At 40.4% G+C, this 131,029-nt stretch overlaps 8 protein-coding genes across 12 annotated transcripts; all 8 read right to left on the bottom strand.

Annotated features, from left to right (window-relative positions):
• Nucleotides 1–14,448: 14,448 nt before the first annotated feature.
• On the bottom strand, nucleotides 14,449–19,514 carry LOC116311934 (B-cell receptor CD22-like). Its single transcript, XM_039612951.1, has 9 exons — nucleotides 19,278–19,514; nucleotides 18,723–19,013; nucleotides 18,406–18,639; nucleotides 18,196–18,300; nucleotides 17,870–18,088; nucleotides 17,057–17,383; nucleotides 16,350–16,695; nucleotides 16,197–16,254; nucleotides 14,449–15,252 (listed from the first exon to the last, which is right to left on the bottom strand). Exons 1-9 carry the CDS (start codon nucleotides 19,330–19,332, stop codon nucleotides 15,115–15,117), a joined length of 1,773 nt encoding a protein of 590 aa, XP_039468885.1. The 5' UTR covers nucleotides 19,333–19,514; the 3' UTR covers nucleotides 14,449–15,114.
• Nucleotides 19,515–26,936: 7,422 nt separating this feature from the next.
• LOC120440443 lies at nucleotides 26,937–42,360 on the bottom strand. The gene is made up of 9 exons (XM_039612950.1): nucleotides 42,225–42,360; nucleotides 41,789–42,091; nucleotides 41,481–41,714; nucleotides 41,281–41,385; nucleotides 40,963–41,175; nucleotides 40,541–40,882; nucleotides 29,165–29,510; nucleotides 28,947–29,004; nucleotides 26,937–27,234 (listed from the first exon to the last, which is right to left on the bottom strand). Exons 1-9 carry the CDS (start codon nucleotides 42,337–42,339, stop codon nucleotides 27,121–27,123), a joined length of 1,830 nt encoding a protein of 609 aa, XP_039468884.1. The 5' UTR covers nucleotides 42,340–42,360; the 3' UTR covers nucleotides 26,937–27,120.
• A 3,129-nt stretch (nucleotides 42,361–45,489) lies between these two features.
• LOC120440442 (B-cell receptor CD22-like) lies at nucleotides 45,490–52,829 on the bottom strand. Its single transcript, XM_039612949.1, has 10 exons — nucleotides 52,501–52,829; nucleotides 51,997–52,302; nucleotides 51,689–51,922; nucleotides 51,488–51,592; nucleotides 51,167–51,379; nucleotides 50,729–51,070; nucleotides 47,795–48,125; nucleotides 47,647–47,704; nucleotides 47,279–47,534; nucleotides 45,490–46,653 (listed from the first exon to the last, which is right to left on the bottom strand). Exons 1-9 carry the CDS (start codon nucleotides 52,553–52,555, stop codon nucleotides 47,301–47,303), a joined length of 1,878 nt encoding a protein of 625 aa, XP_039468883.1. The 5' UTR covers nucleotides 52,556–52,829; the 3' UTR covers nucleotides 45,490–46,653; nucleotides 47,279–47,300.
• Nucleotides 52,830–54,614: 1,785 nt separating this feature from the next.
• LOC120440545 (B-cell receptor CD22-like) lies at nucleotides 54,615–68,315 on the bottom strand. 5 transcript variants are annotated; one of them, XR_005613331.1, is made up of 12 exons: nucleotides 68,135–68,315; nucleotides 66,853–67,155; nucleotides 66,545–66,778; nucleotides 65,989–66,201; nucleotides 65,575–65,916; nucleotides 64,588–64,933; nucleotides 64,439–64,496; nucleotides 64,096–64,229; nucleotides 63,915–63,990; nucleotides 58,453–58,614; nucleotides 55,032–55,144; nucleotides 54,615–54,687 (listed from the first exon to the last, which is right to left on the bottom strand). XR_005613331.1 is itself a non-coding variant. In XM_039613228.1 (10 exons), exons 1-10 carry the CDS (start codon nucleotides 68,214–68,216, stop codon nucleotides 58,501–58,503), a joined length of 1,863 nt encoding a protein of 620 aa, XP_039469162.1. In that variant the 5' UTR covers nucleotides 68,217–68,315; the 3' UTR covers nucleotides 58,278–58,500. The 5 variants fall into 5 exon arrangements, 4 of the variants coding, with proteins under 4 accessions (XP_039469162.1, XP_039469161.1, XP_039469160.1 ...); XM_039613228.1 differs by lacking the exons at nucleotides 54,615–54,687; nucleotides 55,032–55,144 and having other exon boundaries at nucleotides 58,278–58,614; nucleotides 66,853–67,116; XM_039613227.1 differs by lacking the exons at nucleotides 54,615–54,687; nucleotides 55,032–55,144 and having other exon boundaries at nucleotides 58,278–58,614; nucleotides 63,933–63,990.
• A 2,754-nt stretch (nucleotides 68,316–71,069) lies between these two features.
• On the bottom strand, nucleotides 71,070–80,118 carry LOC120440530. Its single transcript, XM_039613203.1, has 3 exons — nucleotides 79,884–80,118; nucleotides 71,614–71,900; nucleotides 71,070–71,303 (listed from the first exon to the last, which is right to left on the bottom strand). The coding sequence occupies exons 1-3, from the start codon at nucleotides 80,116–80,118 to the stop codon at nucleotides 71,070–71,072; spliced, it is 756 nt and encodes a 251-aa protein (XP_039469137.1).
• A 14,110-nt stretch (nucleotides 80,119–94,228) lies between these two features.
• Nucleotides 94,229–99,411, bottom strand: LOC120440712. Its single transcript, XM_039613858.1, has 12 exons — nucleotides 99,376–99,411; nucleotides 99,182–99,249; nucleotides 98,741–99,046; nucleotides 98,433–98,666; nucleotides 98,238–98,336; nucleotides 97,882–98,094; nucleotides 97,456–97,797; nucleotides 96,016–96,361; nucleotides 95,873–95,930; nucleotides 95,522–95,655; nucleotides 95,361–95,418; nucleotides 94,229–94,642 (listed from the first exon to the last, which is right to left on the bottom strand). The coding sequence occupies exons 2-12, from the start codon at nucleotides 99,234–99,236 to the stop codon at nucleotides 94,529–94,531; spliced, it is 1,959 nt and encodes a 652-aa protein (XP_039469792.1). The 5' UTR covers nucleotides 99,237–99,249; nucleotides 99,376–99,411; the 3' UTR covers nucleotides 94,229–94,528.
• A 14,216-nt stretch (nucleotides 99,412–113,627) lies between these two features.
• LOC120440533 (sialoadhesin-like) lies at nucleotides 113,628–119,950 on the bottom strand. The gene is made up of 8 exons (XM_039613206.1): nucleotides 119,871–119,950; nucleotides 119,395–119,697; nucleotides 119,087–119,320; nucleotides 118,857–118,961; nucleotides 118,085–118,240; nucleotides 116,258–116,603; nucleotides 116,103–116,157; nucleotides 113,628–115,444 (listed from the first exon to the last, which is right to left on the bottom strand). The coding sequence occupies exons 1-8, from the start codon at nucleotides 119,923–119,925 to the stop codon at nucleotides 115,235–115,237; spliced, it is 1,464 nt and encodes a 487-aa protein (XP_039469140.1). The 5' UTR covers nucleotides 119,926–119,950; the 3' UTR covers nucleotides 113,628–115,234.
• A 3,440-nt stretch (nucleotides 119,951–123,390) lies between these two features.
• On the bottom strand, nucleotides 123,391–127,036 carry LOC120440534. The gene is made up of 8 exons (XM_039613207.1): nucleotides 126,961–127,036; nucleotides 126,643–126,876; nucleotides 126,432–126,536; nucleotides 125,521–125,724; nucleotides 125,086–125,418; nucleotides 124,448–124,766; nucleotides 124,297–124,354; nucleotides 123,391–124,133 (listed from the first exon to the last, which is right to left on the bottom strand). The coding sequence occupies exons 1-8, from the start codon at nucleotides 127,034–127,036 to the stop codon at nucleotides 123,927–123,929; spliced, it is 1,536 nt and encodes a 511-aa protein (XP_039469141.1). The 3' UTR covers nucleotides 123,391–123,926.
• Nucleotides 127,037–131,029: the final 3,993 nt, after the last annotated feature.

Consider the following 131,029-nt stretch of genomic DNA (forward strand, 5'->3'; position numbering starts at 1 on the left):
AGGTTAGTCAGCTCAGACTGTACTGTACTGTATGGTGAAGCACTCGCCGATCCTCTTCTCGATCTCCCTTGATTCATTTTGGCCTTTTAAACAAAGAAACCAACGTAATGTGGAGAAGTGAACTGAAGTTTTTGATGTTTTATATCTTCAACTGTCGTTTGTCCTGCACAGAGATGCTGCTGTAGATGTGTCTCTAGCTGTGTCTGGATACAATGGAAAATGCTGTAACTAAGTGCTTGTGTTGCACAGTTCTACTAAACATTCCATCTCATGCATGCTCCGCCCACATGGTCAGGAATGTCAGGTGATGCATCACCAAATGCTGCTCCCGTTGCCTAGCAATAACAGCTGTTTATTTTTTGGGGTCTGGTTCATTATTGAATAAAGAAAACATGTCCAAGTATTGCAACCATGGTGCTGAGGCTCAGTGCATATTCTAGCCTGCTGTGTGTGTGGACAGCTAGAAATCACTGGTGGGCAACATGAGTGAGGAGAAAAGTGGAGCAGCCAAGCAGGGAGCTGCAGGTTGCTGGTTTGAGTCTCTGTTCAGATGCTGGTGTCTCCTCTCTCTGAGATGTTTGCAAACAGTCCCTGATAAAACAATGAGGATACTAAACAAACATGTGACTAAACTAACAATTATGACACTGATGTGTTTCATGTGTAGCAGGATGGCCTCTATACAGCAGTCGCTGCAAGCATCATCAGCACACTTACTTTTCTTTAAGCAGGTGTGCTGGGGTCCTCCTAAGGAAAGTTTGAGAACTTCATTTCCTTCATGCTGGTGAACTTTTTACCAAATTTATTCATCAAAGCTTCTCCATCACTGACAGGGATTGTTTGAGTCTTCACACTCATCTCCACAAACCCTAAAAAATGAGTCTCACTTTGCTCATATAATGCCAGGAGTGTCTCCATATTCCACATAAGTCTATGCAAACATGTAACAGTATCCCATATTCATATAAATATTATTGATATTATAACAAAAGCTGTCACCAACACAATTGTCCCAAGTGCTTTTTTTTAAACAGGATTTTCAACCAGAGGATTTCCCTATAGCTTAATTTTTTAAATATTTTGTACACAATAACAGAATAATTTCAGAAAAACACAAAATGACTGGTGTCAATATTATTTGCCCCACAAAAAAGGTCGAATATAAAAAAAATATTGCAAATATTGCACAGTGAAAAGGCACTACAGCTCAGTTGTTCCCGCCCTCCTTTGTCCTCCTGTCTCCCCTCCTTCTCCCCTCCCTCTCCCCTCCAACAGGAGTTAAACAGTTTGATGGCGTGTGGGACAAAGGAGTTTTTAAGCCTGTTGGTTCTTGACTTTGAGAAAAGCAACCTGTCGCTGAATAGGCTCCTCTGATTATTTACCACTGTGTGCAGAGGATGCCCAGCATTGTCCATAATGTCCAGCAGTTTCTTTAATGTCCTTTTCTCTGCCACTGTCACCAGTGTCCAGCTTCATGCCGACCACAGAGCCAGCCTTCCTGATTAGTTTTTCCAGCCTGGATGAGTCCCTCTTTGCTGTGCTGCTCCCCCAGCACACCACAGCATAGAACAGTACTCAAGGTACTTGTACGTGTTGACCACCTCCACCTCCTCTCCGTCTATCTGAACTGGCAGTGGACCTGGTCTGGACCTCCCGAAGTCCACAACCAGTTCCTTGGTCTTTGAGGTGTTGAGTTGCAGGTGGTTTGTGTGACTCCATGTGACAAAGTTCCTCACCAGAATGCTGTACTCCTCTTTCTGATCATCCCAGATGCACCCCATGATGGTCGTGTCGTCTGCAAACTTTTGAATATGGCATGATTTAGAGTTATAGCAGAAGTGAGGTGTACTGGGTGAAGAGAAGAGGAGACAGTACAGTTCCCTGTGGTGCCCCTGTGTTGCTGACCACAGTGTCAGACGTGATGTCCTTCAGCCTAACATACTGTGGTCTGTCAGTGAGGTAGTTGGAGATCCAAGCGACCAGGCAGTATACTAAGGACAACCTGAAGAAAGGATTATGCACACTAGAAGTGCGTCCTTTAGTCAGATGAGACTGTTGTGGAAGTTTCCATTTAATAAAACCTGAAGACAAACGGTGAGCGGTAGCTAACATCCTTTAATCAAAAAAGAACAAAAACCCAAGCTTGCTGAGAGAAGCCATCATCGTGGGACAAGACGACCGGCAGAGTCTCTTCCTGAACCCAGCACAGTCCTGGGTTTAATGTGTGTTTGGATAAAAATAAACTGCAACTGGCAATTAAAAGGAGGAAGCATTTCTTTAGTGATGACAATTAGTGAACTAATTTCATGGTTAACAATAAAAAAGACAACATAGCCTCTGTATGAGTGTCTTTATCAAAAACTGAGGAGTTACACACAAATTTCACAGTTCCTGACCATGAAAATTCTGAGAAACTTCAAGATCTATTTGTTCTCAGATCATTAAACACAGTGCTCATATCAACTCATAAACAGATCACATCACATGTGCACTTGAGATTTTGAGACACATTTCACATTGTCAGCTTCACGGATCCGTAAATATAAATTCCTTTCAAATATTAGTAAAAAATTTCGACCTCTACGCTTCCTCTGTAATCCTATGTTATTTCTAATAAAACAGGCATGTTTTATAGATAGACATATAAAAACTGGCCACAATGTATTTTTGTAGGTGAACATAAAATAGTCTAAATAATGTTTATTAAGCACTTTTCCAGGTCAGTGCTAAAAACCAATTCACAAGGGCAGCAAACCCAACCGTCAATCATGTCATAAAATCATCAAGTTTAAAAGAAGACAGATAAAACGTTGTCAAAAGCAATAAAAACAGATAAAAACAAACAAGTGTATAAAAAAGTGATGAGGAAATTTAAAGGAAAACTCAGGAAAGGTTCTCCCATAAAACTACATCTTGAAAGTAGTTACTGACTATGGTGACTGTGTTTCTTTGGGCAGATCCCAGATGGAGAAATGCCAATAAAGCTCTTGTAAAACAGACTGGGAGCCAGTGTAAAGAGACTAAAACAACTAAATTTAGAAAAACTTAGAAACACTAATTTTATCTTGTGCCTTTGTTTTATTGTTCTTCATTTTGTCATTTTTCCATCATGTGTTATGTGTCTTGAAAGGCGCTTTATAAATAAAATGTATAATTATTATTATTATTATTAGAAAACAGCTTGTACTGTGTAAGAGCCAAAGTGAACATCTATGGTGACACAGGTGTTCAGATTTTCCTGCACCTCAGGTGATTGCATGGGGGGGTGGTCGCATGTTATTTACCTGACACTGGCGTACATGACAGGGAGGTTGGGTGAATGGGTTTCTTTTGCAAACTTTTCAAACAAACAAAAACCAACTCAACCGGCAGCGGCTTTATTTGTGGATGAAAGTCGCAACATACTGTGGTTTTTAAAATTACGTTCTGTCAAATTACAGATTGTTTTAAAAGAGCTCCTTTGATGTTACCTTTAATTGTTTTATTGTATTCTGTAAAAAGCTTTGAATTGTCTTTGTGTGTGGGAAATGCTATATAAAAATGATTTATTGTGTGCAATGACTTAAGATTAACTAGTGTGACCTTTGTGTCTGCATCTGAATATCAGTTCAAGAACAACTGTAGTTTTTATTATTGCAAGAAATTATGACACTTGTCTTGATAACATAGAATCGTCTCAGGTCGTGCTCATAAAACCTTTTACAACCACTTCTCTACGATCTCCTGTGAGACTTGAAGAAGCATCAACAAAAAAGATTTTGCTAATGCAAACAAGCTCAAGATAGCGAATACATCCAGTGGTGTATGTTGAAGGGTGTGTGTAAGACATGCATGTAACCTCTGTAATGGAACTTGCACCATGTACATTAAAATCCAACACTTCTAAAAAGTACATCACAATTTTTGTGATGTTTTAAAGGGACTGATCAACTCGAAACAATGAAGAGAAACTAGAAGGGAGGATTTTGTTTTATAAACCACTGAGCCTCCAGAAAGAGCAAATCAAATTGGGATAAAACTAACACAGCATTTCATAGAAAGAACATTATACCAACAGTCAAACATGGTGTTGGTAGTCTGGGGCTGCTTTGCTGAACAACCTGCCATAATTGACGGAACCACCTTAACCTGTTGGCCTGCAAGACGTTATGCCTTTGGTCTTTGCAGATTGTATGTTTTAAGCACATTGAATATATGTATAATATAATGTCTAATTTACACCTAAAATACTAAAGGAACAGAATTAGATGATTTTTTTCCCATAATATCCTATAATGAATCAAGAAAAGAAAATGGAGTGTAAAATTTTTCTTCCTTAATATTTTCAAATAAGATTATGTAGGACTCTTCCAGTTGCCCCACACATTGTTTTATTTATTATGTCAGTTGCTATAGTATAAGCAATTAAGACATTAAGTAAGATAAGGTAAGAAAAGATAAAACTTTATTGATCCTAAATTTGTGCGTTACCACAGCTCAGGTACAGATAGCAGAAGAATACAAAGAGTATAGACATGTACATGCACACACACATGTACAAATACACATACACCATACTCACTAAAAATACATATATATACATATACATACACATATACATGCACATGTCCATACATATATAAGGTCCAAAGGATGTCCACAATGTCCAAGTGACTCATGTCATCATGATTGAGTTATTGAGGAATAAATAAATAAAATAATATTAAAACTATTTTAATAACAAATTATTTACTCTCTCTTATTTGACTCTCATTCATTGAGTTAGCTTGTTTCTTCTAAGTGCATTTGAATTTGATACATGTGAATCCCTCAGCCAAATTAAAATTGTGGATCAGGGAAAGTTCAAGTTCATCTGAAGAAACCAAACCAAACACTGAAAGAAGATTATATTTGAGTTCTTTAGGCTCTATAGCCTTCAGAAAGGCTGCTTGCATTGTTGCTTTTATATCATTGGCCAAATGCACTTATGGTGTCCCTGAATCTACAACTTGCAATCAGTATCAGAAATATCAGCTTCCTGTGACATGTGATAAAACTATAAGCAAATTTATTTTCTGTAATATTTTGACAGAATAAAATGTTCCTTTCGAATCAAGAAGTGACAAAGTAAAATGTGACTTGATGGGATGCTCTTTTTTGACATTTTAGATTGTATTAGGGTCAGCTGTTCAACTTCTCATTAAGACAAATAATCAGCCAATCACATGGCGGCACCTCAGTAGATTTAGGCATGCAGACATGGTCAAGATAACTTGGTGAATTTAAACCCAGCATCAGAATTGGGAGTAATAAGAATCATAATCATCATCTTACACTGTCAGCTTTTTAACTATGTTGCTTTAAGAACAATACTTTCATAACAGTGACAGAATACTGTTGCAACCATGTAGGCTTCCAGGCTCCTTTTAGTTTCCTCTCCATTACAGAATTTGACATCAAAAGGAGGAGATGGGCATCATCACATCAACCAGCTCTTTTTTGGTTCCTTAACCTGGAAGCAGGTTCAACAAACTCTAAATTTTTAGCTACAGCCCTGACCTTAGTGACCACAACACAGCCACAACTAGACATATGTTCTACCATTGAGCTATAAACTGGAGTTTATAGCTCAGATTTTGTTATGATGGGGAAAAATAATAAATGACCTCTGGAGCTGCCAATAATTGGATTTTTCTCAATAGCATTATCATCATCATATTGCTTAAAATGTTGATTTTGACTGTTTACCCTTTCTGTGTGTTCCTGGAAGTGAGGCATTTAAAGTTCTCTGCTATTGTGAAGGATTAATTATGATGACTACAAATCGTAGTAGTACTAATCAGTAGTTATTAATAGCACTTATCAGGATAACATATTGCTGCACCCTGTGTCAAAACAACCACTGATCCCTCCCTTACACAAACACACAAAGATGCACTTGTTGACAGAGTTCATTTTATTGGAATCAGCTCAATTCAAATATCTTCATTTCTTCCTTTTTTAGTTAAGCAAGAGCAGCCTCAGTCATCTTTGTACAGATGTAGGTTAGAACAGGTGTTATTTTTTCCACATAGAAATTTGTTTGCACGATGACAGGCTATGTACACTCAGAGTTACTGTAAATAACTAATTTCAACACACTTAGTTACTTTGAATATGTAAATAATCACAAAATGTGTAACTATTCTAATTGATCATGATGTGTTACTAGTTCTTTAATATGTAAGAGTCTCGGTTACTGAGAACAGCGAGTTGCACAGACAAAGGGAAAAATTTCAGAACATCGATTGTCATTCCACTTCATACCAAAGTTTTTATGAACACGGTGTTCATTTCCTCCTATGTTATCTGGCTGATTTGAAGTCTGGTCTGTTTGGATTAACGTTTATGAACAACCATGGATAAAACATTTTAACTCCTTTAGGGTAAAGAAAGGCAAATGCTCCACGGGACAGGGCAGAACAAAAATATGTTTAGTGCAAATTTTTTTTGAACAGGGCTGCAGTGAATGTCAGCTTTGAAGAAACTCAAGATGGTGTTGTCAAGTGTATTTCTGCCCACAATTACAACATATTTACATAAAAAAAAAGCTTTATTTGAGAACCATTAATCAGAGAATTGAGACTTTTTCCATACAGATTAACTGATTATTAGAATAGTTGACAATGTAGTAGCAAAATCAAAATCTTCCAAAAAAAGCACACTTCCATTATCACTCCATCATAGCTTCAAATGTAGTTCACGCACCGGTCGATCTTAAATTAATGTCTATTGATTTCAGGTAAAAATAATAATTAAAAAAATAAAAAATGAAGACAAATAAGCAACGTTGTTGCTATCTAAAAGCTTTGTTCTTCCCCAGCTCTCATCTTAACTTCCACCATTTCCATTTACTGAAGTTTTGTTCTTAAATAAGCATTTAATGCCACATTAATGGCATCCAATAGTTCCTGCCACTGAGCAATTGTTGTGACCTCACTCCCAGTGGTAGGCAAGCTGTCTAGGCTTCCAGTATATAAGGTATGACAGTGGGTTTGAGGAGATCCTCAAAATGTTCCTTCCACTGCCTGACTATATCCTCAGTTGATGTCAGTAGCATCCCACTACCACTTTATACAGTGTAATTATAGCACAGCTTCCCCCTCTTCAGTCATCTGAGGGCTTACTAGAATCACTTTGAAGTGGACCAAAAGTCTTGTTCCATGGTCTCAGAGACTCATTCCACTTGGCCTGCCGGTACCTTTCAGCTGCCTGTGGATTCCCACAAGCTAACCAAACTCAATAAGACTTCTTTTTCAGCCTGATGGTTCAGTAAACCTCTGGTATCCACTTTCTCGTTCTGGGATTACTGCCACAACAGGCATCAACAACTTTGAAGCTCCAGCTTGTTGCAGCAGCCTCATCAGTGGAGTTGCAGAACATGCTCCACTTAGACTCAGTGTCCCCAGTCACAATCCAAAATGGTTTTTGTTAAAGGATTTTTTTTAGTCTATCGCCCCCTCTAACATGGCTTGGCATTACTTCAGAAAGCACAGACTAAACACAATACAACACTGATATAACATCTTTTTGGTCTTACTAGTGAGGGGTTGATAGAAAGAAAATTAAATACAGTGTTTTGTAGATAATGTAAGGTAGTTTGACCAACATCCTTCAGTAGTTCCAAAATCTTACCTCTGCCTATCTGCTCTGTATTTTTAAACAATAAAAATGAATTGATGTGTATGGGGTTAAAAATAAATTCTGAAGGACAACACCTAATTCAACAGTAGTTGAACTCTGGCACTTTCAGGTGAACTTTACTGTTTTCTTTGTCTCAGCAATTGTAGTTTTATTATATCATAAAAAACCTTTATCAGTAAAATGATAAACAAAATAGGTTATAGGAATATCAGGGAATATAAGTCTGTGAGCTTTTCTACTAAATAAAGTCAAAACAAACCCTCTCCACTCTTTTTATAACAGTAAAGGCATTTTGAATTGAGCTTATTGTGGCAGGCCTGCTTAGAGACATTTAAAAAAGCCTATTTTCATAGTTGTAAGATTTATACACAATTTTTTTTCCCTTTGCTATTGTATGCGGTGTCCTTTGGGATATTTACAGTATATGCAAACATTTTAGCACCCATCCATCCATATCCTCCACTTATCCAAGTCTCTGGGGTTTCCCAGCTGTCATAGTGTGACATGAGGGGTACACCCAAATACAGTTTTATTTCATTTGAAAGCCTGGCACTTAGTCTTGTCTACGCTAGCTGGAAAACTCGAAAACCAATTTTATTTGCTGTTATTTATATAGTTTCTGTCCAATTTCTCCACTTTTTATCTGATTAGTGGGTGATTTTAACATCCGTGTACCTACTAAAAATGACATTGTCAACATGGCATTTAAATTCATAAGAATCAGTTGTTTTCTTTCAAAATGTAGAAGACCATAGCCATCACTTTAATCACACTTTAGATCTTTTTCTGACATATGACGTAGAAACTGAACATTTAAAGGGATTTCCTTAAAACCCTCTTTTGTCTGATCATTTATTAACAACATTTAGATTTACAGTAATGGATTCGCCAAAGCAGTGGGAAGTTTTTTTTTATCACAGTAGATGTATTTTTGATAGTGCTCTTATTAAGTTTAAGGATATAAGTCATCCACTTTTATCTTCTTCAATGTCAGGTGCCAACAAAGTGCAAACCAGCTACCTGAACGCTACTTTCACAGAGGTTGATTATCTTGTTAATAATTTTATGATCTTCACTGTGTATGACTCTGGATACTGTAGCTCCACTAAAAAAGAAAACCTCAGACGTACTGGACTCCCTGGCATAACTCTCAAAGACGAACCTAGCTTGTAAACTAGAGAGGAAATGGCATCTGACCAATTTAGAAGATCATCATTTAGCTTGGAAAAATAGCTTGTGGCTTTATTTAATTTCCTCCCTAAGCTAGCGTATGTTACTATTCATCACTGAGTGAAGAAAATAAGAACAACCCTAGGTTTCTCTGCAGCACTGTAGCCAGGCTGAAAAACAGTCAGAGGCCTGTTAAATCAAGCCTTCCTTTAACCTTAACTAGTAATGACTTCTTGAATTTCTTCACAAATAACATTTTAACCATTAGAGAAAAAATGACTCATAGCCATCTCACAGATGTAACATTATGTACAGCTACGTTAAATACCATTGATATTTATCTAGGATCTTTTTCTCAGTTACGAAGTTGTTGCGTCACTTCATTGTCATCAGCCGGAGACTCAGGAGGAGCACCCAGAGCCAGGCTGAACAAAAATGAGGAGCAGGATCATGTTGAAGCTTTATGAAGCCAGACCAACCTACATGGGCACCACATGGATTGACTACAAGAAAGACTACGACTCAGTGCCCCACACATGGATCCTGGAATGCCTAGAACTATACAAGATCAACAGGACCCTAAGAGCCTTCATCAGGAATCTGATATTCAGTTTCAAGGGGGTTGGGGGGTCAAGATCTCTGTCTAAATAAATAAATAAATCTGGGTAAATTCCCAGATGATTAAACATGCAAGTATTTTGCTGGTAATACCTGAAATGAGTAAAGAAAATCAACAACCTATTTATGCAAGATAATTCATAATTTTATTGGGGGGGTTATATTGGTTGGGTCTGATTATTGGGGGGGGGTCATAACCCCCCTAACCCCCCTGGAAATTACACCCCTGCGTACACATGCTAATTCATGCCATTGCCCAGTGTCTGCAAACAGCTGAGCAGATGTGCTTGTTGTGGTTATTTATGTACTTCAATTTCTTGTCAGACTCACTCCCTAACCTCACTTTTTTTGATAGCTGAGACACGTAATGTCTTCTTTTTGTTGTATACACTTTAAAGTGGGTATCATATTTTTCATAATGTGAAATTAGATGAAACATTTGCTTTTCGAAAGCTACAAAGACAAAAAACAGGTCTGCAAAGAACATGTCACCTAAAGATGGCGCAAAAATCTTGATGATTGATGAATATTTTTTTGCCTTCGCTGTGTGTGTTTTGTTAGCACACACACACACACACACACACACACACACACACACACACACACACACACACACACACACACACACACACACAAATGCAGCAAATCTGCCTGTATTAGTCCCACAAGTGGAAAATCTGCATTGTCATTGTAGAAAAGTGGACAGTGCAAGACAAAAGCAGCAAAAATAAAAACTGTACAAAGAGTACAGTATAAAAAGTGAACTATACAAATAATCTGGAGACATAAATATGGACACATTTATTGAAAGATATTGGTGTGTATATATATATATACACACATATATATATACACACACACACACTGTGTATACATGGTGTATATATCTTTAAGGACAGGGAATGTAGTGACAGGGATTGACAAGTACTACAATTGCATATGAGAAATATTGCACATAGAAACTACCATGGTGTTTTGCAGGCTGCAGGTACTTTGTTGTCTGCCTATTTCTCAGGATGGTATGATTAACTGTGTCAAAAGCTAAGGAGAGCCCTAACAAGACCGGTACTCTGTATTCTGCTGATATCATAATATCACTGGTAACTTTAAGTAGTGCTGTTTCAGTGGAATGCATTTTACGAAAACCACATCGTTTATGCATTTTCTCTTCAATTTGATCTATCATGGGCTCATTCCTACATGGACATCTATTTTAACATAATCCTTTTTTAATCCACTTATATGTTCTCCTTAAAACTACGTTGATCACAATTTACTCAATACAGTTTCTTCTTACTAAATCGTACATTTTAAAAGTCAGATATTCCTTAGATTAGTGGGTGCTCAGTGTCTATTGCTCCCTTATATCCTTGCTTGCACACAGCCTTCAAGGTAATTTCTTCAGCCTCTAGGACAGAATGTTGTGTGTCCAACTGTCTGCACAAAACATAATGAAGACATTGCCCAATAGGATGGCACTGAGTCGTGACAGACACTAGGATTTACTTCTATGCTGAGAAAAGAAAGATTGAGAGAGATTGAAGTCCCCCTGGCTTGAAAAACAAACTAATAGAAATAGAATTAGACTTCTGGAGACTGAAGGTAATCAAGGCCTTTTACAGTACAGGAGAACTTGTCTGTTGAATAGCTTGATGAATATAGTTTTAATGAGTCACTATGACATGATGTATGTAATTTTATTTTTGGTGTTTGGTGTTAAGAAAAAAGAGTAATTAAATATGACTTGCTAATACATGTATTAATAAAGGTAATATGTGAGCTTTATATTTTTTGAAGAAAAATTGCATCAAGTTAATATATTAGAGGTTTGATGGAAGATGTTTGCTTACTTGTGAAAACTTCACCTCTGGGATATGTGATGGAGCACGACTCGTCTACTGATGTCTGCCTGTAAGAACACATGTTCCCTTTAGCATAGGTCACACTGAAGCAGCTCTCTGTGATGGAACCTGGAAACAAAGAAGTGATACTGATTGTAATGATTTGCTGTATGACCCATTCTGTTTGTTTTGTAGCCATAAACATCATGACTCACCCACAGACACTTCAGGGGCTCTGAGATCTTTGTAGCCTTTGACAGCACAGGAGTATGTGACTGCTTCCCCACTGCTGAGCAGCTCTCGGTAAAAGTGTGTGTTTGCATCACTCTCTCTTAGATCATTGATGGTTAAAGTTGGGTTTTTCTCTTCAGACATGTTGTACGTTACATGTTGTCCATCCACAGAGAGCTCACTCTGAACATACTTATAACCATCCCAGTGTGCAGTGAACCATTTTCTGCATGAACTCAGATGTTGATGTGATCAGTGCAGATCCACTGATTAACCTTTGAGAGCACAGTAATAGTAATTAATTAGGAAAAATCAGTGAAACTGAAGACTAATTCCAGTGAGTGAACTCGGATCCATTCCAGCATAAATTGAAACATTTGCCGCTTTAATTCAGATGTTAATCAGAGTAGTTCACTGTTAAAGGTGCCCAGAGATGAACCTTTAAAAATCCTGGTGTCTCCTCCATTGATGTTTTCAACAGAGTGTTTCAAATAGGTTTGTTACTGTTATCTGTCTGTTTGACTTTTCTACCTTTACTAAATATGTAATGAGTAAGTAAACCTTACTTAATAATCACTTATAGCTGAGATGTACAAGATGAAACCCAGAAAAGTTTAATGAGCATCTTTCAAACGATTCATCTTCATTTTCAGAGCATAAAGTTCACAAAAACAAAGAAATTTAAGAAAAGAAAAGACATAAGAGACAAAGAAGAAGTCTCAGCTTTTTACTGATGGGAATTTTAAATGTTGATTATTACCTTAGTAAATATACATTACTTTTGAAAATATTGTGTAATGATTTAAGGGTTCTTCTTCTCAACTGATGTGGTAGTGATATTCAGTTTTACCAGTAGATGGTAGCGTGGCTTAAGTAAGTGTGTCTAAAACCAGTCGAGATATTCATGCATTAATTTAAGTGAAGCTTTGAGCTCCTTTTACCCCTCAGCTGCAGGTGCATCTATGAAAACATGAGTTTGAATTCTTTACTGGTAACTGGTCAAGGTGTGAGTTTTACCTCAAAGTCAAGGTCACCAGGAAGTTTAAAAAATAAACTAATAAAGATGTTATACAGCTTATTCTTCTGTGATTTGTGAGTACAGATGAAATGTATACTGACTGTGACAGCATCATTTGACTGTTGCATTCCTTCCCTTTTCTTTTTGTGTCGTTCCTCATTCTCACTCCAGCAGTTTCAAAAGGCATCCAAGTCACTGAAATTTTCCCTTAAGCTGCGCGATAAAAGAAACTTTGAATACAACCAGACCATCAAGAATATATTAGGTGCAGCTGAGATGATGGTGATGATGAACCAGTTCTGAGTCCTCTGAGTCTGGGACTAACATTTGTACCTTTTCTTCCATCCACACTAATATATAAAGTCATAATACCTAAAATAGAACATTTATTAGAACCAGTTCAAATATGGTTTGTGTTCAGTGAAAGGTTCCTGGATTTTAGTATGCCTGATTTCAGACAATTTAGTGGTTTACTTGCCTTTATATGAAGTTAAATCTGACAAAGTTTTGAGGCTTCCTCTGATTTGATGTAAGAGAGCCTGACAGAGAGAGTCTCAAGTTCAAGAGCTGCTAGGTCTTTAAATATCTTAGTTTCAGTTCCTATAAGGAACTGCATCATCGCAGAAGAATTTTGGCCAACCCTTCTTTACAGCATTTCTTCAGTTTGCAAACATGTTTTTATGCGCATTCCTCTTAATGATTCAACACAGTTTTTCCATCAGGCTTAGGTCTGGACAGACTGGACTGGACCATTGAACACTAGAACACTTTGATTCTTTTCTTTTTCAGCCATTCTGTTGAAGATTTGCTGCTGAGCTTGGGATCATTGTCCTGTGTATGACCCAGTTTAGTCTAGGCTTTAGCTGTAAGACAGAGGACTTTAAAATATTTTAGAGTCAAATGTGAGGGCCATGGCCACCTCAGTGACTGGAAGGTGCCCCGATACACATGTTATGAATATACTTCATTTTGTTTGATCATTGTATTTGAAATAAGTTTAAATCAGGTTGCTACAGTTGTCGTTGGTTTAGGACGTCTTAGCTGCACAGTAGCAAGTGACAATCAGAAGCCACACCTTAGCTATTAATGTCAAAATTCCCATTCATTTTACCTGAATCCCTGAATATTTCACTTCATAATTATTTCCCTTCATCTATTTTCTTACCACATTAATTTCAACTCCCTGTGTCTCTTCCTCACTTTTTTATTGGGATTGTTGTCCCTACAAAAGCACCCCCCTGTGACTGTGAGGGCTTGTTAGTACTTGGTACTGATTATACTGCTGACAGTGCAGTGACAGCAGCCCCAACAGCTAACATACCGATTCTTTTGATTTTACTATTTTTTTTTTCTCTTAACCTGTCAACTCTTATCTTTTCACCACTTCTTCAAAATTAAATTCTGTTCTTCAAGGTGCGTATCGCAGGTACGTCAGGGCCCGGGTGCTTTAAGATATATGGCGTAGCAGCGGTTCAGCTGCCCAGTCCAGCCCTGGTGTACTGGTTCTGTGTAGGCAAAACTGCCCATATCATCAGCCCTCGTTCAGTGTGCATGACTTGTGTGCTTAATTAGTTTGAGATGCTCTCCAAATGTGGTGCTGTTCATTATTTGAACTGACCATATTTGTTCAGTCTTTTTCTAATTGCACTGTGATGAATATTAATATTTAACATTCTAACTGAGGCCTTTGGAGTCTTAGTTGTAGTTCATGGAGGATTTGCAGTTTCTCCGAGCCTTATGTGGTCTGACTTTGGGGTGGATTGTCTGGGAAGTCTACCCCTAGGAAGATTGGCAACTGTTTTGAATGTTTTTCACTTGTCGATAATTTTTCTCATTGTAGAATGATGGACTTCAAATTGTGTGAAGAAAATACTTTAGTGTTAAAGAGTCAAAATCTTGTACTTTAATACAATTCAGAGGTCATACAGAACAAATCATGTCAAACAGTGAATCTGCTCTTTTCTTAAATAATTCATTCCTACCTGAAAGGCTGAAAAAAGATTTTAATTTGGTGAGTCTGTCTCCAGACAAACTGCATTCAAAGCAGCTCAGTTAATCATGTGACATGGCTACATTGCATTATATGTTCATCTAAAACCTGACAGTGCTGACAGTGAGAGCAGAGACAGGTGACAGTGTTAGTGGTTATTTTGTGGTACAGACAAAAACCTAACAGAATCAATGGCTTTGATGTTTTTATTAGTGGCACCAAAAACGCACACAAAGTAATACAATGTCTAACAAAGTTATCAAAAATAGCACCCTTTAAGTGGGTGATCAGTAAATGCACACATGGGCTTTTGGACATAGCGGCATTTTTAAACAGTTGCCTCATTTTGTGCAGGTTTTTTGTGACGGCCGTACGTCATGACCAAATATGTTTTAATTCAAAAGCTTAAGAATTTCTATTTGAGCTTTTCAATTTCAATTGAATTTCAATTTCTACTTATTTCTACCTGTATTTAATATTCCGATGAAGCGAGTGTAACCCACAGAAAGATCCAGAAGCTGCAGTTTCTCTGCTGTGATGGTAAAGTAATATCACTGGAGTTGACGTCACCATGGTAACAAACTTTATTTAGCACACAGTGGCTCGATGGTGGAGTAGACATCAGCTGTGTGGTTCTCACTGAAGTGCAGTCTGCTGTAGTGATGATCATCCTGATCTGCTGACTGAGCTGAGATGTTTACATACATGGGGTCAACGTTCATCTGAGGAGACGAGACATTTATTATAAATGTTTATCAAACTGCATCAATAACTCTTAGCTGGTTGTTTGTTGTTAGTTACATTGTCACTGTACTGTACTGTCACTGAGATTCTAAAATAGAACCCCCCCAAACAATGATCAAAAGAACAAATGAGAAACAAAGTCACTGACATCTATGAGTCTAAAAATGGTTTCCAAAAGCATTTATAAGGCTTTGGGGTTCCAGTGAACCATGCTGAGAGCAAAAAGCTGTCAAGAGCTCATCGACTATTCATCCAGGATGTCACAAAAGAACCCAGAACAACATCTAAAGAACTTCAGGTCACAATTGTGTCAATTCAATTCAATTCAATTCAATTTTATTTATATAGCGCCAAATCACAACAAAAGTCGCCTCAAGGCGCTTTATATTGTACAGTAGATTGCACAATAATAGATACAGAGAAAGACCCAACACTCATATGACCCCCTATGAGCAAGCACTTTGGCGACAGTGGGAAGGAAAAACTCCCTTTTAACAGGAAGAAACCTCCGGCAGAACCAGGCTCAGGGAGGGGCGGCCATCTGCTGCAACTGCAGTTGAGGTCAGAGGTCATGATTTAACAATAAGAAACAGACTGGACAAAAATGTCAATGAACAGTCAGTGGTAAACATCACGACTGTTCAATGTCCATCCAATTACAAATCTAATTGAAGACGACATTAATGTAATGTGTTGTAAGGATTGTTGATGTATGATATCTGAACTATTTGATACCATGATAAACATGAACATCGGGTGTAGGTAGTAACACTGAAAAGAATGCTACAGTTGGTTACTCAGAAAAAGGCAGACATATAACAAGTTTAAGCTTTTTCCATAATAAATGATCATGTGAGGAAAAAAGAACAAATAAGGGGAAATTTTTCTAACACAGCAGAATTTTTTGAATCTTGTTTCGTACCTGCTGCACTGTATCTGAAATTTCTCCTCTTGGAGACTGACTGGAAGTCCTCTTTTTTCTGTTGCATAAAAGAAATAAATCGGTGAATGGGTAAAAGATTTCATATCACACTTTAAACATAACTGGTCTGATAGATAACACAGTAATGTTCACCTGATCCACCAGCAGACAGTGAGAAGTATTAAAAGCAGCAGAGCAGCAGAAACTCCTGCAGCTGCTGGTGTCCATGTTCCTGTGATACTTTGGACAGTGAGAGTCTTTGGAGCAGAGCTGATATCTTTGTTGGTTTTCACAGCACAGGAGTAGCTTCCTGCATCCTCCCTGCTGACTGGGTCTAGGATCAGATGTTTGTTCTGGTTCTCTCTCGGGGTCAGAGGTCGACTGTTCAAGTACCAAATGTAGTTTGTGTTGTCAGTCAGAGGACAGCTGGTACTGCAGGTCAGTGTGACTCTCTGACCTTCTGTCACCACTGCAGAAGGACTCATCTTCACTCTCAGCTCTGAAAAACACCCAGACTGGTCAGTAAATGTAACAGAAACTATCCATCCATCCATTCGCTTCCGCTTATCCTTTTCAGGGTCGCGGCTGTCATAGGGCGAGAGGCGGGGTAATGTAACAGAAACTAGTTCTCATTAAAGATAAAACAAGATTTGGTGCTTTTGGTTTTCACTAACTTCTGAAGAGTGCAAGAAGCATTAAAAGGCAAATATCTGTAGCCTTTTGACTAAATAAAATATTTCTTATCTTATGGTCACCTGAGGAAAATTCATGCACTTTCATCTTGTTGATTTAGTTTAAAGCATTGCAAAGGATATTGTGTTGACTGTTGTTTTACATGAAGAATGACAAACTGTAATTACCTGTGACAATCAGAGTAACTCCAGGAAAATCAGACTGATTCACTTCTTCATTTTCTGTTGTGATGGTGAACCTGTATTCTGCTGAGTCATCTCTCTTCAGCTTCTTTAATCTGAGGATGTGTTGGTTCTTCATGCTGTCATCATACTCCACATGATCTGCATCCTCAGTCAGCTGTTCAGCTTCTCTCTTGACTTTATACCAACATTTAGACTGTATCTGCTCGTAGTCAGGATGTGAGTATTTACTGGAGATGTTGACTGAAGATCCTTCCAGAGCACAGATTCTGCTGTGGACATAATTCAACATCCAGCAGGAATCACTAACACCTGAAATATAGATGGAATAGACAGAGATAGTTTGGCAAAACAGCTCAACTTTATCACAGACATAAATGATTTCCCTTGATTCGGAATTTTCAATCAATTTCCATGCAAATATTTTATCAGGACTTATAAGATATACAGTATATTATTGATTCAAAAGAACTGTCTTTAGAAAAAATGATCAGTGAATTGATTATTACAAAAACCCCTGTGAATAAGCACTGACAACTGCCAATAGCTGTAACAGAGATTCACACCTCATACAATAATGAATCAAAACACTGCAACTGCAGCCTAAAAATACAAAAGAAAACATTAAAATGACGTATTAAACATATTAAAAATGATGTTTAATACGTCATTATTGTAGCATTAAAATTTACAGTGTTTTTTTGTTTTTGTTGTTGCAGAATTAGAACAATCAACTGTACCATACCATAACTGTTATATTTTTTAAGTTTACAGACAATAAGTAATAAGTTTACTCACAGACGTCAGCAGAGCGAAAATCCTCAAGACCTTTTACAGCACAAGACAAACTGTCTGGATGAGAGCTGGGAACCTGAATCTGTTTTCCCTCCTTCACTGTAGGCTTTCTGATCTGATACCACACAAAGGAAATCAGAGGGTCAGTCAGAAAACAGCTGCTGTTACAGGTCAGTCTGATGTGACCTCTGTGTTCAGCAGGAGTCCTCTGGACATGAATTTCTGTTGGGAGATGATAAACACATTTTCCACCAGTTAATCTCTGTCATGTCAAATAAATTAACAAATTAAAAATTATATTTCAAAATGCAGTTTGTCCAGAACTTCACCTCTGGGATATGTGATGGAGCAGGACTCGTCCACTGATGTCTGCTGAGAAGAACACATTCTCCCTTTAGCATAGGTCACACTGAAGCAGGTCTCTGTGATGGAATCTGAGAAAAACCAACAACTTTCAGTAAATTCATTAGAGTCTGAACAGTAAAGTGTTTGTGTTTAACATCTCAAAACATGATGAGGAGGTGTCCATCATGACTCACCCACAGAGACTTCAGGGGCTCTGAGATCCTTGTAGCCTTTGACAGCACAGGAGTATGTGACTGCTTCCTCACTGCTGAGCAGCTCTTGGTACCAGGGAGACCAGTCCTCATAGAGAAACTCTCTGTTCTTGTACCAGATGTAGGCTGCAGGCTTTTCAGTCAGAGGACAGCTGCTGCTGCACATCAGTGTTACTGTCTGTCCCTCTGTGGCAGGAATCACCTTTACCTGCAGCTCTGAGAAGTCACATGACCAACATGAATACACTGATCATTCATAAACTCATTCATTTGTCATGCATTTGTAAAAAGCACTGTACCTGTAACTTGGAGATGAATTCCACTTTGTTGGCACTTTGATGTGTCAGCAGTTTTAATGCAGCAGTAAAAATTTGCATCGCTCTCTGTCAGATTATTGATTGTTAGAGTGAAATTATTCTCTGCTGACATGCTGTACTTTACATGTGTTTCATCTGCTGAGAACATTATCTTGGAGACAGTCCAGTGTCCAGTGTACCAGCTATTTCTTGCAGTGGGATGTTGATGTGAGCAGGGCAGATTCACTGATGAACCTTTCAAGGCACAGATGCTGTTTGGTTTTCCCTGAACACCTTTAACACAACATGTGATTAGAAAACATGGTGAACATTTATGCTAACTTTCTTTTCTGTGCTAATCTGTGATGACAGCATGTTACTGCGAAGGATTACAATCTGGTGCTTTGATACACTTGAGAGTTCAGAACAGCAGAACAAGTCAAAATCCTTTTAACTGTGAATCTCCTGTCTTCTTAAATAAACTTTTTGCATCTTTTTTCTACATTCCTGCAACATTTTTCCTTACAGTTGTCATGAAGAGAAACAAAATATTCCTACCTGAGAGACATAGAAAGAAACCCATGAACAAACATCCAGCTTCTGCCAAGAACATGGCTGTTTTTTCACTTCTAATTGGAAAAAGTTGGCTGTATAAATATTTTGAATGCCTGATTATTGCCACTGTTCATATCTAACTTGATAAAATATCAGAAATATGAATCAATCAACAGCCATCTAAGAGGAAATGTTAAATTCAGAGTATTTCTGCAGAGGAACTCTATTCAGCTTTTACACAATCGCTTCCTCAATTATATAATCATTTCTTCCAGTACGAAGAGACCTCTAGTGTAGAACTGATGTATTGCAGCAGATATTCAACATCACATTGGATTTATGTTGATGTAATTCTTATCAATGTTTTACTCTTTTCTAGGACACATTGACTTTAATGATTTAAACTATAGCAAAGCTGTGAATTATATAGAAATGATCCTGCTCTGCTGTTCGAGCCAAGTTGTTTTCATACATAAGATGAAAAGTCATCTGAGTAGACAAGACAGTTTTTATAAATTTATATTAAACCTGCTGTCATCATACTCCACATGATCTGCAAACTCAGTCAGCTGTTCAGTTTCCTCCACAGCATTTCTCTTTACTTTAAAAATGCAATTCTGGTTCTTTATACCAACATTTAGACTTTATCTGATTGTAGTCGGGATGTGAGTATTTACTGGAGATGTTGACTGAAGATCCTTCCAGAGCACAGGTTCTGCTGTGGACATAATTCAAACTCCAGCAGGAATCATTAACACCTGAAATATAGATGAAATAGACAGAGATAGTTAATAGCTGTCTGGCAAAACAGCTCAACTTTATCACAGACATAAATGTCCAGCAGGACTCACTACCAGTACAAGAAAAAACTAAAATGAAGTCTAAGATCATTTCATATTAAACTTTTCTGCACTTTAATCCATATTTTGAAAATTTTTTGTGTCAGACAAGATTTGAAATTTGTCAGGATCACACATCTTTCTCTTTTTTCCACATTGTTTGTTTATTAATTTATCATGTCTCAGCAAAGTCCAACATTATAAACTCTCACAGCAGCTGTTTTATACTGACTTCATGACACTGTAGCACATTTCTCTGTTTAAACTTAAATAAATCTTCATGTCCACTTATTTACAAATCTAGTCACAGATGTCAGCAGAGTGCAAATACTCAGCACCTTTTACAGCACAAGAGAAGCTGTCTGTAGAAGAACTGGGAATTGCTATTTTCCATCTGTGTCTATTTTTCTGTTCTTATACCACACAAAGGAAGTGAGTATTTTGCAACAGGACTCATTTGAACCTGTATTTCTGTGGAGAGACGATAAAGACATGTTCTTGCAGTTTGTCTCCGCCTTGTTAAATCAATAACACCGATGTGTCAGTCTGAAAACAATATAATAACTAACTTTTAAACTATCATAAAAGAGAGACGCATATGTGAATATACAGTAAATCACTCTGGGATATGTGATGGAGCAGGACTCGTCCACTGATGTCTGCTGAGAAGAACACATTCTCCCTTTAGCATAGGTCACACTGAAGCAGGTCTCTGTGATGGAATCTGAGAAAAACCAACAACTTTCAGTAAATTCATTAGAGTCTGAACAGTAAAGTGTTTGTGTTTTTCTAGCCATCTCATAATATAATGAGAAAAATTTGAAATAACTTTTGCAAAATCTAAAGTTAATCACAGTCAATTCATAATTTAATAATGGGACAACAATTACTTTATTTCACACCCTGTGTGAAATAAAGTAATTTTTTTAATGAATCTTTTTTTACTTAATAAATAAAATGATCAGTTAAAAACTGCATTTTGTATTTACTTGCGTTATCTTTGTCTAATATTAAAATTTGATTGATGATCTGATAAATTGAGGTGTGACAAATCCACTATAAGCTAAGAAATAAAGTAACATGACAGACATGGTGAACATTTATGCTAACTTTCTTTTCTGTGCTAATGTGTGCTGACAGCATGTTACTATGAAGGATCACAATCTGGTGCTTTGATACACTTGAGAGTTCAGAACAGCAGAACAAGTCAAAATCCTGTTAACTGTGAAATCCTGTTTTCTTAAATAAACTTTTGTGTCTTTTTTTCTACATTCCTGACACATCGTCACCGTCACCATGAGGAGGAAAAACAAATTATTCTCGCTTGAGAGATGTTTGTTCTGAAACCCAGAAACAAACATCCAGCTTCTGCAAAGACCATGGCTGTTGTAGATTTTGCCTTGCAATCACAAAGTTGACTGTATGATTTTAATTTGGGTATTTTTTTTTTTTAGTTTTTTACAGTTATATTCACTCTAGAAGTACCACTCTAGAAGTATGAACCATTAACTGCCAGAACTCAGATGTTATGAGCAGTGACCATTGATCAACCATTCAAAGCAAAGATCGTGATTTCTCCTCCACTGATACCTGTAACAGAAGCTCTCATTAGTTTATGTACTATTTTGTCTTATAACTGTCATTTGTCTTTCTGACGTTTCACTAAATGAATATTTTAAATTTTAGCTGTCTTTTAACTGTAAAGTTACTCATACCTGTGGTTGGAGTCAACTATAAATTTCATGAAGGAAAGGTCCAAACCAACAGCAGTACAGAGTGAAAGGAAAAAAGAAAAAAGATTGATTTTAGAGCTATTTGTGTGTGTGTGTGTGTGTGTGTGTGTGTGTGTGTGTGTGTGTGTGTGTGTGTGTGTGTGTGTGTGTCCTAAATATTTCTACAGTTAAGATGAGTTTCAGAGTTCTCCAGTAGTTTTATTGTTATTTTGGCTTCACTATTTCTTCATAGTTGTCTTTGTGTCACATCTTATAACCTCTCCTCCTCTCGCTCATTGTAACGATAATGCAATATTCAGTTACACCAATAGGTTGCAGCAGTGTGCAGGGACAGTCATCTCTTACAGCACTGCCTCACTCAAGCTCTAAGTCATAACATTTGGGTAACACCAAGAGAAGTGAAGATGAACACAACACTGTTGTTTTCTTGTGTTACAGGTGAGAGTGGTTCACAAGCATTATGACTATTTCTGTGTATTTATCTTCGTTGAAGGACAGTGTATCTTTATTGATATTGTCTATATTCAGTGTCAGTTAGACTACATGAACATATACCTTGTGATGTTTTTATTTTATCTCTTCTGTGTTTTGGATCTTTCAGCTTCAGTTGCGCTGAGGTGCTGGTGATAAAACTGTTGTCTGTATGTGATTTAAACACACTTCATCATTCAGCATCACTGATCTGTAAATATACTGTGTGATACTAAATGAGCAGTAAAAGTAGTCATTGCTATATATTATGAATATATGTGAGTGTTCTAATATATTACTAGTATATTGACCTTCCTAAAGTCTTAATTAAAAATAATCAGACTAATCAGATTTACTAATAAAGATGCCGCGTGACTGACCTATGTAACTATAAAGAAAGAGAGAAAAGATTTTTTAAAATTGTTATAACACAGGAAAAGTTTTCACTGGGTCACAGATCTACAATTCAGCCACGCCACTTTACCACACTATTTTAATATGCACCTATGCTGATTTTGTTTGGACTTCTCTTGTACAACAGAAAGAGAGAGAGAAAAAGTATCATCTGAATGGTAGCCCACAGTCTGAGCCTCCAAAAGCTGTGTGTACTGTTCAGTAATATTTGTATCTTTTTGTGTTTTTATTCATTTTCTAGGAACGCATGTTTTTAATTAATTTTGACAGATGACATTAAGTTATTCAATAAAAAGTAATTCATCTTCTTAGTAAAAAGAGGTTTTGACATAGGCTGACAAGAGAGGAACTGTGGTTCTGCATGAGGAAGTCAGGCGTGTGTGAGAAGTGTGTCAGGCTGGTGGAGGACATGTATGATGACGGTAAAACAGTAGTGAGGTGTGTGGTCGGGGATTACATCAGAGACCTGCTCTGAGCCCCTTCCTGTTTGTAATCATGGTGGGCAGGCTGACAGATGAAATCAGGAAGGAGCCTCTGTGGACTGAAGTTTGATCTGTACTGAGAGTTCTTGTAGCCTCGATACTGAATCACTGACAGGTTTCATTTTACTTGTGTGATGCAGTCAAATGTTATTAATCTTTTTTTATCTTGATCTTAGAAAATCTAAGAAGTCAAGCTTAACAAAGACTGCAGGCTCTTTATTCAGAACAACATGTCAAAGGAAATGGTAATTTTCATGAGACCTGGGTGTGTAGCGAACAAAGTGTGGATCCAGATGCAGGTTAAAGAGACTCAGATTAAACAGACTCAAAGTCACAGCATCCATTGTGCTGCCAAAAAGGCAAAGAAAAGGGAAAAAATAGGACTTAATAGGGACTGACTGACAGACAGAAGTTACACACAATGAGGGAAGACACAACAAAGAACAGAGGAAGACACATACAATATATACACAGGAGGTGACTGAGTAAAAATGAAGATTTGATTTTGATTTGATTTTATTGATTAGCATTCAAATATCTCAGTGAATACAGAATAAAGATTAGCACGAGACAAGACTAATCAAAAGGTATTGGCTGAAGCATTTGCTTATTACGCCAACCCTTTTAACACAAGATCTTTTTGCATGCAGCTCCTGTACACAGGGCTCGAAGCAAAGAATAAAACAAAGCAAAGCAAAAACAAACAAACAAAACAAAAAAACTTTCCACCTTAGATAAGTAGCTACATCAAACCAAAACAATCAAAGGTTTCAGTATTATTATTTTTGCTCTTTTCATTCTTGATTTATATATTTTTCTAATACTCTATTTTTAAACATGTTTTTAAACAAGGAAAATGAACTACACCTTTCTAAATCACTGTCATAACTTTTCCACAGGTTAACTCCTCTAACAGAAACACATCTCTGCTTTATGTTTGTCCTTATCTTGTTTTTTTTTTTAAAGAAATCTGTTCCCCTTAAGTCATATTGACTCAGAGGACACACATAAGACAGGAGACTATCAAAATAAAATAAGAAGTGACACAGACATTGCCATTTTTGTTCTACCTGCAATATTAAGGGGGCTCTGATTCTAAGAATTTCATAGCCGGTTGTAATGTGCCATTGTTATCTGTATATGACAAATAAAAGGTAAACTTGAACTGAGATCCAGACTAAATCACATGAATTTAATACAGGGAATGGAGAAAACTGACATGGAGACATGACTGACCGCGGACATAAAAGGACAAAACACAGAGATATGATTGTGGGAACAGGATGGGATCAACACAAGGACCAGGACTAAAGATGTAGGATGTAGAATGAGACAGGGAAACCAGACAGACAGCGAGACAGAACACAGTGAGACAAGACAGACACAGGGACACGACTGGGTGGACAGAAGCTGAACAAACACAGAGACACTGATGGCAGGACAGAAACGAAACGTGAACAGACTGGGCATGAAAAGGGAACTAACATAATCAAATCAGAACCAAGAACTACAATATATAAATAATAAAAGTCAGAGTCACTCAAGAACTGGAACATAAGTTTCTCATATTTCCAGAAAAATAAACCAAAAGTCAAAAACAGGCTCAAAATTATACGTTGGAGACACAGGACCACGACAGTTATATATAATATAGATGCATTTACTTGTTTTTTCATCTTTAAAATTATGTACAAAAAGGTATAGAGTCAATGCATTGATGTCAGCTGTTCAACTCTTGGACAGCTGATGCCTTAACTCGAAATTTCAAGTTATTTCCTCAAAATGTTTGATTTATTAATTCAAAATAATAAGTCAACAGCTCACATAGTTCTTTGTTCTTGTTTTGTTTGGAAGAAATTATCTCTACCTTTAGCTCTATAATGATATTTAATAAAAAATAATGAAATTGCATGGATTTTTCATGAAGTATTAAGTTAATAATATAGTGTTAGAACTACCGCACCTGCAGCAGTTTTGCTGGCAGTTGTATAACATGTCAGTATCTTTTCTGCAGCAGCAAAGATTTGAGTGTTGTTAGACAGAAGTTACTCTCTGCTGTCCATGATGTACTTTCTATGATGTTTATCTGTAGTGAGCTCAGGTTTAGAGACAAACCACATACCAGACCTAGTTTGAAGTGAAATATTGACTGAGCAGAACAGACTTACTGATCTGTGGAAACTTTGTTATCTGTGCTAATCTGTGATGACAGCATGTTTCTGTAAGTGACCAGAACCCGTGACATTAATACGCTCCACACGGCATAACAGCAGAACAACAGAAAGTCTCCTATTTTGTAAAACCACTTGGTAAATATTTTCAATACATTTGTACTTTAGCACCATCAAGGGAAACCGAAACATTTTGCACTGTTCAGTTCTATAAAAAAGGAAACACAAAACTACTCTGAGAGAAACAATAAAACCCAGAAACAAACACCAGCTGCTGCTACTGTAAGAACATGGCTTTAGCACACTTAAGCTTCTAGTCAGAAAGTTGACTCTGTGATGAAGTTAATCATCTTTTTTACAACTGCAGTTTCTGTCACTCCATAAAATTTCAAAAATATGAGTGAATGTAAAAAAACATAAATAGTAGTTTTATGGGACAGATGAAAACAGAATAGACAAACTGTTTACTGTGAGTGTGTCTGCCGACAAACTGCATACAGCTTTAACAGCAGCAGAATCACTTCCTTCTTTATGATTTCTAATGGTTCCTGTTTTTTGACTCTTTGTTGGGTAACAACAATTCTTTAAACTTTAAAATGTGAATTCTTAGTTCACGTTTTAAAGTTTGAGTTGCTGTTTAGAGTCTCTGCTTTCTGTTTATCTCTGTTTTAGGAATGAGTTCTCTGTAATGTAGAGCATGTTGGTTTCAGTATGAGTAGCTGTAGTCATCTCCCCCCACTTGTTTTCATTTGTTGCCTCCCCCTGTCTTGTTCTATGTTTGTGCACTGGACACTTTTACTTCCTTGTCTCGCACATTTTGTCAAGTGGTTCCCTTATTTGCTAATCATAACATGACTAGTTTTGTAAAGATTAGATTTGTAGTGAAGAGTGTCTCTCAGTATTCAGAGGACAGTGTTTCTCAGTCAGAACACATATGAAACCACAAGGACGAATTCAAACATTAACCACATTTATTGCCATAAATGTCATTACAATTTCTTTGGAAAACTATGAGGGTCGTAAAGTGAGAATTGAGACTTCAGGTGGTTTTTGGATATGGTGCATAAAAAATGTTGAGAAAATGTCACTCAACTGTACTCAAACACAAATTGTTGTGTTTGTCATCTTTCATTTGTTACATATGTTTCAATAACATACATTTTATAACTGAAAAGTTCAAGAACAATTTCTATTGTAATTTATGTTCCAGAGTATTGTATAGGAATTCTTTTACTTATGTATTAATCACATTATTTTATTGTATAATGCCTTGGTGCCACTGGATTTTAACATGTCTCACACTCATACAGTAAGACAGATGGTGGGGGTCTAGTAAGGAAGTTGGGGGAAGCAGACAGATCCACAGGAAGAATCTTTTGTCTCTTTGAGGACTCTGGGAGGTAGCAAGGGAGCGTGAACCTTAAGGTGTGAAACAACTGTGTACTGCCTTTTGTTCCTGGAGAAGGCATTTAACTGAGAGCCATGTTAGACTCAGGTGAGACTCTGCTGACCATCTGCCCCGCAATCATGCAGGCTCTCCACAAGCCTGGTTTGTCTGTTCTTTGTTTTTGATTAAAGAATGTTAGCTACCACTCGTCTGCAGGCTTTATTTAAATGGAAAACTTCCACAACAGTATGAAAACCATTGGCAGGTCCACCAAATGTGGTGTCGCTGCTGTGTTGTGGAAGCTATAAGAGAAAAAGGCCCTTTAAATCACTATGGTAACAAAGTTACTTTAGTGAACAGGCAGTGGGTCAATATTGCAGTAAAGATCAGTTGTGTGGGTCATAGGTAGGTGCAGTCTGCAATAATGATTTGGGATGTTTTCATATATGGGATCAGGGTTCACCTGAGGAGGAAGACAAACAACATACTGGGTTATAGGTCATTTTCATTAATGATACTCTGACCAGCAGGTTTGTGAGGTGACAAAATATAAACTATAAAATCTGTGAAATTCCTTTGCTATAACAATTATAATTAAGTAAAGCAGAACAAACAAATAGATAAGTAGATTATGTAGCTCATTAAAATGCAATAAGAAAAAAGAAATACATTGATAAAATGAATCTGAAATTAAAATAAATGGATTCAGATAAATAAAGTGTACATATAAGCTGTGGTCAGAAGTTTATATATATTCATAATGGGCATGAACCTCACAGTAAAGTTAGGCTCTTGATGACTGCTTTGAACTGTTGTTTTTCCAGGGTTGACTAGTTGTACAGCATCCATTTTTAAATAATAAAAAATAAATAAATAAAAAGAACAATCAAACAAAAGCGTCAGAAGCCAATTCTAAACAACTGCAGATAGCAAGACCATCATTTCAAATAGCTGTATACAAGTGTAAGTTATTTTGATGTGTGACCACTTTGCCTAGGCCACGAGGAAGACCTAAACCGTCACCCTCAGATGAGAGGAAATTAGTTAGGATGTTCAGGATTAACCCAGAAACAACCAAGAATCAAGCCTGCCATAACCTGGAAACTGCTGGAACACTGTCCACAGTGAAAACATATTTTACACTGTAATGGACTCAGAGGATGCTGACAAGAAAGAAGCTCCTGCCCCAAAATAAACCCCTTCCAGCTTAACTGAAAATTCTAGCTTCCCATATCTAAACACCAAATTTTTTCTGGAGAACAATTTTGTCGCCAAATGAGACAAAAATTGAGCTATTTGGTCAAAATGACAAAATGTATGTTTGGAGGAGTTAAGATGAGGCTTTCAAACCTATGAACCTATCATCAAGCAGGGTGGTGGTATTATGGTCATGCTCTCGAGCTGCTTTGCTGCCTTTGGAACTGGCAAATTGCACAAAGTGGATGAACAAAAGAAGAAAGTTGAGTGCTACCTCCAAACTATTCTAAAACAGCTAAATGTTTGAAACTTAAACAGAGTTGGGTATTCCTGCAGGGCAATGATCCCAAACATACATCAAAACTGGTTCTGGAATAAATAAGGCAGCCTTACATTAAGCTTAATAGCCTTTTCAAAGCCCCAGCCTCAACCCTGTTGAAAATTTGTGAACTATGCTTAAAGCCAGGAACATGGCAGGAAACCAACAAATGAAGATGAATTCCACTTATTTAAAGATAAGTGGTCCAATAAGCAAGCGGAAATATGCCAGAGTGTTGTTGATCTCTACTAAAAATGTCTGGCTAAGCTGCAACCTGCTAAAGGACATTTGAACAAATATTATTGGGAGATATGTATCTATTTGAACCCGTATGTAAAATCTAAAATCTAAAATCTAAAATAAATGCACTTAAGTGTTTTATAAACTTAATTAAAACACTGTATTCTGTGCAATAATTCCACGCCTGAAAAACAACAGTTGAAAGCAATCATTAAAACCCCCAAATTGCTTTGTTATTCATGCCCACAATAAATGTATATATATTTAAAATACCTGATTAAATGACAATTATTGATAATTATGATAATGATTATAAATGAAAAAGTAAAATAGAATGGAGTTATGTGAACAAAAATAAGGTTGACAATGGGGATTTTTTCTTTCAATTTCAGCAGCATTGTTTGTGTCTTGTTTTGTACCTGCTGTTTGTTGCCTAGTGTTGCACTTCTTGAAGGCTGGTTTGAAATCCTCTTTTTTCTGATTTGTAAAAAAAGAGCAAATATATATACATATATACATATATATATATGTATACATGTGTGTGTGTGTGTGTGTGTGTGTGTGTGTATATATATACACAACTAAAACAATATCAGATGAATACTATTGATCTGAATGAGATCACAGTTTTACTCACCTCCTCCACCAGCAGACAGTGAGAAGTATTAAAAGCAGCAGAGCTGCAGAAACTCCTGCAGCTGCTGGTGTCCATGTTCCTGTGATACTTTGGACAGTGAGAGTCTTTGGAGCAGAGCTGATATCTTCGTTGGTTTTCACAGCACAGGAGTAGCTTCCTGCATCCTCCCTGCTGACTGGGTCTAGGATCAGATGTTTGTTCTGGTTCTCTCTCGGGGTCAGAGGTCGACTGTTCAAGTACCAAATGTAGTTTGTGTTGTCAGTCAGAGGACAGCTGGTACTGCAGGTCAGTGTGACTCTCTGACCCTCTGTCACCACTGCAGAAGGACTCATCTTCACTTTCAGCTCTGAAAGTAAAAATTTAGGGTGAGTGTTATTTTGTTTTTGTGCAAATTTATATTTGTATTCCACTACTGTTTTTTTATGTGACTTTAAATTTTTTTTCTATTAAACTAAAATATGAAAATATTTTGAAATGAGACCTTTATGGATGATGTTGATAAAAAATAAATCAAAAAAGCATGTTCAATTATCTAGACAATGTGTTGTTCCAAGTGTTTTTCTGACCTCATTTAAAGTGGACAATTAAGTGATATGTTCATGCTCATGGATGTCAAAAAGTCAACTGATGAAATGGGAGTAATTCATGCTGTCACCGTACTGGGTCTGTGTTTCTAAGTTTCTGGACATTATGCTGTTTAGTTTTTAATATCCTATCTGATTCTTACGTTCAGGGTTATTTGTACAGCATGTATTAAGTATGTTTTAGTTAGTCTTCAGTTCTTTGCAATTTTTGAGATTTTCTCCCTCAGTGTCTAGTCTTCTCCAGTATTTAGCGAGTCAAGTTTTCACGTTTGTTTTTCTCTTGTCTCAGTGGTTTGTGTTCCCTTTCTGTTTCCACAGTCAGTCATGTCCCCATGTCTGTTTCCCTCTGGCCCCGATGTTAAGCCTGTGTTTATCATAATTCCTGTTTTATTTTCACAGCCTCTCATCCTGTGTTCATTGTGTTCATTTTTGCTTCCCCCATCCTGTTAGTCAGTAGTCGATCCAGCTGTATTCAGCAAATAAAGTTGCTTCTTTTAGTTTATTCCACTATATTGTTTCTGAGTCCTGTGTTTGGGTCCTGCCTTGGCTGCTGAACAGCTGTACATGACAGCTGTAGATCAAACAAAACAACAGTATCCAGGTTGTTCAAACCCGAACCATAAACAACCAAAGTGAAAATTGCAACTGTCAGGCAGTGATCAGCTGATCATGGGGTCGGGCTTAAAAGAGAGACACCACCCACCTGTTCTCCGCTCAGACATTGATCTCTTCATGTCAGGAGCTCCAAATCCTTGCCGACGTCAGTCTCTGCCTGCTTCAGCAACTGTGAGTGTTTTCTCTCTTGACTCATCTGCTCATCCCGGCTAAGTTCGCTCTCCGTCTGTAACGTCGGTTCCGAAGCCGTGGTTTGTGCACCAATCGTTACTAGAGTAACTGCGTGCCTGTCCAAACCCATCATTAGCCTTCGCCGCGTTTGGGTCTAGCCAGCACGCCACATGGGCACGCCAAATTGCTGTGTTTAATTCGCGCATTTCCCCCGATCGTGACAGGATGTCTGAGCCCGTCATAGACCCAGCGGAATTCGAACGGCTGAAAGCCGAAGTGATATACCTTCGCGGCGTGGTGGATCGGTTGAGCACAAAAGTGGAATCTCTCACTGGAACTGTCCTCCAAATTTCCACTTCCGCCACCGCGCTGCAACGTCAGCCAACGCTGGTGAGCGTGGAACCCCGGATCGGACTGCCAGATAAGTGGAACGGAGTTGATGGCCGACCTGATGGCTTGCTCGCCACTCTAGACATGCTGTTTGAATGTCAGCCCACTAAATACGCCACCGCCCGCGCAAAAGTTGCAATGTTAACCTCTCTCTTGTCTGGCCAGGCCCAGGAATGGGCCGCGGCTCTCTTCAACAATAAATCCGGAGCTTGCAATGACTACGCCCTGTTCGTGGAGGAATTAAAGAAGACATTTGTTCCCCCGAGCAGTGAAGTGGAAGTGGAGTCACAGCTGCTTCATTTACGCCAGGGCAACCGACCAGTCTGTCACTTTGCTTCACAATTCCGTACCCTGGCCGCCAAGCTAAATTGGGGAGATGCTTCTCTACGATCCATCTTTTTGGAGGGGCTGGCTGATTATATCCGAGATGAGATGACCGGTTGTGAGGCCCCCAAAACTCTGGATGAGGTCGTGGACCTCGCCCTGAAGATCGACCAACAAGTGATGCCGCGGCCTCGCCACACCCCTCGGGCCTTTAAACCCTCCCAGCCTCTGAGGGCCACGTCTTCGCAGTCTCCTCCCCCCTCTGAAGGAGCAGCCGCTAGCCCAAGCAGCACGTCCAGCGGGGAGCCCATGCAGCTGGGTAGACTGTCTAAAGAGGAGAGAGAGAGACGCTGGCGTGAGGCTCTCTGTGCCTATTGTGGATCAGCTCAACACCGTCATCCCCAGTGCCCGCTGCGCCCGGGAAACGACGACGCCAGGTAGACTGCCGGGGAGTCCCACCTGGCCCATCCCATTCCTCTGACCCCTCTCGTTTTCTGTTACCAGTAATATTCCACCTGAAGCACCAGCAGTTCTCATCTGAAGCTCTCCTGGATACCGGAGCAGCCGAGAACATCAACCAGAAACTAGCCTCTCGACTTCGCATTCCGTTAACCCCTGTTGATCGATTCCTCCTGGTGACCTCCGTAGATGGGCGACCCCTCCAACCCTACCGGATCCAGTTCCAGACCCGGCCGGTCCACATGTCTATCGGGGATCATCAGGAGGAGATCCGGTTTCTAGTGGTCTCGGCCACTTCCTCCCCTCTCATCCTAGGATACCCCTGGTTCCGTCAGCATGACCCCCACATCTCCTGGTCGTCCTGCCAGATCCTGTATTGGGGTCCCCAATGTCCACACCACTGCCTTCTCTCTCGGACCAAAGTGAACTCCAAGTCGGAAGAGGCCTCTCCCCCGGAGCCCATTGATCTGGATAAGATCCCTCCGGCCTACCACGACCTATCTGAAGTCTTTAGTAAGAGGCGAGCCTCCATTCTACTTCCTCATCGTTCCTACGACATGGCCTTTGAACTCCTCCCGGGAGCGGTGCCCCCTCGCGGTCGCCTGTTCTCTCTGTTTCCTGAAGAGACTAAGGCCATGGAGGAGTATGTTGCTGAGGCTCTCCAACAGGGCTTCATTCACCCTTCCACCTCTCCTGCTGCTGCTGGATTCTCCTTTGTCAAGAAGAAAGATGGCGGGCTCCGCCCCTGTATTGATTATCGGGGCCTGAATAAAGTCACTATCAAGAACCGCCATCCTCTTCCCCTGCTATCCACTGCACTTGACTCCCTCTCCCAGGCCTGCATCTTCACCAAATTGGACCTACACAGCGCCTACAACTTGGTGCGCATCAGGGAAGGGGACGAATGGAAGACGGCCTTCATCATCCCTAACGGACACTGGGAGTACCTCGTGATGCCCTTCGGCCTCTGCAACAGCCCTGCTGTCTTCCAACATCTGATCAACGATGTCTTGCGTGATATGCTAGGCCGGTGGGTGTTTGCTTATCTAGACGACATCTTGATCTACTCCCACACCGAAGTGGACCATATTCGCCATGTGAGGGCCGTGCTGAACAGGCTGCTCGAGTACCAGCTGTTCTGCAAACTGGAGAAGTGTGTTTTCCATCAGCGGTCCACCACCTTCCTCGGCTTCACTATCTCCTCCGACGGCCTAACCATGGACCCGCAGAGGGTCCAAGCCGTGACCCAGTGGCCTCAGCCCTCCAGCCTTAAGCAGCTTCAGAGCTTCCTGGGCTTTGCCAATTTCTATCAGCGCTTTATCCGAAATTTCAGCACCATTGTCGCCCCGCTGACATCTCTCACTAAACCAGCTAACCTGCCTAAACCCTTCTGCCTCTCCCCAAGCGCAAAACAGGCATTCTGGGACCTTATTCACCGGTTCACTACGGCCCAGGGTTTTAATAGTGTAATGACCTGGCTGGGGTTGTTAGCCAGGTGCATTCTGGGTATTGTGTTGTCTGTGTTTTCTATCGTTCTGCTAGTTCCTATGTGTTTGATTCACATGTTGTGTTAGTGTTATGTTAATGTAAGCCACAGTGAAGTTGATGTGTGTTCTGTGGAGCGGGTTGAATTGGCATGGTTGGCTGACACCGCGACTCTATGTGGTGGGAGCGAGATAGGGGTTCGGTGTCAGCAGCGTTAAAGTGGTAGGAAAAAAGATGGTAAATAAATGACTGGTGTGAACCACTACTGCCTCCTGCTGGATCATTTGGGGATTATAAGCCTGCTGTTGAGACGCTCGGGGTCGCGCGGTGTATGGGGCACGAGCGCTCTCCATTCGTGGCGAAAGTTCAGCGATAGCTGCTAGCGCACCGCTAGCCGTTTTAGCTAGTGAGCAGTTTAGCCAGTTCAGCTGTACTAACCTGCGGTTGTTACAATAGTTTTGCAGTTTTCATTAGTTTTTATTTTTATTTCGTTTTGTCTTCAGATTTTCAATTTTATATTAGTTTTAATTATCCATCCATCCATCCATCCATCTTCATCCGCTTTATCCGAGGCCGGGTCGCGGGGGCAGCAGCCTAAGCAGAGAAGCCCAGACCTCCCTCTCCCCAGCCACCTCCTCCAGCTTATCCGGGGAACACCAAATGCGTTCCCAGGCCAGCCGAGAGATATAATCTCTCCAGCGTGTCCTGGGTCTGCCCGGGGCCTCCTCCCGGTGGGACATGCCCGAACACCTCACCCAGGAGGCGCCCAGGAGGCATCCTTGTCAGATGCCCGAACCACCTCAACTGGCTCCTTTCGATGTGGAGGAGCAGCGGCTCTACTCTGAGCCCCTCCCGGATGGCCGAACTTCTCACCCTATCTCTAAGGGAGAGGCCAGCCACCCTTCGGAGGAAGCTCATTTCTGCCACTTGTATCCGCGATCTCGTTCTTTCGGTCACTACCCACAGCTCGTGGCCATAGGTGAGGGTAGGGACGTAGATCGACCGGTAAATTGAGAGCTTCGCTTTTACACTCAGCTCCCTCTTCACCACGACAGACTGGTGCAGCGTCCGCATCACTGCAGCCGCAGCACCAATCCGTCCTGTCGATCTCCGCTCCCTTCTCCCATCACTCGCGAACAAGACCCCGAGATACTTGAACTCCTCCACTTGGGGCAGGAACTCATCCCGACCCGGAGTGGGCACTCCACCCTTTTCCGGCTGAGAACCATGGCCTCAGATTTGGAGGTGCTGATCCTCATTCCCGCTGCTTCACACTCGGCTGCGAACCGTTCCAGTGCGAGCTGAAGGCCTTCACCTGATGAAGCCAGCAGAACCACATCATCCGCAAAAAGCAGAGATGAGATTCTGAGGCCACCAAAGCGAAAGCCCTCCGCCACTTGGCTGCGCCTTAGAAATCCTGTCCATAAAATTATGAACAGAACCGGTGACAAAGGGCAGCCCTGGCGGAGCCCATCACCCACCGGGAACGAGTCCGACTTATTGCCGGCAATGCGAACCAAACTCTTGCAACGGTTGTATAGGGATCGAATGGCCCGTAGCAATGGGCCAGACACCCCATACTCCATAACACCTCCCACAGGACACCCCGAGGACACGGTCAAATGCCTTCTCCAAGTCCACAAAACACATGTAGACTGGTTGGGCAAACTCCCATGCACCCTCAAGTATCCTTGAGAGGATAAAGAGCTGGTCCAGTGTTCCGCGACCAGGACGAAAACCGCATTGTTCCTCCTGTATCCGAGGTTCGACTAGCGGACGAACTCTCCTTTCCAGCACCCTGGCATAGACTTTCCCAGGGAGGCTGAGGAGTGTGATCCCCTGTAGTTGAAACACACCCTCCGGTCTCCCTTCTTAAAGATGGGGACCATCACCCCGGTCTGCCAATCCAGGGTACTGCCCTGATCTCCACGCAACATTGTAGAGGCGTGTCAACCAGGACAGCCCTACAACGTCCAGAGCCTTCAGGAACTCGGGCGGACCTCATCAACACCAGGGGCTCTGCCACCAAGGAGTTGTTTAACTGCCTCAGTGACCTCGCCCCGAAATTGGCGGGTCATTCCCTCATCCCCAGACTCTGCTTCCTCCTCGGAAGACGTGTCAGTGGGATTAAGGAGGTCCTCAGTATTCCTTCCACCGCCTGACAATTTTCTCAGTCGGCGTCGGCAGCGCTCCGCCAGCACTATACACAGTGCAGGTAGAGCACCGCTTTCCCTCCTGAGGCGCCTGACGGTTTGCCAGAATCTCGTCGAGGCAGTCTGAAAGTCTTTTTCCATGGCCTCTCCGAACTCCTCCCACACCCGAGTTTTTGCTTCAGCCACTGTCCGAGCCGCATTCCGCTTGGCCTGTCGATACCTGTCGGCTGCCTCCGAGTCCCACAGGCTAACCAAGCCCGATGGGACTCCTTCTTCAGCCTGGTGGCTCCCTTCACCTCTGGTGTCCACCATTTGGTTCGGGATTACCACCACGGCAGGCACCAACCACCTTGCGGCCGCAGCTCAATGCAGCAGCTTCGCGATGGAGACGCTGAACATGGTCCATTCGGACTCAATGTCCCCAGTCTCCCTCGGAATGCTGTTGAAGCTCTGCCGGAGGTGTGCGTTGAAGATCTCGCAGACTGGGGCCTCTGCTAGACGTTCCCAGCACACCCTCACTACGCGTTTAGGTGCACCGGGTCTGTCCAGCGTCCTCCCCCGCCACCTGATCCAACTCACCACCAGGTGGTGATCAGTTGACAGCTCAGCCCCTCTCTTTACCCGAGTGTCCAGAACATATGGTCACAGGTCTGGTGATACGATTACAAAATCGATCATTGACCTGCGGCCTAGAGCGTCCTGGTGCCACGTGCACTTATGGACACTCTTATGTTCGAACAAGGTGTTCATTATGGCCAAACTGTGATTTGCACAGAAGTCCAATAACAAAACACCGCTCGGATTCAGATCAGGGAGGCCGTTCCTCCCGATCACGCCCCTCCAGGTCTCGCTGTTGTTACCCACGTGAGCATTGAAGTCTCCCAGCAGGACAACAGAGTCTCCAGATGGGGCACCTTCCAGCACCCCCCCCCCCAGGGACTCTAAGAAGGCTGGGTACTCTGAACTGCCACTCGGCGCATAAGCGCAGATGACAGTCAGGACCCGTTCCCCGACCCTAAGGCGCAGGGAACAAACCCTCTCATCCACACCGAAAAACCCCAACGTGCCGGCAGCAAGCCGAGGGATATTAGAATACCCACCCCAGCCCGCCGCCTCTCACCAGGGGCAACTCCAGACTGAGACAGAGTCCAGCCCCTCTCCAGGAGACTGGTTCCAGAGCCCAAGCCATGCGTAGAGGTGAGCCCGACTATATCTAGCCGGTACCTCTCAACCTCACGCACTAACTCAGGCTCCTTCCCCACCAGAGAGGTGACATTCCATGTCCCTATTGCCAGTCTTGGCAGCCGGGGATCAGTCCGCCAGGGCCTCCGCTCCTGGCCGCCGCCCAGCACACAATGCACCCGACCCCTATGGCGCCTCCTGCGGGTGGTGGGCCTGCGGGAGGATGGGCCCATGTCTCCTCTTCGGGCTGTGCCCGGCCGGGCCCCATGGACTAAGGCCCGGCCACCAGACGCTCGCCCTCGGGCACCCTCCCCGGGCCTGGCTCCAGGGCAGGGCCCCGGTAACCCTATCCCGGGCAGGGTAAACTGTTCCCTTGATATTCTCTTCATAAGGGTCTTCTGAATCGCTCTTTTTTTCTGGTCCCTCACCCAAGACCAATTTGCCATGGGAGACCCTACCAGGGGGCAAAAGCCCCCAGACAACATAGCCCCTGGGATCCCTGGGACACACAAACCCCTCCACCACGATAAGGTAGCGATTCACGGAGAGGTAGTTTTAATTAGTTTTTACCAATTGTTTGCTAGTTTAGTTTAGTTTTTATTTTTTTGAAAATCCTTAGTTTCAGTTTAGTTTTGATTAGTTTCAGTTATAGTTTTAGTTGTGTTTGCAATAAAGTGTAACAAAATCCCAGTTTCATCATATCAGTCATTCTCTTCTGCTTATCCTTGGGTATGTTGCTATTCCAGCTACCATACCCTGCACCCTGGACAGGTCGCCTGTCTGTCGCAGGGCTAACACGCAGAGACAGACAACTCACATTCCCACCTATGGGTTCTTTAAATAAATAAATAAAGGCAGATGAACAACCATTGATACCAGGCAACTATAAAATGTATATCTTGGCCGCAATGAGACTCTTGCAGCACCGGGTGTTAAGGCAATTGACTCACACAGTTATGTAGATATCCCAGTCCTGTTGTCTCGGGATGCATCACGCTGCCTTGCCTGGGGTTAGCTTCTGTTTCTGGGGATGAGGGTTGAGTGTGCTCCCTTACTTTGTCAAGGTAAGCTAGGTTAGCCTTCTTGTGTGAGCTTTTCAAGTGCACTTTAAGGTTTGTGGGATTCTTTTCCTTTAAGAAATGTCCCTCATAATTTGTCTCGTTCCACTACAACACACTTGCTTTATCCAAAACACAGTCATATTCAAAGTAATCCCAAATTGGACTCTGGCGCTTTCTCCAGACTTTTCCTGACATGATTCTGCGCGTGGACGGAGCACCAACACAGACGACTCGACTAACGTACTTTGCCACCTGCTGGCATAATGAGACACAGCAAGAAAAAACCTGAAACTAAACTTCTTTTCACCCTGACTATTGTATGACACGCACACATCAACGAAAACTAAACGCATTTTTGCTATAAATTCAGTTAATTTTAGTTAGTTTTGTGAACACTCATTACAGTTTTAGTTAGTTTTCCTTTTTTTGTTTTTATTTTTATTTCCGTTAACGAAAATGTTTTTTCACTTCTAGTTTTCGTTATTTCGTTAGTTTTCGTTAACGATAATAACCTTGCTACGGCCCCCATCCTACTCCACCCTCATCCTGCCAGAGCTTTTGTGGTGGAGGTGGATGCCTCTGATGTCGGCGCCGGCGCCATCCTTTCCCAACATGGCCCAGATGGAAAACTTCACCCATGCTGCTATTTCTCCAGGAAATTTTCTCCCACGCAGCAACGGTACGGTGTCGGGGACCGCGAACTCCTGGCCATCAAGTGGGCCTTAGAAGAGTGGCGGCATTGGCTTCTGGGAGCGAAGGACCCATTCCTGATCTGGACTGATCATCAGAACCTGATCCATATTCGAACGGCCAAGCAGCTCAACCCAAGGCAGGCTCGTTGGGCCCTATTCTTTGAGTCTTACAATTTCCACCTCGCCTACCGTGCTGGTTCCAAGAACACTAAGGGGGACGCCCTCTCCAGACAGTTTGCCCAGGATGGTCTTACGTCGGACCCTGGACCCATCCTACCTGCCCATCGGTTTGCTGCCCCCCTTCGGTGGCCCCTGGAGGACTCCATCCGGGATGCCCTGGTTGCCGAACCATCTCCGCCTGACACCCCTGCAGGGAGGCTCTATGTGCCCTCCCGGTGCCGTCAGGAGGCCTTGCTTTGGGCTCACTCCTCCCTGCTCTCTGGTCACCCGGGGCCCAACAGGACCCTTCAACTCCTCCGTCGTGCCTTCTGGTGGCCCTCCATGACTGGGGACGTCCGTGAATTTGTTTCCGCCTGTGACATCTGTGCTCAGGCTAAGTCCTCGACTCAACCTTCAGCTGGTGACCTTCACCCTCTCCCTGTGCCCAGACGTCCCTGGTCCCATGTCGGCCATGACTTTGTCACCGGCCTCCCGTCCGTGGACGGTCTCGACACCATCCTCACCTTTGTGGACCGGTTTTCAAAAACGGTGCACCTGGTTGCACTGGCTGGCCTCCCTTCTGCTAAACGGACGGCCGAGCTCATCTTGGCCCATGTCATCCGGCTTCATGGATTCCCCAAGGACATAGTCTCCGACAGGGGGCCCCAGTTCACTGTGAGGTTTTGGAAAGCCTTTTGCCATCTGATTGGAGCCTCTCCCAGCCTCTCATCCGGCTACCACCCTCAGACCAACGGGCAGGTTGAAAGGACCAATCAACAACTGGGGCGCTTTTTAAGGTGCTTTGTCTCCGCCCAACCGTCGCTTTGGCCTTGTTACCTGCTGTGGGCTGAGCTGTCTCATAACCTTTACATCTCTTCTGCCACCGGTCTCTCGCCCTTTGAAGTCTGTCATGGTTTCCATCCTCCTATCTTCAACCATCAGGAGGTGGAGGTTGAAGTACCTGCGGCTGAACGGATGGACCGCCGCTGTCGTCAGGCCTGGATCAAGGCGCGGGCTGCCATTTCCCGATCCAACGCTCGGTACACTAAGCAGCATCGTCACCGCCACCGTCCGGGTCATCCTTTTCAGCCAGGGGATCGCGTCTGGCTCTCCACGAGGCACCTGAGGCTCCGTACCAAGTCCAGGAAGCTCACTCCTAGGTTCATTGGCCCATATGAGATCACTGCCCAGCTCAACCCCATAACTTACCGTCTCTGGCTTCCATCCGCCATGAAGGTCCACCCTGTTTTCCACGTCTTGCAGCTCAAGCGGCGCGTTACTTACTCGCTGGCACCTCCCTCCCCGGCCCCGCCCCCGCCCAGGTTCATCGATGGGGATCCTGTCTACACTGTCTTTGGGGGGGGGGGTCCTGTCAGGCAGTGATCAGCTGATCACGGGGTCGGGCTTAAAAGAGAGACAACACCCACCTGTTCTCCGCTCAGACATCGATCTCTTCATGTCAGGAGCTCCAAATCCTTGCCGACGTCAGTCTCTGCCTGCTTCAGCAACTGTGAGTGTTTTCTCTCTTGACTCATCTGCTCATCCCGGCTAAGTTCGCTCTCCGTCTGTAACGTCGGTTCCGAAGCCGTGGTTTGTGCACCAATCGTTACTAGAGTAACTGCGTGCCTGTCCAAACCCATCACTAGCCTTCGCCGCATTTGGGTCTAGCCAGCACGCCACACGGGCACGCCGAATTGCTGTGTTTAATTCGCGCATTTCCCCCGATCGTGACAGGATGTCTGAGCCCGTCATAGACCCAGCGGAATTCGAACGGCTGAAAGCCGAAGTGATATACCTTCGTGGCGTGGTGGATCGGTTGAGCACAAAAGTGGAATCTCTCACTGGAACTGTCCTCCAAATTTCCATTTCCGCCACCGCGCTGCAACGTCAGCCAACGCTGGTGAGCGTGGAACCCCGGATCGGACTGCCAGATAAGTGGAACGGAGTTGATGGCCGACCTGATGGCTTGCTCGCCACTCTAGACATGCTGTTTGAATGTAGTGTAACGTTGCCATTTTCACCCAAACTGAATATTTCTTTCACCTCTGCTCTGTTCAGACATTCATGAGTAAAGTCTGCTGAGTGAGGAGTTTAGATTTACCTGTGACAATCAAAAAGACTCCAGGCAGATCAGACTGTGTCCATCCTTCATGATCTTTCTGGAATCTGAATGTGTATCCTCCTGAGTCATTCTTCTTCAGGTTGTTGATGGTCAGGATGTGTTGGTTCTTCATGTTGTCCTGATACTCCACACGACCTGCAGCCTCAATCACCTCTTCAACTTCCACTTTATCTTTTCTCCATTTTTTACTCCAACATTTAAACTTTGGCTTCCTGTTATCAGGATGTGAGTATTCACTTGTGATGTTCACTGAAGATCCTTCCAGAGCACAGATTCTCCTGCTGACATAATTCACTCTCCAGCAGTTTTTATCCTGAACACCTGAAATATAGATGGAAGATTTAAAGTTGTTTGATTTTCTGTATTTCATTATTAGCTGGCAAAATAGATTTGACACTTACAAGCTTCCTTAGATTGAAGATGTTTGTGGCCTTTAACTGCACAAGAGAATGTGTCTCTTGAAGAGTTATGAGTTGAAAAATGTTGATTCTCATGATAGTTTCTTTTGTTGTGATACCACATGTAGACAGTTTGATGGTCAGTCAGGTTACAGCTGGTGTTACAGGTCAGTGTTACAAACTCTGAGGTGGAAGAAACTCTTTGAACATGAACCTCTGTTGAAAAAGGATAAACAGACTTCTTGTCACTATAATTGGTATAATCATACAACTTATTTAATCATATATTATTTAGTTAAATGAATATGATATAAACTTCACCTCTGGGGTATGTGATGGTGCACGGCTCATCCACTGATGTCTGTTTATAAGAACACATGTTTCCATAAGCATAAGTCACACTGAAGCATGTCTGTGCGATGGAATCTGAACAAAAAGACATGAGGTTAAATGTTTGTACTGAGGTCATTTTTACAGGGGTTTGCTGAAGGGTTTGTAGCACAATAAACATCATGACTCACCCACAGAGACTTCAGGGGCTCTGAGATCCTCGTAGCCTTTGACAGCACAGGAGTATGTGACTGCTTCCTCACTGCTGAGCAGCTCTTGGTACCAGGGAGACCAGTCCTCATAGAGAAACTCTCTGTTCTTGTACCAGATGTAGGCTGCAGGCTTTTCAGTCAGAGGACAGCTGCTGCTGCACATCAGTGTTACTGTCTGTCCCTCTGTGGCAGGAATCACCTTTACCTGCAGCTCTGAGAGGATGATGGATAACAACTTATACAATGATGTCATTTGGAATGTAATAGATGGGTAAAAATCACTGTACCTGTAACAACCTGGAGAGTAATTCTATTGAACCAACAGCGTCCTGGACTGTCTGTAGTCTTCATGCAGCAGTAAGTGTTTGCATCACTCTCTCTTAGATCATTGATGGTTAAAGTTGGGTTTTTCTCTTCAGACATGTACATTACACGGTGTCCATCCACAGAGAGCTCACTCTGAAGATACTTGTAACCATCCCAGTCTATAGTGAACCATTTTCTGCTTGAAGTCAGATGTTGATCTGAGCAGGGCAGATCGACTGGTGAACCTTTGAAAGCACAGATCCTGGTTTCTCCTCCATTAACATCTTTAACAGAAACTTTTATTAGCAAACTGATTTATTGTCTTATTACCTGTGGTTTTTTTCTATCCTTAGAATGTACATAAGTAAATTATCTTTAGATATCTTTTTATAATGATGTATAAATGATCACTCATACCTGAAATGTAGAAGATGAAACAGAGGAACACATGTCGAAAACCTGTCAGCAACATGTTGGTTGGAGACCAGCGTGGAAGCATGAAGTTGACAGTAAATATAAAAGTAGACACCATTTACTCACATCTCAAAATCGATTGAAAAACAGAAGGGCTGACATGACTGTTTTATGTTCAGTGGTTTGGCACACAAAGCACCTTTGAAACTAAACATGAACGTCCTTCCTCTGTGGTTCTTTTGTTCTCTGCAGGAAGTGCAATGTGGTTTAGTTGTCTTACCCTGAATATTTTAGATGTTCAGGTAACTTTCAGTTCTCAATAAAGTGTTAATATTATTCCCCTATATATATATATATTTATATATTTATGTGCTGTGTGTATGTCAGGCTCCCACCTAATGGAGTGATGTGATATAATGAAACATTCAGTCCTAACTCATGTCAAAATGTTTATACAAACATTATTACAAGGTATGATTACAGCATGTTAAAATAAGAATAATAATAATGATGATGATATTATAAATCATAATAACAATCATAACAATAATAACAATGGTGGCCATTTTGAAAACATCACCATTATTAACGATCCATCTAGCTTGTTCTACTCTTCAGCAGTTTGTGGTCTGCCCAGCGTAGGTTGCCATTATCACAGCACATGATCTCAGAAGCACAGACTGCTGCATTTGGTTAGTGCAGGTTATGTTTCCCATAATATTTTGCACTGTTTCTTAATATTATCTTTAAGTTAACATGCAAAACGACCACAGTTTTCTTTTTTAGAAACTGATCATGATCACAGCAGTGCACATGTGTGTAGTGTGTTCATGCTTGTTGCAAATGGAGCGGCATGTCAACACTACATTTAATGTTCTGTTTTGGCTACATTATTACACATTAGTTTCTGTGTACTGTCATACTGACATCTGTATTTGCAATTGTCATACTTTGTAAATCCAAATTTTCAATACAGTTTACATACACACATAAACACTTTTACCTGTTTATTGAAACATTTTCCAATTATAGTTTTATAATGGACATGGACAAAATGTGTATGGTCTCAGCTGTCATGTGCAGGTATCCACATTCAAATTGGATAAAGGGTTTAGGAGTTTCAGCTCCCTAACATGTGACACCTTCTTATTAAATGGACCAAAGGTATTTGAACAAATGACTCAAAGGCTTTTTCATGTTCAAGTTGCTGTGGATTTTATTATGACATATATACCTGTATACACTAGACATGTAATCATAGTTACTTTCATAAATTGTGTGTAATCATATATACTCATATAGACTATGCATACTCACAATGAAGTGTTTATATAGTGGAGTCACTGTGTTAAGCAGTTAACCTGCATATTCAAATCACAGGACCCATATATATAGGTTAAATATATCTACCATTGCATTAAGGAACGATTTGTGCCACTTCTTGTATGAACACATGTTCATTAGTACTGTTTAAAAATGTAACAATGAGGATCAGTAAGAAACTTTTGATATTGTTATGGGCAACTGTGACTAGTCCAACAAAGGGTTAATTCAGCTTGGCACTGCTAATGTATGTGCATAGGACCCTTCTCGTTATGCAGCTGCCTTTGACTGTGCAGCAGAAGCATTCAGCTGTTTGAGACACCAGGCAGCAGAAACATTCAGCCCTGTTTAACTGGACTGCTTCACAGCGTGTGCAGCCCTTTAACTGGCTGTACAACAGAAGCATGTAGCTGTTTGGATGGCTGTAAAGCAAAGGCCTGCGGACCTTTCTGGGGCCGTGACACAAAAGCATACAGCCCTCTAAATGGCTGTAACACAAAAGCATACAGCTCATTAAATGACAGTAAAGCCGAAGTGTACAGCCCTTTCAATATCTCTATAAGCAAATAAACCTGGCCTTTGCAGGGCGTGTACCAGGGATTCTCGTTCTTGCCTCAAACACCAGAAGGCGAACAAGTAAACCCTCACTCAGCATGGATAGCAATTTATGTCTGGCATGCAGGCCCAAAAAAATTGTTGAATGGATTAACTGATTAATTGCTTTTCTGCAGACTTTCAGACTCACTTTGGCCATGAAACTGTCAAAGGGACCCAGTGCAATAATGAATAAGAGACTGGTTTGCAAGAAGTTATGGTGTAGGGTCGTGTATATCATAAGTGGAAGATGAAAAGAAAAAACAAAGGATGAAAGGGAGGGGGGGTCACCGTCCCTGTATAAGATGAGTCTGATATGCACTGGGACTCTCTTTTTTTCCTGCTGCCTCTTTCCTGTCTGTCTTTGTGTGTGTTTTCTGTTTGTGCTTTAAGGCTCTACACCCCGGGGTTGCTTCGCTTTTTGTTTGCTTGTTTTTATATGTGTTATTTCTGCTTTTAAATGTACTGTTCTGCAGTTCATATGACAATGTTTAATAAACTCTGTTCTAAAATTCTACTCTTTTCCAGAGAATCATTATGAGTGATTTGAATTTAATTGGATCCGAAAAGCTGGACCTCCACAGCGTTGGTGGGTTAAGGTTATCATATTGGCTTCAAAATTTGCGACCCGACAAGGTGTGGGCAAATCATTATCTCATTATCAGTTAAGTAGATAAAAGGCCTGGAGTTGATTTGAGGTGTGGTGATTGCATTTGGAAGTTTATGCTGGGAACAGACAACGTGGTCAAAGGAGCTCTCCCTACAGGTGAAACAAGCCATCCATAAGCTGCAAAACAGAAAAAAAAACATCAGAGAAATTGCTACAATATTAGGTGGGGCAAAATCTACAGTTTGGTACATTCTGAGAAAGAAAGAAAGCACTGATTAACTCAGCAACACAAAAAGACCTGGACATCCACAGAACACAACAGTGCATGATCGCAGAATCATTTACATGGTGATGAGAAACCCCTCCACAACAACCAACCAAGTGAACAAAACTCCCCAGGAGGCAGACTGTGACACAAGGACCTGAGGAGGTCTGCAATTTTTTTTGTTGTTGTTGTTGTTTTTTTTTTTAGCAAAATTGTTTTTTTTATCTTGCTCTCTTCTGGGCTCCTGCAGCTACTGCTTAAGGATGCCATGGTTAGCTTAATGGACCTCAGCTGTGCTGGTCAGCCTTCCCCTTCACTGTCCCCCAACCCACTGCTCCACCCCACCCCTACACCTGAGCCACAAAGCACACCCTGCCACAGAGGCGAAGTATGAAGACAAGACTGCATAAAAGTGAATACAGAGGGTTCACTACAAGGTGCAAGCCACTCATAAAAGTTGCTAAAAAAAAATCTAAAAAAAACAGCACAGTACTGGAAAAACAGTCTTTGGACAGATGAAACCAAGATCAAGTCAACCTCTAACAGAATGATGGCAAGAAAAACATATGGAGAAGGCGTGGAACAGCTCATGATCCAAAGTATATCACATCATCTGTAAAACATAGCGGACCTCTTCCAGTGGATCAAACATTCAATGATTTAAATGATATTTTGCAGAAATTAAATAACTGAAAATAAAATTTTCATTTCTAATATTTGGTTAAAAACTCTTTGCTGGCAATGACAGCCTGAAATCTTGAACTCATGGATATCACAGGATGTTGGGTTTCCTCCTTTTTAATGCTAGATCTTTACTGCAGTGGCTTTCAGTTGGTGTTTGTTTGCAGGCCTTTCCGTCTGAAGTTTAGTCTTCAACAAGTGAAATGGATGTTCATTTGGTTTAAAATTAGTTTACTGACTTGGCCATTGAAGAATATTCCACTTCTTTGCTTTAATAAACTCCTGGGTTTCTTTGGCTGTATGTTTTGGGTCATTGTCCATCTGTATTATGAAACGCCGCCAAATCAATTTGACTGCAGTTTTTCTGGACTTGAGCAGACAGTATGTCTCTGAACATCTCAGAATTCATTCAGCTGCTTCTGTCCTGTGTCACATTATCAATAAACACTAGTGTCCCAGTGCTACTGGCAGCCATGTATGTCCAAGCCATCACACTGCCTCCGCTGTGTTTTACATACATATGTTTTTCACACTGTCTGTGAAGACATCCACAGTGGTTTTCAACCCACCGAATTAAAGCTGAAAAGTTCATTGTGGTAATGCGCAGAGCCCAGCTTATAAAAACTTTGTCCCTGTCCAAATATTTATAGACCTTACTGTATATATACCAGTGGCATAGGGCAAAGTGGCAAAATTTTCTAGTGACAGTGCCACAATAAGATAAGAACAAACTATAAAATGAGGATACATTCAATGAAATAAAAATGACATAACAACAATAAAACAGCTCTAACAAAGACATAAAAAAGTTTCCAGTCCAATCTTTTCTTGTTCTGCAACAACAGCCGGGCCTGGCTGCTACCAATCTTGAGTGTGGGGCTTTTCCATATTATCCATTTGGTCAATCAAATTGTTTCTTACATCTGACAGCTTGGATAGGCTCCAACCCCTCCGCGAAACTGAAATGGATAAGTGGAAGAAAATGGATGGATGGAATATGCTGTCTGGAATAATATTATAAAATTGTCTAGGAATGAACTAAAATATCTAAAATAGAAAAAAACGCTTCACATCATAACTAGACGATCTAAAATCAACAAATGTAAAACTGTACAAATGTGTTTAATATACAGCTCGGAATGAATTCTGCAATTATGCATTGTGACAATATCACGGGCTATAATGCAGTGAGATTCACAAACATTTCAATGTCCTCTGCTATAACAGCACATCTATACACACGAGGGGCATCCCCACATCAAACATTACAGCTTTTGTATCCCTTATATTGTCCCTTATGTTGTTATACTTATATTGTTGAACACCCTGTCATTGTGTGTAATTGCTCTCAATGTCAGAAGAGGGAGACAAAAGCAGATTAACTTTTACTATGATTGTTTTTTTATTTTTTAGATGACCATGAATTATTACATTCACGCGAATAACATGTGAAGCCAATTGAACTGCCTAATCTAGTTGTGTTGAATACAGAAAAAAGGTATAAATAATGTGAAATATAGATTCAAGTACGACACACAAAATTTAAAATGAGAGGTGCAGAGGTGTGTTAAAAGGTTTGTTCACCACAGTGTACTTCTGCAGGTCTTTAACTGTCGTCTGTTTCTGCTGAAATGACAACAGATTCTCCATCAGAGCTTGTTTTATGTCTAAACTTCACAGCAGCGTAATCAGCATGCTGCTCGTCTCTGGGCTGAAGTGGCTCTATGGTGGAAAAAAGAGGATCTGTGTGGTTTTTGAAGAAGTGGACTTTGCTGTAGAGGACTTCATCCTCCACCTGTGGCTGAGCTAAGACGTCTTCACATGCAGGATCAGGATTTAGCTGAGAACAAAAAGCGATACATCATAATACACTTAAAGATTTGACTCCTTCGACTCTGTAAGACAGATTATTCAGTATGAATATGTGTTTTAGACTCTACAGTAATCTTTACCTTCACTATGTAGTTTGATGTGTCATTTGTGGAAGACTGACTCATAGTCCACTTTTTTCTGATTATCGAAAGTAATAAACAGGAAAATAAGTGAGTTCATGCCAGAGATTAAATGTTGTCACTTTGAACCAAACACAGTGTTGCTTACCTAATCAAAAAGAAGAAAAAGAGAAGCGTTAAAATCAAAATTATTACAGAAACTCGTGTCCTTCCTGTGATACTTTGGACAGTGAGAGTCTTTGGAGCAGAGCTGATATCTTTGTTGGTTTTCACAGCACAGGAGTAGCTTCCTGCATCCTCCCTGCTGACTGGGTCTAGGATCAGATGTTTGTTCTGGTTCTCTCTCGGGGTCAGAGGTCGACTGTTCAAGTACCAAATGTAGTTTGTGTTGTCAGTCAGAGGACAGCTGGTACTGCAGGTCAGTGTGACTCTCTGACCCTCTGTCACCACTGCAGAAGGACTCATCTTCACTCTCAGCTCTGAAAGAGGAACATTTATAATGACAGATAATTACATGTCAAGATGAAACATTACACAATTGCAACATGTGCTAGAGACTGAATCTGAGTGAGTTGAGCCAAAAAGCAGACTCTTTAATCCCCCATGCACTGATAAAATCTAATATTGACCTAAGTTGTGTACTTTTATGACATTTACGAGGGAATAGTTTCTTTTTTTAACTCCACTCCATGTACAGTGTATGACAGCCTGAGTTATTATTTACTTAAAGGTTTATCTTACCATTTCATACTGCCTGTCCAGTTGCTTCTTTTTTGTGGGTCTCTGCCATGACTTTTGTCTTCAGTAACTGAAGCTTGCATTGTGCTTTGGGTCTTTATGTCATGATCATTGGTTTTATACCCAGTGTTTTCTGTTTTGGACTTAGTTGCCTTTTTTTTTTAAAATATATTTTCTGTCTGACTTCATTCTAGTTTTAGTTTAAACATTACCTTTGCTTATGTTAGGTTGTCAATCTTGTGTTGTATTCAAGATTTCTTTGTTAGATATTCTCAAGTTTTTCCTGCCCTCCTATGTACTCTTTGCCTAGTCTGTGTTGCTGTTATTTTTCCCATGTTTAGTCAGTTTTAACTTTGTGTTTAGTTTGCCCCGTCTAGTTTGTGTTTCAGTCAGTGTCTCCTGATTGATTTTGATAGTTTCTTGTCCTGTGTGTTGTGTTCAGTTTTGCTTCCCTTGTCGTTGGGCTGACTTATTTGACCTGTGCATTGTTTTGCCCAGCTGTGTATTTCCTATCAGCTAGTCAGTGTCTGTGTTTCAGTTAGTTTACTCAAGCTATGCTATGCTTGTAATTTGGTTTTGTCAGTAGTGATGGGTAAAGCAAGGCTTCGTGAAACAATGAACCAATGGAAGAATTTGGCTGCGAAACAATCTGAGACCCATCTCCACAGTTACATCTGCTGGCCAATTTGAGTATCGCCACATATTGATAATGCTGTTCTGTGAAACAATGATGCAGAAAAGCACTATTCCAAACAAAAATACTTATTAAACCAGACTGTCAATGATAGTGAATAACACATGTTTTGGAGAAATCCCACACAAACATGGCAAGAATAATATTGAGACTGTTAAAGACAGCTGCTGGCTTTGATCGTAATAAGCAGTGTGCTTCAACAAAATTATCCCTCTGTTTGCATTCTTGTTACTCTCAATAATTCACTTTATCAAGTAAAACATACAGGGAAAAGGCTGCTGTATTTAATGTAATAATCACAAGTTTTCAGCTGTTTTTGTCTCAGTCGGCTTTGTTTTTTACTCACAGGACTCAAACGCTGGATGTGTTTGGTTGATTTTTTAATTTTGTAGGAGGCTCCTGACCGCCACCTGGCTCTCAGGGTCTTGTTAACGAGTGACGGGAGAAGGGAGCGGGAGATCAACAGACGGATTGGTGCTGTGGCTGCAGTGATGCAGACGCTGCACCAGTGTGTTGTGGTAAAGAGAGAGCTGAGAGAGCTGAGCGAAGCTCTCAATTTACTATTCAATCTACGTCCCTACCCTCACTTACAAGCTGTGGGTAGTGACCAAAAGAATGAGATCGTGGTTACAAGCGGCATAAATGAGCTTCCTCTGAAGGGTGGCCTCTCCCTTAGAGATACGGTGAGAGGTTCAGTCATCCGCGAGGGCCTCAGAGTACAGCCGCTGCTCCTCTACATCGAAAGGAGCCAGTTGTCCCACCGGGAGGAGGCCCTGGGGCGGACCCTGGACACACTGGAGAGATTACATCTCTCAGCTGGACTGGAAACGCCTTGATGTTCCCCTGGACAAGCTGGAGGAGGTGGCTGGGGAGGAGGTGGATGGATGGATGCATAGATGGATGGATGGATAAGAGTTTGTGTCATCAGGTAAGTTCTACACACTGTCAATCAAAGGTAGAAGGGGGCGTAGCTTTAGCTTTTATTTTTAATAATTAAAAACTATTTAAATGAAAATACTAAATGTCTTTTCCTTCTTTAAAAAAAGTTAACATTTATCAAATTTTTATTGGTGAATTGTAACACTCGATTTCATGCACATCTTTAAACCATCCTCTGCTGAGTGACCTCTGAACCATGAAGAAACTTTCCTTAACTTTATACTGCTGTGAGTCAGAGCTGAAAACTGTTTTATTTTCTTCTTGAAGCAGAGGTGGGGTTTTTATATTTAACAGCAATTGAGAGCAAAAATAATGATGAAAGAGAGTATTATTTTCTTTTATGTGTGCGTGTAATAAACAGAAGCTGTAGTATCAAAACAGTAATTCAATAAATAGAAAAAACTCTGAAGCAGCAGGTATGCCACCTGTCGAAACTGTGGTGAAGGGTAGTTTGAACATCTGTGGACCCGACTGTATATAATATTTAAACTAATATAATTATCTAAAATAGAAACCAACTTTTATTTTTGATATTTTAACTATAGTTATGTTTCATAAAATGCACATGATTTTAATTAAATCTAAACCTTTTATTGTAAGGAAATATTTTATCATTGTTATAGAACAAAGAAGGACCTAAATATTTCTTTCACCTCTGCTCTGTTCAGACATTCATGAGTAAAGTCTGCTGAGTGAGGAGTTTAGATTTACCTGTGACAATCAAAAAGACTCCAGGCAGATCAGACTGTGTCCATCCTTCATGATCTTTCTGGAATCTGAATGTGTATCCTCCTGAGTCATTCTTCTTCAGGTTGTTGATGGTCAGGATGTGTTGGTTCTTCATGTTGTCCTGATACTCCACACGACCTGCAGCCTCAATCAGCTCTTCAACTTCCACTTTATCTTTTCTCCATTTTTTACTCCAACATTTAAACTTTGGCTTCCTGTTATCAGGATGTGAGTATTCACTTGTGATGTTCACTGAAGATCCTTCCAGAGCACAGATTCTCCTGCTGACATAATTCACTCTCCAGCAGTTTTTATCCTGAACACCTGAAATATAGATGGAAGATTTCAAGTTGTTTGATTGGTCTGTATTTTAGCCCTTCAGTTATCGTTAGTAGTTGGCAAAATAGATTTGACACTTACAAACTTCCTTAGATTGAAGATGTTTGTGACCTTTAACTGTACAAGAGAATGTGTCTCTTGAAGATTTTTGAGTTGAATAATGTTGATTCTCATAATAGTTTTTTTTGTTGTGATACCACATGAAGACAATTTGATCATCAGTCAGGTTACAGCTGGTGTTACAGGTCAGTGTTACAAACTCCGAGGTGGAAGAAACTCTTTGAACATGAACCTCTGTTCAAAAAGGATAAATACATTTCTTGTTACTATATGTGATATAATCATACATCTTATTTAAGTCATATACATGTATTGTTTAAACGAATATGATATAAACTTCACCTCTGGGGTAAATGATGGAGCACGGTTCATTCACTGATGTCTGTTTATAAGAACAAATGTTTCCAAAAGCATAAGTCACACTGAAGCAGGTCTGTGTGATGGAATCTGAACAAAAAGACTTGAGGTTAAATATTTGTACAGAGATAATTTTTACAGGGTTTAGCTGAAGAGTTTGTAGCAACAATAAACATCATGACTCACCCACAGAGACTTCAGGGGCTCTGTGATCCTCGTAGCCTTTGACAGCACAGGAGTATGTGACTGCTTCCTCACTGCTGAGCAGCTCTTGGTACCAGGGAGACCAGTCCTCATAGAGAAACTCTCTGTTCTTGTACCAGATGTAGGCTGCAGGCTTTTCAGTCAGAGTACAGCTGCTGCTGCACATCAGTGTTACTGTCTGTCCCTCTGTGGCAGGAATCACCTTTACCTGCAGCTCTGAGAGGATGATGGATAACAGCTTATACAATGATGCCATTTGGAAAGTAATCAATGAGTAAAAGTCACTGTACCTGCAACAACTTGAAGAGTAATTCTGTTGAGCCAACAGAGTTGTGGACTGTCTGTAGTCTTCATACAGCAGTAAGTGTTTGCATCACTCTGTCTTAGATCATTGATGGTTAAAGTTGTGTTTTTCTCTTCAGACATGTTGTACGTTACACGTTGTCCATCCACAGAGAGCTCACTCTGAACATACTTGTAACCATCCCAGCCTATAGTGAACCATTTTCTGCTATAAGTCAGATGTTGATGTGAGCAGTGCAGATCCACTGATGAACCTTTGAGAGCACAGATCCTGGTTTCTCCTCCATTAACACCTTTAACAGAAAAGAGTTAATAAATGTTCTTGTTATCTTATTAATATGTCATTTTAATCACTTAATAATTTTCACTACTTCACATTAGGAACTAGTCCAAACTAAATTTTCTCATCTGTAAATTTTACAATATCTTTGTACTTAAGTTATTATTAACTAACGATTTTTACATAAGAACTCATAAATGATCTCTGATACCTGAAATGTAAAAGATGAGACCCACAAACAGACGACCAACATCTCTCAAGTCCATTGTTGTTTTAGTCCAGAGTTTGAGCGTAAAGCTGACAGTAAAAGCTCGAACCGACAAAAGACAAAGTAAGTCATCAGTCAGACTAAGCAGTACTGTTTGTCAGAGCAAAGGGTGAGGGGGGACTGCTGGTTCGTATTCTTTGGTTTCACACATCATGCATCTTTGAAACTAAAGCTAAACTTGCTTCCTCTTCCTTTAAATCTTTTGCATTCTTTTATGCTTTGTTTTAACATGAATGATATTTTAATTTGCATCAATTGATTTCATATATAATGATTCTTTTGTTTTATTTACTGTCTGCATGCAGTTGTGATTTGAATGTGTTAAACATTCAGTTTTTTAAATATATTGAAGTTGTTCAACAGAAAGTTGTGGAGGTATAACAGATTACAATGTAAACACACAGCTGGAGTGATGTAGACTTTAATCTTCTGCCATTTTTATCTTTTCTTTTTAAAAGTATTAAACAATGTGATATGGGGAACACGTTATTTAAAATATCATTAATGAGTGTTTGAGCTCTCAGATTGAATTGTATTTTCCATTTCCATGAATGTTTCCTTTTACAGCACAGATCCTCGTTTTTGTGTAAAGCTGACAGTAAAACTTTGAACCAAAAGACAAAAAGTAATGCATCGGTCAAACTAAACACTTTCTGTGCAGACTGAAGGGTGAGGGGGACAAAATGACTTTTTTTTTCTTTTCTTTTATGAAGGAACTGGTTTCACACATTGTACAGCTTTGAAACTAAAATCAGACTTTCTTCCTCTTTGTCTCTTGCCTTCTTGTATACTTTGTATCAGCATGAAAAAGTTACTTTCTTATTCATTTATTTATGTAGCCTGTCTCTTGTTGCTTTCTTTAAGATATCCATATGCAACCAGTGTTTGAGTTGTCTGATTGAATTGTATTCTGGCTTTAAAGAGTTAACCTTAATTCATTATTGTTGCTTCCCTGTAGTGGTTGAACTTGTCACTTACTCTTGGTTATTCCTGTTTCTTGGATGTCACTGCTGAGTGTGGCTCAACAGTCAAAACTTGTGGCAGGCTTTAATCTTTTTTAGCCACACCCAGAAAGGATAAATGGAATTCAACAAAATGAAATGAAACACTATCATACATAGTGGAGCCAGTTGAGGTGGTTTGGGCATCTGACAAGGATGACACCTGGGCGCCTCCTGGGTGAGGTGTTCCGGGCATGTCCCACCGGGAGGAGGCCCCGGGGCAGAGCCAAGACACACTGGAGAGATTATATCTCTGGCCTGAGAACACCTTGGTGTTTCCCCAGACAAGCTGGAGGAGGTGGCCGGGTAGAGGGGGGTCTGGGCTTCTCTGCTCAGGCCGCTGCCCCCTGGGAACTGGCCTCAGATAAGCAGAACAAGATGGACGGATGGACTATCATATATTCTGTAATGAAAAATAAGTACTTTACTTGTTCCCGTGTCAACTTCAAGATGAAACTAGATAATTTTGGGGGACTTCTTGAAGTTGCTTAGCAGTTCAGGACATTTCCACCAGAGGACACCATTATAGCTCTTCATCTCAGCTACATTTTGAATTGCTCTCTGGCTACTTCTTGTCAAGTTCACAGTACAAGATAAATGAGGTGTTACAGTGGTGGATGGCCAAGATTTAAATAATAAATTCAACATATATACAAATAATCCCTGTAAGTCAAATGCTCAGGCTTCAGAATTTATTGCCTTAATTTCAGATAGTTTTTCTTGTCTGTAATCAGGTTATCAGCTCCACTTCTTGAACAAATGGTAACAATTTGAATTTTTACAGATAACATTTAACAAATCAAGCTGTATTTTCAAGAAGTCAGTTCCTTCAGTGTATTTTACAGTAAAACAAAAATAACAACTTAAATACTTCATGTATATTGCGTGTGTATGTGGTTGTATGTGGTGTTTCCATTGCTGTTTCTAGGACTGCACTCTTCTGTACAGAAACCTCTGATGTTGTGCCTGGAATCTGCTGAAGCCACTCTCCCCAGTTTGGGGTGGCAGCTCCTCATGCTCCTATTACCATTGAGACCACTTTTGACTTTACCTTCATAATCTCCTCCAGTTGGTCCTTCAGCCCCTGGTACTCCATGATTTCATTGTGTTTCTGCTTTCTTGCTGTTAGCTGTGATTGAAAAAATTATCACAACTGTGGTCTTCTGGTCTTTGTAAAACACATCTTGGCCAACAGTGCTTCATTCACATGGCATTTGTAGATGTTATTAAATGTTTTACCGTTACTATGTAAAGGTTATCGTATACAGTAGTAAAGTAGTTACTATTTAAACGATGTCAGGACTGAAATACAATCAAGTTACCAGTAAAATGATTAATTGCAGCCACAGATTCACAGTAAATATCCCAACAAGCTTTAATGCATCGATAATAAATTATCTGCTGGTTCCTGTGCATCATTTAAACTGTATGACACTCATACTGACCCAGGGTCAGTGTAAAATAAAATCCTACCTGTCTGAGGAAAGTCTGGCTCCTTTAATCCTGGATGAGAAACTGTGTGTCTGTGCTGAATCATTTTATAAAATCAGGTTGGAGACAGGCTGCTTTGAGTGTGGTCGCTTTCTCTGTTGAAAAAAAGATTGGTCTTAATTTCAGATGGTAACAATTTGAGTTTTTACAGTTAATATTTAACAAATCAACTAGTGTGTACAGCGTATTTTACAATAAAACATAAATAAAAACTTATAAATGAAATTACATAATTTTCAGACATGATACCAACTCCATAATAGAGTCCATTATTATAGAGTTGATTCACAACATATTACTTTGTAATTATGCACTATTCTTGCTTTAATAGTACATCTGAAACTGACTATTATATGGGCTATTATAAATGAAAAAATAAAAAAAATTGCAACAATTACTTTAAACGGAAATTCTAATTTTGTAATTCAACATATTTTCCTTTTTTTCTTCATTTTTAACATACTCAGAGTGGAACAAGCATCCACAAACATGTTGATGCCACCAACTCCACTCCACACAATTCTATCTACTTGCTGTTGCTACAAAGAGGAGCACCATCCACATTTTTTTTTTATTGACCTGGACAAGCAGGTCATACCATGCAAGTCAGCCAGTTCACTTGGAGATTTTGATGGACTTTGGCTCACTTTGTATTTGGAACTGTTTATAATCAAATGCTCCACAATATGTATGTCTACATACAAAGAACAATATACAACATAAATGTTGACAACGTTCAGGAGACTCCACGTGTTGCAGAGATACGGGCTACTTAACTAAGCAGTGAATTAATCAACCTGAATTTCCCATCAACGTGATCACTTTCTTATGGTGGAATATTTTCTGGTTTTACTCCGTCTTTTGTTTTTTAATACTATTTTGATATTTTTTATATCACTCAGTATACTTTGATATTATGGGGAGTATTTATTTTATTTGTCAGAGACATTTATTAGGACTGATTGGAGGCAAATTTAATTTCAAAAGACTATTTGTGACACTGAAAAAATTAGTTAGATATTAACAATGTATGGAGTTATAATTTAATTAACACCAAATGTTACATTTTACATTTTACACTTTTCAGGAGCTTTTCAATTTGTTCAAGATAACGCTTAAAAAGTAACAGTGTCATATTGTAATATTTATGAGATTAGGTATCTCATAGAGTAAAAGCATATTAACAATTGTGAGTGTTAATGGAGGTTTACTCTATAACTGAATTTAACTCTAATCACAGTAAAATTGACTGAAAATTCAACACTGAGATGAGTGTAACTTTTACACTGTACAGGGCGGGAACATATTAGTGAGACAAGACCCTCACAGCCCCCATCCTGGACCCCCTGCAGTTTGCATACAGAGCTAACAGGTCTGTAGACGATGCTATCAACATGGCTCTACACTTCATCCTGCAGCGTCCAGACTCCCCGGGAACCCAGGATCCTGTTTGTGGATTTCAGCTCTGGCTTCAACACCATCCTTCCAGACCTTCTCCAAGGCAAGCTTTCCCAGATGAATGTGCTTGATCCCATCTTCGGTTGGAACATTGACTTCCAGACATGGAAGCAACATATTTTGCTGGAGGAGAATGTCTCGGATTCCTGGACCATCAGCACCGGCTCCCCTCAGGGCTGTGTTCTTTCTCCTCTGCTGTTCTCCCTATACACCAACTGCTGCACCTCCAACCACCAGTCTGTCAAGATGATTAAGTTTGCAGATGACACCACTGTTATCGGACTCATCTCAGATGGGGTGAGTCTGCCTACAGGAGGGAGGCTGAACGTCTGGTGTCATGGTGCAGCCGTAACAACCTGGTGTACTTCCTGAGGCAGCTGAAGAAATTCAACCTGCCAACACAGACGATGATGCAATTCTACAGTGCAATCATCGAGTCCACCCTCACCTCTTCCATCACCATGTGGTACGCTGGAGCCGCTACCAGGGACAAACAGAGACTGCAGCGTGTTATGTGCTCTGCTGAGAAGGTGATTTGGTGCAGACTCCCATCTCTGCAGGACCTGTACACCTCCAGGACACCGGGGCGTACAGCTCAGACCACAGCTGACCCTTCTCACCCTGGACACAGTCTGTTTGACCTGCTTCACTCAGGCAGGAGGCTCCAGTCCATTCGGACCAGAACCTCTCGCCATAAGAACAGTTTCTTCCCCTCTGCTGTTGGACTCATGAACAATAACCATAAGACTGTTCCCACCACTTGCTCTGATTCAAACACATGACCCTGTATTGTTTTCTCTGCACCTGTTCCATCGTTGCACTGATCATCACCTGCATTCATGTATATATCAATCTGTTTAGCACTTTTTATTTTTATTTAAGTGTTTGTCTTGTTGTATGTCTAGCACAAAGTACCGCAGCAATTTCCTAATGTTGTAAATCTGCAATAATCAATCAATAAAACCCTTTCTTTTTCTTTCTGATATGTTCACTGGCTCTGTGTTGAAATTGACTCTTGTGGTGTTGCATTAACACTGCTCCTTTTACTGTGTAGAAGTTACTCTCTGCAGGCATAATGTATTTTCCATGATGTTTATCTGTAGTGAGCTCAGGTTTAGAAACAAACCACATACCAGTTCTTCTTTGAAGTGATATGTAAATCACCTTTTTCGCAGCTGCTGTTTCTGTCACTCCATAAAATCTCAAAAAATGGAGTGAATGTCAAAAATAAATAGTAGTTTTACGGGAAAGGTGAAAGCAGATTAGACAAACTGTTTACTGTGAGTGTATCTGCCAACAAACTACACATGGCTTTAACAGCAGCAAAATCACTTCCTTCTTCTCGATTTCTTATGGTTCCTGTTGTTTGACTCTTTGTTGCAGTCTTTAATTCTTAGTTCACATTTTAAAGTTTGGATTGCTGTTTAGAGTCTCTGCTTTCTGTTTATCTCTGTTTTAGGAATGAGTTCTCTGTAATGTAGAGCATGTTGGTTTCAGTATGAGTAGCTGTAGTCATCTCCCCCCACTTGTATTTACATTTGTTGCCTCCCCCTGTCTTGTTCTGTGTGCACTGGACACTTTTGTCTCACACGTTTTGTCAAGTGGTTCCCTTATTTGCTAATCATAACATGACTAGTTTTGTAAAGATTAGATTTTGAGTGAAAAGTAAGTGTCTCTAAGTATTCAGAGGTCATCGTCTCTCAGCAAGAATACATATGAAACCACAAGGCTTAATTTGAACAGCAAACAAATTTATTATGTTCTAAGAAAATGTCACTCAAACGCAAGTTGCTGTTTTTTATCATCATCAATAACATACATTTTATAACTGAAAAGTTCAGTATTAATTTATTCCGTAATTTGTGTTCCAGAGTACGAAAACCACTGACAGATCCACCAAATGTGGTGTCCTTGCCGTGATACTGAAGTTAGTTCAGTCACTAACCATATCAGAGAAAAAGGCTCTTTAATTCACTATGGTAACAAAGTTACTTTAGTGAACAGGCAGTGGGTCAATATTGCAGTAGAGATCAACTGTGTGGGTCATAGGTAGGTGCAGTCCGCTATAATGAGCTGAGATGTTTTCATATATGGGATCAGGGTTCACCTGAGGAGGAAGACAAACAACATACTGGGTTATAGGTCATTTTCCCCTCATTTAAATAGTTTTACTTTATTTGCAGGTTTTAATGATACTCTGACCAGCAGGTTTGTGAGGTGACAAAATATAAAGTATGAAATCTGTGAAATTCCTTTGCTATAACAATTATAATTAAGTAAAGCAGAACAAACAAATAGATAAGTAGATTATGTAGCTCATTAAAATGCAATAAGAAAAAAAGAAATATGTTGATAAACAAAATCTCAAATTCAAATAAATGGATTAAAAAGACAGACAGCTGGTCTGCCATCTAAAATTAAATAAAGCCACCCCCTCTGTTCAAAGATGGTCAATTCACAGTTGACATAGATAGCTTCTTTCACTCCTCTTTCAAACCATCTGTCTTCTCTGTCCAAAATGTGAACACTGAAATCCTCAAAATACTTTATCCTTCATCATTTAGATGAAGATGTACTGACCGATCCTCGGCTACCAAGACTAGCAATTGGGACATGGAATGTCACCTCTCTATTGGGGAAAAAGCCTGAGTTGGTGGATGAGGTTGAGAGGTACCGGCTAGATAAAGTCTGGGTCATCTCAAAACATGGCTTGGGATCTGGAACCAGTTTCCTGGAGAAGGCCTGGACTCTGTCTCATTCTGGTGAGACACATTTCATTTTGGTGAGAGGCAGCGGGTTGGGGTGGGAATCCTAGTATCCATTCACCTTGCTGCCTCTACTTTGGGGTTTCTCCCAGTGGACGAGAGGGTTTATCACCTGCGCATTTGGGTCTGAAAACGGGTCCTGACTGTCGTCTGCGGTTATGCCCCAAGTGACTGGGTACCCAGCCTTCTTTGAGACCCTGGGCATGGTGCTTGAGGGTGCTCCACCTGGGGACTCTGTTGTCTTACTGGTAGACTTCAACGCTCATGTGGGCAATGACAGTGAGACCTGGAGGGGCATGATTATTTTGTTGTTGGACTTCTGTGCAAACTACAGTTTGAGTGTCCATAAGCGCGGATGACACCGGGACGCACTTGGCCGCACGTCAATGATCGATTTTATTATTGTATCACCAGACCTGCGGCCATATGTTCTGGACACTTGGGTAAAGAGAGGGGTTGAGCTGTCAACTGATCACCACCTGATGGTGAGTGGGATCAGGTGGTGGGGGAGGATGCTGGACAGACCTGGCACACCTAAGCGTATAGTGAGGGTGTGCTCAGGCAGTGGCTGAAGCAAAAACTCGAGTGTGGGAGGAGTTCGGAGAGGCCATGGAAAAAGACTTTCAGTCTGCCTTGAAGAGATTCTGGCAAACTGTCAGGTGACTCAGGAGGGGAAAGCAGTGCTCTACCTGCACTGTGTATAGTGCGGATGGAGCACTGCTGACTTTGACTGAGAAAATTGTCGGGTGGTGGACGGAATACTTAGAGGACCTCCTTAGTCCCACTGTCACATCTTCCATGGAGGAATCTGGGGATGAGGGGGACAATTCGCCAATCTCCGGGGCTGAGGTCATTGAGGCAGTTAAACAACTCCTTGGTGCCCCTTGGTGCTCCTTGATGCTTGGTGCCCGGACTCGTTCCCAGTGGGTGATGGACTACACCATGGCTGCCCTTTGTCACCAATTCTTTTTGTAATTTTTATGGACAGAATTTCTACGTGTAGCCAAGTGGGGGAAGGCTTTCATTTGGGTGGTCTTAGAATCTCATCTCTGCTTTTTGCGAATTATGTGGTTTTGTTGGCTTCATCAGGTGATGGCCTCCAGCTCGCACCGGAATGATTCACAGCCAAGTGTGAAGTGGTGGGAATGAAAATCAATACCGCCAAACCTGAGGCCATGGTCCTCAGCCAGAAAAGGGTGGAGTGCCCACTCCTGGTCAGTGACGAGTTCCTTCCCCAAGTGGAGGAGTTTAAGTTTCTCTGGGTTTCCTTAACAAATGACGGGAGAAGGGAGCGAGAGATTGACAGACAGATTAGTGCTCTGGCTGCAGTGATATGGACGCTGTACCTTTCTGTCGTGGTGAAGAGAGAGCTGACTGTAAAAGCGAAGCTCTCAATTTACCAGTCGATCTACGTCCCTACCTTCACCTATGGTCACAAGCTGTGGGTAGTGACCGAAAGAACAAGATCGGGGGTACAAACAGCAGAAATGAGTTTCCTCTGAAGGGTGGCTGGCCTCTCTCTTAGGCTACGTTCACACTGAAGGTCTTAATCCTCAATTCCGATTTTTTGATCAAATCCGATTTTTTTGTCTGCTTGTTCACACTACAAATAAAATGCGACAGCAAACGCGCTCTAGTGTGAACCCTTAAAGCGGCCCGCATGCGCAAAAGAAGACGTCACACACAACTCGCTCTGTTTAGACCCAGAGCAAACAACATTGTTTGACTGATGGCCCTTAATATAAAGACTTCGGACTTTACGTTTCCCAGTTTTTGCTTTAAGTTATTCTGTTATTTACATCCATCCATCCATCCATCTTCATCCGCGTTATCGGAGGCCGGGTCGCGGGGGCAGTAGCCTAAGCAGGGAAGCCCAGACCTCCCTCTCCCCAGCCACCTCCTCCAGCTTATCCGGGGGAACACCAAGGCGCTCCCAGGCCAGCCGAGAGATGTAATCTCTCCAGCGTGTCCTGGGTCTGCCCCGGGGCCTCCTCCCGGTGGGACATGCCCGGAACACCTCACCCAGGAGGCGCCCAGGAGGCATCCTTGTCAGATGCCCGAACCACCTCAACTGGCTCCTTTCGATATGGAGGAGCAGTGGCTCTACTCTGAGCCCCTACCGGATGGCTGAACTTCTCACCCTATCTCTAAGGGAGAGGCCAGCCACCCTTCGGAGGAAGCTCATTTCTGCCGCTTGTATCCGCGATCTCGTTCTTTTGGAACACACCCTCCGGTCTCCCTTCTTAAAGATGGGGACCACCACCCCGGTCTGCCAGTCCAGGGGTACTGCCCCTGATCTCCACGCAACATTGCAGAGGCGTGTCAACCAAGACAGCCCCACGACGTCCAGAGCCTTCAGGAACTCGGGGCGGACCTCATCAACACCAGGGGCTCTGCCACCAAGCAGTTGTTTAACTGCCTCAGTGACCTCGCCCGAAATTGGCGGGTCATTCCCTCATCCCCAGACTCTGCTTCCTCCTCGGAAGACGTGTCAGTGGGATTAAGAGGTCCTCAGTATTCCTTCCACCGCCTGACAATTTTCTCAGTCGGCGTCAGCAGCGCTCCGCCAGCACTATACACAGTGCAGGTAGAGCACCGCTTTCCCCTCCTGAGACGCCTGACGGTTTGCCAGAATCTCTTCGAGGCAGTCCGAAAGTCTTTTTCCATGGCTTCTCCGAACTCCTCCCACACCCGAGTTTTTGCTTCAGCCACTGCCCGAGCCGCATTCCGCTTGGCCTGTCGATACCTGTCGGCTGCCTCCGGAGTCCCACAGGCTAACCAAGCCCGATAGGACTCCTTCTTCAGCCTGGTGGCTCCCTTCACCTCTGGTGTCCACCATTTGGTTCGGGGATTACCACCACGGCAGGCACCAACCACCTTGCAGCCGCAGCTCAATGCAGCAGCTTCGGCAATGGAGACGCTGAACATGGTCCATTCGGACTCAATGTCCCCAGTCTCCCTCAGAATGCTGTTGAAGCTCTGCCGGAGGTGTGCGTTGAAGATCTCGCGGACTGGGGCCTCTGCTAGACGTTCCCAGCACACCCTCACTACACGTTTAGGTGCACTGGGTCTGTCCAGCGTCCTCCCCCGCCACCTGATCCAACTCACCACCAGGTGGTGATCAGTTGACAGCTCAGCCCCTCTCTTTACCCGAGTGTCCAGAACATATGGTCACAGGTCTGGTGATACGATTACAAAATTGATCATCGACCTGCGGCCTAGAGCATCCTGGTGCCACGTGCACTTATGGACACTCTTATGTTCGAACAAGGTGTTCGTTATGGCCAAACTGTGATTTGCACAGAAGTCCAATAACAAAACACCACTCGGGTTCAGATCAGGGAGGCCGTTCCTCCTGATCACGCCCCTCCAGTTCTCGCTGTCGTTACCCACGTGAGCATTGAAGTCTCCCAGCAGGACAACAGAGTCTCCAGGTGGGGCACCTTCCAGCACCCCCCCCCCAGGGACTCTAAGAAGGCTGGGTACTCTGAACTGCCACTCGGCGCATAAGCACAGATGACAGTCAGGACCCGTTCCCCGACCCTGAGGCGCAGGGAACAAACCCTCTCATCCACCGGGAAAAACCCCAACGTACCGGCAGCAAGCCGAGGGGATATTAGAATACCCACCCCAGCCCGCCGCCTCTCACCAGGGGCAACTCCAGACTGAGACAGAGTCCAGCCCCTCTCCAGGAGACTGGTTCCAGAGCCCGAGCCATGCATAGAGGTGAGCCCGACTATATCTAGCCGGTACTTCTCAACCTCACGCACTAACTCAGGCTCCTTCCCCACCAGAGAGGTGACATTCCATGTCCCTATTGCCAGTCTTGGCAGCCGGGGATCAGTCTGCCAGGGCCTCCGATCCTGGCCGCCGCCCGGCACACAATGCACCCGACCCCTATGGCGCCTCCTGCTGGTGGTGGGCCTGCGGGAGGATGGGCCCATGTCTCCTCTTCAGGCTGTGCCCGGCCGGGCCCCATGTAAATAACCTAATAATTATCCTTATTGCTGTTTTAGAGAGGAGCGGTGCTTCGAAGGATAGTTGCAGATTTCTGTCAGAATCTGCAGATTATACAGCACAAATAAAATGTTCACGTTGTCTTCCCAACAGTTTCAGTGACATCTACACTGGATGGCCAGGAAGCGTTCGCGATGTCTTCTCGGGCGCTTCTCGGGCGCTGATAATTGGCATCTGTCTTGTGTCAGTGACTTAAAGACGGATTTAATGCGACATGACTGTTCAAACAGCAGTCACTTTCTAAAACATCGGATATGCATCGGATTCAGTACCACATACGAAAGTGACCCAGATCGGATTTGAAAATATCGGATTTGTGCCGTTAACACTGTCATACCATGATCGGATATGGGTCGCATAGGGTCAAAAAAATCGGATTTGATGTGCTTTCGCCTGCAGTGTGAACGTAGCCTTAGAGATAGAATGACAAGTTCAGCCATTTGAGAGGGGTTCAGAGCAGATCCGCTGCTCCTCCACATCAAAAGGAACCAGTGGAGGTGGTTCAGGCATCTGATAAGGATGCATCCTGGGCCCCTCCTGGGTGAGGTGTAAGATGGATGGATGGATGGAGACTAATTGATGATACATATGAAGAAAAATACCACAGAGGAGGGGATGTTTATACCTGAATCCTGTCCTCTACCTGCTCTTTATTGTCTGATGTTTCACTTCTTGGAAAGTGACTGGAAGTCGTCTTCATTCTAATAAAAAAAAAAGAAAGAAAGAAACAATTTGCAAATCAACAAGAGATTTCAAATCACAATTTGAATATGACGATTATAGCAAAAAAAAAAAAGTGTATTTACTTAGTAGGCGATAACTTGATGATTGAGTAGGGGTCAATTGTGCTTTTCAAACTGCAACGCAGCCCGACATAGTAATGAGTATCCTGCTCTTCCGATTTAGCTGGAACGTTTTTACTTATGAAATCAGGATAAATCTGTGGAGACAACAAATAACTTCACATTTTATAAATTTACATAAAAGGTTATAATTCAGATGAAAGAGAACAGTGCAGAGGCAAAAAACACATGCTTTTGGGATACGGAGGAATTGATTAATGTGAAGAAAAACAAGGTGTTCAAGGGGCATTTAAAAAAAAAATCAGCTGTTATTGCAGCAGAATTGTTTTTGTTTCCTGTTTTGTACCTGCTGTTTGTTGCCTAGTGTTGCACTTCTTGAAGGCTGGTTAGAAATCCTATTTTTTCTGATTTGTAAACAAAGGGAGAAAAAAATATATAAGTAAAGTCATATCAGATGAACATTATTGATCTGAATGAGATCAACGTATTGCTCACCTCCTCCACCAGAAGACAGTGAGAAGTATTAAAAGGAGCAGAGCTGCAGAAACTCCTGCAGCTGCTGGTGTCCGTGTTCCTGTGATACTTTGGACAGTGAGAGTCTTTGGAGCAGAGCTGATATCTTTGTTGGTTTTCACAGCACAGGAGTAGCTTCCTGCATCCTCCCTGCTGACTGGGTCTAGGATCAGATGTTTGTTCTGGTTCTCTCTCGGGGTCAGAGGTCGACTGTTCAAGTACCAAATGTAGTTTGTGTTGTCAGTCAGAGGACAGCTGGTACTGCAGGTCAGTGTGACTCTCTGACCCTCTGTCACCACTGCAGAAGGACTCATCTTCACTCTCAGCTCTGAAAGCAAGAAATAAGGGTAAGTGATAATTTTTTGTGCAAACGTTTATTTCTGCACCACTACAGTTTTTTCCCATATTTTTAATTGTCAAAACAAAGATATTTTGGAATTGAAATGAGACTTTTATGGTTTAGAAGTGTAGTTAATGTGAATGTACATTCAAATAAAGAAAAGAAAAACAGGAGTGTTAGCCAGAAATGTTATTGTTCCAAATTAAACAACAGTCTTTCTTTTTAATTTTTTCTGACCTGCTTTAAAGTAATGTATGCTCATGGATGTCAAAATGTCAAATGATGAAATGTGAGTCCTTGCTGTAGATTGATCAAAATAACAGAATCTAGGTTGTTCAAATAAAATCCATGAACACCAAAGCAAAAAAGAAAACAGACACATGAATGCATCTTATAAAACAGTAAAACCCCTTTTTTCTGCAAAATAAGTACTAATTAATACAATACTAAATGCAAATTTGCTAAAATCTTAAGTAAATTCAGGTTCAATGAATAAATCCTCATTTTCTTGTAATGAGGATTTGCTTTGTAGCATTGCCATCTTCACTGAAATCTGAATATTTCTTCCACCTCTGCTCCTGTTCAGACATTAGTGAGTAAAGTCTGCGGAGTGAGGAGTTTAGATTTACCTGTGACAATCAAAAAGACTCCAGGCAGATCAGACTGTGTCCACTTCTTATGATCTTTGTTGAATCTGAATGTGTATCCTCCTGAGTCATTCTTCTTCAGGTTGTTGATGGTTAGGATGTGTTGGTTCTTCATGTTGTCCTGATACTCCACACGACCTGCAGCCTCAATCAGCTCTTCAACTTCCACTTTATCTTTTCTCCATTTTTTACTCCAACATTTAAACTCTGGCTTCATGTTATCAGGATGTGAGTATTCACTTGTGATGTTGACTGAAGATCCTTCCAGAGCACAGATTCTCCTGCTGACATAATTCACTCTCCAGCAGTTTTTATCCTGAACACCTGAAATATAGATGGAAGATTTCAAGTTGTTTGACTTGTCTGTATTTCAGCACTTGACAATTTGACACTTACAAACTTGCTTAGATTGAAGATGTTTGTGGTCTTTCACTGCACAAGACAATGTGCCAGTTGAAGAGTTATGAGTGAAATAATGTTGATTCTCATAATAGTTTCTTTTGTTGTGGTAACACATGTTGGCAGTTTGATGGTCAGTCAGGTTACAGCTGGTGCTACAGGTCAGTGTGACAAACCCTGACGTGGAAGAAACTCTTTGAACATAAACCTCTGTAGAAAAGAATAAAAACACTTCTTGTTAATATGTATAGATATATTCATAGAGCCCATATAATTCATATAAATAATAGTTATAAGAAATCTGAATTTAGAGGTTTAGTGGAGATGTGTTTAAACAGTGTGGATTTTTTTACCCCTGGGATATGTGATGGCTCATGACTCATTCACTAATGTCTGATTGTGGGAAGACATGTTTCCATAAGCATAAGTCACACTGAAGCATGTCTGTGTGATGGACTCTGAACACAGATAAATGACATTTAATATTTGTACTGAGACCATTTTTCCGGGGCTTTGCTTAATGTTTTGTAACAGAATAAACATCATGACTCACCCACAGAGACTTCAGGGGCCCTGAGATCCTCGTAGCCTTTGACAGCACAGGAGTATGTGACTGCTTCCTTACTGCTGAGCAGCTCTTGGTACCAGGGAGACCAGTCCTCATAGAGAAACTCTCTGTTCTTGTACCAGATGTAGGCTGCAGGCTTTTCAGTCAGAGGACAGCTGCTGCTGCACATCAGTGTTACTGTCTGTCCCTCTGTGGCAGGAATCACCTTTACCTGCAGCTCTGAGAGGATGATGGATAACAACTTATACAATAATGTCATTTGGAATGTAATAAATGAGTAAAAGTCACCGTACCTGCAACAACTTGAAGAGTAATTCTGTTGAGCCAACAGTGTCCTGGACTGTCTGTAGTCTTCATACAGCAGTAAGAGTTTGCATCACTCTCTCTTAGATCATTGATGGTTAAAGTTGGGTTTTTCTCTTCAGACATGTTGTACGTTACACGTTGTCCATCCACAGAGAGCTCACTCCGAACATAATTTCCATCCCAGTCTATAGTGAACCATTTTCTGCTTGAAGTCAGATGTTGATGTGAGCAGTGCAGATCCACTGATGAACCTTTGAGAGCACAGATCCTGGTTTCTCCTCCATTAACACCTTTAACAGAAACTTTTATTTGTATAATGTACTTATTGTCTTATCACAATTAACTGTGTTTTTTTTCTTTTCCTACAAACCCAAATACCAAAAAGTTTGGACAGTAATGAAAACTAAGAAAAAATGAAAAGAAAGTAGTGATTTATAAATTTACTTTGATCTGTATTTCATTGCAGACAATATGAACACAAAATATTTCATGTTTTGTCTGGTCAACTTCTATGAAACACCAGGACTGCCATAATGAATTAATTAAATACACCATTAAATAATTAATTAAATGTGTCATTAATTAATTAAATGTGTCATAAATATTTATTTAATTAATTATTTCCAATTTAGTTAATTATTGACACATTTAATTAATTATTTAATGGTGTATTTAATTAATTCATTATGGCAGTTCTGGCGTTCCATAAACTTCCCTTCATTTGTAAATATACATTCTTTCCTGTCATTCAGACCTGCAACACATATCAAAAAAGATTGGGACAGGAGTGATTTTGGGCTAGTAATCAGCTAAATTGGTTAAATAATGATGTGATTTGAAACAGGTGATGTCAACAGGTGATTGTAATTATGATTTGGTACAAAAGCAGCATCCAAGAAAGGCCTAGTCCTTTAGGTGCAAAGATGTGCCAAGGATCGCCAGTTTGCCAACAAATAGTGTTGCTTACTTGAAAAAAGTAAATAGTAACTAATTACTGAATGCTTCTCTTTTGAAATGTGTTGTAAGAACCAAAATTGGAATGCGTTTTTATTTTGACAAAAACGATAAAATTAATGTGTAAAACATTAAATAATGTTCTGTTGTTTTGTTTTCAATATAATACACGTCAAAGATAATTTAACAAAGTACTGTTTTCAGTTTGATTTTAAATTAACATACCGTCCCAACTTTTTCTTATTTTAATTGTTTTAGAATGTAAATTAAGTTTTTGCTATGTTTTTATAAGGATGTATAAATGATTACTCATACCTGAAATGTAGAAGATGAAACAGACAAACACATTTTGAAAATCTGTCATCAGCATGGTGGTCGGAGTCCAGCTTGCAAACATAAAGCTGACAGTAGCAGACAATGAAAAGTAGACACGATTATCTCACAGGCCGTAACTGACGGAAAAATAGGAGGACTGACATGACTGTTTTATGTTCAACGGTTTGGCACACAAAGCCCCTCTGTGCTAAACATGAACGCCCTTCCTCTTTGGTTCTTTTTTTATCTGCAGGAAGAACAATGTGGTTTAGCTGTCTTGCCCAGAACATTTTTGATGTTCGGCTAACTTTCAGTTAGTGTTTCTATTATTCCTCTACATTTATGTACATATGCTGTATATATTTATAATTTTTTCTAAAACTCTCCTGCTCAAACCTGATGGAGTGTAATAAAAATCATTTGACATTTGACAATAGTTAAATGATTCTCCTGTCAAAATGTTTATACAAACATTATTACAAGGCATGTTTACAGCCTGTTAAATAATAATAATAATAATAATAATAATAATAATAATAATAATAATGATAATGATAATAATCATAATGATAATGATAATAATCATAATCATAATAAAAATGACCATAATAGTGACCATTTTGAAAACATCACCATTATAAGGCACGCGTATAGCTTGTTCTGCTCTTCAGCAGTTTGTGGTCTGCCCACTGTGCTGCCATTATCACAGCTCATGATCTCAGCAGCAGTCTGTGCTGCTGAGATCATGGACATTTGGTTAGCGCTTGCAGGTTATGTTTTCAGTAATATTTTCCACTGAACCCTATAATTATCTTTAAGTTAGCGCGTGACCACAGTTCTCTCTGCTAGAAACTGATTGCGATCACAGCAGTGCACATGCAAGTGTGTGTGTGTGTGTTGCAAATGAAGAGGCATGCCAACGCTACATTTAATGTTCTGTTTCATGTACATTACACTCATTCTATTTTTCAGTGGTCTGAACCTTATTCGAGAAGCTGGGTGAGGAGTTTACAAGTGAAAAGCTTTTTGTCTCTGCTTGTCACCACAGCTATTTCATTTCTAAATCAGATTAACTGTCTGTATACTGTAATCTGTATTTGTAATTGTCATATTTTGTAAATCCAAAATTTCAACACAGTTTATACACACACATATCATATGTGTACATATATACCAGTGGCCAAGGGAAGTGCTAAGTGGCAAAATTTACTAGTGACAATCTCATATTATAAAGCAATAAACTATAAAATGAGGATACATTCAATGAAATAAAAATGACTAACAGCAATAAAATAGTTAAACATACAATTTTAACAAAGACATAGTCCGATCTCTTCCCTTTCTGCAACAACAAGCGAGCCTGGCTGCCACCAATCTTGAGTGCAGGGCTTTTCCATATTATTCAGTTGGGTCAATTAAATAATTCTTCTACGCTGGTAATATATCTGTGAAGGTTCTCAGTCATCCAGGTCATCGTAGTCTAAGGAGCTTGGAAAGAAAAGCGTCTGGACTTCTTTGAGTTGCTTGAAGACGTTTCACCTCTCATCCGAGAAGCTTCTTCAGTTCTAAGGGTCAATGGTGGAGAGACCCGAGAGCGAAGTGATCTAATAGGGTGCTATTAGATCACTTCGCTCTCGCACTGCAGGCTTACTTATTGTTCCTAGAGTATTCAAAAGTAGAATGGGAGGGAGAGCCTTCAGTTTTCAGGCTCCTCTTCTGTGGAACCAGTTTCCAGTTTGGATTCGGGAGACAGACACTATCTCTACTTTTAAGATTAGGCTTAAAACTTTCCTTTTTGCTAAAGCATATAGTTAGGGCTGGACCAGGTGACCCTGAATCCTCCCTTAGTTATGCTGCGATAGACGTAGGCTGCTGGGGATTCCCATGATGCATTGAGTTTTTCCTTTTCAGTCACCTTTTTCACTCACTGTGTGTTAACAGACCTCTCTGCATTGAATCGTACTTGTTATTAATCTCTGTCTCTCTTCCACAGCATGTCTTCTAGCCTGTCTTCCTTCTCTCACCCCAACCGGTCGCAGCGGATGGCTGCCCCTCCCTGAGCCTTTTTTTTCCTTTCCACTGTCGCCAAAGTGCTTGCTCATAGGGGGTCATTTGATTGTTGGGTTTTTCTCTGTATGTATTATTGTAGGGTCTACCTTACAATACAAAGCGCCTTGAGGCGACTGTTGTTGTGACTTGGCGCTATATAAATAAAATTGAATTGAATTGAATTGAATACGCTGTCTGACAGCTTGGATAGGCTCCAGCCCCTCCTCGACCCTGAAATAGATACGCGGAAAAGAATTGTTGGATGGGATATGCTGTCTGTTATAAAATAGTCCACGAAAAAACTAAGACATTTAAAATAGTAGAAAAGCTTCACATTAAAAATAGAAGATCTAAAGTAAACAAAAGTAAAACTGTACAAACGTGTTTAAAATACAGTTAGGAATGAAAGCAAGCAAAAAAAGTGAACCTAAATATTCTGCACTGTGACAAAATCAAGTCTATAATGCAGTGAGTTTCCCAAACACTGTTTAACTTTCAAATAGTTATTCTCAAATTTTCAGTGTCCAGTGTGATGACAGCACATATATACCCATGAGGAGCATCCCCACAGCATACATTACAGCTGTTGTATCCCTTCTTTCTTAGAGTTTTATTGTTGAAGATCCTTTCATTGTGTGTAATTGCTCTAACCTGCTAAAATGGATTAAGATTGAAAATACATGACAATAATATTTACATGGCCATGAATTATTCCATTCACATGAGTAACATGTGAAGCTCATCAAAATGCCTAACCTCACTGCATCGAATACAGAAAGAAGGTATAAATAATGTGAAATCAAGATTCAGTGCAGTGCACAAGATTTTAAATGTAGGCAGAGGTTTGTTAAAAGGCTTGTTCACCACAGTGTACTTCTGCAGGTCTTTAACTGTCGTCTGTTTCTGCTGAAATGACAACAGATTCTCCATCAGAGCTTGTTTTATGTCTACACTTCACAGCAGCGTAATCAGCATGCTGCTCGTCTCTGGGCTGAAGTGGCTCTATGGTGGAAAAAAGAGGATCTGTGTGGTTTTTGAAGATGTAGACTTTGCTGTAGTGGACTTCATCCTCCACCTGTGGCTGAGCTAAGACGTCTTCACATGCAGGATCAGGATTTAGCTGAGAACAAAAAGCGATACATCATAATACACTTAAAGATTTGACTCCTTTGACTCTGTAAGACAGATCATTCAGTAGGAATATCTGTTTTCCAGCTCTACAGTAATCTTTACCTCCACTACATTGTTTGATGGTTCATTTGTGGAAGACTGACTCATAGTCCACTTTTTTCTGGTTATTGAAAGTAATAAACAGAAAAAATAAGTGAGTTCATGTCAGAGATTAAAAGTTGTCACTTTGAATCAAACACAGTGTTTGCTTACCTAATCAAAAAGAAGAAAAAGAGAAGTATTGAAACCAGAATTATTACAGAAACTCCTCGTGTCCTTCCTGTGATACTTTGGACAGTGAGAGTCTTTGGAGCAGAGCTGATATCTTTGTTGGTTTTCACAGCACAGGAGTAGCTTCCTGCATCCTCCCTGCTGACTGGGTCTAGGATCAGATGTTTGTTCTGGTTCTCTCTCGGGGTCAGAGGTCGACTGTTCAAGTACCAAATGTAGTTTGTGTTGTCAGTCAGAGGACAGCTGGTACTGCAGGTCAGTGTGACTCTCTGACCCTCTGTCACCACTGCAGAAGGACTCATCTTCACTCTCAGCTCTGAAAGAAGAACATTTATAATGAAAAACATGATATGTCAAGATATGAAACGTTACACAATTGTAACTTAGGTTCTGTAATTTAATTCCATGACATTTCACAGGGAATGGTTGCCTTTTTTTACTCCGCCCCATGTACAGTGCATGACAGCTTGGGTTATTCTTTACTTAACAGCTTATCATAACATTAACACCCATAAGGGGTGGCTGTAGCTCAGGAGGTAGAGCAGTTCAGCTGCTGATCGGAAGGCTGATGGTTCCATCCCTGGCTCCCCCAGTTTGCATGCAAAATATTCTTGGGCAAGATACTAACCCCGACTTGCTCTCCAATGCATCCATCAGAGTATGAATGATAGTTAGAAAGCACTCACCGTATAGATAATAATGCTTGTGTGTATGGGGTGAATGCGGCATGTTGTATAGAGCGCTTTGAATTCTCTAGCAGAGTAGAAAGGTGCTATATAAGAACCAGTCCATTTCACATTGACTGTCGATTTGCTTCATTTTTGTGGGTCTCTGCCTTCACTTTTGTCCACAATAACTGAAACTTGCACTGTGCTTTGTGTCTTTATGTCTCGATCCTTGGTTTTATACACTTTTTTTTTTCTGTGTTGGACTCAGTTGTCCGTTTTTATAATTTCTGTCTGATTTTGTTCTAGTTTTTAGTTTAAACATTATATCACACAGTGGAAATTTGTATTTATCTTTTATATTAGTTTTGTTCTGTTTTTTTGTGTTTAGTTGTGAGTGTAGATTTTATTTGCATTACTTTATTCTGTTTGTGTTGCATGTTTTGTGTGTTATTTGACATTTTTTTAATCCACTGTGGACTGGCTGTGCATGGGACAAACAATCACCTGCTGAGGCATGGGTGTGTCCAGAGGTGGCCTATCAACTGTTTAAAGGACCTATTAAAAGGAAGCAGTGGAGGAAGAGAGGCCCCAGATATGAAGAGGAACGCATGAAGGTGGAAAAAAGGGACCCGCTGCCTGATCGTGGGGGCTGCGATGCCTCATCTGGAGACGAACCAGTCAGCATGATGTGGCGACCCAGTCCCAAGGCGTGTGATTGGCAGCAGGGAAGAGTTATATCTCTGCCTGCATTTCTGAGTCGTTTCTCCAGTGTTGTTCACCGAGTGCAGCCGTACTGGGAGAGGGTTGCCATGGCTACAAGCCAGGCCAACTTCCGGGACAATCAGTCAGTGCGCCCCAGGGTGGCTGTAGCTACAACGTAGCTCGCCATCACCAGTGTGTGAATGTGTGTGTGAATGGGTGGATGACTGGATGTGTAAAGCGCTTTGGGGTCCTTAGGGACTAGTAAAAGCGCTATACAAATACAGGCCATTTACCATTTACCAATGGTTCTGGCCCCTTTTTGTTTTCTTGCAGGGTGATGCCATAAGGGGAGCCACGGTGGCATCGAGCGTCAGATTCCAGTGCGGAGTGTGAGCTGGCTGGGATGTGATGAGTCCAGTGGAGGGACAAGACAGGGATAGGAGGCTTCTGTTCGTCTGGTTGGGACAAGGGTGGCATGGACCCCGCTCTGAAAGAGGGATTTCTGTCCTGTTTGTGAACACCTAACAAACATTCATCCTTGGTTGTAGGACAGTTGCATTGTGCGACAGGGTGGGATTTTGGTGCGCATGGAATGTCACTACCCGATCTGTACCGGAAACCCGATCGGTACCACGCATGCGCAAATCTTACGTTCAAGGTTCAAGGTTCTTTATTCGTCACATGCATAGTTATACAGGTATAACACACAGAGAAATGTAACCCGACACGCTCCTCGACTTGTGCAAAACAAAGGGGGGGGGGGCTTATGAAGAACATTATATATAATCTATACATTAGGTGAATGTGCAGTAGTAGCATGTATGCAGCAGGCAGGTGAATCCTGTACATAAAGTTAATTAAAGAAGAGCAGACAATCTGACTATTTCATAGAATAGACAATATGAACATATTTAAAATTAAAGGAATTTGAAATGTACATTGTGCCGGTGGGTTTAGAGTGTCTGGAAGAGAGTCCTGTCCAGTGTTGGGAAGGTTACTTTTAAAATGTATTCCACTACAGAATACTGAATACATGCCCCAAAATGTATTCTGTAACGTATTCCGTTACGTTACTCAATGAGAGTAACGTATTCTGAATACTTTGGAATACTTAATATATTATCATGCTGTTTACAACTACGTGAATGTACTATTGCTGTGATTTATTACTGTTACTGAAGGTCCGCGGCTCCGAAACGTAGTAAAGGGACCTCTGGCTAATACGTCGGGTTCATGTCGGGCTGGTAGCCGAAAACTAGCTTTACTTTGTTGTCTGGGTCAACTTTGCTTGCGGGAGACAGAGAGAGGCGTTGAAAGGCTTCTCCAACGGAACTTATTTTTTCCGGAGGAAAACACGAACACAGTGTACAGTTGAGTCTTAATAGCTTACTTACAAATGGGCTCCTCAGGCACTCTTCTTGGCTGCAGTGGTTATTATTATATTTACATGCTTCCAGCTCCCGTTTTTGCTCCGTGACAGCTCGGACTTCCTTTCTCTCCCTCCCTCGCTCACAGACACATAACGGGTATGGTAGTCCATTCTCCCTGCAGCACGGACTACACTGCTCCATCAGGCTACATGCTTTAGAGCTATGCCTGTAGCATTCTGCCTTTTAGCTTAGCACAACAACAACAACAAAAAGCGCTCTCACCCAGGAAACACGCAGAGAGAGCGCGTCACCCTGTAACCATGGCAACCGTAATGCTGCCGCCTGGAACAACAGAACGTAGCTGTCAAACAAACCCAAACAGTCCTGACCAGCGACAATATGAAACAGGGAAGTACCGCCGTGTATTCCATTTATTTCAACAAAGTAACTGTATTCTGAATACCACCTTTTAAACGGTAACTGTAACGGAATACAGTTACTCATATTTTGTATTCTGAATACGTAACGGCGGTACATGTATTCCGTTACTCCCCAACACTGGTCCTGTCTCACTCATTTATGGATGATGTGAGAGGGTGTGTGTGTGTGTGTGTAGGGTGGGTGGGTGGGTGTGTGTGTGTGTGTGTGTGGGGGGGCTTGGTTTAGGGCCCGGATGGCTTGGGGATAGAAGCTCCTCTTGAGTCTCTCTGTCCTTGCCTGGATGATGCGGAACCTTCTACCGGATTGCAGAAGTTGGAACAGTTTGTTGCCGGGATGGGACAGGTCCTTCAGTATCTACGCTGCTCTAGTCCGGCATCTCCTGTGTAGATGTCCTGAAGCGGGGGGAGAGCAATCCTGCAGTGGTGTTCTACTGTACGGATCACACAGTCTGAAGTGTAGAGGGAGTAGAGCAGTGGCGAGAGGAGACATCCCTGTGGTGCTCCTGTGTTGATGGTGATGCTGTTAGAGATGCATCTACCCACCCTCACCACCTGAGTTCTGCCAGTGAGGAAGTCCAACACCCATGCACACAGACGGCTGTTGAGTCCCAGATCCCTCTGCTTTGCAAACAGTCTGCTGGGCACTATTGTGTTAAACGCTGAACTGTGATCAACAAACAGCATTCTCACTTAGTTACCCTGTTTCTTGTCCACGTGGCTGAGGGTGGTGTGCAGGACGTGAGCGATGGCGTCCTCTGTGGATCTGTTGGGTCGGTAGGCAAACTGGAGCGGATCTGTGGTGTCTGGGATGGAGGAGGAGATGATGTTTTTCAGCAGCCTCTAGAACACCTTCATTACTACCGAGGTCAGTGCAACTGGCCAGTAATCGTTCAGGGATGAGGGTTTGCTGTTCTTGGGCACAGGGATGATGGTGGATCTTTTGAAGCATGTGGGGACCACAGACTTCGCCAGGGACTCGTTGAAGATGGAAGTGAACACACCTGCTAGCTGGTCAGCACAGCAGTGCAGCAGATGGCTGGTGATGGCGTCTGGCTCCGCTGCTTTACTTGTGTTCACTCTCCTCAGTGCCGCTCGGACGTCGTGCTCCGCGATGCTGATCACCGGTCTCTCGCTGATGACGTCACTGTCCTCGGTAGTCAGGCGGTAGTTAGCATTAGCCGTCTGGCTAACCTCGAAACGGGCATAGAACTAGTTCAGCTCGTTGCTGAATGCAGAGTTGGTGTTGATCGGCGCAGTGTCCCTGGCTTTGTAGTCCGTAATGGTGCGTAGTCCGTGCCACATAGTCTGTGTGTTGCCCTGGTGGAAGCGAGACTCCACGTGCTCCCGGTACCGGCCGCTTTGTAGGCGCTCATATCGCCAGTGGCGAGACCTGCGTTGTAGGTGGGGGTCATGGCGTTCACTGCAGCACGGATGGATCTGTCCACCCACGGTTTCTGGTTCGGGAATGTGGTGACTCTTGCAGTGGGGATAATCGACTCCGCTAGCATATTCACGAAGCATACTGCTACTTCCGTAAACTCGTTGATGTCGACTGCGCATGCTCTGAACATGTCCCAGTCTACGTCGTTGAGTGCGTCCTGTAGCGCCGCTTCTGATTGGGCAGACCAACGTTTCACCTCCCTCGTGGTTACTTCTTCCCTCTGTATGTTTTGTTTATACTGGGAATGAGGAAGATGGCGTTGTGGTCAGACTTTCCAAAAGCTGGGTGTGAGACAGCTTTGTAGCCCTGCTTGTATGGCGTGTAGCAGTGGTCCAAAATTCGATCCCCCCTCGTCGGACACGAGACATGCTGGTAGAAATTCGGCATGACTTGTCTGAGGTTCGCTTTATTAAAGTCTCCTGCTACAATGAGGACTGCGCCCGGGTCCTTGTTTTGAAGCAAACTCAGCACATCATGTAGTTCGGACAAAGGCATACCTGTGTCCGCTTGGGGTGGGATGTAGACCACCGTGGCGATGACCGAGGTGAACTCACGGGGCAAATAGAAAGGGCGGCACTTAATGCTCAGGAATTCCAGATGTGGCGAGCAGCCGCTGGAAAGAGTAGAAATGCTCCTGGCATCACATCACTTTCTGTTTACCATGAAACACACTCCTCCACCTTTGGTTTTGTTTGACTCTCCCGTTCTGTCCACGCGGAGCACAAAGAATTAATCCGACTGAGTTATGGCCTGGTCCGGCACGGTGGGGGTCAGCCATGTCTCCGTGAAGCACAGAATGTTGGAGTCCCTCATGTCACGTTGGAAGGCGACTCTTGCTCTTAGGTCATCGAGCTTGTTCTCCAGTGCCCAGTAGAATGCTGGGCAGTGGTGCGCGATGCGCCTGCTGTCTCAGTCTGTTGCGAACGCCAGTGTGTTTCCCCCGGCGCTTCTTTGTTCCACGCCTCGGATGAGTGGCCCATCCTTTGTTGTTCTCTGCGCCGCGTAGAATCTCTGGTGGCCAGGATGGGTCAGGTTTAAAAGTGTCCAAGATTAAATGTGCAACCTTGTCACCCATGTTTACAAGTGATCTGCTGTCGTAGACTATAAAACTAGAGGATTTTGGAATGTAAACCAGAGCAAAAATAAGTAAAAACTAAAAGGTGCATAGTCGGAGCGGAGTGGTCAGGAAGGCGTCTGGACGTGGCCATCTTATTGCTCGTCACTTCCTCTTTTTGCCAACATTGCGACAGTTAATATATTTGAATGACAGGGTTAGCGCCCAGTTAGCTCCTAGCCTTTCTTGACAGCTCTGCCTCCTTTTCAACTGCCCGGGACATTTAAACAATGAATACCTCCGTATACAAACAAATTAATGCACATATTGTGGTCTTCCTGTCAGGTAATCAACAATCCAGGACACCAGTGAAGCATCCACATGCATCGCTGGTTGATTGAGCAGATAGATGATGGTGTCTTCAGTTCCGAGACAGGGCTGGTAAGCAAATCGAAGGGGATCCTGATGTGACTATCAATAAATCAAATCGACTGTCACTAAATCAAATTTAGCACACATACACAAACGCGATTTGTACTGACGCAAGTTCAGTTTACATAGGGTTCATTCGCTCGGTCAGCAAGAGGCGGTATTCTCGTACACTGGGAGTAAACTGCCATTAAAAGTAACAGAAGAAGAAGAGAACATCTGCATATGCGGATCAGGTAGACCCGATTAGTACGGTCCGACTTTGCACATGCACAGTAAGGATCGGGGGATCCTGATCCATAACTATCTTTTTATTTTTTCGTTTTTGTCTACATTATATTGAAATGTTTCATTATTGCAAACATTTTAAGAGATACTTATTATTGTTAACATCTTAACAGATACTCTGACCCGTAACCATCGAAAAATGCTTCAAGCGGAAATAGACCTTTTGCACATGCGTGTTATGGATCTGGTTTCCGGTACGGATCGGGTAGTGACATGGAACATTGTGTTTTATAGGTTTTTTTGATATTGGGTTTGTTTATTCCTGGGGGTTTTAGTATCTTGACAAGATTTTTGTTAGAATTGTTTGTCATTGTTGCTTTCTGGCCTGGGAATAAACTGTTTCTCATCAGACCTTCAGCATCTGTTTCCTGGGTTTCTGACTCGCTCAATCTCGCCTTGTATTTAAAAGAAACTCGTTAGTAAGACATTCTGGTGCACCAGCTTTAGTGTCTACAATTACCTTTGCTTATGTTAGGTTCTCAATCTTGTGTTGTATTCAAGATTTCTTTGTTAGATATTCTCAAGTTTGTCCTGTCCTCCTATGTTCCCTTTGCCTAGTCTGTTTCTGTTATGTTTCCCATGTTTAGTCAGTTTTAACGTTGTTTACTTTGGCCTCTCTGGTTGGTGTTTCAGTCAGTGTTAGTCTCCTGTTTTATTTTCATAGTCTCTTGTCCTGTGTTGTGTTCAGTTGTACTTTCCTTGTCTGACTTATTTCACCTGTACCTTGTTTTTCCCAGTTGTGTATGATCCTAATTACCTCATGTGTATATTTAAGTCCTCAATCTCCCTCTGGTCTTTGTCATGTCATCGTCTCCTCATCTTGCGTGTGCTCCTGTCAGTCAGTGTCTGTGTTTCAGTTAGTTTCCTCAATCTCTGCTCTGCTTCTAATTTGGTTCAATCAGTAGTGATGGGCAAAGCAAGGCTTTGTGAAACAATGAACCAATGGAAGAATTTGGCTTTGAAACAAATTGAGACCCCACAGTGATATCTGTTGGCCAATTTGATAATCGCCACATCTTGATAATGCTGTTCTTTGAAACAATGATGCAGACAAGCACAATTCCAAACCAAACTACTTATTAAACCAGACTGTGAATGACGGTGATCAACACATGTTTTGGATAAATCCCCACACAAACAAGGCAAAAAAATAGTGAGACTGTTAAAGACAGCGGGCTGTGATCGTAATAAACAGTGTGCTTCAACAAAGTTATCCCTCTGTTAACATTCCTGTTGCTCACAATAACTCAATTTAGAAAGTAAAATATGTAGAGGAAAAAACTGCTGTGTTTACTGTAGTAATCACAAGTTTCCTGCTGTTTTTGGCCTCAACCGCCTTCGTTTTTTACTCACAGCCCTCAAACTCTGGATGTGTTTGGTTGATGTTTTAATTATGTAGGAGTTTGTCATCAGGTTTGTTCTACACCTTTAAAGCTAGAAGCTGGCATAGCATTCGCTTTTATTGTCAAAAATTAAAAAATATTCAAATTAAAAGACTAAATGTGTTTTCCTTATAGAAAGTTAACATTTATCACATTTTTATTGGCCAATTCTGACCAATTGTAACACTCGATTTCACAAACATCTAAAAACCAGCCTCTGTTGAGCAACCTCTGAACCATAAAGAAACTTTTCTGTAATTTATACTGCTTTGGATTTTGTATCTAGTAACACAGGCGTGTTTTACTGTGAGTCTGAAGTTTTTGTTAAAATTAACCTACAGTCTGTCTGTTGTGTATAAGATATTCCATGCAGAAGTGTCAGTGAGAATAAAAGAGGGGGGAAAAATCTGTCATTAGAATTGTTAAATAGGTATTCTGTAATTAATGATGAGAATATTTCTTCCACCTCTGCTCCTGTTCAGACATTAATGAGTAAAGTCTGCTGAGTGAGGAGTTTAGATTTACCTGTGACAATCAAAAAGACTCCAGGCAGATCAGACTGTGTCCATCCTTCATGATCTTTCTGGAATCTGAATGTGTATCCTCCTGAGTCATTCTTCTTCAGGTTGTTGATGGTCAGGATGTGTTGGTTCTTCATGTTGTCCTGATACTCCACACGACCTGCAGCCTCAATCAGCTCTTCAACTTCCACTTTATCTTTTCTCCACTTTTTACTCCAACATTTAAACTCTGGCTTCATGTTATCAGGATGTGAGTATTCACTTGTGATGTTCAGTGAAGATCCTTCCAGAGCACAGATTCTCCTGCTGACATAATTCACTCTCCAGCAGTTTTTATCCTGAACACCTGAAATATAGATGGAAGATTTCAAGTTGTTTGATTGGTCTGTATTTCAGCACTTGAATTCATTATTAGATTTTTGACACTTACAAACTTCCTTGGATTGAAGATGTTTGTGACCTTTAACTGTACAAGAGAATGTGTCTCTTGAAGAGTTATCAACTGAATAATCTTGATTCTCATAATAGTTTTGTTTGTTGAGATACCACACGTAGCCAGTTTGATGGTTAGTCAGGTTACAGCTGGTGATACAGGTCAGTGTGACAAACCCTGAGATGGAAGAAGTTCTTTGAACACGAACCTCTGTTGAAAAAGGATAAATAAATTTCTTGACACTATATTTGATACAGCGTATTAAATACGTATAAGTGTTGGTTTGACACAATATGACAAAATAGAGGTTAAGTGAAGATGTGTTTGTACGGTTTGGGTATGGAAATTTCACCTCTGGGATATGTGATGGAGCACGGCTCATCCCCTAATGTCTGATTGTGGGAAGAAATGTTTCCATAAGCACAAGTCACTCTGAAACATGTCTTTGTTATTGAATCTGGACAAAAAGACACATGGTTAAATATTTGTACTGAGACTATTTTTACAGGGGTTTACTTAACGTTTTGTAGCACACTGAACATCATGACTCACCCACAGAGACTTCAGGGGCTCTGAGATCCTCGTAGCCTTTGACAGCACAGGAGTATGTGACTGCTTCCTCACTGCTGAGCAGCTCTTGGTACCAGGGAGACCAGTCCTCATAGAGAAACTCTCTGTTCTTGTACCAGATGTAGGCTGCAGGCTTTTCAGTCAGAGGACAGCTGCTGCTGCACATCAATGTTACTGTCTGTCCCTCTGTGGCAGGAATCACCTTTACCTGCAGCCCTGAGAGGATGATGGATAACAACTTATACAATGATGTTAATTGGAAAGCTATTAATGAGTAAAAGTCACTGTACCTGCAACTACTTGAAGACTAATTCTTTTGTACCAACAGCGTCCTCGACTGTCTGTAGTCTTCATACAGCAGTAAGTGTTTGCATCACTCTCTCTTAGATCATTGATGGTTAAAATTGGGTTTTTCTCTTCAGACATGTTGTATGTTACACGTTGTCCATCCACAGAGAGCTCACTCTGAACATACTTGTGACCATCCCAGCCTATAGTGAACCATTTTCTGCTTGAAGTCAGATGTTGATGTGAGCAGTGCAGATCCACTGATGAACCTTTGAAAGCACAAATCCTGGTTTCTCCTCCATTAACACCTTTAACAGAAGAGAGGTAAGAAAAACATTTATTATCTTATTAATATGTCTTTATTATTAACCATTTGTTTTATTAACCAATTTTCAGTACTTCACATTAGGAACTAGTCCAAACTAAATTTTCTCATCTAAATTTATATCTTTGTACTTAAGTTATTATTAACTAACGATTTTTACATAAGAACTCATAAATAATCTCTGATACCTGAAATGTAAAAGACGAGACCCACAAACAGACGACCAGCATCTCTCAACTCCATTGTTGTTTTAGTCCAGTTTTTGAGTGTGAAGCTTACAGTAAAAGCTCGAACCAAAAAAGACAAAGTAAGTCATCGGTCAAACTAAGCAGCGCTCTTTGTCTGAGCAAAGGGTGAGGGGGGACTGCTGGTTTGTATTCTTTGGTTTCACACATCGTGCATCTTTGAAACTAAAGCTAAACTTGCTTCCTCTTCCTTTAAATCTTTTGCATTCTTTTATGCTTTGTCTTAGCATGAATATTATTTTAATCTACATAAGATCAATTCCTCTATAATAATTCTTTTAATTTATTTACTTGCTGTATGTAGTTGTGTTTTGAGTGCATTAAAAATTGAGTTCATTAAATATAATGAGGTTTGTGAATAGAAAGCTGTGGAGGTGTTATATTGTTGGGGATTTCTGAGTATGACCGTTTGTAATGCACACACACAGCTGGAGTGATGTAAACATTAATCTGCTGCGATTTTGATCTCTTCTTTGATCTCTTCTATGTGCTGAATTTATAGAGACTGGATGGAAGGCTTCCTAGTATATGTTTTTATATTCTGTATAATTTTGTCTTTATATGGTGCTGTGTTATCTTGAACAGACAAGTATTTTTTGTTATTTTTTGTGCAGAGTGTTCTGATTGCATTCTGTCACTATGGTGGTGATTGGTCTTCCTGCAAAGTAGTCTTGGCAGCCTCAAACCTCACATAGTTGTGAGATTAGAGGGTCGACAACATGGGTGACAGTGTTTAACAACAAGGATAATGATAATAACAACAACAACAACAACAACAACAACGTAAGACATGAAAAACTAGAAAACAACGACAACAACAACAACAACAACAAGGTAAGACATGAAAAACTAGAAAACAACGACAACAACAACAACAACAACAACAACAAGGTAAGACATGAAAAACTAGAAAACAACGACAACAACAACAACAACAACAACAACAACAACAAGGTAAGACATGAAAAACTAGAAAACAACGACAACAACAACAACAACAACAACAAGGTAAGACATGAAAAACTAGAAAACAACGACAACAACAACAACAACAACAACAACAAGGTAAGACATGAAAAACTAGAAAACAACGACAACAACAACAACAACAAGGTAAGACATGAAAAACTAGAAAACAACGACAACAACAACAACAACAACAACAAGGTAAGACATGAAAAACTAGAAAACAAAGACAACAACAACAACATGGTAAGACATGAAAAACTAGAAAACAACGACAACAACAACAACATGGTAAGACATGAAAAACTAGAAAACAACGACAACAACAACAACATGATAAGACATGAAAAACTAGAAAACAACGACAACAACAACAACATGGTAAGACATGAAAAACTAGAAAACAACGACATGGATTATTCACTAAACATGAGTTTTAACTCACCCCTGAATGCAGGCAGACCCTTCAGTCCTCATATTTAGTGATGCAATGTGACATTTATTCAACCTCTGAACTTTCCATGGCATTTTAGAGGGATTGTTTGCTCTGTTTCACTGTATTTGTGTGACAGGTTGAGTTATTAGTTGCATATCATCATTGTCTAGATGATGATTGTTTGTGGGTGTCTCAGCCTTCAGTTTCATCTTCATTAATTGTCAGGAATGATTTTTAGAGTCATTTCTTTGCCTTGAGAAACTCTGGGGTTGCTTTTGCTGTATGCTTTAGGTTATTATCCATTTGGACTGTGAAGCACTTTCTGATCATTTTTGCAGCATTTAGCTGAATCTAAACAAAGAGTACAGCTACATTTCAAAATTCATCCTTGCTACTTCATCAGTAGTTTTGATCACTTGAGACCCAGTTCAACCAGCAGCCATACATACCATAAGACATGACTCCAAGTCTGACAAAGGTCTGTTCCTTTCTCTATACTTTTATGATTCCATTATTCTGATTTAGGTGAATCATTTCATCTCTTCAAAATTTGTTTTCTTTTTTTTTATTATTATTATTATTATTATTATTATTATTATTATTATTATTATTATTATTATTATTATTATGTATTTGTTTATTCATTTATTTTTTTAGTCTGATTTATAGAGTGATTATAAAAAATCAAAAATATTATCAAATCAAACCACATTAATCAAAAATATTAATGTGGTGTAAAATGAGTCCTGATATAAGATCTTTGAGATGTACTTGTAGATATTAGTAAATGTTTTACCGTTACTGTGTTAAGGTTATCGTACAGTAGTAAAGTAGTTACTATTGAAACAATGTCAGGACTGAAATATTAACATCTGTCATGACTAATTAATTTGCTAGCTAATTATGTTACCAGTAAAATGATTAATCACAGCCACAGATTCACAGTAAATATCCTGACTAGCTTCAATGCATCTATAATACATATCTGCTAGTTCTAGTGCTTCATTTAAACTGTATGATACTCATACTGACCCAGGGTCAGTGTAAAATAACCCTGTCTGAACAAAGTCTGGTTCCTTTAATCCTGCATGAGAAACTTTGTGTCTGTGCTGTACCATTTATAAAATCAGGTTTGAGACAGGCTGCTTTGAGTGTGGGTGCTTTCTCTGTTTAAAAAACAGGTAGAAAAGGGCTCACAGAGCTGTGAAGTTGCAAATTTAGGAGCATTAGGCCTGATGATGGCATATAAAGCCTATACTTAAATTCTGCATTGTATTTTTGTTACCAGTTTATTAAATGAATTTACAATTATTTTTTGTTTTTTATCAGTAGGGAGTACACATATTTCAGAGAAGCACTGTTGCTTCATCCTTAAAACTTTAAAGCAGAACCAGATTGGAAATCAAAAGGGCCTTAAAAGCTTCAGTTTGATTTGATTTAGTTAGTTTGGATATTATTTAGCTTGCGGGGGGGACCTTTTAAATTTTATTGGTGATAGTATGACCAGCATCTATTTAAGGAGGAGTTTGTTGAGAGGCTCGGGTGGTTATTTCTAAATGTGTTGCTGGTGAGCATGACAAAACCTCTGTACAAGAAAAAAGAAAGAATATATTCAAAGCTTTGAAAAATGATTGGGCTCATGTGGTTGTCTTTCTTCCATCTGGTCCCCTTCACATTGCCTTGCTACCGCAACACTCCTCCCTGACCCTCAAAGCCAAACTTCACCCATGAGAGGTGACATTCTCAGAAACTGTACTAAACATACTACTTGTTATGTTACTTTCATTTTACTCTGCAAAATGATCTGAAACACACTGTCACATAATTACCATTTAACAGTGTAAACCTACAGGTTACAGCCCGACACACCAACACAAATCAAAAAAAACAATGAGGACACACATGATCTTTCTCTTAGTATTTAGGTATGAACACAAAGCTGACAACACAAATCAAAGATGAAAACCAGCACAAAGATACTTCAAATCGATCATCACAGTGACTGTCGAAACATGAACAGGTAGAAATAGAGGCTAAAGTGTGACTGCTCATCAGTTTGTTACCTGTTGAAGTACACACAGCGGCTCACTGGGATCAGCATTTACTCAGCTTTAACAATACTCTGGGTTCTTGTTAGCTTAGCATTAGCATGGTGTCTGTGAGGATGCTTGCAAAGAGTCGAAGTTGTGTTAGCGGTATGATGCAATTGTTTCTATCTGGAAGCAGTCTCCACCTTATCATCGAGCTCTCATAGTTTTGTGCAATAAAAATAAAAATATTTTCCATATTAACTATTTTCCTTCTCACATTAACTGAAATCAGCTGATTGTAGCAAGAGTGAAAGAACTGACACGCGGGACGGACAGGCAGGCAGACTAACAGTTCCAAGATATTGGATAACTGGGATTCTTGATTCCCATTCCTACACACGACCTATTTCATTATACGTTCATCAAACACCTGGCAGTGCTGACAGTGAGAGCAGAGCCAGATGATGCTGTTAGTCGTTATTTTGTGATACAGACAAAAAGTTACCAGAACAGAAACAGCAGACACAATGGCTTTAATGTTTTCATTAGTAGCACCCAAGGCACACAAAGTAATGCAATTACCATGCCTGACAGAGTCATCAAAAATAGCACCTTTTTTAAGAGGGTGATCAGTAAATGCACATACACAGGCTTTTGGACATAGCAGAATTTTTAAACAGTTTCCTTGTGTTTTGCAGGTGTTTTTTTTAACACAGGCACGTCATTATCAAATATCTTTAAATTGAAAAGCTTAAGAATTTATACTTAAGCTTTGCAATTTCAATTAAATTCTTTATTTCTACTGTATTTTATATTCCAATAAAGTGAGTGTAACCCACTGACAGATCTGGAAGCTGCAGAGTCTGTGCTGTGATGGTAGAGTAATATCATTGGAGGTGAAATCACCATGGTAACAAGCTTTTCTTTATTGAGCACACAGTGGCTTGATGGTGGAGTAGAGATCAGCTGTGTGGTCTTCACTGAAGTGCAGTCTGCTGTAGTGATGTTCAACCTGCCCTGCTGACTGAGCTGAGATATTTTCATAGATGGGTTGAAGGTTCATCTGAGGAGACGAGACAGTTATTCAAAGATTATATTTAACTGCATCAAAAAATAATACCTGGTTGCTTGTTATTGGTTACATTGTCACTTCAGTGACAGATTCTTAAAAATAACCTGTCTGACAAAGTGAAACAAGTTAAAATATCTCAGAAAACAACGGTCTAAAGAAAAAATGAGAAACAAAGTAATTTACATCTGTCAGGTCACAAAAGAACCCAGAACATCATCTAAAGAACTGCAGGTCTCACTTGTCTCAATGGTTTGTTTGTTTGTTAATTTATTTCAATCATGCAAATATTGCTTCTGTTCTGATTCATTTACATATCGAAAGGGAGTGGGAAGAAGTACACACTTATTTAATCCCACCCCTTTTCCATAAGTTATCAGTCAATACTTAGTCAGCTTCCTTACTGATATAGTCTGTAATAAAAATAGCAAAAAGATTTTGGATATAATATATACTATATACTATAATATCACATCATGAAATTTTCTAAATAGAGACATTCACTTAATTTCAACATTTTCCCTTTCTTTATAGTTCAAGAAGATCATATCTTTATAACTCTTTTTAAACTGTTTTATGTTTGGACATTGCTTCAATTCCATATTCAAACTGTTCCACAGTTTCACTCCATGCACAGAAACACCAAAGCTTTTTATTGTAGTACGTACCTTCCCTATTTTGAAGTTACAAAAACTTACTTCTTTCCCCCCCAAAAAAATTAAGGTCAAAGTTCACGATTCAACAATAAGAAACAGACTAGGCAAAAATGTCATCTGTCCGGGACTGTTTTACTGCTTCAGGACCTGGACAACTTGCTTCAATTAATTGAACCATAGATCCTGCTCTCCAAGAAAATCCCGAAGGAGAATGTTCGGCCATTGGTCTGTGGCCTGAAACTTAAGCATAGATCTAAAGCTCAGAGGAAGAGAGTTCCAGAGTCTGGGGGCCACAGTGGCAAAAACTCTGTCTCCCTTACTTCTAAGCCTTGTATGCTGTACAACAAGTAGGCCCTGACCAGGTTCGACCAAGTTTAAGTTCTAAAAACAGCTGGAATTCCCATCACGCAGGGTATCTGTGCAGTAAAACACACAGGACCCCAAAGCTGCCCAATTCAGTGCCTGCATGAGTGTCACCCATGGGAATCATCATTGACCAAAATATTCTAGCTGGATTGTCATTGAGCACAGTATGTGTCAGAAATACGGTAATAAAGAACTGAATGCATAAAGTAACAACGGTAAGCACACCAGGCACATGAAATTGAAATTGAATGTATAATATTAAAACTATTATAATGATCTAAACTACAAGCTAACTTTTACTTTTGATATTTTAACTGTAGTTATGTTTCATAAAATGCACATGCTTTTAATTAAAACCTAAACCTTCCATTGTAAGGGAATATTTTAACATTATTATAGAACAAAGAAGGACCTAAATATTTCTTCCACCTCTGCTCCTGTTCAGACATTAATGAGTAAAGTCTGCTGAGTGAGGAGTTTAGATTTACCTGTGACAATCAAAAAGACTCCAGGCAGATCAGACTGTGTCCATCCTTCATGATCTTTCTGGAATCTGAATGTGTATCCTCCTGAGTCATTCTTCTTCAGATTGTTGATGGTCAGGATGTGTTGGTTCTTCATGTTGTCCTGATACTCCACACAACCTGCAGCCTCAATCAGCTCTTCAACTTCCACTTTATCTTTTCTCCATTTTTTACTCCAACATTTAAACTCTGGCTTCATGTTATCAGGATGTGAGTATTCACCTGTGATGTTCACTGAAGATCCTTCCAGAGCACAGATTCTCCTGCTGACATAATTCACTCTCCAGCAGTTTTTATCCTGAACACCTGAAATATAGATGGAAGATTTAAAGTTGTTTGATTGGTTTGTATTTAAGCCCTTGAGTTATCATTATTGGTTAGCAAAATAGATTTGACACTTACAAACTTCCTTAGACTGAAGGTGTTTGTGGCCTTTAACTGCACAAGAGAATGTGTCTCCTGAAGAGTTTTGAGTTGAATAATGTTGATTCTCATGATAGTTTTGTTTGTTGTGATACCACATGAAGCCATTTTGATGGTTAGTCAGGTTACAGTTTGTTATACAGGTCAGTGTGACAAACTCTGACGTTGAAGAAGCTCTTTGAACATGAACCTCTGTTAAAGAAGGATAAACACACTTCTTGTCACTATATTTGATGTAATCATACATCTTATTTAAGTCATATACATGTATAATCTCAACGAATATGGTATAAACTTCACCTCTGGGATATGTGATGGAGCACGGCTCATCTACTGATGTCTTCCTGTAAGAACACATTCTCTCTTTAGCATAGGTCATGAAGCAGGTCTCTGTGATGGAATCTGAAACAAAGAAATGATATTGATTGAAATTAATCACTGTATGACCCATTGTGTTTGTTTTCTAGCAACAATAAACATCATGACTCCCCCACAGAGACTTCAGGGGCTCTGAGATCCTCGTAGCCTTTGACAGCACAGGAGTATGTGACTGCTTCCTCACTGCTGAGCAGCTCTCTGTACCAGGGAGACCAGTCCTCATAGAGAAACTCTCTGTTCTTGTACCAGATGTAGGCTGCAGGCTTTTCAGTCAGAGGACAGCTGCTGCTGCACATCAGTGTTACTGTCTGTCCCTCTGTGGCAGGAATCACCTTTACCTGCAGCTCTGAGAGTATGATGGAGAACAGCTTATACAATGATGTCATTTGGAAAGTAATCAATGAGTAAAAGTCACTGTACCTGCAACAACTTGAAGACTAATTCTGTTGAGCCAACAGAGTTGTGGACTGTCTGTAGTCTTCATACTGTCAGTGCGCCCCAGGGTGGCTGTGGCTACAACGTAGCTTGCCATCACCAGTGTGTGAATGTGTGCGTGAATGGGTGAATGACTGGATATGTAAAGCGCTTTGGGGTCCTTAGGGACTAGAAGGCGCTATATAAATACAGGCCATTTACCATTTACCATTCATACAGCAGTAAGAGTTTGCATCACTCTCTCTTAGATCATTGATGGTTAAAGTTGGGTTTTTCTCTTCAGACATGTTGTACATTACATGTTGTCCATCCACAGAGAGCTCACTCTGAACATACTTGTAACCATCCCAGCCTATAGTGAACCATTTTCTGCTTGAAGTCAGATGTTGATGTGAGCAGTGCAGATCCACTGATGAACCTTTGCGAGCACAGATCCTGGTTTCTCCTCCATTAACACCTTTAACAAAAGAGAGTTAACAAAAATATTTATTTATTAATATGTCTTTATTATTAACCACTTAATAATTTTCAGTACTTCACATTAGGAACTAGTGTAAAGTAAAATTTATCATCTGTAAATTTTACAAGTTACAAGTTAATATTAATTAATGATTTTTACATAAGAACTCATTAATAGTCTCTGATACCTGAAATGTAAAAGGTGAGACCCACAAACAGATGACCAGCATCTCTCAACTCCATTAATTTTTTAGTCCAGACTTTGAGCGTAAAGCTGACATTAAAAGCTCGAACCATAAAGACAAAGTAAGTCATCGGTCAAACTAAGCAGTACTCTTTGTCAGAGTGAAGGGTGACGGGGGACTGCTGGCCCATATTCTTAGGTTTCACACATCATGCATCTTTGAAACTAAAAGTAAACTTGTTTCCTTTTCCTTCAAATCTTTTGCATTCTTATATGCTTTGTCTTACCATGAATAATATTTTAATTTGCATCAGTTGTTTTCCTACATAATCATTCTTTTGTTTTATTTACTTGCTGCATGCAGTTGTTTTTGAATGCATTAAATTTTCAGTTTATTTCAGTTTTCAGTTTATTAAATATGTTGAAGTTGTTGAACAGAAAGCTGTGGAGGTGTTTAACTACTGAGGATTTCTCAGTATGACAGTTTGCAATGTAAACACATAGCTGGAGTAATGTAGACATAATTCTGCTGCCATTTTTATCTTTTCTTTTTCAAAATATAAAACAATGTGATATCGGGAACACGTTATTTAAAATGTCCTTAACTTTGAACCAAAAGACAAAAAGTAATGCATCCGTCAAACTAAACACTCTTTTTCTATGCAGAGTGAAGGGTGAGGGGGACAAAATGACTTTTTTTTCTTTTCTTTTAAGAAGGAACTGGTTTCACATTCACAGCTTAGAAACTAAAAGAATAACTTCCTTCCTTTTCATCACTTGGTTTCTTGTATGCTTTGAGTTTAAACCCTGCTTAATGCAGTTGTGTTTAAATATCCATCAGAGATACTTGAAGTTATTGAGCAGAAAGCTGTGAAGATGTTAAAACTCTTATAATACTTTGATAAGAGAAAACGTCTGTTTTCAAAGAGCAGCATGAGTGATGTTGATCTTAAGCTGCTGTGTAGCTGCTGTTTTTAATAGAAAAAGTTACTTTCTTATTAATTAATTTTTATTTAGCCTGTCTCTAGTTCCTTTCTTTAAAATTTCCACATTCAAGAAGTGTTTGAGTTCTCTGACTGAATTGTATTCTGGCTATAAAGTGTTAACATTAATTCTACTGTTTCTATCCTCTAGTGGTTTAATTCCTATTCCTTTAATGTCACTGCTGAGTGTGGCTCAACAGTCAAAACTGTTAGGATCCCTGGGTCATCGACCCAGTGGTTTGTGTTTTGGTTCTTTGAGTTTGTTATTTCATTATATTCTAGTTTTGCTTTTTGGGTTTTTGGATTATTCTTAGTTTAGGTTCTCTGGGTGGGTTCTGTTAGAGTTTTAGTGTTCTGGTTTTCTGTCTGTAATTCTGAGTTGCTGTCTCCCCTGTTTGCTGTATCCCCACGTCCAGTCAGTGTCTGTGTCTGCCCTGGTCCCACGTCTTTGTTCCCTTTGTTATAACGCCTGCCTGTGAGTCTGTGTTATGTTTCCTGTTTTACTTTGAAAGTCCATGTCTCATGTTAGTGTATCTGGTTTTGCTCTCCTTGTCTCGTTAGTCCTGATTTGCCCCAGCTGTGTTTCCCTCCTGTTGCCCATTCCCTGATTGCTCCCTCTGTGTACTTAAACCCTGTGTTTCTTTGAGTCAGTGTCGCGTCGTCCCTCATGCTGTGTGTATCTCCCTGTGGCTCCCTGTGTGTGTTTCGTTAGATTCTTTTCAGTTTAGGTTTTGTAGATTTTCTTTGTTCAGCAATAAAGCTGTTTTGAGTTCACCGTTTTGTCTCCGGAGTCTGCACCTTGGGTCCTATTCCTGTCTGCACACAGCCGTAACATGACAAAAACGTCTGCCAGTCTTTAGCCTTTTTTGACTAAAGAAGAGAAAATGGGATTTCAGCCATAGAGGAAAACACTGATACTCCTTTAACAAGTATTTTGTTTTATAGTCACGCTGTTTTTTTTGTTTGTCTGTTTGTTTGTTTTTTGGTGCTGCATTAAACACTATGATATATTCTCTAATGAAAAAATAAGTACTGCGCTTGTTGCCGTGTCAACTTCAAGATGAAACTAGATAATTTTGGAGGACTTCTTGAAGTTGTTTAGCAGTTCAGGACATGTCGACCAGAGGACACCATTATATCTCTTGATCTCAGCATCATTTTCTATTATTCTCAGCCTACTTCTTGTCAATTTCACAGCACAAGATTGAGTGAGGTGCAAATATCTGTAGTTATTTCATTATTTCATTATTAATATTTTCAGGAAGTTTTTTTCTTTTTCTTTTTTTACATTTTACATGATTATAAGTGTAGGCTTTAAAGTAATAGCATTCTTTTAGTTCTAGGGGTTTTTTTGTCTTTATTTTATGTGCTGTGTCATTTCTCTTCCCACAGGCTGGCACAGTGATCGTCCTTCCATCATTCTCTTGTTGTACCTGATTCCTCCTTCCTGTCAAAGACCTGGCAAGGTTTCTGCATCCCAAGCTGAGAAGCACACTGTGGTCTTCCAGAAGGTTTGTTCTGTATTTTTTGTTTTTTGTTTTCTTTCACACCAACTAACATTTGTGCCCCCATCTTTTTTGCTGATTCTTTTCATATATGAAATGCACTCTTAAAAATATTTGATACCTGTTTTATTCTTTTTACCATGTGACCTTGTGTTTGGGGCGAGGGGTGTTGGTTAGCTGTTGATTTGAACTTTGATGGGGAAAGCTTGTAACAATTATGTCTCGACAGAAATTTGGATTTTGTAATTCAACTTATTTTCTTTTTCTTTTCTTCATTTTTAACATACTCTGAGTGGAGCAAGCATCCAGGAACATGTTGATGCCCTCAACCCCATTACACAACCCTATATACTTGCTGCTGGGACAAAGAGGAACACCATCCATGAGTTTTTTGTTGTCCTGGACAAGCAGGTCAAACCATGCAAGTCAACCAATTCACTTGGAGCTTTTGATGACTTTTTCAAGGCTCACTAACACTGTTTAGAGTTATTATTTTATGTTTTACACTTATGAAGATACATTTGTTGAAGACCATTTTCATATAACGTGATAGATTGGAACACTACTGTTATACCCAATAGGCACTACCAAAAGACTCCATACAGCCATTATTAATAAGTTGATTTCATACTACAAGAGTTGACGGTAAAAAAGTAAAAAAAAAAAAAGGGTTCACAACTGATAATAATTCATATTAGTTGACATAAGCATAAAAATAATGTGAATGCGGTAAGAAAAAATTTAAAAAGTTATTATTTTTCATGTTGTATTAATTGTTGTCATTTTATTCAAGAGACACTGGCTCTGTGTTGAAATTGACTCTTGTGGTGTTGCACTCATTTTACTGTGTAGAAGTTACTCTGTGCTGCCATGATGTACTTTCCATGATGTTTATCTGTAGTGAGCTCAAGTTCAGAGACAAACCACAGCAGTTCTTCTTTGAAGTGATATGTAAATCACCTTTTTTACAGCTGCTGTTTCTGTCACTTCATAAAATCTCGAAAAAAGGAGTGAATGTCAAAAATAAATAGCAATTTTACAGGAAAGGTACAAAACAGAATAGACAAAGTGTTTACTGTGAGTATCTGCCGAGAAACTACACAGAGCTTTAACAGCAGCAATATCACTTCCTTCTTCATGATTTTGTTATGGAAATTTTAACAATAACCTGCAAACACCTCAGTGAGCATGATTTGAAGTGAGTTTAATAACATATTGCAATATGGAGAGAACCACTCCTGTCAAAGCCTAGGGTGATCTCTGAATTGTGGCCGCTGCCCTTACATGTTATATAACCCATCACAGACTCTCTTAAGAAAGAGAACATTCCATAGCATATCATATATCTCTATACCTTCAGTCCAGCTGGACTCCCTCACAGAGAGAATTATGACCTTGTTTTCTGCTTGGCTGTCACCTCCCTAAGAGCAGGATGTGTGGAGATTTCAAGTCTACAATGAACCTTCTGTGAAGGTGCAATAAAACCTGGGGCCCACTTGTGATAGGATTCCACATAAATGCATACAATTGGTGTCAGGAGTGATCTGGCTATACTTAAGTGATATGATTAAACATTAATACAACAGAAAAGAAATCTGCTTCCACTATTTCTTATGGTTCCTGTTGTTTGACTCTTTGTTGCAGTCTTTAATTCTTAGTTCACATTTTAAAGTTGGAGTTGCTGTTTAGAGTCTCTGCTTGCTGTTTATCTCTGTTCAGGGAAAGAGTTCTCTGTAATGTAGAGCATGTGGGTTTCAGTATGAGTAGCTGTAGTCATCTCCCCCCACCTGTGTTTTCATTTGTTGCCTCCCCCTGTCTTGTTCTATGTTTGTGCACTGGACACTTTTACTTCCTTGTCTCGCACATTTTGTCAAGTGGTTCCCTTATTTGCTTATCATAACATGACTAGTTTTGTAAAGATTAGATTTGTAGTGAAGAGTGAATGTCTCTCATTATTAAGAGGTCATCATTTGTCAGCCAGAATACATATGAAACCACAAGGCTGAATTTGAACAGAAACCACTTTTATTGCAGTAAATGTCAATACAGTTTTTTTGGAAAGTTATGAGGGTTGCAAAAGTTAATATAGAGACATCAAGTGGTTTTTGGACATTTCATGGTGCATTAAAAAAGTCACTCAGCTGCACTCAAACACAAGTTGCTGTTTTTTGTCATCTTTCAGTTGTGACATATGTTTTAATAACATACATTTTATAACTGAAAAGTTCAAGATTTATTTCTTCTGTAATTTATGTATGAAAACCACTGGCAGATCCACCAGATGTGGTGTCCCTGCTGTGATACTGAAATTAGTTCAGTTGCTAAACCTATCAGAGAAAAAGGCCCTTTAAATCACTATGGTAACAAAGTTACTTTAGTGAGCAGGTAGTGGGTCCATACTGGAGTAGAAAGCACTTGTGTGGGTCATAGGTAGTTGCAGTCCGCTATAATGAGCTGGGAGGTTTTCATATATGGAATCAGGCGTTACCTGAGGAGGAAGACACACATATTTTTTTCTCATTTAAATATTTTTACTTTATTTGCAGGTTATAATGATACCCTGACCAGCAGGTTTGTGAGGTCACAAAATATAAAATATCAAATCTGGGAAATTCCTTTTCTATAACACTTATATTTAAGTTACAATTTAAAAAAAAAAAAAAAAAACGTTTTAAATTTTAATGATCGTAAGACGGACGCGATCTTATTTGGCCCAAATCGTTTTTCTGACGCTCCAGATGTTGATCTTGCCACTTTGACTTCCCATTTAAAGAGTTCGATCACAAATCTCGGAGTAAAAATTGATTCTGCACTTATATTTGATGGTCACATAAACGGGCTGGTAAAATCAGCATTCTATCACCTCAGACATTTATCGAAGGTTAAGCCCTTTCTTTCTAAGCGTGACTTGGAAAGTGTTATTCACGCCTTTATTACTTCACGTTTGGATTATTGCAATTCTCTTTTAATAGTGTCCAGAACATGTGGTCGCAGGTCTGGTGATACGATTACAAAATCGATCATCGACCTGCGGCCTAGAGCGTCCTGGTGCCACGTGCACTTATGGACACTCTTATGTTCGAACAAGGTGTTTGTTATGGCCAAACTGTGATTTGCACAGTTTGGCCATAACAATGCATGATTTACATATGAAGAAAAATAGCACAGAGGAGTTTTATGTTTTATACTTGAATCCTGTCATGTACCTGCTCTTCATTGTCTGATGTTTCACTTCTTGGAAAGTGACTGGAAGTTGTTGTCATTCTAATTTACAAAAAATGAAATAATTAGCAAATCAACAAGTGACTTCAAATCACAGTTTGAATATGATGAATACAGCAAAAAAAAAGAAAGAAGGTGTATTAACTTAGCAGGCGATAACTCGATGGTTGAGTAGAGGTCAGTGTTGTTTTTCAAACTGAAATGCAGCCTGACATAGTGATGACCATCCTGCTCCTCCGATTCAGCTGGAACGTTTTCATGTATGAAATTAGGAAAAATCTGCATAGACAAATAACATCACATTTTATTAATGTATATTTAAATGCATTTACATATAGAGGTTATGATTCACATGAAGGAGAACAATACAGGGGCAAAAAATACATGCTTTTGGGTTAAGCAGGAATAGATTTATATAAAGAAAAACAACGTGTACAAGCGGCTTGTTTTATTTCTGTTGTTACTGCAGAAGAATTTTTAGTTTCCTGTTTGGTACCTGCTGTTTGTTGCCGAATGTTTCAGTTCTTGAAGGCTGGTTAGAAATCCTCTTTTTTCTGATTTGTAAACAGATAGAAATATATAAAGTAAAGGCATATCGCAAGAACATATTGATCTGAATGAGATCAAAGTGTTGCTCACCTAACACACCAGAAGACAGAGAGAGGTATTAAAAGGAGCAGAGCAGCAGAAACTCCTGCAGCTGCTGGTGTCCATGTTCCTGTGATACTTTGGACAGTGAGAGTCTTTGGAGCAGAGCTGATATCTTTGTTGGTTTTCACAGCACAGGAGTAGCTTCCTGCATTCTCCCTGCTGACTGGGTCTAGGATCAGATGTTTGTTCTGGTTCTCTCTCGGGGTCAGAGGTCGACTGTTCAAGTACCAAATGTAGTTTGTGTTGTCAGTCAGAGGACAGCTGGTACTGCAGGTCAGTGTGACTCTCTGACCCTCTGTCACCACTGCAGAAGGACTCATCTTCACTCTCAGCTCTGAAAGTAAAAAAATCATTATTTATGCACCACTACATTATTTTCATTGATTTTTAACTGTCAAACTGAAAACATTTTGGAAATGAAATGAGACATTTGTTTCGAAATGTAGTTCTTGTGAATGTAGATTAAAAAAGAACAACATGATTCAATTAGCCAGAAATTTTATTGTTCAAAATTCTTCTGACCTCATTTAAAGTTGACTATTAAGCGATGTATGCTCCTCGATGTCAAAGGGTTAAATGTTGAAATGATGAGTCATTGCTTTATAGCTCAAACAAAATAACAGTATCCAGATAGTTCAAATAAAATGAAGCGAAACATGGAAAAGACACATAGATGCTTCTTCTAAAAAAGTAAAACACATTTTTTCCTTCATAATAAGTACTATTTTATACAATATAAAAAGCATTTTTCTGAAAACTTGTCATGATCCTGAGTCCATGACTCAGTGATTTTGTGTTTGGTGTATTTATTGTTATTATTTGTGGGCTGTTTTGGGATGGTTTGTGTTTTGGGATTTTAGTTACTGGGTTTCTGGGTTTGTGCTCCCTCTGTTGGTCCCTGGTGTTAGTGTTCCCCTGTCTCGTCAGGTTAATCAGGTCCAGCTGTGTCTCCCACCTGTGTGTGATTTCCCAGTGTCCCTCTGTGTATTTATAGTGTGTGTTTCCCTCAGTTCCTCGTCGCGTCGTCTGTGTTCATCTTCTGTGTCACCCTGTGTGCTCTCCCTGCTGTTCTCCCTTCTTTTCTCCCTTCTTGTTCAGGTTTGCTGCTCTTTGGTTTAATTTTTCCCAGTTTAGTTCATCCTTAGTTCTGTTTTGCCATCTCCACTTTATGTTTGGTATTGTTAATAAATCACCCTCACATCCGAATAAGTACTGCATTTGAGTCCTCCTTTCCTCACATCACACGGCCGCTGCCCCGAGCCGTGACAAAACTTATATGATTTCAGTTTTAAATGCAGGACTTTTTCTTTGTAATGAGCATTTGCAGTGCAGCATTGACATGTTCACAGCATCTGAATATTTGATCCACCTCTGCTCCTGTTCAGACATTAATGAGTAAAGTCTGCTGAGTGAGGAGTTTAGATTTACCTGTGACAATCAAAAAGACTCCAGGCAGATCAGACTGTGTCCATCCTTCATGATCTTTCTGGAATCTGAATGTGTATCCTCCTGAGTCATTCTTCTTCAGGTTGTTGATGGTCAGGATGTGTTGGTTCTTCATGTTGTCCTGATACTCCACACGACCTGCAGCCTCAATCAGCTCTTCAACTTCCACTTCATCTTTTCTCCATTTTTTACTCCAACATTTAAACTCTGGCTTCATGTAATCAGGATGTGAGTATTCACTTGTGATGTTCACTGAAGATCCTTCCAGAGCACAGATTCTCCTGCTGACATAATTCACTCTCCAGCAGTTTTTATCCTGAACACCTGAAATATAGATGGAAGATTTCAAGTTGTTTGACTGGTCTGTATTTCAGCACTTGATTTCATTATTAGATTTTTGAGACTTACAAACTTCCTTGGATTGAAGACTTTTGTGGTCTTTCACTGCACAAGAGAATGTGCCTGTTGAAGAGTTATGAACTGAATAATGTTGATTCTCAACATAGTTTCTTTTGTTGTGATACCACATGTAGACAGTTTGATCACCAGTCAGGTTACAGCTGGTGTTACAGGTCAGTGTGACAAACTCTGAGATGGAAGAAGTTCTTTGAACACGAACCTCTGTTGAAAAGGGATAAACACACCTCTTGTAACTATGTATAGATATATTCAAAGAGCTTATATAATACATATAAATGATAGTTTCAACAAATCTGACTTTAGATGTTTACTGGAGATGTGTTTGTAGAGTGTGGAATTTTTACCTCTGGGATATGTGATGAAGCACCGCTCATCCACTGATGTCCCATTGTGGAAAGACATGTTTCCATAAGTCACACTGAAGCATGTCTGTGTGATAGAATCTGACCAAAAAGAAATTAGATTTAATATTTGTATTGAGGTCATTTTTACAGGGCTTTGCTGAAGGATTTGTAGCAACAATAAACATCATGACTCACCCACAGAGACTTCAGGGGCTCTGAGATGCTCGTAGCCTTTGACAGCACAGGAGTATGTGACTGCTTCCTCACTGCTGAGCAGCTCTTGGTACCAGGGAGACCAGTCCTCATAGAGAAACTCTCTGTTCTTGTACCAGATGTAGGCTGCAGGCTTTTCAGTCAGAGGACAGCTGCTGCTGCACATCAGTGTTACTGTCTGTCCCTCTGTGGCAGGAATCACCTTTACCTGCAGCTCTGAGAGGATGATGGATAACAACTTATACAATGATGTCATTTGGAAAGTAATCAATAAGTAAAAGTCACTGTACCTGCAACAACTTGAAGACTAATTCTGTTGAGCCAGCAGTGTCCTGGACTGTCTGTAGTCTTCATACAGCAGTAAGTGTTTGCATCACTCTCTCTTAGATCATTGATGGTTAAAGTTTGGTTTTTCTCTTCAGACATGTTGTACGTTACACGTTGTCCATCCACAGAGAGCTCATTCTGAACATACTTGTAACCATCCCAGTCTATAGTGAACCATTTTCTGCTTGGAGTCAGATGTTGATGTGAGCAGTGCAGATCCACTGATGAACCTTTGAAAGCACAGATCCTGGTTTCTCCTCCATTAACACCTTTAACAGAAACTTTTATCAGGAATTGGATTCATTGTCTAATCATTTTTACCTCAGGGGTTTTTTTTCTTTTCTTAGCAAAAACTTTATTTACATTCTATCTTTTTATAACAATGTATAAATGATTACTCATACCTGAAATGTAGACGATGAAACAGACGAACAGATGTTGAAAATCTGTCAGCAACATGTTGGTTGAAGTCCTGCGTGCAAGCATAAAGTTGACAGTAAACATAAAAGTAGACACGATTAACTCACAGGTTAAAATCGATTTAAAACAGAAGGATTGACATGACTGTTTTTGTACAGTGGTTTGGCACACAAAGCACCTTTGAAACTAAACATCAACGTCCTTCCTCTGTGGTTCCTTTGTTGTCTGCAAGACGATCAATGTGGTTTAGCCGTTTTGCCCTGAATATTTTAGATGTTCAGGTAACTTTCAGCTTTCAATAAAGTGTCAATATTATTTCTCTACATTTATGTATGTATTTATACATTTTTTCTAAAACTTTCCTGCTCAAACCTGATGGAGTGTAATAAAAAATTTGTACAAGAGTCAAATGATTCTCTTGTCAAAATATTCATACAAACATTACAAGGCATGTTAAAAGCCTTTTAAAATAATAAAGACAATAATAATAATAATAATATTAAAATTACTAATGATGGCATTTTGAAAACATCACCATTGTTGTGCACCAGTTTATCTTGCTCTGCTGTCTTACAGTTCCTGGCCTGCCCACTGTAGGCTTCCATTATCACAGCTCATCATCTCAGCACCACAGACTGCTGCTGAGATCACGGACATTTGGTTAGCACTTGCAGGTTATGTTTTCAGTAATATTTTCCACTGAACCCTATTATTATCTTTAAGTTAGCGCATGACCACAGTTCTCTCTGCTAGATACTGATTGCAATCACAGCAGTGCACATGCAAGTGTTTGTTTGCATGTGTGTGTGTGTGTGCGCGTGTGTGCGCGTGTGTTTGTGTGTGTGTTGCAAATGAAGTGCCATGTCAATGCTACATTTAACGTTCTGTTTCGCGTACACTACATTCATTCTGTTTTTCAGACCCTACATCTACGGGAAGAAGTTCCTTCTGCACACAGACCATGTGTCCCTCACTTGGCTGCTCAACTTTAAAGAACCGGAGGGATAGCTAGCCCGGTGGTTGGAGACGCTGCAGGATTACCACTTTGAGGTTCGTCACCGGGCGGGACGTCGCCACACCAATGCAGATGCCCTCTCCCGCCGCTCTTGTGAGGAAGAACAGTGCAGGTACTGCCAACGCCTAGAGGACCGGGAGGGCCTGACTTCAGTGATCGCGTCATCACAGGGCGGCCAGGAAGATGACTCTGTTCTGGGTGGGCACTGTAGCAGTCTTCAGGTCCAGTCCGCCGCAGGGGATACCGAGGATATGGAGGCCATGGATTCCCAACAGCAGTAAAGTGACCAGAACCAAGACCCTGTCCTTTCCCAGGTCCAGTGTCGGATTGGAGCCGGTCAGAGACCATGATGGTCAAAAGTATCTGTACTGGACCTCGAGACCAAGGCTCTCTACTCCCAATAGGCCAACCTCACAAGCCGGAATGGCCTCCCCAATGCCGCTGGCAGGATCTCCGGGGTCACCGTGAGGTCTTCCAGCTCTTGGTGCCTCAACAGTTGCGGTGCAGGGTCCTCCAGCTGGCTCATGGTGTGGCAGGGGCAGGACACTTTTGAGTTACCAAGACTCTGCGATGACTTCAGTCCCGGTTTTACTGGCTTGGGTGTCGCCAGGAGGTAGAGCTCCATGTCCATCGGTGCGATGCCTGCACGGCTCAGAAAGGACCTTCCCAACGCTCTCATGCCCCCTTGCAGTAGTATCTGGTGGGGGCTCCCATGAAGTGGGTTGGAGTGAACATCCTGAGACCCTTCCCCACTACTGACGAGGGGAACAGCTATGTCCTGGTTGCCATGGACTACTTCACCAAGTGGCCTGAGGCCTGCGCGGTCCCTGACCAGAGCACTGTTACCACTGCCGAGTGTCTGGTCAACGAGATATTTTGCCGGTTTGGGGTACCAGAGGAAGTGCACAGTGACCAGGGCCGGAATTTCGAGGCAGTGGTGTTCAAGGTCTGTCAGTAGCTGGGTATGAGAAAGACCCTGATGACACCACTGCACCCCCAGAGCAGTCCAGGAATCTACTAAGTGCGCTCCAGCGGCCTTGATTTTTGGGCATGAGCTGCACACCCCAGTACACTTGGTGTTCGGATCCCCCCCTGAGCAAGAAGTGGGCGGGAACCCTGGATTGGACTACCTCCACAACCTCCGGACCCAGCTACGGGAGGTGCACCAGTTGACCAGGCAGGCGCTCTGGGATGCACGCTCCCGGCAGAAGCCATCTTATATTACCCGCTGCAAGGGGGGAGAACTGTCGCCAGGTCAGCAGGTGTGGGTCTACAGCCCGGAGAGGAAGAAAGGGCTTTCCCCCAAATTGATGAGTCAGTAGGTTGGACCCTGCACTGTTCTCGAGAGGCTGTCCGACATGGTCTACAGGGTGCGGCTGGTCAAATGGAACAGGGTGGTCGTACTCCATCGTGATCGCCTGGCACCCTATCAGCCCTTGAGTCCACTCAGGGAGGTGTCAGGGTCCCAGCTTCAACTACAGGCCCCCACCCTGGCCTCAGAGATGGCTGGGGGATCAGCTGAACGTCCTTAATGATGCCATCGCCTTCCCAACACCTCAGAGACTTTGCTATGGACATGCCAGTTGCTGGGGAGAGCTAACCACTCAGGTGGGGGCTGTGTGGCTTGTTGGGGGAGCGGCTAGTTATCTCCCATCATGCCTTGGGACATGTGCTGCTGTTAAGATGTTCTTGTTTTATTGTCCGCGGTTACATGACTTTTAACTGTTCTCTTAACTGTTCTGTTTATACTGAGGTACAAAGTCACTGACAGTCATTGTTTGAACGAAAGAATGATTTACCATGAGTGAGTTCTGTTATGTTGTTATTGACCCTCGGAAGCACACTGTAGCATAAGCAAGTGTTTAATAAAGAGCTCCTCTTACCTGTTTGTTGTGGAACAGCAAGCTCAATCGCTGAGTTTTGCTTTGTTGCTAAGATTCATCTGCTCACCACAATATAAATGTATTTTGCCAAAATCTCAGGTCAAAGCTCACAAAACTTTTGTGGTAAGCAAACGGATTCCACACAAAGATGTAAAGCGCAGCTCGTTCACCCGACGGCACGTACACGTCGGTGCTGAAAGCCGACATCTAAATCATTCTGAATCTGCAGGTTTGGTCGCTCTCTGACCAAAATCCGCTGAACCAGCAGCAAAAAAAGATCAAAACTACGCTTCATATTTGATAAACATCATGATGAATTCCCTCTTACTTTTGCTGTTTTGCTTCCTCCACGATAAAATCACACTTCCTGCACAACTCACTCTCTCTCAGTGTACTCAGAGACCAGTTTACCATCAAAAATCTGTATTCTGCATTATTCGCTTGCTTATTACGTACCAGTCCACCATTGTGTACAGACTTGTGAGCTGTTTTGTTTTGTTTTTTTAAAAAATGACTTCAAGAAAACTGCCTTTGTGCTTTCCAATACTGAATAAATGTAAACTTTTGAGAATGATGCCAAAATTGCAAAACACTTAGCTGTGTCTCCAATAAAACCTCTGTAACTTTGCTCTGCTTCATTTCAGCAGTATCAGGCAATGTTCATATGGTGATTAATGGTTTTCTTCCACTTTTGATCTACTGCAGAATATTTTCAAGGTTATCTGCTATGCAAATATGTTTTTCTGTGTTTTATCCTCACTTACTTTGACACAAAAGCATCTGCTGTGATGCTTACACATCTGATGAAGTCTCACAAGTGTCAGCTTTGTTTTTATACAAAGATATAAAAACATGGATATGTACTGATAAATTATCAGAAATATAATATTTCTGATGGAGTCAAAATTGAATCGAATCGCATACCCAGCCCTATTTAAGACCCTTTCATTGTTTGTAATTGCTCTCACTGTCAGAAGAGGGAGACAAAAGGCAGATGGCCTGCTAAAATGAAATAAAAAATAAAAATACATTACCATTCGCTGAATCTAAGCTTAAACTTGAAAATTAATTCTGCTACTTCTATCATCAGTGATATCATCAATAAATGTTTCTAACTGGATTCACTTACAGCCATTCATGCCCATATGAATGTTGCCTCCACCATGTTCAACAGAAAGCTGTACTGATAAATTATCAGTACAGCTTTTCCGCTGCAGGCTTTTCCGTTCCCACTGTCTGTAGTCTTCATACAGCCGTAAGTTTTGCATCAGTCCCTCTTAGATCATTGATGATTAAAGTTGGGTTTTTCTCTTCAAACATGTTGTACAGTACATTTTGTCCATCCACAGAGAGCTCACTCTGAACATACTTTGATCCATCCCAGTCTATAGTGAACCATTTTCTGCTTGAAGTCAGATGTTGATGGGCGCAGTTTAGAACCGCTGATGAACCTTTAAAGGAACAAATTCTGAGTTGTGCTTTTCGTGGAAGTTTTAAAATAAACTGCAAACACCCGGTAGGCATTATTTGAAGTGGGTTTAAATACATATTGTAATATGGAGAAACTCTGGTCAAACCTCTAAGCAGTCTCTGAAGATGGGTGCGGTTCACTCATGTCTTATATGCCTTGACCAAACTAACAGAACAAGAAATTCCTAAACATCACATGAGTCTATACCGTCAGTTCAGTTCATCCTTGGAAAACCTTCCCTTTGAGAGAGAAAGAGAGAAAATTACGACCATGTTTTCTACTTAGACGTTGCCTAAAGATTTAGATCCCAAATCCTCCCTCCTTCTTCCCTGAGATAAGGACACAGAGTCACTACCTGTTTACGTCTCACATAAATTTACAATTGCCCCACTGTGTTTGTAATAGGGCATGAAGACACAATTGTAGTGTCTATTCTACATGCGTATAACTAAGTGAGAAAGTGATATTACTAGTACTAAAGTGATCAATATATAAAAAAAGAAATTTGCCACCACATCCTCCATTAACACCTTTAACAGAAACTTTGATTAGCAAACAGCTTCATTATCCTACTATTATTATCTCTCTTTATTCAAAGATTAATGATAAAAAAGTCACAATCTTAAATACTTGACTTTAGGAATTAATATGAACTCAGATTCCTCAAATTTAAACTATACAATCTGTAATTTTTTTCAAATATTTCTTCTTAGGATTAGATAAAGTTATTTAAAATTATTATATAAGGACTCATAAATAATCCCTAAGATATAAAAGATGATACTCATAAACGGGCAACGAGCATCTCCCAACATCATGATTGTTGTAGTCCAGGCTTTAAGTGTAAAAGCTTGAACCATAAAAGAGACAAAGTAAGTCATCGGTCCAGCTAAAGAGTCTTCTTTGTCAGAGTGAAGGTGAGGGGCCAGAATGACTTCATGTTGACATTAAGCAGCTTTGAAACTAAAACGATACTTCCTTCCCCTTCTTTTTAATGTTTTTTGTGCTTCTATGCTATGTCTCGGCATTAAAAACATTTCAAACCAAAATCACTGCCTGTATCATCATGATAATTTTGTATGATTACTTTAAGTATGAGCTCTGCTGCATGCAGTTATGTTTAAATGCATTAAACATTCATCTGAGATGCTTGAATTGGTTGAGTAGAACGCTGAGGAGGTGTTAAAACTGTTGTCCGTATCTGATGATGATGGTTCCAAGTCCAAACTTTAATGATCAAAAGCTGGAGTGATGTTGACCTTAATCTGCTCTTAAGTTGAAATTTTATTGTATTTATATTTTAATGTAGAGAAAGATGACTTTTTGTGTTTGTTTTACTTGCTGTCTTGTGTTTTGTTTAACATATCTATAATTACTCTTTGAGCTCTCTAATTGAATTGTACTCTGGGTTTGAAGAGTTAACATTAACGTTGTTTTTGCTGGCCTCTGGTGGTTTAACTCGCCAACTTATTGCAGCAAATTACAACCTCATGCACTCCTGACCCTTCGATATGCCTGCTGGGTGTGGCTTATAGTTCCAGCCTTAGTACTTTCATTAGTAAACAGCTTTGTTATCTTTCTTTATTATCTCTCTTTTTGAACTTTCTATAATTAATCTCTGAAAAATCTGAAGTACTGTACATCAGGAATAAATATGGCCTCAATGTCCTCAACATCATGATTGTTGTAGTCCAGGCTTTAAGCGTAAAGCTAAAAGTAAAAGCGTGAACCATAAAAGAGACAAAGTGAGTTATCGGTCAAACTAAAGAGTCCTCTTTGTCAGAGTGAAGGTGAGGGGGACGGAATGACCGCTGTTTCATGTTGACTGGTTTCACACTTTAAGCAGCTTTGAAACTAAAACTAAACTTCCTTCCTCTTCCTTTGAATCTTCTTTGTACTTGTATTGTGTGTGTTCGGCCTGAAAAACATTTAAAAGAAAATACAACTACCTTCTGTATCATCACATACTTGTGCTGTATACAGTTGCATGAAATATTCACCGCAGATGCTTGTAGGTGTTGAGCAGAAAGCTGTGGAGGTGTTAAAACTGTTCTCCATATCTGATAATAATGGTTCATAATGAAATTACATGAATCCTGACAAAGAATCCTGAGACTGAACCTCAATGATAAAAAGCTTGTTAACGCTTTGTGTGTTTTATGTTTGTGTCTTGTTTTCTTTAAAGCTTCTATAATGAGTGGTTTAGCTCTCTGAGTGAATTGCATTCTGGGTTTGAAGAGTTGAAGAGATTAATGTTATTTTTGCTGGTCTGTAGTGGTTTACCTCATCACCTTATTGGAGTAAAGGAGAACCTGATCCATTCCTGACCCACTGATGTCACTGCTTGGTGTGGTCAGAGCTGTTACTCTTTACCTAAGAATTGTGTTTTAATTCACTCTTGCTGTTTGCTGCTGTGAGGGACCACACAGCCAAGGCATAGAGGACACAGGAAAAAAAAATCCTCAAAAAGGGTTTTCTTTATTTTAACTCTCAAAAAAGTTCAAAAGACAAAATTCAAAAACATAACTAGCAGGTGCATAAAAGAGGTCAACTAAATATAACTCCACAAAAAGCAATTTCCAGAAACTTCAACAAACAAAGAGGACACAACTTAACTCACAAACTGACCAAATTAAAAAGACACCAGAGGGTAGCTTTTATAGTGGTTTGGCCAATTCTTTACACACAATAGGGGGAAAACAAAAACACACTAATATTAATTAAGCACAGAATAACACAAGTAAACCTAAAGCACCCCTGGTCCTGATAAGCACATGGTTGGTCCTGCTGAGCAGGATATACTTGTGTTCTGTGAACACAGCAGGTAGATAACTTGTTCCTATAAACAATAAATTAACAACTGCATACAAATATTTAAAAAACAGGTTTTTGTTTGTTTGTTTTGTTTTTTAAAATCTCACAAAGACAACTTATTTATAGTGTGCAGATCAATTTGGATCATATTTCCATAACAATCTGGTGTCAGTGAAGTGGGATCCCTTGGCTGATCTAAAGCTGACATGGTGGTGGCGTGTCACCTCACATAGTTGTGAGATGAGACCAAACATGATGACAGCAAACACCTCCAGTGGAATTTCTAAGAATGGACCGTGTTGTCCAACAAAAGAAGAAAATTGGGATGAAAAGTACCAAAAAAAAAAGTGCTGGTGAATGTAAGATGCCTTATTACAGAAGTGAAAACGTCTCCACGTTTCCACTTCTGTACATAAAAGCTTTCTTCTCACTTTCACCTTTAAAACAGGAAAAGTGTGTTTTGTGCCTTCTCGCTGAAAACGCTATATCAGTGAATACTTCGCCATGTACAACATGAGAACGTGTAAGTACAATAAAAGATTACAAACATTTCCTGAAAATACCTCAAAGTAACTACATACAGTAAAATTACTTACAGTGTAATTTATGTTTCCTTTCCATCTAAAATAATCAAAACAAAAATGTGTCACTAGGTAAAGATGGCATATAGCATAATTTGTTTCTTCTTTCTTTCAATTGATCTTGTTGTGCTGTACCCACCAGTAAGTATTTTTCACATAATAATTACACACCAAGTCAAATCTGTATTTAAAGCTGCTACAAATATTGCCACCTAGTGGTGGAATATTTTGTTATCTTTTGCAGATTCTGATCGTCTATGGATTATATACTTATTAAAACAATAAAAAACAAACTATTCAAACATCCAGCTTCTTACAGAAAAGGGTGAAGAAATAAGATAGAGCTGATTATTGTGACAAAGCTTCACATTAGATGTAATGCAGCAGAATTCAATTATGGTAGGTTGATTTACATTTCAAATAAACATTTTCCTTATATCCTCATCAAACCTGGGAAAAGAATCAATTTAATTATATTTTTATCAAAAAGTTTTGATAAAAATTAAATAGCAGGAGCCGGGCCTTTAATGTGTTAAAGGTTCACAGTTTTACAGTCATTTTTACAGTTAAAGCTCTAAACAATGTAGAAAGCAGCAACACAAAGCACAAAATGTAGCACAGCTTGCATGTCCGACAAAGTTAGCAATAGTATTTTTTAGTTGTGAGTTGTAATGTATTGTGCAGGACATGTGCGACACATCATCAAAGAGCTTTAAATTGTAAAACTCAAACACGTCTATGTTTCTATTCAGTTCAGCTGTATTTCATTTTGCACTATGATGTGTGATTTTTGCCCTCTGTACCTGCCAGCTTTATTTCATTCTTGAACTTATCAGGAAATGCTCCCTTCAAATAAGTATGACAAGAAAGTGACCTACTTTTCTTTCATAGTTAAAAAAGTGATTCAATGCTGCAGTAGAGATCAACTTCATTGGAACAGAAATCACCTGCATTGGAGTAGAGTTGATGGTTCATATTAACCTGTGTTCTGCTGTAGTACACTGAGATGTTTTCATATGTATAATCAGGATGCATCTGAAGAAAGAAGACAAACTAGTTAAATATTGGGTTAGACATCAGTGGATGAATCATTATTCATAGAAAGAAATGATTGTTTTGTTGTGTTTTTTTTCCAGTGTTGTACATTTTGTAAGAATTGCCGATGCATGATATCTATTAGATGTAATGCTATGGTAAGCATCGATGTGAAGTAACTAAAAAACCCATCATAATAAGAAATCGTAGAATTCTCGATTAGACAGATGTGTTGCATGCAGAGAGTCACTGTGTTGTGTATGAATATATCAGTCTTTGTCACAGCAGAGCTGAATCAGTCTGTTAGAGAAGGTCCTCTGCTGCCTGTCCAGTAACTGGTGAAGAGGATGGTCAGGATTATTTATGATGGATAAGAGTTTGTTTAGTGACCTCCTCTCCTAAAGAGCTTCAAATATATAGAGTTGCAGCCAATCACAGTTTGTCATAATGTGACTTCACATTGATATTTGAGATGCTAATGTTTTTAGTCAGTTAAGTAGAAACATTATCAGGTATTGGTGCTGAGCTCCAATAACAAGACCTCTAAAGGAGGTTATGATGTAAATGAAAGAGAAGGTGAAGGTTCTCAGTCATCCAGGTCATCGTAGTCAAAGGAGTTTGCAAAGAAAAGCGTCTGGACTTCTTTAAGTTGCTTGAAGACGTTTCACCTCTCATCCGAGCTTCTTCAGTTCTAAGGTCAAATGGCGAGAGTCCCAGATTTAAACCCAGTGGGAGTATCCCCAAGGAGGGACAAAGGACCCCCAGGTGATCCTCTAATCACATGCGCCAAGATGTGAAAGCGGGTGTGGGACCTAATCAGCCAGGGTTTCGGGTGAGCTCATTGTGAAACCTGGCCCCACCTTGTCATGTGAATTCCTGAGGTCAGATGGCCCAGGATGTGATTGGCTGATTAGGTCCCACACCCGCTTTCACACCTTGGCGCATGTGATTAGAGGATCACCTGGGGGTCCTTTGTCCCTCCTTGGGGGGATACTCCCACTGGGTTTAAATCTGGGACTCTCGGCCATTTGACCTTAGAACTGAAGAAGCTTCTCGGATGAGAGGTGAAACGTCTTCAGGAAACTTAAAGAAGTCCAGACGCTTTTCTTTGCAAACTCCTTTGACCTCTTCAGACATGTTGTACGTTACACGTTGTCCATCCACAGAGAGCTCACTCTGAACATACTCTGATCCATCCCAGTCTACAATGAACCATTTTCTGCTTGAAGTCAGATGTTGATGTGAGCAGTGCAGATCCACTGATGAACCTTTGAGAGCACAGATCCTGGTTTCTCCTCCATTAACACCTTTAACAGAAACTTTCATTAGCAAACTGATTTACTCCCTGTTTTTGGCAGACTCCGTTTGACTTTGTTAGAATATTGTTGCATGAATAATGCTAAACATTATTCATGCAACAATATTCTGTAGTTCACATTAGCAATTAATCTAAATTCAAAGTTTATAAATCATCTACAAATCATATAGTAGGCCTATGTAAAGTTACTTCTATTCTTTAAAAGAGACTAATAAATAATCACTGGTACCTGAGATAAAAATGATGACACCCACGATCAGACGTCCAGCGTTTCTCGAAAACATGATTGCTGTAGTCCAGACTTTTAATGTAAAGTTGACAGTAAAAACATGAAAAAGGTAAGTCGTCCTACAAACTAAATAGTTCTCTTTTTTAGAGTGAAAGCTGACTCTTGTTTCTGTTTTTAGTAGTTTCACACACACATTGTGCAGCTTTGACACTAATACCAAACCTTCGTACTCTCCTTGGTTTTCCTCTCAGTCTCTCTACGGTGATAAAGAATCTGTAAGCTGAAACTTAATGGTCGACACGAACAGTTTCAGTGGTGTAGAGATTAATTTGCTATGATAGTGTTGTGCTGGGTGTGGTTAAACGCAGGTGCTGGATGTGGTTCGAAAGTGTCAGGCTTTAGCACTTTTGAACCACACTCAGAGGTGTAAACACACCTTCAGCCACAGGGGTAAACACTGTTTAAATACTTTGAGTAAGAATTGTGTTTTAAATTCACTCTTGTTTTTTGTGGCCTCAAATGCTGTGACATGTTGTTTCACTGATAAAAAGTAAGCACAATATGAACCCAGACAATTCTGGGGGCATTTTTAAAACTTTTTTAAAAGGTATAACCTTCTCTCTAGCTCTGAGTAGATGATTGTTACTGCTCATGATGTCACCAAATGCTTGTTTAACACAGCAGTCTATGCTGCTGAGGGATTTGACCATCTTTGCTGAGCCATTCTGCAGGCATCAGGAACATGTTCATGTTCTCTGCTAACCCATTGTCAGCTCTCTGCAGCAGAAGAAAACTGAGCTGTAAATGTTGTTAGTTGTCTATCTTTTGAGGTTATGAGGCAGGTTTTCACTAGAAGAGATATTTAGTGATCACAGCTGATCAGTATTTAATGTAAAAAATATATATAAGTTGCAGGAAATCAGGTCAGTTTTTTTTGCACTTGCTGTCATTTTTCCATACTGTTACAAAGGCGGATGGTTGTAATGAATTTAATAAGGTTCACATATGTACATACTAGTACTTAACTGAAATCAGGGTTATATTAAGAACTGACTTTTTTCTTTTATTATATTTATTTTTTTTATTTTACAGTGAAGACAGATGAGTTTATTCCTATATTTTTAAGTCATCATCAGGACTGTTGGTCTTGGGATTGCTGGTAGTGTTGCAGCACCCCCTGCAGCAAATGGCAGACATCACAACACCCACTGACAAGTGCAAAAAAAAGTAACAATAAACAATATTAATAATAATTGAAAAAAGATAGACAAAATGTTGAAATACTTCAAAGACCACTTCTTTCATTATTTTTCTCAGAAATGTGGGATTTGGGAAGTTGTTTTTTAAATCATGTTCAAATAACATTACATACTATTCACCGGCTATCACAGTGGCACAAACACATTGTTTTTTGTTGTTATATATTACAGTGTCATTAAATAAAAGAACAAAAGAAGACCATCAAATTAACGAGCTTCATCTCTTTAAAAATACTGGGAATTGTCTGGGTGCTGGCTTCTTTAATGTATCATTCTCGACCTGGGACTGGAAACATGGACATGGACCATCAGACTCACCTGTCCCTGATGAATGTCCTAACACAGAGGTTCCCAAAGTGTGGGGCCCGCCCCCTAGTGGGGGCGCAGAGCCATTGCAGGGGGGGCGCTGTATGAAAAGAAAAAAAAAAAAGAGCGCTTGGACACTGTGGACAGGTTTTTGACGGGGCTCCCACACAAACGCAAAGCAGGAGATGAAGCATCGCCAAATATGTTTCCAAACCAACTTCCTTCCAAGCCAAAGACAGGAAAATATGGTGAAGCATATCTTCCTTTTGGCTTCACCTGCACAAGTGCCAAGGTAGGTCTCCCCTGCAAAATTAGTTTCCCTGCGTCGGGAGCAGCGCTGTGCTCTCCAAATCACGGACAAACAGGATCCCACATTCTTGATTTTTAGTTCACACTTCTTGTAATAACTAACTACTCCCGACATTAAATGTCAGGAGTAGTTAGTTATTACAAGAAGTGTTTGTGAACTAAAAATCAAGAGCTAACATGATGTTAGCTCTTTATGCAGTAAAGTTACAGCGGGATACAAATAATATCAGGCTGATCCTGCCGTAATTTGTTCCCCCGGTTCAAATCACGGACAAACAGTATCCCACAGCTGTTTATGTGTTTAAACCCATTTTGCACAGAGAGGCATTTTTTGAAAAATGTATTGACAGCAATGTTGAATATTATTACACAGGAAAAAAACAACTACACGTAAAATAATTACACCGTGACGCCTCTGCCTTTGTAAATGGAGGGACAGTAACTGCGTGTGTGTATGTAAGCGTGTAAAACCTGAAGATAATCAGATTAACAGTAACAGTATTTTGTCTCTATCTGCCATTCTGCAATTCATCTCATGTAAACAATAACGTGGCGCACAGCGTGACGTGAAAAGAGGCACATACCTTTGACGTTGCGTGACGAACTCTGTAATCCTCGTCCACACGTAAACGCAAAAAAGGAGTTTTAAATAATCTCCGTTTTCGGTGAATCGCAACGCCGTTTACGTGTTGACGAAAGGCCCAAACGCATAGAAACAGCTGCGTTTTCAAAACTACCCGTGTAGGTGTGGACGTAGCGTAAAAGAGTTAGTAGTTTATTTTATTACTACCTGTAATTTATTGCCGTTTACTTGTATTTGCTTAATTGTTTACTAAATGTTTGAGGTGTGAAATAAACCGCAATGGAGTTTGTAAACAAAATATGGGTGTGTGTGTTTGGAGGATGTGTTTGTGCGGGGGGGTTAGGTGGTGGGGGCGCGAACATTTTTCTTGTAAAAAGGGGGCCTGGCAAAAAAAGTTTGGGAACCACTGTCCTAACAGAAGGTTTTAACACTTTGGTCATCAGATCAATAAATTGTGAAGGAATCTGTCGCCTAAACTTCTGAGTGCCAAGCTACATTACAAATTATTCAGTAATTTCACGGTCCTACCTTTGTTACAAAAGGGTTTTTTGGATATTTGTGAATATTTTACGTTTGGGTCAGGTAAAACATTATCCATGTTTTTGATAGGTTCTTGTCAATCGTGCATAAATAGGTTTATGTATGCCTTGACTGTGTTAGGAATAAAAGAAATATTTTTTAATGTGTATCTGCTCATTATATTGTTTTATGTACTTTAATAATGAAGGCTTGTAGAGCAAGGCCACCTTTGACTCACAAATAAGTGCTCAGCCAGACTGAAAAACAGGACGTTTTAGTGCACAGGCATATTAATAAATCAAGACACAGAAAAGAGGAACTTTCCATATAAGCAATGTGTGAGACTGTGTGATGTGTAAAGTACCGAAATAACACCATATAAGACACAGCTTATGATTCTAATGTTAGAGAGCTCTTGCAACTGGCGTTGTGTGCAGGGGTCTTTCTCTCTGGAAGATGATTGAATAAAAAGAAATATAACTGTTTTAACACACTATGAGTCGGTTTTCTCTGTTTTGTCATGGGGAAAAAGAATCGGGTTCAATAACTGCTACTTGTTAAAAACCACGTAGTTGGAAGGCTAATATGCTTTTTAATGGTTTCATAATGAATTTACTTACCTGTGTGTCTTCCTAACAGGTAAGAGTTAATTATTGTCACATCTGTGTTAAAATATTGTGTCTCCGTATACTTTTTTCAACAACGCAGACCAGTTGAGTTCAGTTTTGTCTGTTTTCTCTTGTCCTCTGTGTGTTGGGAGATAGTAGGTAGTTACATGACTTACATACTTTAGTTATACTAGAAAGTAAAGAGACAAATTGAATACTACATACGCTTTATACCTTATACCCTGCAAGATGCAAGCAGGTAAGACCCCAGGTGCAGACTGTGCACTGGTGTGGTCGACCCCAGCCTCTATCAATCTTGTGCTTAAAACTTGTTCTTTTGCTCCTATGATTAGTGCCTCTCTGCTGTTTTTCCGGCCAGGTATTATCCAGCCATTGACAGCATTTTTCAGTGTCAGCACTTCTTCTATCTGCCGATGATATATGCTTTGCAGGAGCCTTTCCTTCTGTGATAGTTCTTGTTCTTGCTCTTTCTCAGGTTTCCCCTGGCTGAGGTATTCACTAAGCATGTAAACTGTGGCCATCTCCTGACGTACTCATGGATCTTTGTTGTTTCATCCTGGATAATGGTTATGACGTTCACTTGTCCTTGAAGAGAGAGAGGGAGGGAGAGAGAGGGAGAGAGAGAGAGAGAGATGTACCTGTGGTTCTACTGAAGCCTCTTCCAGTTCTGAGGGCAACAGCTCAGAATACTACATCACTGGGACCTCTTTGGGCTTCACCTTTCATATCTGATCTACTAATGTGTTAGTTTTTTTCACAGGGAGTGCTCTGGAGGAAATGTTGGTAGAGGAAGCTGCCATCCACACGGAGAAGGCAGCAGTCACCAGACAGCACTTGGACCCACTGCAGGTAGTTGGGCATAGACAGATCTAGGTGTTGCAGAGGCTGCTGTCTGGGAAATGGTCAGCTGGGTGAGTGATGCCATTTGCCAAATCCACAATATTCAAAATGAAAGAAGCAAATGGTGTATCTTTCTTTTTGGAGATGATTGAGGAGACAGCAACACCATTCCAGTGGTCAATGGAGGAATGGACTGTGCACTTGCTGCCTCTTCTGAAGGGGTGGCCCAGATCGACAAATGGACAAAGCAGATACCAACACGGGCTGCCTGTGGCCAAGGGCGAAAAAATAGGTGAGGTGGTCCCTGATGCTGGGTGGGTACAACCAGAGGTTTATCCTGAACTCTGTGGCTCTAACCAGTCCCCTGACTGACCTCACATGGAAAATTGGCTTAGATCTGGTTCAGTGGACAGACTGATGGCAAGTCGCATATGAGAGGCTGAAGCAAGCACTCTGGAAATTGTCAGAGCATGAACGTCACTATAACTCTGTGGAAAAAGAGTGTTTGGTCAGGTCTTCGTGCTATTACGTGCTGGGGTGCCCATTCATCGTCTGTTCAGACCATGCCACGTTGCAAAGGCCCCACCATATTTTAAAAAACATTTTAGGTAGTACAGAGGCTGGGGGCGCAGATGGCTATGGCTGACTTCCTCTGTTGGCAGCATGAAGGTGTATGGCAACTGGGTGTGGTTTGTGGCTCGCTGTCAGAGGGAGAGAAAGGGCAGTGTTGGAGCAGCACCACTGGGAAGAATGGCACACCTGTCGTGTATTTCTGCAATATTTTTTCTCTTCCCATAGAAGTTGTGAGCAAGCAGAGGACACAGATATATTTTTTAACAAAAACTTTTCAGGGTGGGCAGTATAAAGGCGGAGGTATGTAAAGTGATGGAACTATTTTGTGGTCCAGAAGAAGAGAGAAAAATGCCAACATGATGACTTTAATGTTTCATCGGTTCAGTTTTACAGACATTTTGCCAAAGCTCTAAACCATCCAGTACAGCTTGCATATCTGACAAAGTTAGCAATAGTAATTTGAAGTTGTGTTGTATTTTGCAGGACATGCACAACACATTTCAGCAGCAGCAGCATTTCTATTTTTCTACACACTACTACTTTTCTTACTCTTGTATTTTATTTTCCACTATGATGTATGATTTTTACTCTCTACTTATCAGTTGTGGTGTCCCTCCTGTGTTAGTTCATTATTATCCCAATCAGTGAATGCTCCCTTTAAATGATTTTTTTATCACAATGATTCGATGCTGCAGTAGATATTAGTTTCAATTTCGTTGAGTTCTGCTTCCTTGGCATAGAGCTCAGCTGCATTGGCATAGAGATCAGCTTCGCTGGCATGAAGATCAGCTTCTTCATAATAGAAATCTTGTTGATGTTTAATATTAACCTGCATTCTGCTGTAATGAGCTGAGATGTTTTCACAAATGGGACCAGGGTGCATCTACAGAAAGAAGACAAGTGATATGAGCACCGGGTTATTTAACACTAAGGATTCAGTTAATGCCTCATTCAAATAAAGAAATTACGTTTCTGTAAATGTTGTACATTTTGTTTTGATGTATGATATCTATCAGATTTAAATGGTTTAGTTTTTTTACGTTCATTCTTTGTATGCAGTTAAACTTGAAAACATTGCAATTTTAAAAATTGAAACAAAAAGGAGTACATTTTTTTTTATTGTCATTAATGAAGTCAAAAGTGTTTCTTATCTTATTATTCAATGAATCAATGGAATAATTGATGAAATACTCGATTACTAAAATAACCAATAGCTGCAGCCCTAATAGCTAACAATTCATGCAGAGGATGGTCGGGATATTTTATGGATAACAGTTCAGTGGTCTCCTCCCCAAAAGAGCTTTAGATGTGTGCAGATGCAGCTGATAACACTGTGTCATAATGTGAATGTGTTTTAGTCAAATAAAAAAATACAACTGTTGAGTAGAAACATGATCGAGGTAGGTGGTGAGCTCCAGTGACAAAAAGTCTACAAGAGGTTAGGATGTAAGTGAGGAAAAAAAAGCATGATGTATGAAGTTTTTCTGTGATGGAGAATAAATTATTATTCCTGTGAAGAGAAAAGGAGAGATTTGTTTTACCTGTTTATTATCTGATGTTTCTCGTCTTGGAGACTGACTGGAAGTCCTCTTTTTTCTATTGCACAAAAATAAATAAATAAATAGGTCAATAGTTAAAACATTTCATATCACAGTTTAACCATGACAGGTGTGACAGATAAGACAGTGTAGCTTACCTCCTGCACCAGCAGACAGTGAGAAGTATTAAAAGCAGCAGAGCAGCAGAAACTCCTGCAGCTGCTGGTGTCCATGTTCCTGTGATACTTTGGACAGTGAGAGTCTTTGGAGCAGAGCTGATATCTTTGTTGGTTTTCACAGCACAGGAGTAGCTTCCTGCATCCTCCCTGCTGACTGGGTCTAGGATCAGATGTTTATTCTGGTTCTCTCTCGGGGTCAGAGGTCGACTGTTCAAGTACCAAATGTAGTTTGTGTTGTCAGTCAGAGGACAGCTGGTACTGCAGGTCAGTGTGACTCTCTGACCCTCTGTCACCACTGCAGAAGGATTCATCTTCACTCTCAGCTCTGAAAGAAGAACATACAATAATAACAATAATTCTTATTATTATCATTATTATTATATTAATAATAATAATAATCTCCTCCATGAATTGCTGCCTTGTGGTGGAGGGGTTTTTGTGTCCCAGGGATCCCAGGGCCTATATTGTCAGGGGCCTTTCCCCCCTGGTAGGGTCTCCCATGGCAATGCAGTGTGTGCCACAAGGGCGGTGTCCCTGGTGGAGTCTGGAGTTGCCCTCGGTGAGAGGCAGAGGGCTGGGGCGGGTTTCTAGTTATTCCTGGTGGACAAGAGGGTTTTTCTCTGTGCCTTCTTTTCATAATTTTGAGAATGAGAATAAACACCTCCAAGTCTGAGGCCACAGTCCTCAGCCAGAAAAGTGTAGTGTCCTCCTGGGTGCCTCCTGCGTGAGGTGTTTTGGGCATGTGCCACCAGGAGGAGGCCCCAGGGCAGACCCAGGAAATACTGGGAGGATTAAATCTCTTGGCTGGCTGGGAATGCCTTGGTGTTCCCCCAGATAAGCTGGCGGAGGTGGCGGGGGGTCTGGGCTTCTCTGCTTATGCTGATGCCCCCGTGACCCCGCCCCAGATAAGCAGATAAAAAATGGATTGAAAATTGCAAAATCACAACATGGGTTACTCACAAAACATCATTTTTAAAAACATGTTTTGTGAGTAATGCCATGTTTTAAGTGAAAAAACATAAAATTTACTGAAGCTCAGCTCTTCATTTCTGTGACTTTTTACAGGGAATGTTTGCTTTATTTCACTGTATTTGTCTGACAACTGGGGTTATTCATTTCTTTTCAGCTATTCATGCCATTATTGTTACTGTTCTAAAATGGTAAATGGTAAATGGCCTGTATTTGTATAGCGCTTTACTTAGTCCCTAAGGACCCCAAAGTGCTTTACACTACATTCAGTCATTCACCCATTCACACACACATTCACACACTGGTGATGGCAAGCTACATTGTAGCCACAGCTGCCCTGGGGCGCACTGACAGAGGCGAGGCTGCTGGACGCTGGTGCCACCGGGCCCCCTGACCACCACCAGTAGGCAACGGGTGAAGTGTCTTGCCCAAGGACACAACGACCGAGACTGGTTCTAGGTTACGTATGGGTTATATAGATGTTTTTTCTTAATATTACACCTTGTGATATTTGCTCAATCCAACATGAAACTTGAATGACTATCATTTTCTTAATTTCTGTGAATAGGAAAATCAGTATTTGTTGTCTATTTGATATATATAGCAAAGTGCTCATTATGAAATATTTGATCAAGATTATAAAATAGTTTTATATATTTTAAAAGACAAAAATAATGTTTTTCTCACTTGATCTGACTGTACATAAAAACACTGAAAGGGTGAATTTTTCTACAAAAGGAAAATGTCTATATTTGCTTTTGATCCTTGCTCTGTAATGGAATATTTTCACAGTCCTATTAATGAGTAAAGTCTGCTGAGTGAAGAGTTTAGATTTACCTGTGACAATCAAAAAGACTCCAGGCAGATCAGACTGCGTCCATCCTTCATGATCTCTCTTGTATTTGAATGTGTATCCTCCTGAGTCATTCTTCTTCAGGTTGTTGATGGTCAGGATGTGTTTGTTCTTCATGTTGTCCTGATACGCCACACGACCTGCAGACTCAGTCAACCTTTTAACTTCCTCATCACCACTTCTCGATTTTTTACTCCAGCATTTGAACTCTGGCTTCATGTTATCAGGATGTGAGTATTCACTTGTGATGTTCACTGAAGATCCTTCCAGAGCACAGATTCTCCTGCTGACATAATTCACTCTCCAGCAGTTTTTATCCTGAACACCTGAAATTTAGATGGATTATGAGATGACTGACTGGTTTATATTTCAGGATGTCAGTGACTCAATAAAAAAGAGTATTTTTAACACATACAAACTTCTGGAGATTGAAGACGTTTGTGGCCTTTAACTGCACAAGAAAATGTGCCTCTTGAAGACTTTTGAACTGAATAATGTTGATTCTCATAATAGCTTTGTTTGTTGTGGTACCAGAGGTAGGTAGTCTGAGGGTCTGTCAGATTACATCTTGTGCTACAAGCCAGTGTAACAAACCCAGAAATGGAAGAAGTCCTTTGAACATGAACCTCTGTTGATAAAAGATAAATACACTTCCTGTTATGCATAGATGTATTCATATTATATAATTCAAACAAATGTTGGACTCAACAAATCTGACACGTGAGTTTTGGTGGAGTTGTTTTTGTACAACTTCACCTCTGGGATATGTGATGGAGCACGGCTCATCCACTGATGTCTGTTTATAAGAACACATGTCTCCATATGCATAAGTAACACTGAAGCAGGTCTCTGTGATGGAATCTGAAGAAAAAGTAATGCGATTAAATATTGTAACAAGATTATTTTTATATTTAGAATTGAGATTTCTATTCATATCAAATTTATTTATTGTCAAATAATATAGCAGAATGAACATCATGACTCACCCACAGAGACTTCAGGGGCTCTGAGATCCTCGTAGCCTTTGACAGCACAGGAGTATGTGACTGCTTCCTCACTGCTGAGCAGCTCTTGGTACCAGGGAGACCAGTCCTCATAGAGAAACTCTCTGTTCTTGTACCAGATGTAGGCTGCAGGCTTTTCAGTCAGAGGACAGCTGCTGCTGCACATCAGTGTTACTGTCTGTCCCTCTGTGGCAGGAATCACCTTTACCTGCAGCCCTGTGAGGATGGTGGATAACAACTTATACAATGATGTCAATTGGAAAGTAATAGATGAGTAAAAGTCACTGTACCTGCAACTACTTGAAGACTAATTCTGTTGAGCCAACAGAGTTGTGGACTGTCTGTAGTCTTCATACAGCAGTAAGCGTTTGCATCACTCTCTCTTAGATCACTGATGGTTAAAGTTGTGTTTTTCTCTTCAGACATGTTGTACGTTACACGTTGTCCATCCACAGAGAGCTCACTCTGAACATAATTTCCCTTCCATTGGATAGTGAACCATTTGGTGCTTGAAGTCAGATGTTGATGTGAGCAGTGCAGATCCACCGATGAACCTTTGAGAGCACAGATCCTGGTTTCTCCTCCATTAACACCTTTAACACAAACTTACATTAGAAAGAAACCTTTCTGTCAAAAAGAGAGAGATATACTGTAGTTTACATTAGGATCTAATCTGAACTCAAAGTTGTCATCTATAAATCATGTAGTAGGATTAGTTAAGGTTACTTTTATTCTTAAATAGGGACTAATAAATAATCACTGATACCTGAGATGTAAATGATGACACCCACAAAGAGACGACAAGCATTCCTGAACGGCATGATTGTTGTAGTCCAGACTTTAACGTTTAACATTGACAGTGAAAGCTTGAATAAAAAAAAAAGTAAGTCATCGGTCAGCCTAAGCTGTTCTCTTCTTCAGAGCGAAAGGTTAGGGGGGGAAAGATTGACTGTTGTTTCATATTCAGTGGTTTCACATCTTGTGCAGCTTTGAAGCTAATACCAAACTTCCTTCCTTCTCCTTTCAATCTTTTGTGGACTCTGCTGCGTGCACTTGTATTTTAAATAAATGTGCAATAAGCCTCAGGTGCTTGAGGCTGTTGAGAAGAAAGCTGTGTATGTGTTAAAGCTTTTGTCCATATCTCATTATGATGGTTTATGCTTTGTGATGAATACAAACCTCTGTGGTGATCAAGAAACCGCAGATTCAAGCTCACTGTGCAACATGAACTGCTGTGGAGATGCAGACTTTTTTTTGCCACTGGTTACAGATGGGTGCTGGGTGTGGCCTAAAAGTGGCAGCTTTTATCACATTTGAGCAACACTCAGAAGTGAGAACAGGTCTTCAACCACAGAGATAAACACTGTAAATTTTAAATAAAAATTGTGTTCAACATTCACTCTTGTTGTTTCCTGCCTCAAATTCTGTGATTTATTGTTTGAATGCTGAAAAATAAGCATAATTTCAGATTCCCTTAGCACCCTCCTCTTTTGTTCTGTTGTTTAGTAATTTGAGACCAGAAGGGACCATACTTAATGCTCATTGGGTCAGCAACTCCATGTTTAATGCAACGATCTATGATGCTGAGGATCTGATCATCTGTTCTGAGCCATTCTGCACACGTTGGTAACATTTTCTATTGTTCTCTGCTTAACCCTCAACAAGTGAGGACTATAAATGTCATTACTTATTTATGTTTTGTGGCAAGTTTTCACTAATCTTTCTATATTTTACACTCAGGGACAATTGACTTTAATGATTGTTGATCACTAAGAATTTTAATACTTTTGGTTTTACTGTCATATTTTTACTGTTACTATCAAGTGAGGGTGTGTGCCAAGCAGCGAGAGAACCCAAAATGCAGGACTTGGCAGACAGGCTTAATTAAACTCAAACAGCTTTACTGCCAGAGCTCAGGAACAAAAACCTAAACTGAAAACTTGAACAGAGGGAAATTTGAATAGACTTGAAAAGACATGAGGCTATGGGGGAAAGAGACACTGCTGAGGAAAACAAGGTGCAGCTGAACAGAATCAATTAATGAAAAAAAGCAAAGAAAAACTGAACACAACACACACAGGACAAAAGACTATCAAAACAAAACAGGGAACCAACACTTAGACTGATACTAACACCTGATTTTGACAGGCCAAAGTAAACACAAAGACAAACTCACTAAACATGGACACAGAAACGTAGATGAGGCATAGACAACACAGGAGGGCCAGAAAAACATGAGAATAACAAAGAAAACGATGAATACAAAATCAGAATGAAAACCTAACCAAAGTAAAGGTAATATTTAAACTAAAATCAGTCAAATGGGAAATATCAAACAGAAAAGTCCCAAACAGAAAACGCTGGGTACAAAACCCAGGATCGTGACAGTTATAGCATTAATGCTCATAATAAACATGGACAAAGTTCCAAATAATAACACCTTTAACAGAAACTTTCATTAGAAAACAGCTTCATTATCTCATCCATCTTTTTTACCTTTCTATCAATAATCTGTTGGCATCTGTGACCCTCAACCTGCTGTCCCAGCATGCAGCAGCAAAGAGGATGGCACTCACCACAACAGACTCATAGAAAATCCTGAGCATTGTCCGATACATGTTAAAAGATCTCAGCTGCTTCAGAAAATAAATACGACTCAGGTCCTTCCTGCAGAATGCAGTGGTGCTTTTAACCCAGTTTATTTTCTTACATGAGTGTGTTGCTGATCACTTTGGCAGACACAAAGTGTTGAAGACGCAGATATTGTGGCCTTCCTGTCAGGTAATCCACAATCCAGGACACAAGAGAGACATCCACATGCGTCAGCTTATCACCCAGGAAGGTTGGCCTGATGGTATGAACTGGAAAAGTCGAAAAACATAACCTTCACACTGCTCGCTGGCTGGTCCACATGGGCATCCACAATTTATCAGGTAGACGTTGGCAACCTCAACTCCAAGGCAACACTTGGAGCTGAAGCAGATTCTGATGTGGTTATTATTAAAAGGTTATTATAGTTAACTAAACCTTAGCTAAGAACTAAAAGTAGATGTAAAAAACATACAAAAACTTTGTTCACAAAGTTTGTTACTCTTTTAAAAAATTGTGTTTGAAATTCACTCTTGTTTTTTGCTGTCTCAACTGCTGTGACATATTGATTGATAGACAAAAAATAAAATAATATGAAATATAAAATATGAAACCAGACAATTCTGGGGGGCTCCTCTCCTGGTTTTTTTTGTTTGTTCGTTTGTTTTGCAGTTTGAGACACGTCCACTAGAGGGAATTATTATCATATCTCGTGATACAGTAATGCTGAGGGATTTAATCATGTTTGCTGAGTTATCCTGCTGTTATTGGTAACATTTTCTACTGTGGTCTGCCTACCTGTTATCAAGTCTGCACAGCAGAAGATAACATGAAATGTTATAGGGCAGGTTTTCACAGTGGTTAGCACTGTTGCCTCACAGCAAGAAAGTCCGGAGTTCAATTCCACCACCTGGCCGGAGCCTTTCTGTGGAGTTGGCATGTTCTTTCCATGTTTGCATGGGTTCTTGTTCCTCCCACTTTCCAAAGACATGCAGTTAGTGGGGTTGGTAATTCTAAATTGTGCACTTGAGTGTGAATGGTTGTCTGTCTCTATGTGTTAGCCCTGTGACAGACTGGACAGACCCTGTCCAGGGTGTACCAAGCCTCTTACCCTGTGGCGGCTGGGATAGGCTCCAGCACCCCCACAACCCTGACAAGGATAAGCAGAAGAGAATGGATAGATGGAATCATTGGTTGCAGGAAACACCTTAAAACAGACCCGGTTTTACACGTATTTGCACTTGTTTTCTGCCATTTGTGTGCGGTTATAATGGTGGATGTTCATATGTCAAAAATTCCAAATGTTTAGGTTAATAACATATAATTAATTAATATTAGAATTAACATCATTGCTTATATAACCTTGGAATTTTCAGTAAAAATAAATGTGTATTTCAATGAAAGTCGTGAAAATATTTCTCCTAAAATGACCCAAAGTTATCAACTTAAATATAAAATTTATGTGTAATCCTGTTCTCTAAACTTTTTTTCAGAATTACTCAGTATTTCAGGACACGTTTCTTCTCTCCTAAGAGATCTTGGATTATTACTCATTTATACCATCGCACCTACCAGTAAGTATTTTTACATAATAATTACATCCTAAGTCATGGGCTGTATCAACACTGTCACCTAACTGTGTGATTTTTTTGAACATTCTGATAACAAATAGTTTCTTTAAGAGATAATAATAGAAGGAAAAATGGTTTATTCAAACATCAAACATTCAAGAATCTTACAGAAAAAGCTGAAGAAATAAGAAACAAATGATTATTCAGATAAATCTTCACACTAGTTGTAGCTGAAAGAATTAAACTACTACAGCGCTTTAGCTTTTTTTAATATTTATTAATACTCATGAAGGTTATTGATTTATGTTAATCCGTTAGTGGTTCATTTATGGTTCAGGAAAAAAAAGAAATGATGACTTAAAGTTTTAACTGTTCAGTTTGAAAGCTCTAAACCATGCAGAAAGCAACAACACAAAGCTCACAAGTAGGACAGTTTGAATGTTATACAAAGTTAGCAATAACATTTTTACATTGTCTTATACTTTGCACGCAACACATGCATTTCATCATCAAACATCTTTAAATTGAAAACCACAAGCATTTCTACTTTTTACTCATTTCTACTGTATACTATGTGCCATTTTAGAGTGTGATTGTTTCACACTCTGTACACAACAGCTGTGGTGCTTTTTTGAGATTTTTTCTGTTTAAAAGGCAGTGACTCAATATTGGATGTTAGAGTATAGATCAGCTGTATTGGAATAGAGTTCAGCTTGATTGGGATAGACTTCACCTTCACTGGAGTAGAGGTCACCTTGATTGGAGTCAAGTTCACCTTGATTGGAATAGAGATGAGCTTGTTGGTGTGTATTGACAGGCATTCTGCTGTAGTGAGCTGAGAAGTTTTCATATATGGGATTATGGTTGACCTGAGGAGACCAAAAAACATAACCTCCCATAAGGTACACATTTAACACAATATGGAAGGTTAAGACGTTGGTGAGATAAACAAGACAAAAAAAATCTATCCACAAAAAGGATAAATGATCAAGTAAAAGAAAAACAGGATTGTGGATGCATTGTATGGTGTACCTGCTGTTTGTTGTCTGATATTTCACTCTTTGGAGAATGACTGGAAGCCTTCTTTTTACTGAGTGTCAAACATGAAAGGATACGACTGAATAACAGATTTCAAATCAGAGTTTGAACATGATTGATCTAAAGAGAACACAGTGATGCTCACCTCTGGCAGCAGAACACAGTGAGAAGTATTATTATTATTAACAGGAGAGCTGCAAAACCTCCTGCAGCTGCTGGTAGCCACTGAGCTGTGGTGTTATCCTTGTTGGTTTTAACACCACAGGAATAATTTCTTATATTCTCCCTGCTGACTGCGTCTAGGATCAGATGTTTGTTGTGTGTCTCTGTCATGTTCAGAGGTTGACTGTTCAAGTACCAAATGTAGTTTGTGTTGTCAGTCAGAGGACAGCTGGTACTGCAGGTCAGTGTGACTCTCTGACCCTCTGTCACCACTGCAGAAGGACTCATCTTCACTCTCAGCTCTGAAAGAGGAACATTATTAAATAATTAAAAACTATAAATCTCATAAAAAAATTCCGAGTTACCTTTTTTTAAAATATAGGATAGCATTGTGATTGGTAATGTGATACAGGTCAATTGGTGTGGAAAGCAAAGGACAGTCAACAGTTTTACAAGCAGCACTTATTCTTAGACCAGCTAAAATGTGATGATCAGTGAAATTTTGCTGATAACACTTTTACATTCAGTTTTGTTTGCTCAGGTTTACATTAGGCTTTTTAGTGTAAAACATTGAGGCTCTTACATGAATAAAACATCTTAATCCTTGTTAGGAGACTTTACCTGTGACAATCAAAAAGACTCCAGGCAGTTTCATTTCTTTATCATGTCGTCTCAGGATGAATGTGTATTCTCCTGAGTCATTCTTCGTCAGGTTTTTGATGGTCAGGATGTGTTGGTTCTTCACGTTGTCGTGATACTCCACACGACCTGAAGGCTCAATCGGTTTTTCAAGTTCCTTATCACCTGTTCTCCATTTTTTATTCCAACATTTAAACTCTGGTTTCATGTTATCAGGATGTGAGTATTTACTAATAATGCTGACTGAAGATCCTTCCAGAGCACAGATTCTCCTGCTGACATAATTCACTCTCCAGCAGTTTTTATCCTGAACACCTGAAATATAGATGGAAGATTTACAGTTGACTGTGGTGTCTGCATGTTGAGATAACAGCTTTTTATTAATTAACAGAATTAACAGTTTTCTTTGATACTCACAGACTTTATCAGATTGAAGATGCTCGTGACCTTTAATTACACAGTAAAAGTTGTTTTTCACAGAACTTGGAGTTGAAATGCTCCTTATATTTTCCCTACAAAGTTTTCCATTTTCATACCACACATAGACAGTTTGAGGGCCGATCAGAGGACATGAGGTGCTACAGGTCAGTGTGTTCCCAGGTGTCCTTACAACATGTACCACTGAGGAGATGATAAATACAGTTTCGTCAGTCACTATGTTATTAATATGCATATTTTATACATGTATGTATGTCAGTTACATGGTTTTGTGTATGGGAGCAGATTTGTAGAGGTGAGTCCAAAGAACAACGGCACTTGAACTCACTTCTCTTTTCCTTATACGAGAGTGATCTGTGTACTCATTCTGTCTTTTCCTCGTCAGGGAAGTTTTCACTTTAACACATTTTCATTGACTGCATCCCCACACTTCCATAATAATCTTGGCATTCTACTTTTTTCACCCAAAGCATAATGTAATTCACGTTTGTTCAAAAAATTGTTTCATTTTTTAAAAATACTGATGGCTGCCAGCGCTACTCCTCAGCTTCTTAGTAGATGTACCTATGCTGTTAATGTGAAAGTCCTAGTTGAATTCATTCCTGAAGTATTGCAATCACAAAATGTTCAGAAAACTAGAACTTTGACCTTGACCTTGAGGTCAGTGTCACTGAGATTCAAAATCATCAAAGATTTTTTTAGTACACGTGCCTTTTGTAGCAATTTGGAAATCCTCGTTGCCTCATTCTCGCAGTTACAAATCTCGGTGTCCATGCCAACTGCCAATAACATCTTTTAACCTTTCAGCCTTTTTACAGCTGAGGGGTTAAAAAAGTGAATGTAGTGAGTGTATTTCAGAGATCAGTAAGAAGATGTGTTTGTGTGTTCACCTCTGGGAAATGTGATGGAACAAGGCTCATGTTCTGATCCCTGCTGATAAGGACACATTTCGCTTTTAGTGTAAGTCACATTGAAGCATGTTGATGTGATGGAATCTGGATGAAAAGAAATATTAGAGTATTGAGTATGTTTACTGAGAATTATTTGACTTAGTTTATTTTTAGTAGTTTATTTTGTAACAAACTGAACATCATGACTCACCCACAGAGACTTCAGGGGCTCTGAGATCCTCGTAGCCTTTGACAGCACAGGAGTATGTGACTGCTTCCTCACTGCTGAGCAGCTCTTGGTACCAGGGAGACCAGTCCTCATAGAGAAACTCTCTGTTCTTGTACCAGATGTAGGCTGCAGGCTTTTCAGTCAGAGGACAGCTGCTGCTGCACATCAGTGTTACTGTCTGTCCCTCTGTGGCAGGAATCACCTTTACCTGCAGCTCTGAGAGGATCGTTAATAGAAATAATATCAATACACTGATTATTCATAAATGAGTTCTTCATGCATTTGATAAAACCACTGTACCTGCAACACTGAGAGAAATTCCCTTTGGCGCAGTCTGATTTGTCAGCAGGTTCTCTGCAGCAGTAAATGTTTGCATCATTCTCTGCTAGATTGTTGACTGTCAGAGTCAAGTTACTCTCTGCTGACATGCTGTACTTTCCATCTGCAGAGGTCTCAATCTTCAAGCCCCCTGTATACACTGTACCAGTTCATGCTTGAAGTTGGATGTTGATGTGAGCAGGACAGATTTACTGATGAACCTTTCAAGGCACAGATGCTGTTTGTTTGTCCCTGAACACCTTTAGCAGAACATTTGATTAACAAGCATCTATGCAGATTTACACAATTTCTGTAACATTGATCTCTATACCAACAAGTCAGGGCAGTTGCACAATGATAATGCAAATGATTAACTTGTACTTTAATGACGTGTAGCTCATCAAGATAGAATTAGTTAAAGTCCCTTCAACTAACAGATCTTATCCTGTTTTATCTAATCTTTATGTGACTTTGCACAATTTGGCTACACCTGAAATGTTTTGCAGTCTTAAATTGAACAAAATATATCCTCCCTGAGAGATGGAGAACAAAGATCCAAGATCCAAAACAAACATCTGGCTTCAGAACACAACTGCTTTAAATTTCAGCTTTTAGTCAGAATGTTTGATTGTTTGATCTTCTAAATACTCCAGATGCTGTTCGGGTAAAATAAAGGAGGTGAAATTCAGAAGTGTCCTGCTTAAAAGAGATGCTAATTAGAGAATGGACAGACAGATAAAGGCAAATGTGTATACAGAGTGCATGAAACACCATATATACCAGTCAAAAGTTTGGACACGCAGAATGACTGTAAATCTCTGAAATGTCTCTCTACATATAGCGCGTTAACGGGTCAACTGCTAAACATGTTGTCGCTGTGCAGCTCCACACACGGGCATACAGTGGCTTGCAAAACTATTCGCCCCCTTGAACTTTTCCACATTTTGTCACATTACAGCCACAAACATGAATCAATTTTATTGGAATTCCACGTGAAAGACCAATACAAAGTGGTGTACACGTGAGAAGTGGAACAAAAATCATACAAGATTCCAAACATTTTTTACACATAAATAACTGCAAAGTGGGGTGTGCGTAATTATTCAGCCCCCGAGTCAATACTTTGTAGAACCACCTTTTGCTGCAATTACAGCTGCCAGTCTTTTAGGGTCTGTCTCTACCAGCTTTGCACATCTAGAGACTGAAATCCTTGCCCATTCTTCTTTGCAAAACAGCTCCAGCTCAGTCAGATTAGATGGACAGCGTTTGTGAACAGCAGTTTTCAGATCTTGCCACAGATTCTTGATTGGATTTAGATCTGGACTTTGACTGGGCCATTCTAACACATGGATATGTTTTGTTTTAAACCATTCCAGTGTTGCCCTGGCTTTATGTTTAGGGTCGTTGTCCTGCTGGAAGGTGAACCCCCGCCCCAGTCTCAAGTCTTTTGCAGACTCCAAGAGGTTTTCTTCCAAGATTGCCCTGTATTTGGCTCCATCCATCTTCCCATCAACTCTGACCAGCTTCCCTGTCCCTGCTGAAGAGAAGCACCCCCAGAGCATGATGCTGCCACCACCATATTTGACAGTGGGGATGGTGTTGTCACGATCCTGGGTCTTATGACCCAGTGTTTTGAGTTTTAGTTCATTTTGATGTTTATTGTTCGTTTAGGTTCATTACGATTCTAGCTCATTTGTTATTATATCACCCTTGTGTTAAGTCTCCCTTGCCCTTCATGTGTGTTATGTCTGTGTGTCCTATGTTGTCAAGTTCATGTAGTTATTTATGTCATTCCCCCCTATACTAAGTCTCGTCATGTCTGCGTGGTTATGTGTAGTTCATGTCACGTCTAGTCTACATGTTTCCTGTTTTACTTTGAAAGTCTGTATTCTATGTCAGTGTATTCAGTTTCACTTCTCCTGTCCTGTTGTTAGGTTCATGTGTGTCAGCTGTGTTCCCATGTGTGGCCACTTCCCTGATTATCCCTCATGTGTATTTAGTCTCTGTGTTTCATGCAGTCTGGGTCGCGTCGTCTGTGTTATCTCCCTACCCCTTGCCACAGTTTCCCAGCCATAGTCAGTCATCGTTTGTTTATTGTTTTGTCATAGTCTAACTTCTCAGTAAGAGTCCTAGTTTCCTAGTCTTTGTTCAGGTTTCCCTCAGTTACTTTGTTGCCTTTTTCTGTGAGTTTTTCGGCCCTCAATAAAAGGCTCGCTTTTTGTTAAAGTCCAGTTTCGTCTCCTCGCCTCTGTCTGCTCTTGGGTCCTCTACTCACTCTACACGGTCAGCCCCGGCAGTCCGTGACAGGTGTGTTCAGAGTGATGTGCAGTGTTAGTTTTCCGCCACACATAGCGTTTTGCATTTTGGCCAAAAAGTTCCATTTTGGTCTCATCTGACCAGAGCACCTTCTTCCACATGTTTGCTGTGTCCCCCACATGGCTTGTGGCAAACTGCAAACAGGACTTCTTATGGTTTTCTGTTAACAATGGCTTTCTTCTTGCCACTCTTCCATAAAGGCCAACTTTGTGCAGTGCACGACTAATAGTTGTCCTATGGAGAGATTCCCCCACCTGAGCTGTAGATCTCTGCAGCTCGTCCAGAGTCACCATGGGCCTCTTGGCTGCATTTCTGATCAGCGCTCTCCTTGTTCGGCCTGTGAGTTTAGGTGGACGGCCTTGTCTTGGTAGGTTTACAGTTGTGCCATACTCCTATTTCTGAATGATTGCTTGAACAGTGCTCCGTGGGATGTTCAAGGCTTGGGAAATCTTTTTGTAGCCTAAGCCTGCTTTAAATTTCTCAATAACTTTATCCCTGACCTGTCTGGTGTGTTCTTTGGACTTCATGGTGTTGTTGCTCCCAATATTCTCTTAGACAACCTCTGAGGCCGTCACAGAGCAGCTGTATTTGTACTGACATTAGATTACACACAGGTGCACTCTATTTAGTCATTAGCACTCATCAGGCAATGTCTATGGGCAACTGACTGCACTCAGACCAAAGGGGGCTGAATAATTACGCACACCCCACTTTTCAGTTTGTAAAAAATGTTTGGAATCATGTATGATTTTTGTTCCACTTCTCACGTGTACACCACTTTGTATTGGTCTTTCACGTGGAGTTCCAATAAAATTGATTCATGTTTGTGGCTGTAATGTGACAAAATGTGGAAAAGTTCAAGGGGGCCGAATACTTTTGCAAGCCACTGTATGTGTTAGGGCTGTCAACTTTAACACATTAATATGTCATTACGATATGGAAAGTAATAGTTCTTGCTTTTTACTTTCTCTTTTTCTCACAGTTTTAAGCTTCTACATGCTTGTGACTGGTAGAAGACTAGAGTTTGGGTTACAGTAGTTCTCCAGCGCATTTTAAAATGTGTTGATCACATATTTTTAATTGTAACACAGAGTGATCGTTTACTGATATGGATTTGAGACAAGCTTGGAATGAGAGACTCATCTCACTATGGCCTGAACTCAGTACTTCATAGCACTGATGCAAAGGAACTTTTAGTACATCAATCTTTAGAAACTAACAGCTTTCATAAAACTGCAGTATTTGATACAATGGAAAGGTGAACAATCTGACAAACCAGTTGTAACAAATACAAAAACAGGCTATTCTTCTGTGGTGATTTAAAACAAGAGATACGTGACTGTGAAAGGACAGGAGGACTGACCTTATAGAGTCAAAAAAAAATCATTATTATGGCTTAAAGTAAACAACAGTAAAATTTAAAACAGCTTTAAATATCTACAACCATAAAATTTTACCCATGCATTAATGCAGCATTTACACTGATACATACAAAGTGGACATTGAATTAAGGGATCAGGGAAAACAGAATCTTTCCTACCTGAGAGACAGAGAACAAAAACCCAGAACAAACATTCAGCTTCTGTGAAGAACATGGCTGTTGCAGACTGCGCTGTCTAATCAGAAAGTTGATTTATAAGCTTTCAAAACCCCAGCTGCTGTCTTATTAAAGAGTGAATGTTTGAAGCAGACGTCATCTTCTTAAAACTGTGAAGTCTGATGACAGAATGGACAA

Source organism: Oreochromis aureus, linkage group 6, assembly GCF_013358895.1.
Source record: "Oreochromis aureus strain Israel breed Guangdong linkage group 6, ZZ_aureus, whole genome shotgun sequence".
Classification (NCBI taxonomy): Eukaryota; Metazoa; Chordata; class Actinopteri; order Cichliformes; family Cichlidae; genus Oreochromis; species Oreochromis aureus.

Coding starts and splice junctions, on each gene's coding strand:
- LOC116311934 (XM_039612951.1), bottom strand. CDS start 19,332: ATGTTCTTGGCAGAAGCTGGATGTTTGTTCATGGGTTTCTTTCTATGT. Junction 19,014..19,277: donor TTTCTTTCTATGTCTCTCAG/GTAGGAATATTT, acceptor GTTGTGTTAAAG/GTGTTCAGGGAAAACCAAAC. Junction 18,089..18,195: donor CTCCATCACATATCCCAGAG/GTGAAGTTCTGG, acceptor ATCTCCCAACAG/AAATTCATGTCCAGAGGACT.
- LOC120440443 (XM_039612950.1), bottom strand. CDS start 42,339: ATGGTGTCTACTTTTATATTTACTGTCAACTTCATGCTTCCACGCTGG. Junction 42,092..42,224: donor TTTCATCTTCTACATTTCAG/GTATGAGTGATC, acceptor TTTCTGTTAAAG/ATGTTAATGGAGGAGAAACC. Junction 41,715..41,788: donor TACTCTCCAGGTTGTTACAG/GTACAGTGATTT, acceptor TCATCCTCTCAG/AGCTGCAGGTAAAGGTGATT.
- LOC120440442 (XM_039612949.1), bottom strand. CDS start 52,555: ATGGACTTGAGAGATGTTGGTCGTCTGTTTGTGGGTCTCATCTTTTAC. Junction 51,071..51,166: donor TCTTCAATCTAAGGAAGTTT/GTAAGTGTCAAA, acceptor TCTATATTTCAG/GTGTTCAGGATAAAAACTGC. Junction 48,126..50,728: donor AGTCTTTTTGATTGTCACAG/GTAAATCTAAAC, acceptor TTCCTCTTTCAG/AGCTGAGAGTGAAGATGAGT.
- LOC120440545 (XM_039613226.1), bottom strand. CDS start 68,216: ATGTTTGCAAGCTGGACTCCGACCACCATGCTGATGACAGATTTTCAA. Junction 67,156..68,134: donor TTTCATCTTCTACATTTCAG/GTATGAGTAATC, acceptor TTTCTGTTAAAG/GTGTTAATGGAGGAGAAACC. Junction 66,202..66,544: donor GGCCCCTGAAGTCTCTGTGG/GTGAGTCATGAT, acceptor TCTTTTCTACAG/AGGTTTATGTTCAAAGAGTT.
- LOC120440530 (XM_039613203.1), bottom strand. CDS start 80,118: ATGAAGCCAGAGTTTAAATGTTGGAGTAAAAAGTGGAGAAAAGATAAA. Junction 71,901..79,883: donor AGTCTTTTTGATTGTCACAG/GTAAATCTAAAC, acceptor TTCTTCTTTCAG/AGCTGAGAGTGAAGATGAGT. Junction 71,304..71,613: donor GAAGGACACGAGGAGTTTCT/GTAATAATTCTG, acceptor TTTTGTTCTCAG/CTAAATCCTGATCCTGCATG.
- LOC120440712 (XM_039613858.1), bottom strand. CDS start 99,236: ATGTTGCTGACAGATTTTCAACATCTGTTCGTCTGTTTCATCGTCTAC. Junction 98,667..98,740: donor TAGTCTTCAAGTTGTTGCAG/GTACAGTGACTT, acceptor TCATCCTCTCAG/AGCTGCAGGTAAAGGTGATT. Junction 98,337..98,432: donor AGCCCCTGAAGTCTCTGTGG/GTGAGTCATGAT, acceptor CTTTTTGGTCAG/ATTCTATCACACAGACATGC.
- LOC120440533 (XM_039613206.1), bottom strand. CDS start 119,925: ATGCCGTTCAGGAATGCTTGTCGTCTCTTTGTGGGTGTCATCATTTAC. Junction 118,962..119,086: donor AGCCCCTGAAGTCTCTGTGG/GTGAGTCATGAT, acceptor CTTTTTCTTCAG/ATTCCATCACAGAGACCTGC. Junction 118,241..118,856: donor CTCCATCACATATCCCAGAG/GTGAAGTTGTAC, acceptor CTGAGTCTGCAG/GTCGTGTGGCGTATCAGGAC.
- LOC120440534 (XM_039613207.1), bottom strand. CDS start 127,036: ATGCAAACATTTACTGCTGCAGAGAACCTGCTGACAAATCAGACTGCG. Junction 126,537..126,642: donor AGCCCCTGAAGTCTCTGTGG/GTGAGTCATGAT, acceptor CTTTTCATCCAG/ATTCCATCACATCAACATGC. Junction 125,725..126,431: donor TTCCATCACATTTCCCAGAG/GTGAACACACAA, acceptor TCATCTCCTCAG/TGGTACATGTTGTAAGGACA.